The sequence below is a fragment of the Rhinatrema bivittatum genome, chromosome 2 (genome assembly GCF_901001135.1).
Source record: "Rhinatrema bivittatum chromosome 2, aRhiBiv1.1, whole genome shotgun sequence".
Lineage (NCBI taxonomy): Eukaryota > Metazoa > Chordata > Amphibia > Gymnophiona > Rhinatrematidae > Rhinatrema > Rhinatrema bivittatum.
Window position 1 is genome coordinate 28,175,502 of NC_042616.1, and position 119,909 is coordinate 28,295,410.

The 119,909-nt window shown below is 46.0% G+C and overlaps 2 protein-coding genes across 2 annotated transcripts; one reads left to right on the forward strand and one right to left on the reverse strand.

Moving 5' to 3' along the window:
- The first annotated feature begins 14,512 nt into the window (after positions 1 to 14,512).
- LOC115083159 (zinc finger protein 345-like) lies at positions 14,513 to 89,186 on the forward strand. Its single transcript, XM_029586967.1, has 4 exons — positions 14,513 to 14,539; positions 38,402 to 38,528; positions 42,774 to 42,893; positions 83,727 to 89,186. Exons 1-4 carry the CDS (start codon positions 14,513 to 14,515, stop codon positions 86,015 to 86,017), a joined length of 2,565 nt encoding a protein of 854 aa, XP_029442827.1. The 3' UTR covers positions 86,018 to 89,186.
- Positions 89,187 to 105,569: 16,383 nt separating this feature from the next.
- LOC115083160 (gastrula zinc finger protein XlCGF26.1-like) lies at positions 105,570 to 106,850 on the reverse strand. The gene is made up of 2 exons (XM_029586968.1): positions 105,809 to 106,850; positions 105,570 to 105,757 (listed from the first exon to the last, which is right to left on the reverse strand). Exons 1-2 carry the CDS (start codon positions 106,848 to 106,850, stop codon positions 105,570 to 105,572), a joined length of 1,230 nt encoding a protein of 409 aa, XP_029442828.1.
- Positions 106,851 to 119,909: the final 13,059 nt, after the last annotated feature.

Genomic DNA, 119,909 nt, shown 5'->3' on the forward strand with positions numbered 1-119,909 from the left:
GCAAGCAAATTACCAAGAGATTCTCACCGCCCACCTTCCACCCAGCTACCTACTTTCCTAATGATCAACTCACCCACTACAACAGCTGTTCTAACCCTTATGTCTTGGGCACTGGTTGCTGGAGACATCCTCGGTGCAAGAGGATAAAGCATCATCTGGAGGGGATCACTTCCTGCCACAGCAAAAGTGATGGGCTCCTGCCAGCTGACCTTGATCCTCCAAAGCAGCACAGGGCTGGTAGTCTGAAATTGGGACCACTCTACTTTGTCCCTGAAGGTCTCCGCTATATGCCTCTTTGTCTGTCTCGCCTCGTCCATTTCTGCCGCTCTGGCATTTAGTGATTGGACTTGTTCTCTAAGAGCCATGAGCTCTTTGCACTGGGTGCATGCATACAATCTCTCACCAACTGGTAGATCATTATACGTGTGGCACTCGGTGCAAAAAAAACTGGATAGCCCCTATCTCACTGCTGGGCTTCTGTCAGCATCTTAATTTGGCTATAGGAAAAAAAAATGTGACAGTATCCCACACTCTTGAATCTAGAGATGCCTTGAAATGCATAAATCAAACATCACATTCACCATTAAAATATGGCAAAATGCATTCCATCCAGAGCCAGATTTGGGGGCATGGAACCTGTGTGACTGCATAAACTCTGGAATTTGTTGCCAGAGGATGTGGTTAGTGCAGTTAGTGTAGCTGTGTTTAAAAAACGATTGGATAAGTTCTTGGAGGAAAAGTCCATTACCTGCTATTAAGTTCAACTTATGGGCGGATTTTAAAAAGCCCTGCTCGCGTAATCCGCCTGGATTTACGCGAGCAGGGCCTTGCGCGCCGGCGCACCTATTTTCCATAGGCCGCCGGCGCGCGCAGAGCCCCGAGACACGCGTAGGTCCCGGGGTTTGTCGAAGGGGGCGTGTCGGGGGCGGGACCTGATGACGCTGCATTTTGGGGGCGGGACTGGGGGCGTGGCACCAGCCCAGGGGCGTGGTCCAGGGCCTCCGGACCAGCCCCCGGGTCGGAGGACGGCGCGCCAGCAGTCTGCTGGCGCGCGTAGATTTACGTCTGCTTCTCGCAGGCGTAAATCTAGGAACAAAGGTAAAGGGGGGGTTTAGATAGGGCCGGGGGGGTGGGTTAGGTAGGGGAAGGGAGGGGAAGGTGAGGGAAGGGCGAAAGGAAGTTCCCTCCGAGGCCGCTCCGATTTCAGAGCGGCCTTGGAGGGAACGGAGGCAGGCTGCGCGGTTCGGCGCACGACGGCTGCCCAAAATTGGCAGCCTTGCGCGCGCCGATCCAGGATTTTAGAGGATACGCGCGGCTATGCGCGTATCTTATAAAATCCAGCGTACTTTTGTTTGCGCCTGCTGCGCAAACAAAAGCACGTGATCGCGCTGTTTTTAAAAATCTACCCCTTAGAGAATAGCCACTGCCATTAGCAATGTAACATGGAATAGACTTAGTTTTTGGGTACTTGCCAGGTTCTTATGGCCTAGATTGGCCACTGTTGGAAACAGGATGCTGAGCTTGATGGACCCTTGGTCTGACCCAGTATGGCATTTTCTTATGTTCTTATGAGGAGACGCAAAACTGCTAGGGTAAGGGAGATACCAGATGTTCTACCACTGTATGCAACAAAATATGAATACTGACCTCAGAGGGACACCGACTCTAAAAAATGGATGCTGACATGTATGTTCCAGCAAAAGAACTCTGTCTCACCAGAGAAACACAAGATAAGAGACTTTGCCCAGGACAACAATGCTACCCAGCTTATCAGATCGGCTTGGTGATTTACAGCCTATAAGCTTCTTTCTAAATAAAAGGTAAGCGGGGCCTCAGGACAGCCAGGTCAGAAACTCAAAAACAACTTAATCCCCTAGAGCAGAAAAACAACTATCCAAGGACAGCATGAGACAGAAGCAGTGCTGCCCCCGACAGGAGAGAGGGGGACAGCAATCAAATGAAGAGAATTGCTGCCATGGCAAGGCAGTGCTGGTCAAGACGTGACCGGACACAGTCCAGAGTCGCCAGGCAGCAGAAGCAGTGATTCTCCCCCAATGGAAAAGGGGGATGTCAGTGATCTGAGATGCAGAGAGAAAACACCAATGAACTTTTTTTTTTTTTAAATTTTACTTTATTGTTTTCAAAATATACAACAATTTTTACATTTGTTGTAGAAAACAGATATCCACACAATAATTACAACAAAACACTTTCTCTATAACATAATTATCTGTTATCTGTACTTGTTTCTAGGAAAAGGAGAGGAGGGTCGAAAATTAGCGGTATACAAATTAGAAAAAGGAAATAAAACATTTCTGTTCTGAAAAAAAACCGCAGTGTAGAGATCCAGCGAGCTAATTTATCCTCCCACCGAAACCTGGTCAGGAACCTCTTGGGTATGGGCGTCCAAGAAATGATGCAATTGTAAAGGGTCAAGAAACACATAATTATTATTCTCATAATTCACAAGGCATTTGCAAGGGAATTTTAAGGTAAACCTGCCCCCTCTAGTTACTACCTCTGGTCTCATAATAAGAAACCTTTTTCTTCTTTCTTGTGTGATCCTCGAGAGGTCTGGATATATCCAGACTTTTTCACCATAAACCTCCTTTAACCTATTTCGCATGAACATTCAGAACACTAGATCTCAGTCTGAAGGTAAAGTGGAAGACCTAAGTAAAGTCCTTCTTTTTGAAATTTTCGTATCCAACGACATTTCCAGAACTTGAGTTAACTATTATTTTTTACTTTTATGAATTATTATTTCTGATAGTGTGATTGTATTCTTTTTATTGCTATTCTTTTATTATATTTTAAGTATACTGTAAACCGTTGTGATGGAGTGTTTTCTAAACGACAGTATATAAAACCTGATAAATAAATAAAATAAATAAATAAATTCAAGGTGTCATCTAATGGTTGTTCCCCATTCCATTTTTCTTCTCTAACTGGAAGACAATAAGTTCTATTCAACAGGTAATATATCAGAAGATAAATTTAACACGTTAACAGGATAATTTTTAACATATCATGAGGGGATATAATTTCCACAAACGGAAAATTAAGAACACAAAGAGTAGAATATTTTCCAGAGTTCTCTATATTTTCAATTTTCTTAATCTTCACCGCTTCTCCCTCAATATTTCCTGCTGCGTTGACTCAACCTTTGCAACTCTTGCCTCTAATTGTCCCATATTCCTGTCTTGTGAAACAATTTTACTCTCAATGTTCTGAAACCGGAAGTTTGAGTCTAATGTAATCTTAGTTAAATTTACAACTGCAGTCCCCAAACCTTTCAAAGCATTCCACAAGGAATCCATAGTAATGACCATTGGTTTCACCCTAAGAGGGAAAACTTCCAGCTGTTTCTTGGTCGTCTCCTCACCGGTTGCTGCCAGGTTCCCCAACTCCACATTCAAGTTCTCTTCGTCAGTGCTGGTAACAGAATCACCTGAAGACAAATCTCTCACTGGCCTGAACGTCAGCCGGTTCCCAGCTCCTGTTGTTTCCACCCTGATGGGTTTGCTTGGAATTCCAAGCGTGGACTCGGCCTTCCTTTGTTGAATTAACCCCAGCACTTCCTCCACCTCAGGAGTAATCATGGGAGGAGAAGGGGTTTTCAGTGTGCCGGGGACTCAATGTGAGGGCAGCGGCCAGCGCAGTCAGCGCCCGCTTCGTGCCGACTGCGACCGCGGCCCCCTTCACCTGCGTTAAATTCGCCGGAACAGTAAAAAAGGACTCTATCCTGGGTTGTGTCTGCTCAGGTAAGGGTGAAGATGTTGTCGCTTCCCTTACCCTTGCTTTCCGTTTAGTATGCAGCATATCTCGTAGAGGTAATAAGTTTAGAGGTAACAGAGAGAGAGAGCCTTCCAACCGTTGGTCTCACACGGCGGCCATCTTGCCCCCCCCTATGTATGAACGTTTTGCATATTCATCAGCTGACTGTTATAAGAAGAGAGAAGAACAAACAGGGGAAGAAAAAAAACAAGAAAAGACAGCAACACCTGATGACGTGAAATCATCAATCCTACCCCTCTCTTTGTCGAAGAGGTAGAGTATCAGGGGTATCCGGGCAGACTGGAGAAAGGAAAGCCCTGCCTGATGTTTGGCTGCCTGCCATGAAGCCAGAGATGGCCCTGGAGCTGAGAGACGCCTCTTCAGCCCATCCAGTACCAGGACCAAGGAAGCAAACTCTTTCCCTCAAGACAGTCCCTGAGAACTCAATCTAGAGATTGCACTAGAGGTAAACAAAAGGGAATCTCCCAAAGTTGGGTGGGGCTAGACAGCTAGTTACCTTTATTAATACTCTAAGCAGACTAAGGTTTCTAGCACATTTTGATCCACTAATGATGCAGAGCTTTATTTAGTATAAACCAATGCTAAGTAGCAAAGACTTTAGAGACATGTACTGTTTATTTTCTTCTAAATGCTAACCCTGCGAAGTCTGACAAATAAAAGTCTAATTCTGTGGATAAAGCATGTGGTCTTTTCAGAACTATTCGAATTGTGTAGGTGTAGGAGGTAATAAGAACTGTCTGTAGCACTGCTGGTGTGGGGGAGGGGGAAATGAGGTGCACAGTAGCAGACAGGTTCATGAAACCCTAATACTGCTTACACTGGCACCCCCTCCCCATACACTTCTGCATCATGTAGACAGTGGGACAAAGGGGAAAAAGCAGAAAAAAGCTGCTTTTCTGTACTTCTTTTTTAAAGTAAAAAAAATAAAATAACTCGGCAGACCGCCCAATTATGAAGACCGACGCCGATAAACTTGACCTCAGTTTTCATAACTTGCCTGTCTGCCAGTAATGAAAACGGCTGCCGAGCTTTGCCCGTTTTCATTACTGGCAGACAGGCAGCCGCGGCGGGTCGCGCTAAAAAGGAGGCACTAAGGTCATGCAAGCGACCCTAGTGCCTCCTTCCTAGCGTGACCCCCTAATTTAAATATTGCATGGTGCCCCCCCCCCCTTTGGGGCACCATGTGCATGTTAAGGGAGCGGGTGCTGACGTTCATTCTACGCGCCTTTATTGCATCGGCCCCAAAGGGTTTTGGGGGGGACAGTGGTGATGGGAGGGAGCAAAGGGGATTTCTGGGTAGGAGAGAAAGAGAAGGGGTGATCAATGTATTGGAGCTGCTGCCGGTACCAAAAGAGGGAGTACTGTGCCAGAACTGCTGCCACCAAAAGGGGGGGGGGGGGGGGCGCACCAATTTCATTTTTCACACAGGATGTTGCTAGTCCTAGCTATGGACCTGGTTCCAGTGAGATCCAATGAGCAATATTTCAGAGAGATTTCTTGAATGGCGCAATATCAATTAATAACCATCATTTAAAGCCTCTCCCATGGATCTGCTCTTAAATCTCTGAAGTGACCATGGGAAACAATAAGGTAACCCTTTTTACTGGATGTACGTAATCATTTCTTGACTAGCTTTATGCACGCGTCCTCAGATGCAAACAGAATAAGCAGGTCAGAGTAAAAGATGGCATTTGTCATCACAGGTACAAAGGTTGGTTGTTTCTTTAGATGACGATTTCTGTGCTTGCTGGGTTTGGGGGGGGGGGGGCGGGCAGGAACGGGTATCTGCCCCTCTCCAGCCTGTGCTCACCAGGATTTTTTTCTTTTAGGAAAGTGAAGGAGAGGGAAACTATAAGCTGAAAACCTCCTGCCCTGACCCAGCCTGGCCATTCTTATGTTCTTAATAATAAAGAAAAAATTAATATTGCATGAAAATCATCTCATGAGAAACGGAAAAGCCCATCCAGCCCCGTCCCTATTACAATTTAAAACGTTCCCGTGTGATGTCATCAGTATGCGCTCAGTGTAATGCTCTTGTCCTGAATTGTGATGTCATCAGCACGCGCTTTGGGTAAAGCTCTGTCCTCCAGTGTGATGTCATCAGTCCGAGCCCGGCAGGAGGTGGAGCTGTTCTGCACGATTGCTGTAATTGAGAGTCAGATCCAGGGGAGAAGAGCCTCTCCCTCCCTCCCCGAGTTCTGCAGATCTGATTCTCAGTTTTCTTCTTTCTCGTAACAGCAAAAGCAAACATTCAACTCTTCCCTAGCTCAATTCATTTCTAATCCTGAAAGCAGCAAAAGCGGAGAGGAAAATGCCTGCAGGAGCTTCCGCTCAGGTAGGAGATTGCCCCTAGCGTCCTGCTTTCTCTATATAAATGTTAAGAACATAAGAAATGCCAGGCTGAGTCAGAGCAATGCTGCATCCAGCCCAGCATCTTGTCTCCAACAGGGGCCAGTCCTGCTCACCTGGATGTGTCTGGAAAAATCACAATACAATATTTTGCCAGACTTTTTTCTGAGAGCATTGCAGCTATTGCAGATTTGTTTGGGTTTGCCTAAACTTCAGCATGTATCATCTGCGCTCCAGCATCTGCACTGGTTACCAGTAAGATTTCGGGTAAGGTTTTGTCTGATGGTTATGGTACATAAGTTGTATATGGAGGTTGACAGTGACTTGAAAAAAGTGCTGTCATATTTAGTGTGGCCAGCGTTTCCTCAGACCTGGACTGGACACTTGAGGAGGAGGGGCCCCCACATTTGCATAATTTGCACCTAATGCCCTTAAACCTGGATTCATATTACGTACCCTCCAGTTCCTGCTATTTATGCTCTTACATACACACAGGGGTAGATTTTATAAATTTACGCGTGCGCGTACAAAAGTATGCAGGATTTTATAAGATATGCGCGTAGTCGCGCGTATCTTATAAAATCCGGGGTTGCTGCGCGCAAGGGGGTGCACATTTGTGCAACTTGCGCGCGCCGCCCGTTCCCTTCGAGGCCGCTCCGAAATCGGAGCGGCCTCGAAGGGAACTTTCTTTCTACCCCCCCCCCCCCCCGCACCTTCCCTTCCCCTACCTAACCCACCCCCCTGGCCCTATCTAGACCCACCCTACCATTGTCAGCAGGCTGCTGGCGCGCCATCACCCGACCCGGGGGCTGGTGCGGAGGCCTCGACCACGCCCCCAGGCTGGCATCACGCCCCACCCCGAAATTCACGACGCCCACCCGACACGCCCCCTTTGCATAGCCCCGGGACTTACGCGTGCTGCCGAGCCTATGCAAAATAGGCTCGGCGTGCGCTGGGGCCTTTTAAGAGGGTTACGCGCATAACTTATGCGCGTAACCCTTTTAAAATCCGGCCCTCATTCTCTCTCCCCTCCCTTTCTCTCATACAGAGACAGGCACATGTTTCTCTCTCTCTCATTTAGACCTGGCCTCCCCATACAAAATTCACGTGCACCTGGTGACAAGTCAGAGACAGAGTACAAGTCTGGCACAGCATTAATACGCCCTGCCAGTTCTCAGCAGCAGTCAGACGCGAACTCCCAGTCCTGGTCTGCACCTCCTGCCATTGGCTACATGGCACCATGGCTGATTGTCTGATGTATCTGCCCCTCACCCAAAGGGAGTGAAATGATTGGCAGGAATGCTTGAGTGACAGGTGTCTTCCTCCTTTGGCCACTTTTGTGAGGCAGGTTGGAATCTGCTGATCATCCCTCTCTTTCTGAATGCTGGGTTAGGCATGGTCCCAGTAGCGGACCGGCACTACAGTGTCTGGTTAAGTTTGTAACTGGATACTGTGCAATTAGTTAAAAAATCGGATTGCCTGGTCCAGAACCGGGCAATTGGCTACCCTAGGCATATTATAGCCCAAGTAGAACTTTGCATTCACAACCCATGGGTTTATTGAATATGATGTCATCAGTGAAAGAGGGCAGGTTATCTCAAACTTGATTCAGAGCTTTTTCATTTGTTGCTCCAGCTCAGTGGAATAATTTTGCCAGTTGGGTTGAGAGGAATGCAGGATGTGAAAGACTTCAGGAAGGGGTTAAAAAAAAAGTTTTTCAAGAAGCACATGCTATTAATGAGATCTGTTAATTTTATGTAATAACATGGGTGTTATTTGTTATATATTTGATGGTATTTATGTATGTACTTATGTGATCCGCCCTGGACACATTTTAAATTTGGAAGTTGTGGAATACGCACTTTGAAATAAATAAAAAGTCTGCTCGCTACAAGAAATCAGAGGTGGAGATATAAAGTCTGACTAAGAAGTAATTATGGAGCTGTCCCACAATATCTCCTCTACCTCTTCCATCATCTCGACCCAGTCTCCCCCTTTATTATCCCAACCCGCCACCCTCCCTCATTTATCTCCTTCCTCTCCTCTTCTTTACTGCCTGCTTTTCTAGCTGCTGCAGTTAGCCTGTCTCCCTACCCGGGGCTGGATTTAAGATTTTTGGTGCTCATAAGCAGAGAATTGGGGGTGAGGTTGTTTTGCCTTGGAAATCAAAGAGCGGCAGTACCTGTGTTGTCTGTGCCTAAATCTGTCCCTGCTCCCCCCACTGCAGCCGAACCATGTGGCTTTGTTTACAGTAAGCAGGGCCCCCGGTCTCCCGTGATTGTGCGGTCATAGTAAGGGCTACAAAATTTGGCCCTTGCCATAGAACTGACCAAGCTTTACCACATTTCCACAAATGTAGTGGTGGCAGTGGGCGACAGATTTTCCCGCACTCACCGGCTCTTATCACTTTACTCAGGAGAAGGAAGACGGCAGCCTATCCTACCCTTCCTCTCTCCTCCCGTGCCATGGTCCAAGCTTTGTGATTCAAAATACTCCAGCCCCACAGGAGAGAAGGAAGGATGGGTTGGGGGAGCTGGAAGGCTGCTGTCGTCCTCCTCCTGTTTCAAAGTGATACGAGCTGGTGAGTGAGAAGATCCAGAAGGGGCAGGGAGGGTGTGAACTAGGGATTGCTTGAAGTGGGCATGACTGAACTGAGGAAAGTGAAGAGTTTGTGAGGTGGTGGAGGAAGTGAACTGGGGTGAGTGAGGATTTGGGGGGATGAACCAGGGTGAATGAGGGTTTTGATGGTGTGAACCACAATGCAAGAAGGCTTTTGCTGCATGAAGTGTTAAGCTTACTCTGTGCTTATGGCCAGGGACACAAGAACACTTAGACTCAGTAAAAAGTATAATGTATTTTTATTAGTCAATATAAGTGTTCTCGGGAGATGCTGAGTACTGGGTGCCCTCAGTCTTTCGAACTGTCCAGCATCTCCCAGTATACAGAAAGTGATTCTTGTTTTATAGATAACATTCAAATACAGGGTAGAAGGTTCTAGAGACTTGCATGACTGCCCAAAGGATCATCTACATAAGTTGTGATGTCAACTGCATGATTAAATCATTGCTAACTATCCCTGATTGGCTTCCCAGGATGTGTAGCCCATTTCCCATGACTTTCTTTGTTCTGGTAAACTCTTACTGGTCAAGACAATCAACACGTCTGTAACTGTGTGGATTACAAACTCCTGAGAACAGTGCCTGAAGCTCCCCTGTGGTGACTCTATGAATAGACATCACCTGTCTGGTGCCAGCTTGCCTCCTCAGATATCCAGGGACATTCTGTAAGTCACTCAGAGTCCATTCAGCCCAGGCAGGCCAAAGACACGCAGAGGGTTCTGGGAATTTCCTTCTCCATTTTGGTCTTCTGTGTTCAAGCATACTTCTCAGAAGGGTTTCTGGAGGGAAAACTGAACCAGGGTGAGGGGATCTTTTGGGGAATCAGGTGAGTCATGGGATTGTAGGGTGAAACCCAGATAAGTGAGGGTTCGAGGGTGAACCAGGGTGAATGAGGGGTTTGTGGAGGGGGAGAGGTTGAACTAGGGTTAGTGGGGTGGACGGGGGGGGGGAAGCAGTGAGTGAGGAGTTTGTGGAGGAAATGGGATGAGTGAGGTTTTGGGTGGGTGGAGGAAGTGAAAGAGCGAGAGTAAGGAAATCAAAGGCGTTTTGGAAGGGGGATAAGATAAAGCTGGGATGGAATGTGATGGGGGTTCTGTGGCTTCCTTCCTTTTCCACCCCATCTCAATCTTCTCTCCTTCATTCTCCTCCCTATTTTTCTCTTTCCTCCTCCTCTTCATCCCAGTCCTCCCTCCTTCTCTTCCACTCCATCCCACATACGTTCTTCCCACCTATCCATCTCCAGTCCTCCCTCCCCACTCCTGATCCCTCTTCTCTCCCCTCCCTTCTATCCTTCCTTCCCATTCCTTATCCTAAATGAATCCACCATTCTCTCCTCCCTCTCCCCCTATCCTCCTCCATCCATTCTCTCTTCCTCTCCCACCTAAGGATCTTCTTCATTTCCGTTCTCTGCAATCTCCTCTCTCCCCATTCCCAGATCCCTTTTCCTCTAATTAAGATCTAAATAAATTAACTGAACATTGAAATGTCAGAAAATGACTTTATTTGTAGAAAGTAAAACAAATATACTGCTCTGTCTGTGGACACCTTGGGCCGAGACAAGATTGATGCTGCCTGCAGGGAGGAGCCGTGCAGGTTCTCATTGTGGAGAGGCGAACCCAGGTGAAGCAGGGACCAATCAGGAACTTCACCTGTACCAGCCCACGTTCCCCCTCGAATTGAGCCTTTGGATGCCGGGGCCGGGAGGACTTATGTGGGGTCTCTGCTGATGGCAGAAGAGAAGGTCCATAGTAGCTAAGGTCATAGGCAGGCGGCAGTCAGGCTTCTCCAAGGTCCAGGCAGTAGTCAGAGGCAGGTGGAGGTCAGAATTGGGTAGCTATCTGAAGGAGAGGAGGAGGGATGGATAGGTTGGGGCAGGCAGGCAAGAGCTGGAACAGGCTGGAGCGAAGAGTGTAGTACTGAGAAGCAACATGCACTACTAGGAGTAGCTGGACCTGTTCCTGAGGCAAGATGCATCAGGGGAGCTGCCCTTTTATATAGGACAATACAGATGATATCATCAGTAGGGGCCGTGGGGACTTTCCTGCCACAGCCCGTTTAAATAGCCTGACATCATGCGCACGCCTAAGGAGAGGCATTGAGAGCAGGGGCTGATGGCACCTTGTCAGGGAGAGCGTCAGCGGTGATCCGACATTGCCTAAAGAGAGTGCGGCTGGCCCAGCCATGAAGGTAAAGGCGGTAGTTCACGGGAGCAGCCCTCAGATCACTGAACACGTCAATATCCCCCCTCTTAAGCCCCCCCCCCCGAGGTTTTGGGCTTCCTGGGGTACTGCTAGTGGAAGTCCTTCAGGAGGTTGGGTCCAGCATGTTGGATGATGGCTCCCATGAATTTTCCTCCAAGCCATAGTTCTTCCAAGAGATTAGGAACTCAACTTTTTCTTCCCCTTCAGCGAGAATCCAGGATTTCTCGGACTTTGTAGATATCTTCTTCATCAGCAGTGACTTCCTGAGGTTCAGGTGGCACTGGATGGCCATGAAAGCACCACTGGCTTAAGCAAGGAAACGTGAAACACGTTATGGATCTTTAACATGGGTTGGAGCCTTAGCTGGGATGTGACAGGGCCTAATTGGCGCAGCATAGAAAAAGGCCCAATAAAACGTGTTGCTGAGTGCATCAAGAGGAGTCGCAGGCTTACGTGGCAAACCTTCTCCCCTATCTTGAATTGAGGAGTTGGCCTTCTCCAGTTATCTGCCGGTCTCTTGCCCTGGGCAGTGGCTTTCTCAATCAACTGATTGGTCCATGCCTATAGTTCATGCAGTTCCTGGGTTGCGAACTGAACTGCCGGTGAAGGAACTGTTACAGGTAGTGGTAGAGGAGGCAGAGGCTGTTTTCCATAAACCAGCTGGAAAGGGGAGGGCTTGGTGGCTACTTTGATGTGATTTATTGTAGGAGAGGTAAGAGGGCGACTCAGTTGTCCTGACACTCATTGACATAGGAGCGGAGGAAGTTTTTAAAGGTATGGTTGTTACATTCTGCTTGACCATAGCCTTGCAGGTGGTAGGCCATTGTATAGTTGAGCATGATACCCAGCTTTTGGCAAAGAGAGCGCCAGAACCGCATGGTGAACTGACCTTCTCTATCTGATAGTATGTGCTTCGGCAATCCATGTAGGTGAAAGATGTGGAGGGTAAAGAGGTGTGCCAGATCTGGAGCAGATGTTGGGACGAAGTGTGCCATCTTAGAGAAACAATCATCCATATGACGGTGGTGCCAGTAGACATGGGGAGGTCCACAATAAAGTCTGTTGACAAATTGGTCCAGGATTCTCTGGGGGACTGGTAATGGCCCAAAGGGTCAGCCATACAGCGCTTTTTGCTGTGCACAAGTAGGAAATGAGTCAACATAGGCCTTGATATCTTGCTTCATTTGGGGCCACCAGTAGTGTCAGTGAAGTTATTCTAGGGTTTGTGCCCATTCAGGGTGTCCTGCGACACAGGAGTTATGGGCCCATTTCTCCGGTGGTCTGGAAGAACCTACTATCTTCCTTGCAGAGAAGGAGAACTGTAATGGCCAAGAGTGTTTTAGTGGGGTCGATAGTGTGCCTAGGAGATTGTGAGACATCCTCAGTCTGGAAGGAGTGAGAGAGGGCATCTGCTCATAGATTCTTTTAGTGCAGAGCGGCTCATAGTATGGGGCAGTATCGTAACTCAAAATCAAAGTGAGCAAAGAAGAAAGACTAATGAGTCTATCTCACATTAAACTGCTGAGCTTGATATAGATGTTTGAGATTCTTGTGGGCCGTGTATATAGTGACTTGGTATTGAGCCCCCTAGAGAAGATGGCGCCATTCCTTGAGAGCCAGTTTGATTGCCAAGAGCTCTTGACTCCAATGCTGTAATTGTGTTCAGCTGGGGAGAACTTCTTGGAAAAGAAGGAACACGGACATAATACCCCTTCTGGAGTGTGTTGGCAGAGGACAGTCCCTACCCCAAGGGTAGAGGCATCCACCTTAAAATGAAGAGTCGTGTGGAGTCTGGATGACATAGGCAAGGCTTGTCTGCAAAGGCATGCTTCAACTTCTGAAAAGCCTCAATAGCCTCTGGTGGCCATTGTTTGGTATTGACACCCTTGCGGTAAGGGAGGCTGCCATGATAAAGTAATTTGGAATAAACTGGCAGTAATAATTAACAAATCTGAGAAATCTTTTTAAGACCAGAAGTCCCATGGGGCATGGCCGGTCCATGATGGCTTTCACCTTGGCGGGATCTATGTGAAATCCATGTCGTGAGACTATGTACCTGAGGAAGGGGAGCTCCTCTTGTTCAAAGAAACATTTTTCCAGTTTGGCATAGAGATCATTCTCTCGAAGGCATTGCAGGACGATGCGAACATTTCTTCGGTGAGAACTCAGGATTTGAGAAAAGATCAAAATGTCATCCAAGTATACAACCATGCAGGTGAACATCAATTCACAAAAGACATTTTTGATCATTTTCTGGAAAACCACTGGGGCATTGCAAAGCACGAAGGGCATAACCAAATACTCGTAGTGTCCGTCACGAGTGTTAAATGCAGTTTTCCATTCATTACCAGCCTTGATGTGGATGAGCACCCCTGAGCTCCAATTTTGTGAATTTCTTGGCTCCCTGTAGGTAATCGAAGAGCTCCGCAATTAGAGAGAGTGAATAATGTTCGTTCTTAGTGATGGCGTTCAGGCCGCGGTAGTCTATGCACAGCCTGTGAGATCAGTCCTCCTTTTCAACGAAGAAGAACCAGTCTTCTGCTGGGGAAGAGAAAGGGTGGATAAAACCATGTTCCAGATTTTTCTGAATATAGGCCGACATAGCCTGAGTCTCTGGGAGAGAGAGGGATGTAAGTAAACTCAGCCCCATGGGGGTGTGGCTCCTGGGATAAGCTCAATGCCACAGTTGTACTTGCAATGAGGAGGCAAGAGTTCGGCACTCTTTTTCTGAGAAGACATCCTTGTAATCTGCATGCTGAGGAGGAAACCCTGGAAGTAAGGAAGCCATGGTCACTGAACAAAGAGGGTCTGCCGACATCAAGAAGAAATCTATGTACCCAGGGGCTAGCAGATGAGTTGTAAGGTGGACCAATCAAAATATGGTTGATGTTGGGGCCATGGCAGACCTAATATGATGGGATGGATGGCTCTAGAGATCACGTGAAAACTGATATTCGCTATGTGCAAGAGGCCAAAGTGTAACGCTACTGGCACCATGATCTGGGTAACCTGACCTGGGAATGGGTCTCCGTAGACAGAGATCACCCAAGGAGAAGTCATCTTGCTCATGGGAATTTGGAGTTGGTCAATTAGTTCTTAGAAAGTGATGTTTCCTCCAGAACTGGAGCCCAGTTCCAGTGTGACTGCCAGGAGGAGTTGGGGAGCTGAAACGATAAGGCCTAGGGTCAAGCTCTCCGAAAGACCCTAGGCTTTTAGGATTTCCCGTCCTCTGTGAACATTGGGCCAAGAGAGGCCCTGCTGTCTTTGGAGTCTCTCTTCATGGATCAATTGGCAGCGGTCCAACTTCATCGGCTCTTTTGGCGAAGGAGAGGTCAGAGATATGGCAGCCGGGGGTGAGAACGGATGTTGAAATCGGGGTGCCAATGAGACATTCCTTCATGCTGGACGAGCCTCTTGAGCCCTTTGTTGCAAATGATAATCAATTTTACCGGTTAGGGCAATGAGAGCTAGCTCATCTTTGATTTTCCCCAAAAGATAAGAAAATGGCGACTAAGGTGTCTACTTGCCAGTTTAGCTTGGAAGTCAATGTCGGAAACTCTATTGCATATTCAGGTAAGGTTCGAGAGCCTTGACAGAGGTGGAGCAGATCGTCACCTGCGCACTCTGGCTCCTCAAAAACAGTGCAAAACTGCTCCGTAAACTGTTGCAGGTTGAGCAAGATAGGGTCCCCTCGCTCAGAGAGGGGAGAAGCCCAGGGCCTGTGCTGTTCCGTCGAGCAGTCAAGCAGAGAGCGGATGTATGTGGTCTTTGCTTGGTCATCAGGGAGAAATGGAGGCTGTAAATGAAAGTGTATTCTGCACTGCTTACGGAATTCTCAAATTCGCTTGGGATCCCTGGCATACCAGGGTGGAACTGGCCAACTGGATGCTAAAGGAGGTAGCGGTACCAGAGCATTTAGGAAGACATGGTTTAATGGAACACAGCATGGATTTACCCAAGGGAAGTCTTGCCTAACAAATCTGCTTCATTTTTTTGAAGACGTTTGACAAAGTCCCTCATGAGAGGCTTCTAAGAAAACTAAAAAGTCATGGGATAGGAGGCGATGACCTTTCATGGACTACAAACTGGTTAAAAGACAGGAAACACAGTAGGATTAAATGGTCAATTTTCTCACTGGAAAAGGGTAAACAGTGGAGTGCCTCAGGGATCTGTACTTGGACCGGTGCTTTTCAATATATATATATATATATAAATGATCTGGAAAGGAATACGACGAGTGAGGTTATCAAATTTGCGGATGATACAAAATTATTCAGAGTAGTTAAATCACAATCGGATTATGATACATTACAGGAGGACCTTGCAAGACTGGAAGATTGGGCATCCAAATGGCAGATGAAATTTAACGTGGACAAGTGCAAGGTGTTGCATATAGGGAAAAATAACCCTTGCTGTAGTTACATGATGTTAGGTTCCATATTAGGAGCTACCACCCAGGAAAAAGATCTAGGCATCATAGTGGATAATACTTTAAAACTGTCGGCTCAGTGTGCTGCAGCAGTCAAAAAAGCAAACAGAATATTAGGAATTATTAGGAAGGGAATGGTTAATAACACGGAAAATGTCATAATGCCTCTATATCGCTCCATGGTGAGATCGCAACTTGAATACTGTGTACAATTCTGGTCGCTGCATCTCAAAAAAGATATACCGGTAGTTGCGATAGAGAAGGTACAGAGAAGGGCAACCAAAATGATAAAGGGGATGGAACATCTCCCCTATAAGGAAAGGCTGAAGAGGTTAGGGCTGTTCAACTTGGAGAAGAGATAGCTGAGGGGGATATGATAGAGGTCTTGAACGAGTAGATGTGACTCGGTTATTTACACTTTCGGATAATAGAAGGACTAGTGGGCATTCCATGAAGTTAGCAAGTAGCCCATTTAAGACTAATCGGAGAAAATTATTTTTCATTGAACGCACAATTAAGCTCTGGAATTTGTTGCCAGAGGATGTGGTTAGTGCAGTTAGTGTAGCTGGGTTCAAAAAAGTTTTGGATAAGTTCTTGGAGGAGAAGTCCATTAACGGCTATTAATCAAGTTTACTTAGGGGGAATAGCCGCTGATGTTAATTTCATCAGTAGCATGGGATCTTCTTGGTGTTTGGGTAATTGCCAGGTTCTTATGGCCTGGTTTTGGCCTCTGTTGGAAACAGGATGCTGGGCTTGATGGACCTTTGGTCTGACCCAGCATGGCAATTTCTTATGTTCTTACGAGGTTGTACTGAAGAGGTGGTCAAGGCATTAAAGTGGGTGGTAAGCCAGTCGATGGCTGCAGCCAGGAGCTCCAAGGCGCCTTGTTGGTCTTGTAGCCTGCGGGCTATGACAGGAATAGAATGCAGAGAAGTCAAGTCTGCCAAGTCCATGGCCTCAGTAAACTGTTGTGACTCTGGACGCTTGGGCCATAGAAAGATTGACAGGTTGTCACCATCGGCAGGCAGGCCCAGGTAAAGCAGAGATGGTCAGGACCTTCACCTATACCATCCCATGTTCCTTTCGGGTTCAGTCTTTGGGTGCCAGGGCCAGCAGGACTTAGGTGGGGTCTCTGCTGATGGCAGAAGAGAAGGTCCATAGTAGCCAGGGTCGTAGGCAGGTGTCAGTCAGGCGTATCCGGGATCCAGGCAGTGGTCAGAGGAAGGTGGTGCTCACATATTATTCGAGGTCCAGGCAGGGGTCATAACTGGGTATCCATTTGAATGAGAGGAGGAGGTATGGATAGACTGGGGTAGGCAGACAAGGGCTGGAACAAGTGGGCAACGGAGGATGGGACACGCTGGACTAAGGCTGAAGTGCTGAGAAGCAACAGGCACCACTAGGAATAGCTGGACCTGTTGCTGAGGCAAGGTGCTCTTATATAGACCAATGCGGCCGACATCATCAGTAAGGGCCGCGGTGAATTTCCTGCCACAGCCTTTTTAAATATCCCAACGGCCATGCACGCCTAAGTAGAGGCACGGCAAATGAGGGCCAGTGGAATCATGTTGCATGGCGCCTGGCGGTGTTTTGTCAGGGAGAGTGTGAGTGGCGTTCTGCCACACTGAGAGGGAGGCAGCTGGCCCGGCCTAGAAGGCAATAGCGGCAGTTCGTGGGAGCAGCCTATGGTCGGCCAAACGCAACATATATATTACTTGAATTGCAAACATATACAAAATAATGCAAATTTGCAAAATAATTGTAAAATTTTCAGAAATCTAACACAGAATTTGCCAAACCTCAGAGGAGGGGTCATGGAAAGAGTAGTGGTAATGTCAATGTGGTAGTAAGCAGGCGAGAGAATGAGGTGACAGCCCCATGAAAAGCTTCCCAGGCAAAGAGGTAATAATTGGGAGCCGCCAGACAGAAGGGCAATGGGAGCAGTGAGTAAGGACGGTGTACCTCTTCCAGTCTTAGTGCAAGAGCCCTCTCCCTAGCAGGACCATTACTCTGGAATAAAACTACCCACTTCCCTCCGCCAAGAAACCTGCCCGAAAATATTCAGGCAAAACCTGAAGCCCTGGTTCTTTAGACACTCATAACCTAATTCACACAATCCAACTAGCCCCCCCCCCCTCCCAACTCTAACATTCCCTCCTCCCCCTCTCCCCCCCACCCCTTTTTCCTTACCACCCTCATAACCACCCCCTTTCCAACTTGCCTAAACAATTAGCTATCTACTAGTGCTTCCCAGAAGCAAATATATCAAGAAAGCATTCTGTAAATAAGAACATTTTTACTCACAAACGTGTTATATACTACATTAGTACAATCCCTCACCGTATCTAATAAAGAAACTGCTGCTGGGGATTCTGAGGAGTAAACCTGCTCACACATTATCATCTTATGCTTTGTACATCCTTTAATTACTACATTAGTGCATCCCTCACTGTATCTAATAAAGAATCTGCTGCTGGGGATTCTGAGGAGTAAACCTGCTCACACATTATCATCTTATGCTTTCTACATCCTTTAATTACTACATTAGTGCATCCCTCACTGTATCTAATAAAGAAACTGCTGCTGGGGATTCTGAGGAGTAAACCTGCTCACACATTATCATCTTATGCTTTGTACATCCTTTAATTACTACATTAGTGCATCCCTCACTGTATCTAATAAAGAATCTGCTGCTGGGGATTCTGAGGAGTAAACCTGCTCACACATTATCATCTTATGCTTTGTACATCCTTTAATTACTACATTAGTGCAATCCTCACTGTATCTAATAAAGAAACTGCTGCTGGGGATTCTGAGGAGTAAACCTGCTCACACATTATCATCTTATGCTTTGTACATCCTTTAATTACTACATTAGTGCAATCCTCACTGTATCTAATAAAGAAACTACTGCTGGGGATTCTGAGGAGTAAACCTGCTCACACATTATCATCTTATGCTTTGTACATCCTTTAATTACTACATTAGTGCAATCCTCACTGTATCTAATAAAGAAACTGCTGCTGGGGATTCTGAGGAGTAAACCTGCTCACACATTATCATCTTATGCTTTGTACATCCTTTAATTACTACATTAGTGCAATCCTCACTGTATCTAATAAAGAAACTACTGCTGGGGATTCTGAGGAGTAAACCTGCTCACACATTATCATCTTATGCTTTGTACATCCTTTAATTACTACATTAGTACAATCCTCACTGTATCTAATAAAGAAACTGCTGCTGGGGATTCTGAGGAGTAAACCTGCTCACACATTATCATCTTATGCTTTGTACATCCTTTAATTACTACATTAGTACAATCCTCACTGTATCTAATAAAGAAACTGCTGCTGGGGATTCTGAGGAGTAAACCTGCTCACACATTATCATCTTATGCTTTGTACATCCTTTAATTACTACATTAGTGCAATCCTCACTGTATCTAATAAAGAAACTACTGCTGGGGATTCTGAGGAGTAAACCTGCTCACACATTATCATCTTATGCTTTGTACATCCTTTAATTACTACATTAGTGCAATCCTCACTGTATCTAATAAAGAAACTGCTGCTGGGGATTCTGAGGAGTAAACCTGCTCACACATTATCATCTTATGCTTTGTACATCCTTTAATTACTACATTAGTGCAGCCCTCACTGTATCTAATAAAGAAACTGCTGCTGGGGATTCTGAGGAGTAAACCTGCTCACACATTATCATCTTATGCTTTGTACATCCTTTAATTACTACATTAGTGCATCCCTCACTGTATCTAATAAAGAAACTGCTGCTGGGGATTCTGAGGAGTAAACCTGCTCACACATTATCATCTTATGCTTTGTACATCCTTTAATTACTACATTAGTGCAATCCTCACTGTATCTAATAAAGAAACTACTGCTGGGGATTCTGAGGAGTAAACCTGCTCACACATTATCATCTTATGCTTTGTACATCCTTTAATTACTACATTAGTGCAATCCTCACTGTATCTAATAAAGAAACTGCTGCTGGGGATTCTGAGGAGTAAACCTGCTCACACATTATCATCTTATGCTTTGTACATCCTTTAATTACTACATTAGTGCATCCCTCACTGTATCTAATAAAGAAACTGCTGCTGGGGATTCTGAGGAGTAAACCTGCTCACACATTATCATCTTATGCTTTGTACATCCTTTAATTACTACATTAGTGCAATCCTCACTGTATCTAATAAAGAAACTGCTGCTGGGGATTCTGAGGAGTAAACCTGCTCACACATTATCATCTTATGCTTTGTACATCCTTTAATTACTACATTAGTGCAATCCTCACTGTATCTAATAAAGAAACTACTGCTGGGGATTCTGAGGAGTAAACCTGCTCACACATTATCATCTTATGCTTTGTACATCCTTTAATTACTACATTAGTGCAGCCCTCACTGTATCTAATAAAGAAACTGCTGCTGGGGATTCTGAGGAGTAAACCTGCTCACACATTATCATCTTATGCTTTGTACATCCTTTAATTACTACATTAGTGCAGCCCTCACTGTATCTAATAAAGAAACTGCTGCTGGGGATTCTGAGGAGTAAACCTGCTCACACATTATCATCTTATGCTTTGTACATCCTTTAATTACTACATTAGTGCAGCCCTCACTGTATCTAATAAAGAAACTGCTGCTGGGGATTCTGAGGAGTAAACCTGCTCACACATTATCATCTTATGCTTTGTACATCCTTTAATTACTACATTAGTGCAGCCTCACTGTATCTAATAAAGAAACTGCTGCTGGGGATTCTGAGGAGTAAACCTGCTCACACATTATCATCTTATGCTTTGTACATCCTTTAATTACTACATTAGTGCAGCCCTCACTGTATCTAATAAAGAAACTGCTGCTGGGGATTCTGAGGAGTAAACCTGCTCACACATTATCATCTTATGCTTTGTACATCCTTTAATTACTACATTAGTGCATCCCTCACTGTATCTAATAAAGAAACTGCTGCTGGGGATTCTGAGGAGTAAACCTGCTCACACATTATCATCTTATGCTTTGTACATCCTTTAATTACTACATTAGTGCAATCCCTCACTGTATCTAATAAAGAAACTGCTGCTGGGGATTCTGAGGAGTAAACCTGCTCACACATTATCATCTTATGCTTTGTACATCCTTTAATTACTACATTAGTACAATCCTCACTGTATCTAATAAAGAAACTGCTGCTGGGGATTCTGAGGAGTAAACCTGCTCACACATTATCATCTTATGCTTTGTACATCCTTTAATTACTACATTAGTGCAATCCTCACTGTATCTAATAAAGAAACTGCTGCCTGGGGATTCTGAGGAGTAAACCTGCTCACACATTATCATCTTATGCTTTGTACAGCCTTTAATTACTACATTAGTGCAGCTCTCACTGTATCTAATAAAGAAACTGCTGCTGGGGATTCTGAGGAGTAAACCTGCTCACACATTATCATCTTATGCTTTGTACATCCTTTAATTACTACATTAGTGCATCCCTCACTGTATCTAATAAAGAAACTGCTGCTGGGGATTCTGAGGAGTAAACCTGCTCAGCACATTATCATCTTATGCTTTGTACATCCTTTAATTACTACATTAGTACAATCCTCACTGTATCTAATAAAGAAACTGCTGCTGGGGATTCTGAGGAGTAAACCTGCTCACACATTATCATCTTATGCTTTGTACATCCTTTAATTACTACATTAGTGCAATCCTCACTGTATCTAATAAAGAAACTGCTGCTGGGGATTCTGAGGAGTAAACCTGCTCACACATTATCATCTTATGCTTTGTACATCCTTTAATTACTACATTAGTGATCCCTCACTGTATCTAATAAAGAATCTGCTGCTGGGGATTCTGAGGAGTAAACCTGCTCACACATTATCATCTTATGCTTTGTACATCCTTTAATTACTACATTAGTGCAGCCCTCACTGTATTTAATAAAGAAACTGCTGCTGGGGATTCTGAGGAGTAAACCTGCTCACACATTATCATCTTATGCTTTGTACATCCTTTAATTACTACATTAGTGATCCCTCACTGTATCTAATAAAGAAACTGCTGCTGGGGATTCTGAGGAGTAAACCTGCTCACACATTATCATCTTATGCTTTGTACATCCTTTAATTACTACATTAGTGATCCCTCACTGTATCTAATAAAGAAACTGCTGCTGGGGATTCTGAGGAGTAAACCTGCTCACACATTATCATCTTATGCTTTGTACATCCTTTAATTACTACATTAGTGCAATCCTCACTGTATCTAATAAAGAAACTGCTGCTGGGGATTCTGAGGAGTAAACCTGCTCACACATTATCATCTTATGCTTTGTACATCCTTTAATTACTACATTAGTGCAATCCTCACTGTATCTAATAAAGAAACTGCTGCTGGGGATTCTGAGGAGTAAACCTGCTCACACATTATCATCTTATGCTTTGTACATCCTTTAATTACTACATTAGTACAATCCTCACTGTATCTAATAAAGAAACTGCTGCTGGGGATTCTGAGGAGTAAACCTGCTCACACATTATCATCTTATGCTTTGTACATCCTTTAATTACTACATTAGTACAATCCTCACTGTATCTAATAAAGAAACTGCTGCTGGGGATTCTGAGGAGTAAACCTGCTCACACATTATCATCTTATGCTTTGTACATCCTTTAATTACTACATTAGTGCATCCCTCACTGTATCTAATAAAGAAACTGCTGCTGGGGATTCTGAGGAGTAAACCTGCTCACACATTATCATCTTATGCTTTGTGCATCCTTTAATTACTACATTAGTGATCCCTCACTGTATCTAATAAAGAAACTGCTGCTGGGGATTCTGAGGAGTAAACCTGCTCACACATTATCATCTTATGCTTTGTGCATCCTTTAATTACTACATTAGTGCAGCCCTCACTGTATCTAATAAAGAAACTGCTGCTGGGGATTCTGAGGAGTAAACCTGCTCACACATTATCATCTTATGCTTTGTACATCCTTTAATTACTACATTAGTGATCCCTCACTGTATCTAATAAAGAAACTGCTGCTGGGGATTCTGAGGAGTAAACCTGCTCACACATTATCATCTTATGCTTTGTACATCCTTTAATTACTACATTAGTGCAGCCCTCACTGTATCTAATAAAGAAACTGCTGCTGGGGATTCTGAGGAGTAAACCTGCTCACACATTATCATCTTATGCTTTGTGCATCCTTTAATTACTACATTAGTGCAGCCCTCACTGTATCTAATAAAGAAACTGCTGCTGGGGATTCTGAGGAGTAAACCTGCTCACACATTATCATCTTATGCTTTGTACATCCTTTAATTACTACATTAGTGCAGTCCTCACTGTATCTAATAAAGAAACTGCTGCTGGGGATTCTGAGGAGTAAACCTGCTCACACATTATCATCTTATGCTTTGTACATCCTTTAATTACTACATTAGTGCAGCCCTCACTGTATCTAATAAAGAAACTGCTGCTGGGGATTCTGAGGAGTAAACCTGCTCACACATTATCATCTTATGCTTTGTACATCCTTTAATTACTACATTAGTGATCCCTCACTGTATCTAATAAAGAAACTGCTGCTGGGGATTCTGAGGAGTAAACCTGCTCACACATTATCATCTTATGCTTTGTACATCCTTTAATTACTACATTAGTGCATCCCTCACTGTATCTAATAAAGAAACTGCTGCTGGGGATTCTGAGGAGTAAACCTGCTCACACATTATCATCTTATGCTTTGTACATCCTTTAATTACTACATTAGTGATCCCTCACTGTATCTAATAAAGAAACTGCTGCTGGGGATTCTGAGGAGTAAACCTGCTCACACATTATCATCTTATGCTTTGTACATCCTTTAATTACTACATTAGTGCATCCCTCACTGTATCTAATAAAGAAACTGCTGCTGGGGATTCTGAGGAGTAAACCTGCTCACACATTATCATCTTATGCTTTGTACATCCTTTAATTACTACATTAGTACAATCCTCACTGTATCTAATAAAGAAACTGCTGCTGGGGATTCTGAGGAGTAAACCTGCTCACACATTATCATCTTATGCTTTGTACATCCTTTAATTACTACATTAGTGCAGCCCTCACTGTATCTAATAAAGAAACTGCTGCTGGGGATTCTGAGGAGTAAACCTGCTCACACATTATCATCTTATGCTTTGTACATCCTTTAATTACTACATTAGTGCAGCCCTCACTGTATCTAATAAAGAAACTGCTGCTGGGGATTCTGAGGAGTAAACCTGCTCACACATTATCATCTTATGCTTTGTACATCCTTTAATTACTACATTAGTGCAGCCCTCACTGTATCTAATAAAGAAACTGCTGCTGGGGATTCTGAGGAGTAAACCTGCTCACACATTATCATCTTATGCTTTGTACATCCTTTAATTACTACATTAGTGCAATCCTCACTGTATCTAATAAAGAAACTGCTGCTGGGGATTCTGAGGAGTAAACCTGCTCACACATTATCATCTTATGCTTTGTACATCCTTTAATTACTACATTAGTGCAGCCCTCACTGTATCTAATAAAGAAACTGCTGCTGGGGATTCTGAGGAGTAAACCTGCTCACACATTATCATCTTATGCTTTGTACATCCTTTATTTACTACATTAGTGCAATCCTCACTGTATCTAATAAAGAAACTGCTGCTGGGGATTCTGAGGAGTAAACCTGCTCACACATTATCATCTTATGCTTTGTACATCCTTTAATTACTACATTAGTGCAATCCTCACTGTATCTAATAAAGAAACTGCTGCTGGGGATTCTGAGGAGTAAACCTGCTCACACATTATCATCTTATGCTTTGTACATCCTTAATTACTACATTAGTGCAGCCCTCACTGTATCTAATAAAGAAACTGCTGCTGGGGATTCTGAGGAGTAAACCTGCTCACACATTATCATCTTATGCTTTGTACATCCTTTAATTACTACATTAGTGATCCCTCACTGTATCTAATAAAGAAACTGCTGCTGGGGATTCTGAGGAGTAAACCTGCTCACACATTATCATCTTATGCTTTGTACATCCTTTAATTACTACATTAGTGCAGTCCTCACTGTATTTAATAAAGAATCTGCTGCTGGGGATTCTGAGGAGTAAACCTGCTCACACATTACCATCTTATGCTTTGTACATCCTTTAATTACTACATTAGTGCAGCCCTCACTGTATCTAATAAAGAAACTGCTGCTGGGGATTCTGAGGAGTAAACCTGCTCACACATTATCATCTTATGCTTTGTGCATCCTTTAATTACTACATTAGTGCATCCCTCACTGTATCTAATAAAGAAACTGCTGCTGGGGATTCTGAGGAGTAAACCTGCTCACACATTATCATCTTATGCTTTGTACATCCTTTAATTACTACATTAGTGATCCCTCACTGTATCTAATAAAGAAACTGCTGCTGGGGATTCTGAGGAGTAAACCTGCTCACACATTATCATCTTATGCTTTGTACATCCTTTAATTACTACATTAGTGATCCCTCACTGTATCTAATAAAGAAACTGCTGCTGGGGATTCTGAGGAGTAAACCTGCTCACACATTATCATCTTATGCTTTGTACATCCTTTAATTACTACATTAGTGCAGCCCTCACTGTATCTAATAAAGAAACTGCTGCTGGGGATTCTGAGGAGTAAACCTGCTCACACATTATCATCTTATGCTTTGTACATCCTTTAATTACTACATTAGTGCAGCTCTCACTGTATCTAATAAAGAAACTGCTGCTGGGGATTCTGAGGAGTAAACCTGCTCACACATTATCATTTTATGCTTTGTACATCCTGTAATTACTACATTAGTGCAATCCTCACTGTATCTAATAAAGAAACTGCTGCTGGGGATTCTGAGGAGTAAACCTGCTCACACATTATCATCTTATGCTTTGTGCATCCTTTAATTACTACATTAGTGCATCCCTCACTGTATCTAATGAAGAAACTACTGCTGGGGATTCTGAGGAGTAAACCTGCTCACACATTATCATCTTATGCTTTGTACATCCTTTAATTACTACATTAGTGCAGCTCTCACTGTATCTAATAAAGAAACTGCTGCTGGGGATTCTGAGGAGTAAACCTGCTCACACATTATCATTTTATGCTTTGTACATCCTGTAATAACTACATTAGTGCAATCCTCACTGTATCTAATAAAGAAACTGCTGCTGGGGATTCTGAGGAGTAAACCTGCTCACACATTATCATCTTATGCTTTGTACATCCTTTAATTACTACATTAGTGATCCCTCACTGTATCTAATAAAGAAACTGCTCCTGGGGATTCTGAGGAGTAAACCTGCTCACACATTATCATCTTATGCTTTGTACATCCTTTAATTACTACATTAGTACAATCCTCACTGTATCTAATAAAGAAACTGCTGCTGGGGATTCTGAGGAGTAAACCTGCTCACACATTATCATCTTATGCTTTGTACATCCTTTAATTACTACATTAGTGCAGCTCTCACTGTATCTAATAAAGAAACTGCTGCTGGGGATTCTGAGGAGTAAACCTGCTCACACATTATCATCTTATGCTTTGTACATCCTTTAATTACTACATTAGTGCATCCCTCACTGTATCTAATAAAGAAACTGCTGCTGGGGATTCTGAGGAGTAAACCTGCTCACACATTATCATCTTATGCTTTGTACATCCTTTAATTACTACATTAGTGCATCCCTCACTGTATCTAATAAAGAAACTGCTGCTGGGGATTCTGAGGAGTAAACCTGCTCGCACATTATCATCTTATGCTTTGTACATCCTTTAATTACTACATTAGTACAATCCTCACTGTATCTAATAAAGAAACTGCTGCTGGGGATTCTGAGGAGTAAACCTGCTCACACATTATCATCTTATGCTTTGTACATCCTTTAATTACTACATTAGTGCAATCCTCACTGTATCTAATAAAGAAACTGCTGCTGGGGATTCTGAGGAGTAAACCTGCTCACACATTATCATCTTATGCTTTGTACATCCTTTAATTACTACATTAGTGATCCCTCACTGTATCTAATAAAGAATCTGCTCCTGGGGATTCTGAGGAGTAAACCTGCTCACACATTATCATCTTATGCTTTGTACATCCTTTAATTACTACATTAGTGCAGCCCTCACTGTATCTAATAAAGAAACTGCTGCTGGGGATTCTGAGGAGTAAACCTGCTCACACATTATCATCTTATGCTTTGTACATCCTTTAATTACTACATTAGTACAATCCTCACTGTATCTAATAAAGAAACTGCTGCTGGGGATTCTGAGGAGTAAACCTGCTCACACATTATCATCTTATGCTTTGTACATCCTTTAATTACTACATTAGTGATTCCTCACTGTATCTAATAAAGAAACTGCTGCTGGGGATTCTGAGGAGTAAACCTGCTCACACATTATCATCTTATGCTTTGTACATCCTTTAATTACTACATTAGTGATCCCTCACTGTATCTAATAAAGAATCTGCTGCTGGGGATTCTGAGGAGTAAACCTGCTCACACATTATCATCTTATGCTTTGTACATCCTTTAATTACTACATTAGTGCAGCCCTCACTGTATCTAATAAAGAAACTGCTGCTGGGGATTCTGAGGAGTAAACCTGCTCACACATTATCATCTTATGCTTTGTACATCCTTTAATTACTACATTAGTGCAATCCTCACTGTATCTAATAAAGAAACTGCTGCTGGGGATTCTGAGGAGTAAACCTGCTCACACATTATCATCTTATGCTTTGTACATCCTTTAATTACTACATTAGTGCATCCCTCACTGTATCTAATAAAGAAACTGCTGCTGGGGATTCTGAGGAGTAAACCTGCTCACACATTATCATCTTATGCTTTGTACATCCTTTAATTACTACATTAGTGCAGCTCTCACTGTATCTAATAAAGAAACTGCTGCTGGGGATTCTGAGGAGTAAACCTGCTCACACATTATCATCTTATGCTTTGTACATCCTTTAATTACTACATTAGTGCAGCCCTCACTGTATCTAATAAAGAAACTGCTGCTGGGGATTCTGAGGAGTAAACCTGCTCACACATTACCATCTTATGCTTTGTGCATCCTTTAATTACTACATTAGTGCAGCCCTCACTGTATCTAATAAAGAAACTGCTGCTGGGGATTCTGAGGAGTAAACCTGCTCACACATTATCATCTTATGCTTTGTACATCCTTTAATTACTACATTAGTGATCCCTCACTGTATCTAATAAAGAAACTGCTGCTGGGGATTCTGAGGAGTAAACCTGCTCACACATTATCATCTTATGCTTTGTACATCCTTTAATTACTACATTAGTGCAGCCCTCACTGTATCTAATAAAGAAACTGCTGCTGGGGATTCTGAGGAGTAAACCTGCTCACACATTACCATCTTATGCTTTGTACATCCTTTAATTACTACATTAGTGCAGTCCTCACTGTATCTAATAAAGAAACTGCTGCTGGGGATTCTGAGGAGTAAACCTGCTCACACATTATCATCTTATGCTTTGTACATCCTTTAATTACTACATTAGTGCAGCCCTCACTGTATCTAATAAAGAAACTGCTGCTGGGGATTCTGAGGAGTAAACCTGCTCACACATTATCATCTTATGCTTTGTACATCCTTTAATTACTACATTAGTGCAGCCCTCACTGTATCTAATAAAGAAACTGCTGCTGGGGATTCTGAGGAGTAAACCTGCTCACACATTATCATCTTATGCTTTGTACATCCTTTAATTACTACATTAGTGCAGCCCTCACTGTATCTAATAAAGAAACTGCTGCTGGGGATTCTGAGGAGTAAACCTGCTCACACATTATCATCTTATGCTTTGTGCATCCTTTAATTACTACATTAGTGCATCCCTCACTGTATCTAATAAAGAAACTGCTGCTGGGGATTCTGAGGAGTAAACCTGCTCACACATTATCATCTTATGCTTTGTGCATCCTTTAATTACTACATTAGTGCAATCCTCACTGTATCTAATAAAGAAACTGCTGCTGGGGATTCTGAGGAGTAAACCTGCTCACACATTATCATCTTATGCTTTGTACATCCTTTAATTACTACATTAGTGCAGCCCTCACTGTATCTAATAAAGAAACTGCTGCTGGGGATTCTGAGGAGTAAACCTGCTCACACATTACCATCTTATGCTTTGTACATCCTTTAATTACTACATTAGTGCAGCCCTCACTGTATCTAATAAAGAAACTGCTGCTGGGGATTCTGAGGAGTAAACCTGCTCACACATTACCATCTTATGCTTTGTACATCCTTTAATTACTACATTAGTGCATCCCTCACTGTATCTAATAAAGAAACTGCTGCTGGGGATTCTGAGGAGTAAACCTGCTCACACATTATCATCTTATGCTTTGTACATCCTTTAATTACTACATTAGTGCATCCCTCACTGTATCTAATAAAGAAACTGCTGCTGGGGATTCTGAGGAGTAAACCTGCTCACACATTATCATCTTATGCTTTGTACATCCTTTAATTACTACATTAGTGCATCCCTCACTGTATCTAATAAAGAAACTGCTGCTGGGGATTCTGAGGAGTAAACCTGCTCACACATTATCATCTTATGCTTTGTACATCCTTTAATTACTACATTAGTGCAGCCCTCACTGTATCTAATAAAGAAACTGCTGCTGGGGATTCTGAGGAGTAAACCTGCTCACACATTACCATCTTATGCTTTGTACATCCTTTAATTACTACATTAGTACAATCCTCACTGTATCTAATAAAGAATCTGCTGCTGGGGATTCTGAGGAGTAAACCTGCTCACACATTACCATCTTATGCTTTGTACATCCTTTAATTACTACATTAGTGCATCCCTCACTGTATCTAATAAAGAAACTGCTGCTGGGGATTCTGAGGAGTAAACCTGCTCACACATTATCATCTTATGCTTTGTACATCCTTTAATTACTACATTAGTACAATCCTCACTGTATCTAATAAAGAATCTGCTGCTGGGGATTCTGAGGAGTAAACCTGCTCACACATTACCATCTTATGCTTTGTACATCCTTTAATTACTACATTAGTGATTCCTCACTGTATCTAATAAAGAAACTGCTGCTGGGGATTCTGAGGAGTAAACCTGCTCACACATTATCATCTTATGCTTTGTACAGCCTTTAATTACTACATTAGTGCAGTCCTCACTGTATCTAATAAAGAAACTGCTGCTGGGGATTCTGAGGAGTAAACCTGCTCACACATTACCATCTTATGCTTTGTACATCCTTTAATTACTACATTAGTGCATCCCTCACTGTATCTAATAAAGAAACTGCTGCTGGGGATTCTGAGGAGTAAACCTGCTCACACATTACCATCTTATGCTTTGTACATCCTTTAATTACTACATTAGTGCATCCCTCACTGTATCTAATAAAGAAACTGCTGCTGGGGATTCTGAGGAGTAAACCTGCTCACACATTACCATCTTATGCTTTGTACATCCTTTAATTACTACATTAGTGCATCCCTCACTGTATCTAATAAAGAATCTGCTGCTGGGGATTCTGAGGAGTAAACCTGCTCACACATTATCATCTTATGCTTTGTACATCCTTTAATTACTACATTAGTGATCCCTCACTGTATCTAATAAAGAAACTGCTGCTGGGGATTCTGAGGAGTAAACCTGCTCACACATTACCATCTTATGCTTTGTACATCCTTTAATTACTACATTAGTGCATCCCTCACTGTATCTAATAAAGAATCTGCTGCTGGGGATTCTGAGGAGTAAACCTGCTCACACATTATCATCTTATGCTTTGTACATCCTTTAATTACTACATTAGTGATCCCTCACTGTATCTAATAAAGAATCTGCTGCTGGGGATTCTGAGGAGTAAACCTGCTCACACATTATCATCTTATGCTTTGTACATCCTTTAATTACTACATTAGTGCATCCCTCACTGTATCTAATAAAGAATCTGCTGCTGGGGATTCTGAGGAGTAAACCTGCTTACACATTACCATCTTATGCTTTGTACATCCTTTAATTACTACATTAGTGCATCCCTCACTGTATCTAATAAAGAAACTGCTGCTGGGGATTCTGAGGAGTAAACCTGCTCACACATTATCATCTTATGCTTTGTACATCCTTTAATTACTACATTAGTACAATCCTCACTGTATCTAATAAAGAAACTGCTGCTGGGGATTCTGAGGAGTAAACCTGCTCACACATTACCATCTTATGCTTTGTACATCCTTTAATTACTACATTAGTGCATCCCTCACTGTATCTAATAAAGAAACTGCTGCTGGGGATTCTGAGGAGTAAACCTGCTCACACATTATCATCTTATGCTTTGTACATCCTTTAATTACTACATTAGTGATCCCTCACTGTATCTAATAAAGAAACTGCTGCTGGGGATTCTGAGGAGTAAACCTGCTCACACATTACCATCTTATGCTTTGTACATCCTTTAATTACTACATTAGTGCATCCCTCACTGTATCTAATAAAGAAACTGCTGCTGGGGATTCTGAGGAGTAAACCTGCTCACACATTACCATCTTATGCTTTGTACATCCTTTAATTACTACATTAGTGATCCCTCACTGTATCTAATAAAGAAACTGCTGCTGGGGATTCTGAGGAGTAAACCTGCTCACACGTTATCATCTTATGCTTTGTACATCCTTTAATTACTACATTAGTGATCCCTCACTGTATCTAATAAAGAAACTACTGCTGGGGATTCTGAGGAGTAAACCTGCTCACACATTATCATCTTATGCTTTGTACATCCTTTAATTACTACATTAGTGCATCCCTCACTGTATCTAATAAAGAATCTGCTGCTGGGGATTCTGAGGAGTAAACCTGCTCACACATTACCATCTTATGCTTTGTACATCCTTTAATTACTACATTAGTGCATCCCTCACTGTATCTAATAAAGAATCTGCTGCTGGGGATTCTGAGGAGTAAACCTGCTCACACATTACCATCTTATGCTTTGTACATCCTTTAATTACTACATTAGTGCATCCCTCACTGTATCTAATAAAGAAACTGCTGCTGGGGATTCTGAGGAGTAAACCTGCTCACACATTATCATCTTATGCTTTGTACATCCTTTAATTACTACATTAGTACAATCCTCACTGTATCTAATAAAGAAACTACTGCTGGGGATTCTGAGGAGTAAACCTGCTCACACATTACCATCTTATGCTTTGTACATCCTTTAATTACTACATTAGTGCATCCCTCACTGTATCTAATAAAGAAACTGCTGCTGGGGATTCTGAGGAGTAAACCTGCTCACACATTATCATCTTATGCTTTGTACATCCTTTAATTACTACATTAGTGCATCCCTCACTGTATCTAATAAAGAAATCTGCTGCTGGGGATTCTGAGGAGTAAACCTGCTCACACATTATCATCTTATGCTTTGTACATCCTTTAATTACTACATTAGTCATCCCTCACTGTATCTAATAAAGAAACTGCTGCTGGGGATTCTGAGGAGTAAACCTGCTCACACATTACCATCTTATGCTTTGTACATCCTTTAATTACTACATTAGTGCATCCCTCACTGTATCTAATAAAGAAACTGCTGCTGGGGATTCTGAGGAGTAAACCTGCTCACACATTATCATCTTATGCTTTGTACATCCTTTAATTACTACATTAGTGCAATCCTCACTGTATCTAATAAAGAAACTACTGCTGGGGAATCTGAGGAGTAAACCTGCTCACACATTATCATCTTATGCTTTGTACATCCTTTAATTACTACATTAGTGCATCCCTCACTGTATCTAATAAAGAAACTGCTGCTGGGGATTCTGAGGAGTAAACCTGCTCACCCATTATCATCTTATGCTTTGTACATCCTTTAATTACTACATTAGTACAATCCTCACTGTATCTAATAAAGAAACTGCTGCTGGGGATTCTGAGGAGTAAACCTGCTCACACATTATCATCTTATGCTTTGTACATCCTTTAATTACTACATTAGTGCAATCCTCACTGTATCTAATAAAGAATCTGCTGCTGGGGATTCTGAGGAGTAAACCTGCTCACACATTATCATCTTATGCTTTGTACATCCTTTAATTACTACATTAGTGCAATCCTCACTGTATCTAATAAAGAAACTGCTGCTGGGGATTCTGAGGAGTAAACCTGCTCACACATTATCATCTTATGCTTTGTACATCCTTTAATTACTACATTAGTGCATCCCTCACTGTATCTAATAAAGAAACTGCTGCTGGGGATTCTGAGGAGTAAACCTGCTCACACATTATCATCTTATGCTTTGTACATCCTTTAATTACTACATTAGTGCATCCCTCACTGTATCTAATAAAGAAACTGCTGCTGGGGATTCTGAGGAGTAAACCTGCTCACACATTATCATCTTATGCTTTGTACATCCTTTAATTACTACATTAGTGCATCCCTCACTGTATCTAATAAAGAAACTGCTGCTGGGGATTCTGAGGAGTAAACCTGCTCACACATTATCATCTTATGCTTTGTACATCCTTTAATTACTACATTAGTGCAATCCTCACTGTATCTAATAAAGAAACTGCTGCTGGGGATTCTGAGGAGTAAACCTGCTCACACATTATCATCTTATGCTTTGTACATCCTTTAATTACTACATTAGTGCATCCCTCACTGTATCTAATAAAGAAACTGCTGCTGGGGATTCTGAGGAGTAAACCTGCTCACACATTATCATCTTATGCTTTGTACATCCTTTAATTACTACATTAGTGCAATCCTCACTGTATCTAATAAAGAAACTGCTGCTGGGGATTCTGAGGAGTAAACCTGCTCACACATTATCATCTTATGCTTTGTACATCCTTTAATTACTACATTAGTGCATCCCTCACTGTATCTAATAAAGAAACTGCTGCTGGGGATTCTGAGGAGTAAACCTGCTCACACATTATCATCTTATGCTTTGTACATCCTTTAATTACTACATTAGTGCAGCCCTCACTGTATCTAATAAAGAAACTGCTGCTGGGGATTCTGAGGAGTAAACCTGCTCACACATTATCATCTTATGCTTTGTACATCCTTTAATTACTACATTAGTGCATCCCTCACTGTATCTAATAAAGAAACTGCTGCTGGGGATTCTGAGGAGTAAACCTGCTCACACATTATCATCTTATGCTTTGTACATCCTTTAATTACTACATTAGTGCAGCCCTCACTGTATCTAATAAAGAAACTGCTGCTGGGGATTCTGAGGAGTAAACCTGCTCACACATTATCATCTTATGCTTTCTACATCCTTTAATTACTACATTAGTGCATCCCTCACTGTATCTAATAAAGAAACTGCTGCTGGGGATTCTGAGGAGTAAACCTGCTCACACATTATCATCTTATGCTTTGTACATCCTTTAATTACTACATTAGTACAATCCTCACTGTATCTAATAAAGAAACTGCTGCTGGGGATTCTGAGGAGTAAACCTGCTCACACATTATCATCTTATGCTTTGTACATCCTTTAATTACTACATTAGTACAATCCTCACTGTATCTAATAAAGAAACTGCTGCTGGGGATTCTGAGGAGTAAACCTGCTCACACATTATCATCTTATGCTTTGTACATCCTTTAATTACTACATTAGTGCAGCCCTCACTGTATCTAATAAAGAAACTGCTGCTGGGGATTCTGAGGAGTAAACCTGCTCACACATTACCATCTTATGCTTTGTACATCCTTTAATTACTACATTAGTGCATCCCTCACTGTATCTAATAAAGAAACTGCTGCTGGGGATTCTGAGGAGTAAACCTGCTCACACATTACCATCTTATGCTTTGTACATCCTTTAATTACTACATTAGTACAATCCTCACTGTATCTAATAAAGAAACTGCTGCTGGGGATTCTGATGAGTAAACCTGCTCACACATTACCATCTTATGCTTTGTACATCCTTTAATTACTACATTAGTGATCCCTCACTGTATCTAATAAAGAAACTGCTGCTGGGGATTCTGAGGAGTAAACCTGCTCACACATTATCATCTTATGCTTTGTACATCCTTTAATTACTACATTAGTGCAGCCCTCACTGTATCTAATAAAGAAACTGCTGCTGGGGATTCTGAGGAGTAAACCTGCTCACACATTATCATCTTATGCGTTGTACATCCTTTAATTACTACATTAGTGCAATCCTCACTGTATCTAATAAAGAAACTGCTGCTGGGGATTCTGAGGAGTAAACCTGCTCACACATTATCATCTTATGCTTTGTACATCCTTTAATTACTACATTAGTACAATCCTCACTGTATCTAATAAAGAAACTGCTGCTGGGGATTCTGAGGAGTAAACCTGCTCACACATTATCATCTTATGCTTTGTGCATCCTTTAATTACTACATTAGTGCAGCTCTCACTGTATCTAATAAAGAAACTGCTGCTGGGGATTCTGAGGAGTAAACCTGCTCACACATTACCATCTTATGCTTTGTACATCCTTTAATTACTACATTAGTGATCCCTCACTGTATCTAATAAAGAATCTGCTGCTGGGGATTCTGAGGAGTAAACCTGCTCACACATTACCATCTTATGCTTTGTACATCCTTTAATTACTACATTAGTGATCCCTCACTGTATCTAATAAAGAATCTGCTGCTGGGGATTCTGAGGAGTAAACCTGCTCACACATTACCATCTTATGCTTTGTACATCCTTTAATTACTACATTAGTGATCCCTCACTGTATCTAATAAAGAAACTGCTGCTGGGGATTCTGAGGAGTAAACCTGCTCACACATTATCATCTTATGCTTTGTACATCCTTTAATTACTACATTAGTGATCCCTCACTGTATCTAATAAAGAAACTGCTGCTGGGGATTCTGAGGAGTAAACCTGCTCACACATTATCATCTTATGCTTTGTACATCCTTTAATTACTACATTAGTGCAATCCTCACTGTATCTAATAAAGAATCTGCTGCTGGGGATTCTGAGGAGTAAACCTGCTCACACATTATCATCTTATGCTTTGTACATCCTTTAATTACTACATTAGTACAATCCTCACTGTATCTAATAAAGAAACTGCTGCTGGGGATTCTGAGGAGTAAACCTGCTCACACATTATCATCTTATGCTTTGTACATCCTTTAATTACTACATTAGTACAATCCTCACTGTATCTAATAAAGAAACTACTGCTGGGGATTCTGAGGAGTAAACCTGCTCACACATTATCATCTTATGCTTTGTACATCCTTTAATTACTACATTAGTGATCCCTCACTGTATCTAATAAAGAAACTGCTGCTGGGGATTCTGAGGAGTAAACCTGCTCACACATTATCATCTTATGCTTTGTACATCCTTTAATTACTACATTAGTACAATCCTCACTGTATCTAATAAAGAAACTACTGCTGGGGATTCTGAGGAGTAAACCTGCTCACACATTATCATCTTATGCTTTGTACATCCTTTAATTACTACATTAGTGCATCCCTCACTGTATCTAATAAAGAAACTGCTGCTGGGGATTCTGAGGAGTAAACCTGCTCACACATTATCATCTTATGCTTTGTACATCCTTTAATTACTACATTAGTACAATCCTCACTGTATCTAATAAAGAAACTGCTGCTGGGGATTCTGAGGAGTAAACCTGCTCACACATTACCATCTTATGCTTTGTACATCCTTTAATTACTACATTAGTGCAGCCCTCACTGTATCTAATAAAGAAACTGCTGCTGGGGATTCTGAGGAGTAAACCTGCTCACACATTACCATCTTATGCTTTGTACATCCTTTAATTACTACATTAGTGCAGTCCTCACTGTATCTAATAAAGAAACTGCTGCTGGGGATTCTGAGGAGTAAACCTGCTCACACATTATCATCTTATGCTTTGTACATCCTTTAATTACTACATTAGTGCAGCCCTCACTGTATCTAATAAAGAAACTGCTGCTGGGGATTCTGAGGAGTAAACCTGCTCACACATTATCATCTTATGCTTTGTACATCCTTTAATTACTACATTAGTGCAGTCCTCACTGTATCTAATAAAGAAACTGCTGCCGGGGATTCTGAGGAGTAAACCTGCTCACACATTATCATCTTATGCTTTGTACATCCTTTAATTACTACATTAGTGATCCCTCACTGTATCTAATAAAGAAACTGCTGCTGGGGATTCTGAGGAGTAAACCTGCTCACACATTATCATCTTATGCTTTGTACATCCTTTAATTACTACATTAGTGCAGCCCTCACTGTATCTAATAAAGAATCTGCTGCTGGGGATTCTGAGGAGTAAACCTGCTCACACATTATCATCTTATGCTTTGTACATCCTTTAATTACTACATTAGTGCATCCCTCACTGTATCTAATAAAGAAACTGCTGCTGGGGATTCTGAGGAGTAAACCTGCTCACACATTATCATCTTATGCTTTGTACATCCTTTAATTACTACATTAGTACAATCCTCACTGTATCTAATAAAGAATCTGCTGCTGGGGATTCTGAGGAGTAAACCTGCTCACACATTATCATCTTATGCTTTGTACATCCTTTAATTACTACATTAGTGCAATCCTCACTGTATCTAATAAAGAAACTGCTGCTGGGGATTCTGAGGAGTAAACCTGCTCACACATTATCATCTTATGCTTTGTACATCCTTTAATTACTACATTAGTGCAGTCCTCACTGTATCTAATAAAGAATCTGCTGCTGGGGATTCTGAGGAGTAAACCTGCTCACACATTATCATCTTATGCTTTGTACATCCTTTAATTACTACATTAGTGCATCCCTCACTGTATCTAATAAAGAAACTGCTGCTGGGGATTCTGAGGCGTAAACCTGCTCACACATTATCATCTTATGCTTTGTGCATCCTTTAATTACTACATTAGTGATCCCTCACTGTATCTAATAAAGAAACTGCTGCTGGGGATTCTGAGGAGTAAACCTGCTCACACATTATCATCTTATGCTTTGTACATCCTTTAATTACTACATTAGTGCAATCCTCACTGTATCTAATAAAGAAACTGCTGCTGGGGATTCTGAGGCGTAAACCTGCTCACACATTATCATCTTATGCTTTGTGCATCCTTTAATTACTACATTAGTGATCCCTCACTGTATCTAATAAAGAAACTGCTGCTGGGGATTCTGAGGAGTAAACCTGCTCACACATTATCATCTTATGCTTTGTACATCCTTTAATTACTACATTAGTGCATCCCTCACTGTATCTAATAAAGAAACTGCTGCTGGGGATTCTGAGGAGTAAACCTGCTCACACATTATCATCTTATGCTTTGTACATCCTTTAATTACTACATTAGTGCAGCCCTCACTGTATCTAATAAAGAAACTGCTGCTGGGGATTCTGAGGAGTAAACCTGCTCACACATTATCATCTTATGCTTTGTGCATCCTTTAATTACTATGTTATAGGCTAAGAATTGGGGAACTTCCTAATGACAGGTATTAAACATTGCAATCCTACCCCTCTCTGTACAAACACTGCTGCAGCTTTCTAACCTGGGACACTGCAGAGTCAGCCCTGACTTTAATGGGACCCTGAGCAGACCTGGAGTAAAGAAAAGGAGAGAGAGATCAGGTGTCCCAGGTTCTGTGTGGAATTGGTTTTCAGTTGCTATAATTTTGCTCTAGGACTGTACGTTCTGTGACAGTGAATTAGATTTATATTTATTTAAATATTGGAAACCTTCCCCCTGCTGTCCTGATCCCCAGTACTGGGAGGTCTCCTGATGCAGAAGGTGCTGAGAGTTCCTGGTTTGTGTTTCAGGTCCCAGTAACCTTTGAGGATGTTGCTGTCTATTTCTCCCAGGAGGAGTGGGGGTATTTAGAAGAATGGCAGAAGGAACTTTACAAGGATGTGATGAAGGAGAATTATCAGACCATCAGCTCACTTGGTAATGAACAACCTTTTATAGAAATTCATATTTTTGGGAAGGTAGAGTAGAAGATTATATCATCATTAAGTGAAGTTAGATCTTCTGCTCCCTGAAACGGCTGTGGCAGTGGAAGCTGCAGATGTGGCAGTCATAGCTTTTATGAGGAAAGGGTCATTGTTAAGGGGTAGCTTAGTTTAGGGTCCTTGATTGCAGAGTTCCAGCCGTGGTGTCTACCTCCACCCCCTCCAGCCCAGGGACATCACTGCAATGAGCAGACTAATATTCTGGGAGAGCTATAAAATAGAGGGGAGAAATTCTCAGGTAGTTGTAAATAAGGGAGGGGAGGTGGGAGAGGAGTGTAACAGGATAGAAAGGGAAAGTATTTCTTAGTAATTGTTGTGAGGAAGAGGAGGGGATGGGGATAAATGAGGGAGGGGAGGTGGGAGAGGAGTGTAACAGGATAGAAAGGGAAAGTATTTCTTAGTAATTGTACTGAGGAAGAGGAGAGGATGGGGATAAATGAGGGAATGGAGGTGGGAGAGGAGTGTAACAGGATAGAAAGGGAAAGTATTTCTTAGTAATTGTAGTGAGGAGGGGGATGGGGATAAATGAGGGAGGGGAGGTGGGAGAGGAATGTAACAGGATAGAAAGGGAAAGTATTTCTTAGTAATTGTAGTGAGGAGGGTGATGGGGATAAATGAGGGAGGGGAGGTGGGAGAGGAGTGTAACAGGATAGAAAGGGAAAGTATTTCTTAGTAATTGTAGTGAGGAAGAGGAGGGGATGGGGATAAATGAGGGAGAGGAGGTGGGAGAGGAGTGTAACAGGATAGAAAGGGAAAGTATTTCTTAGTAATTGTAGTGAGGAAGAGGAGGGGGATGAGGATAAATGAGGGAGGGGAGGTGGGAGAGGAGTGTAACAGGATAGAAAGGGAAAGTATTTCTTAGTAATTGTAGTGAGGAAGAGGAGGGGATGGGGATAAATGAGGGAGAGGAGGGGGAGAGGAGTGTAACAGGATTGAAAGGGAAAGTATTTCTTAGTAATTGTAGTGAGGAAGAGGAGGGGGATGAGGATAAATGAGGGAGGGGAGGTGGGAGAGGAGTGTAACAGGATAGATAGGGAAAGTATTTCTTAGTAATTGTAGTGAGGAAGAGGAGGGGATGGGGATAAATGAGGGAGAGGAGGTGGGGGAGGAGTGTAACAGGATAGAAAGGGAAAGTATTTCTTAGTAATTGTAGTGAGGAAGAGGAGGGGATGGGGATAAATGAGGGAGAGGAGGGGGAGAGGAGTGTAACAGGATTGAAAGGGAAAGTATTTCTTAGTAATTGTAGTGAGGAGGGGGATGGGGATAAATGAGGGAGAGGAGGTGGGGGAGAGGAGTGTAACAGGATAGAAAGGGAAAGTATTTCTTAGTAATTGTAGTGAGGAAGAGGAGGGGGATGGGGATAAATGAGGGAGGGGAGGTGGGAGAGGAGTGTAACAGGATTGAAAGGGAAAGTATTTCTTAGTAATTGTAGTGAGGAAGAGGAGGGGATGGGGATAAATGAGGGAGGGGAGGTGGGGGAGAGGAGTGTAACAGGATAGAAAGGGAAAGTATTTCTTAGTAATTGTAGTGAGGAAAAGGAGAGGTAGGAGAGGAGTATAACAGGATAGAAAGGGAACACATTTCTTAGCATTTGTCAGTGTCCCTAACCTCCCCCAGTTGTGCAGCTGTGGGAGAAACTGCATAATTGACAACCAGCCACAGAATCAACATACCTGAAAGTTTCCCACCTCCTAATTCAATCTTTTGAAGAAAGTTACAGGATGCCATCCTTCAGTATAAGGCTCTCTCTCTGTTCCAGCCAATCCCCTTCAGGGATGGCTTAAGACCATCTGCTGCCTGAGCTGCGTGGTGAGATGGCGCTCTCCCACCCGGTACCCCCCCCCCCCCCCCCACACACACACATTGTGCTGGTCAACTTACTGAGTCACTGATACGATTTCCAATAAGCTGGCAACCCTGCCAAACTCCCAAGAACATTGCATCCTGCGTCAAAACCACCCCCAGCATTTCCTCCCTGGGGAAGCAGGAAATGAATGAATGGTGGGGTTCTGTGCCAGGTGCACATTCTCTGGGGGTGGGGGAGTACATATTCAAAGCTGGCGCTGAATGTAACTTAACAGGTTAGAACAGCGAAGCTGCTGAATATACGTGTATGTATACGCTCTTAGCTGGAGAAGTCTACCCAGCTAAGTTAGACCTGCTCTATGGCACACCTAAACTTACCCATATACTTATGCGGCTTACCCTGAATATCGGTAGTTCCCTGTATAAGTTATACGGCTAACCCACTCCGCCCTGGATCTGCGCAATAAACGTCTACGTTTTGTGCATGTAACTTCTGTTTTTTCTGTGGGCGCTGAATGTGGGTGCGAATTCAGCAGCTGCTGCTTAAGCCGCATAAGCTCCACTTATCCAGCTACATGGCGCTGGACACGCTTTGAGTATCGAGCCCCGGGTGCCTTAGGGGGGGGAGAACCTTACAGCCTTGGGACCCTGCTCCCAGCTCTCACCAGACTCCATTAAAAATTATGCATTTATAACAACAGATTTTACTTTATAAAGGGGCTTTCAAAGTACAGTCCTCTGAGGTAAAAATATCACTTGCAGCATCATGCGTGTTATATTTACGTGTACTGCTGGGGTACCAGTGAGGAAAACCTGCAAACAGGACACTCAGAACCCTTATGGTATTAGGCCTGGTGTAAAGTGCGTTGGGTTTGGGCTTGGTTCTCAGATAGGCATGAATAAAATGAACTACAAATTACGATATAGTAAACCTCCCGTACCAAAACAGCACTAACTGCCAGCACGCAAACAGTAACAGCCTACCAATGAAAAGGCAATCCTGGAAATATTACAGAGGGCCCTAAAACACCAATACGCCTCCTGTTAGGGAAATTAGAACAAGGAAGACCGCAGTAGGTCCCTACACAGTAGAAGAATACTCACTTTGGTCCCACAGGCAGAAAACAAATAACCCCTCACCAATTACAGAATAAAGAGACCATAAAGTACAAGAAGAAACATGCAGACGAAGACCGAGCTGGAAACTGCAAAAGGCCAGACTCTGTATGCATTGCAACAATGGAAAAGCAGAAAGGAGTGTAACAGGATGGACAGGTGCCATAGAATAAAATAATCAAAATTCGCCAACCAACATGAGATATATTTATTTATTTAAAAACATTTCTATACCGACTTTCACAGACATAGTCTGACCAAAACGGTTCACAAATTCAAATATAAAAGAAAATAAAAATCTAATTAAATAAACAACTACGCAAATAAAACAAACCAATAGAAATATAAAATAAACAAAGTAAAATAATAGAAAAAAAATACCATATATACTTATAATCCCTAATTCTTTAACATAACTATACTAATTTTACAAAAAACAAGTAAAAGTCGGAAAAACTAGAGAAAAACAAAAATCCCAAGGTTTTCATATGGTTAGCTGCAGCAAGAGCAAAAATAATGGGACTGTTAAGTATGTTAAGTAGCCACCAGTGGTATAAGGATCTTTAAGATTAAGGGTTCGTTTCATCATGTCCTGCAAATGCCATCTTAAATAGGTAGGTTTTTAAAACCTTCTTGATTTCATTATGATTAGTGATTAGTCTTAGTGTATTGGCACACTGTGGAAGCAGTGCTTACATATATATATATATATATATATATATGTATTCATTGTGTATGTTTCTAGGTCTGAAAATCTGTTTGTGGTACTCCTAGAAACAGAAATATAATGGCAGAAAAGGACCTTATGGTTTAACTAGTCCGTCCATTCCAGGACTGGAGTTTCCCGTCCCTATTGTAACTTATGTGCCCCTCTGTGTGTTGTGATCCCTTTTATTAGATTGGGAGAACAATCATCCAAAGGTTCCTTCTTCAGGTGTTAGCATGGAAACTCCAAGGAATCCTGTCCCCAGCAAGATTGCTGTGAGGCTGAAGGGCCATAATTGCAGTAAGGGCACGCTTAGTTCATGTATGTGCACTGTACTCATACATGTTCTGAGGGGGGATATGGAGAAACCTTTATTTCTCCAACTCTGTACCTATAGAAAATGCCCCATTCTGGATCACTGGTGCAGCCCACAAGGTATCTGAATGTCTCTCTCAATGCATCTTTCCCTCCAGTGCAATCCTCCTGCAGAAAATGAGCAGTGATATTATACTGAGTGACTGTGAGAAACCTAATGCAGTGCTCTTACCCCAGGAACAGGCTCCCCGACCATCACCCCTGAGATTATATCCCACATTGAACGAGGGGAAGAGCCGTACATCAGGGATGAGCCGGGATCAGAGGAAGGAGGCACTGGGAAAAGCAGCTGCTCAGGTGAGTGCAGGAATAAGAGGGAGCGGGGTCAAACTGCTGAGCTGGAGAGTGGAAGTGCAGAGACCCCTTCACAAGCTCCTCTGCAGATCTGTGTAATCACTCACAGGGTGTCTGTGACAGGCAGTGCTTGTGTCTGGGTCATTTATTCATTTTCTCGTCGATAGCAGGGCTGAATTAGCCACGCTGACTGGGAGCGTGCACGCAACCGGGAGTAGGCATTTTCCTCAGTGAGTCACAGAGCTTTGACTCTGTGCGATCGTCTTCCTGTGCGATTCCCCTCTTCTCCTCAGTGTCTTTTTTTTTTTTCCCCGCGAGCCATTTCGCACGCGGGGTTTTTCCTCTCTGACATTTTTTCCTGTTTGGAGATATTTTTGCGAGTTTCTCGCTTTAAGATGGCTCCGAAGCCATCCAGATTTAAATACTGCCAGTGTGGCAAAGTTATGTCCATCACCAGTGGACATAACTATTGTTACATTTGTTTAGGCCCAAACCACGACCAAGCCTCATGTAGAGACTGTGGTCGATTGTCCCCAAGGGCCCAGTGCTAGCACGCTGAAAAGATGGAGCATTTGAGAACGGGCTCATACGCCCCAACAGCTTCCACACATTCTTCGCTGGGAACGGTGAAGAAAGGAAAGGCATCCATGAAGAGGGCCTCTTCCCTTGGCCCAAATGAGCCGCGCCGATCCAGGTACCAGGCCCAGTTTTGAAAAATCTATGGAGCCTCCCAAAAAAGCCGAGGTACCAGCAGCGGTACCTCAGAGGGAAAAAAGAGCTGCAGGTGCGTCGACCGGGTCACAGGGCCCTGTTCCCAGTCGATCCCACTTCCCAGCGCCAAAGGAGTCAACGCAATCAAAGCATCAGAAATAGCCGACGCACATCGCACTGTCGATGCAACCAGAGCATACGGTGCACAAAAAACACTCGACACATACGACACACGCCGCACATCCGGCGCATACCGTGACGCATGCAGTGCATGCTTCGACGCTACCGATGCAACCAGACCAGGAACAACAGCCACTGCTTCCCAAGAAGTCTCACAGGGACAAACACACGCATAGAGCCTCATCTACTCATTCTGGACGCTCTACAACACCTAAATGTCCACGTGAAAGTTCAGATGTAGATATTGAACTCCTGTCTGACCCTGATTCCCAGTCTTCAAGGGATACATCAATCAGTGGAAGCTCTTTTTTGGATTTGTCTTTGGTATCTCGCAGTAAAAGGTTATCGCCTCAGCTGCAAATACCCCTTGAAAAAAGGTACAGACCATCTCCGGTTATTCTACCAAGTCCTCAACTCAGAAGAATGACTCCACAAGATATCTTGTTAGCGGCATTACCTCCAAGACCATCCTCAACATCGGGGCAATTACCCCCACAATCAGGAACCCTGGCATCCACAGCCATGATGAAAATTTCGCAAGCATTTAGTTTGTTTTTTGAAGATCTTGAGCATGCGAAGTCCGATCCACCGGTAGAGTCTCCTCGCCACACTCCGCCTTCATCACCTGCTCCTAGACCTCCTGCTCCAGCCGACCTTCCATCACTGGCTCTCCCACGCAGCCCAGATTCACAAATCACCTCATCCTCCCCAAATTCCTCCACGGGCATGCCCTCTGACCCACCAGAAGGTTTGCCAGAGCTGTACGCACCACCGGAGGACCTCTCATAAGCAAAATTTATCGAAAAAGTGGGAAATCTTCTGCAGGTAGAGACAGGCAAAATTCCTGATTCCAGAGCTGAGATGCTTGGAATTCTCAAAATATTCGAGATGCCACCAGAACCAACGGCCTTACCTCCTCATTCTGTCCTCAATGGGGTCCTGCACAAAATGTGGGAAACCCCTTTTTCCACAGCGTGGAAGACAGGGGTAAGGGGTAAGACAGACTTAAAATACAGAATGAGAAATTCTGCCATTTACGATTCCACTCAACTTCCCCACAACTCCATCGTAGTTGAGTCTGCACTAGCAAAAGCAAAGCATGCCAAGATCCATGCAAACACACCCCCGGGACGGGATCGCAAATGCATGGATGATTTTGGCCGAAGAGTGTACCATTCAGCAATGTTGTCCATAAAAATACATCATCCTTAGTTTTACATGACACAATATCTTTGAGTGTCTCCAAAAATTGCACCCTATTTGTCTGGCTAAGGATAACACCCTCCCACAAGCCTTCTTAGATATAGAAGAAGGTCTCCGCCACTTCGGTCAGTCTATGAGGCATTTGAATCTTCGGCAAGAGCTTCCTCTACTGCCATAACAGCCAGGCGCCTTGCTTGGCTAAAGGCAAGTGCGATTCGTGAGGATGTTCATGAAAAGTTGGCAGATATTCCATGTATGGGGGATAACTTGTTCAGTGACAAGTTTGGAAAAACTTTGTCCCTTCTAAAGGAGCAGAGCATGGCGGTACTCTCTCTCACCAGCCCCTCTGACACACACACGGGCCCTCGAAGATTCTATCCATCCTATCCAAGAGCATCCTCTAGACCTTTTATACCTTATAGCTCTCAGCACTATGGTCAACCAAGACCTTCGTCACAACCACATTGATCAAGGGGCAGGCCACGCCAACAGCTACAACCTAAACAGGGGGCTGCAGCTCCGCAAAAGCAACTGCCTGCTTTTTGAATTCCATAGAGCTACCCCCACCAGCATTCATAGGACGACGTCTGCGCTACTTTTACAGCAACTGGGAGTCCATCACCTCGGATCAATGGGTACTCAACATAATCAAGGAGGATTATCGCTTGAACTTCTTGACCCTTCCATCCCTTCCCTATATACCTCCTCTCCAAAGTACATCTTCCCACTTATCATCCCTCAACACAGAAATTACGAATCGGCATATTCAGAAATCTGTTCAATCAATCCCTCTTCAACGACAAAATCAGGGATTCTATTCCCAATATTTTCTCATCCCAAAGACGTTGGGGGATCTCCACCTCATCTTGGATTTACGAAACCTCAACAAACATATCCAGAAAGAAAAGTTCAAGTTGACCTCTCTCAAGAACATCTTACCTCTGTTACAGCCCAATGATTGGCTATGTTCAATCGACCTGAAGGATGTGTACTCCCATATACCCATGCACCCATTTTTGTGGCGCTACCTTTGTTTTCAAATTCAGAACACGCACTACCAATACAAGGTTCTGCCATTTGGCCTGTCCTCAGCCCCAAGAGTATTCACGAAATGTTTAGAAGTGGTGGTGGCTCATCTCAGACAACTATCAATCCAAATATTCCCTTATCTGGACGACTGGTTGCTAGTGGCGTTGGATCCAAATACGCTACAAGCACACATTACGCTCGATCAACTGTCGCCAGATTCTACGCAAATTCTGCAATTCATAGGAGCTCTCATCAATACTGTAGAGGAGAGAACCTACCTTCCCCAGGACAGAATGCAGACGCTTTCCGGCCTAGCGCAGAACTTATGCAGCCAAAATCAAGCATCAGCACGCCAGGTTCTTCAACTTTTAGGCCACATGGCAGCAGCCATCCATGTAGTTCCCCACATGAGACTGCACATGCGCCGTTTACAATGGGGCCTCAAAACTCAATGGTCAAAGTTCCTGCAGCCCCTCAATTCCAGGGTTCAACTCACCGAACCAATGAAAGCAGACATTCAATGGTGGCTCTCTCCCAGCAACCTATCCTTAGGAGCTCCCTTCCGGTTGCCCCCTCATCAGCTAATGCTCACAACGGATGCCTCCAGGAAAGTTTGGGGAGCCCATCTCGATGACCTCAAAACTCAAGGATTTTGGTCTCCACAAGAATCCACATACCAAATCAATCTCCTGGTGTTACGTGCAATCTGGAGGGCGCTTCAGACCTTCTCTTCTCAAGTCCAAGAAAAATGTCTCATGGTGTACACTGACAACCAAGTTGCCATGTTTTACATAAACAAAGAAGGAGGGTCCGGTTCATGGTCACTATGTTGAGAAGCGATTCGAATACTCCAGTGGGCAAGTACAGCCCAGGTATCCCTCCAGGCCACTTACCTTCCGGGTCTGGACACTGTCACAGTGGACCGCCTACGAAGGGTTTTTCACCCACACGAATGGACTTTAAATCGAGATGTGGCCCTCACCATTTTCCAACAGTGGGGCTTCCCAACATTCAACCTCTTTGCCACGGAAAGCAACAGGCAAATACGGATTTTTTGCTCCATCTACCCCAGCAAACTTCTGTATGCCCCGGATGCTTTCCTCATCCCATGGACGACAGGCTTACTATACGCTTACCCTCCCATTCCGCTAATATCAAGGACAATTCAGAAATGCATTCAAGACATAGCGGACATGATCCTCATAGCTCCAGTATGGCGAGTCAACCATGGTATGTGTATCTCATGCGATTTTCCATATGCCCACCAATTCCGCTGGAGAACCATCCGCAGCTTTTAACACAGGAAGGAGGCTCCTTCTTCCATCCAATGCATCAATCCCTCCATCTGATGGCGTGGAGATTGAAATGCAAATATTAATCCACCTTGGCCTAACTTCGCAGGTAGAAGATATCCTTATCGCCTCCAGGAAGCCTTCAACCAGACATAACTATGCTGGCAAATGGCATCGCTATCAGACGTGGTGTAAGCCACCAACTACTGGAGTATCGTCATACGCTTTACCAAGCGGGTCTGGCTACCACATCAGTTTGGGTACATATCAGCGCTATTGCAGCTTTTCATCACTCTCATAATGGCCTGCCCATCTCTAACCATCCTTTTATTTCTAGATTCATGAAGGGCATGCTTCGCCTCAGACCGCCGGTGACAAAGCCACCTGTACCATGGGACCTGAACATTGTCTTGGAGCAGCTAATGCTGCCTCCCTTTGAACCCTTAGACACAAGCCACATTAAATACCTGACATGGAAAACAGTATTCCTGGTGGCCATCACATCAGCTAGGAGAGTAAGTGAGTTACAATCCTTAGTTCACTACTCTCCTTACTTAGAATTCTACCATGACAAGGTTACCCCTTCGTCCTCATCCCACCTTCCTTCCCAAGGTGGTCTCTGCTTTTCATCTCAATCAAACCATCACTCTGCCCATTTTCATGCCAAGGCCTCATCACAATGATCGAGAAAAATTTCTCTACTCGCTGGACTGTAAACGGGCTCTGGCTTACTATAAACAAAGGACTCAATCTCCTATAAGACCTTCTCAGCTCGCTCTTTCATTTAATTCAAATGATCCTGGACAACCCATCTCTAAGAGAACCATCGCCAGTTGGTTATCACAATGCATTCAGTTTTGTTACAACAAACGATCAATCAAACTTCACAAGAAGCCTCAGGCGCACCAAATACGTGCCACCGCAGCATCAGTTGCCCTCTTGAACAAGGTTCCATTACTGGATATCTGCAAAGCGGCAACTTGGTCCTCCATCCATACCTTCACATCACACTATTGTCTACAACAGCAAGTGACCTCCGATGCAGCGCTGGGCACAGCAGTCTTGTCGACTCTTCAAAACCGATGAGACTGTCTACTACTCTATGGGTTGCTGTCCTGACTTTCAAAGACATACCAAATGGACACAACCCGGGAGCTTGGGATTCCCAGACAGCATGGCTTATTCAGCCCTGCTATTGACGGGAAAAAGCAAGGTTGCTTACCGTAAACAGTGTTTCCATAGATCACAGGATGAATTAGCCATGCGATCCCTCCCTCCTCCCTAGACAGTCACACGAAGGACACTTAATTATTATCTCTCGCTTGGCTACAAAGAGACTGAGGAAAAGAGGGGAATCGCGTGGGAAGACGACCGCGCAGCCGCACAGAGTCAAAACTCTGTGACTCACTGAGGAAAACTCCGCCTACTCCCGGTCGCGTGCACGCTCCCAGACAGCATGGCTAATTCATCCTGCTATCTACGGAAACACCGTTTACGGTAAGCAAACTTGCTTATTCAGATATACAAAGTGTGTGATTTACATAACATGATCTGTCCCACAGTGCGTTTCCAGCCACCTGCGGTACTGTCAGACAGCACAGCTGGGTTACTGTGAATGGCACAGCCATTAGTTTTCATGTTTAACTTTTATAGACAACACTGACGGGAGTGCTCCTCTAACCCATCTGGCAGCTGGAACTACAAAATTAGACCTTCCCGGTCCGGATGCAACTAGACATTGTCAGAACCTGTTTACATTTCCCGACATTGCGATGTTCCCGTGTCTAAATATTTACATTGTCCGATTCAGCAGATAGCTTTAACAAGGATTGTTCCCCGTATGAACCTGTTTGTCAGTTATTCCAAGGTTGATTACCTGTCCTGTGCCACGTTTGAGTTCTCCCGCGGCACCCTGGGTTACAGGCTTACCTACAGTTGATAAACTCCAATTCTTGCTGCTTGTTACGCTTCAGCATTGTTCTCCACGTTAGGATTTTTACACAATCTTCAAATTTAGGGAAGGTTTGGTCCTCCTGACGCAGCCCTGATGCAAAACACAGCCGTGTCGGGGTCCCTGTTTGTACACTACAATTGAACTATTTGTCTAGAATTATGCACAACTGATGTGTGCATACTTACAAATAAAAGTCTTTTTTGTCAATGGATATTGTCCATTATATTGCTCGCCACACATTATTTTTGCTGTAACTTTTATAGGCGCCAGTCATATCAGACCTGTGCTGATTAACAGATTCATGAATGATCTGCAAAAGTGAGCAGTGACTGAGGAGATGAGAGAAAATTATTCAAAGTTGTTAAAACTTGAGTGTAATGTGAGGAAGTTGTTAAAACTTGAGTGTAATGTGAGGAAGTCCCTCCTCCCTGTCCCCTCTCTACTCGTAACCAAATCATATTGTACATTTTGTATATAGGCTATAGGCCATTTCTCTATACCCACATTTAAGTATATTCAGCTGTTACAGTGTTTCTTGTATTGTTTAATTAATTGTTATCTTGTTACAATGTAAAATAGGGCAGTTCTCGCCCTATTCAACCTGTTATCTGGAAACCGATGTGATATTTCGATCGAATGTCGGTATACAAAATAAATAAATAAATAAATAAATAAATAAGGAGTTTGTGAGAGAGGGGACTATACCCAGTGTCCATGTGGGGTCTCGTTAGTCTCTCTCTTTGAGTGGAGCACACCGGTCATGGTTCCTCACTCACTTCTCTGGTCTTTCTCGGGAATTTTTGAATGCAGGATCATTCATTGCGGGGCCCCGTGATCTTGTTCTCTGTTGGTAGGTAGGTTTCTTGGTCATTTTTCTCTAAGTTTCTATTCCTTCTTTCTGCCACTTTGGTGCACCGTTGGTGTGTGACAGACTTTGCTCGTTCAGCAGCTATCAAGTTGGACTTTGCTTCCCTAGTTTTCTGGCCATCTATGGATAAGCAAAGAGATGGCTTCCTGAGGTGTGTCCTTGGTGCTCCGGTGTCATATCTATCACAGCATACGATAGATGTGCACCCCCATCATACATGTATCCTGTGTCTGGTGGCATTGCATGAGGTCAGGGATGTTGCCTGTGTGTTATCATGACCTCCAGAGGACAATGGTCCTGGTTAGAGCTTACGGATTAGCACTTCCTGGCACTGGCACACGATGCATTGGAGGCATTAATGTTGAAGGACCCAGGAGCTGAACCGGATGTTAGTAATGCAACTGCTTGGAGAGAGCATTCTACTGCTTCAGTGTCAGACATCAGTAGGGAGCAGAGAGATAAAGGCCACCCTCTGTTTCCTCCCATTCAAGGAATCATTGGGTTCCATCTCTTCAAGACCAGCATCAAGAAGTTCCAGTACCAGGCAGCAAGTGAAGGCAAAGAAGCACCAGCTTTGGTCTCCATCTATGCATGATACCAAGAGCAGGGTTGGATGGCTGATGGCTGAACATCTCCCAAAGTGGTTCCAGGGAGAGAAGACAGACGGCTTCCAGCAGTGTCCTCGGCATGCCAGTTTCATGTCTATCACATATCTATCATCTTTGTCATTGGCCCGGGAACTACACCAGTCTCTTGAGGGTCCTGGTGTCAGCCTCCATTGTACCTCTTGATTCCCAGGAGGACGTGGCCTCTCTTCTGCCTCACAGTCAGTGTTAGCATTGGCTATTTTTGAGGAGGAGCTGGTCAAAAAGATTCAGCGGGCCTTGGAAAAGTCACCGTGATCCCTCGGTGCTCTGGCATCAAGGGCATTGGGACTGATGCAGGCCAAAGTCAAATCGTTGTTTGAATCCTTCCAGTTGCCTAGTGGCCTTGCACTGATGCTGGCATCAGCGACAGCACCAACTCCAGTTCCCGAAGGGGAATCAGGATCAATGATGGCCACCCCAATGGCGACCTCTAGTCCACTGTGGGAGGAAAGTTCCCGAAGTCACCATAGCTCCTCAAGCTTCAGGTCCAAGTAGACCAGAGCACCTCTCTCTGAGACCTTTTCTGTGGGATGGGCACAATCTGGATCCTCACTACCAGCATATCAGTCAGAGTCTGATCCCAAACTCTCTTAGAGATATGGTTACAGATCCAGGCATAACTCTGAAGAAGAAGAATCAACAGGTCTCTTCCCCCCCTCCCCCCCCCCAGTCCCCTCTCTTCCTCCAGAGCAAAGGAATCTCCTCCTGAGGACTTCTCCTTCACAAGTATTTTAAGAAGTATGGCAGAGGCCACTCCCTTGACTTTATCCACAGAGCATGAAAACCAGAAACAAGATGCTGGGGATCCTCGAGTTTGTGGAGCCCCCCTAAGGAGATCCTAGCAGTTCTGGTCATAAAATCTTCCAGGAGGTGCAGATGAGGATGTGTGAGAACCCATGAACAGGAAGGTGGACATGATTCATCAACGCTCCAGAATTAGAAAAGAGTCATTTACTGCACTAATCTGTAGTGGTCGAAGCCATTCTCAAGAGGGCCAAGAGGCCTAGAACCCATTCCTCGGTGCCCCTAGAACCCTGGACACTCTTGTGAGGAAGGTGTTTCGGGGAACTGTGCCCAGTGCCCACATTGCCTCCTACCAGATCTTCATGGGCCATGATTTATGGGACTTACTGAAACAGAGGGAGGGGCCGGATGAGCAATTTCCTCAAAAGTAGCAAGAACACCCTTCAGTCACTGGTGGACAAAGGAATGGAGTGTGGGGAAAACTCTTGGTTCGCTTGATCTCTGATATTTTCAAGATGGCATCAAAAGTCTCTGCTGTGGGGAGTGGTGCCCAAAGACTTGCCTAGCTTTGGGCCTCAGGCCTCTGATCTGAGGTGCAGGAAAGACTCGCTGATGTGCCGTGCACTGGAGAGAATCTTCTCAGAGATAGGGTCAAGGAAGCGATGGCACAGGTCCGCGAGCACAGTTCAACGCTCTGGCAGCTCTCCACAGTCACTCCAGTCCAGCCCTCCCCTGCCAGGGAATATCTGAGAATAAAGCTCTTATTCCAGCTATGGAGGCATTATTCTCTGTCCCCTTTGTCCTGCATACAGCCGGTCCCATGTGCCCATCCAAGGCAGCAATGAACCCCTAAGCCGCAGCCAACATCTCAGTTAATACCTGGAATGGGGTTATGACCGGATGACAAAGGCCATAGCTTGCATTCCTGTACCTGTGCTGGAGAACCTTTCTATTAAGGTCAGGCTGAGGTTTTATGTAAACCATTGGCTCGGTGTCACCTCGGATGTATGGGGTCCTCAGCATTATATAAAGAGGGTACAGCGCCAAATCTTCCCCCTGGACCCAAGTTGGAGGCTCTTATCACATCAGGAACTACTTCAGAAGGAGTTCGCCTCTCTCTCAGAGACCAATGCAGTCGAGCCCATTCCACCAGGGAAAGGAGGGCAGGGATTGGACTCCCAAGTATTTCCAAATGGGGAGCTCTGTCTTATCCTAGGCCTAGAACAAATTTCTAAAGAGAGAAAAGCTTAAGATGGTTTCCCTGGAGCACCTTGATTCCTCTTCTTCAAGAGGGGAACTGGCTATGCTCTCTTGATCTCAAGGATGCTTTTATCCTCATAGAGAGATTCCCTGTCACAGGTAATATCTCAGATCCATTGTAGGAGACCATCATCTTTGGTATCGCGCACTGCCTTAAGGCCAAGTGTCAGTGTCACGGTTTCTCCGAATGTCTTGCCATGATGATGGCACACTTTTATACAAACTGGGGGGGCATGTTTATCCCTATCTGGCCTATTGGCTCATTAAGAGCACATCACAGGCGGGTGACATAGAATCAATGCGCAAGACCATCCGGGTGTGGACGTTATTAGGTTCATTATCAAATACCCCACGTCTCATGTGAGCCCATCATCTCAATTATAGTTTATTGGATCTCTGCTAAATACAACTCTGTCAAGAGCCTGCTTTCCACAGCAGAGGGCCAACACTTTGATAACCATAATGGAAAAGATTCAGATGTGTCAGCAGACATCAGCATGGTTCATTAGAAAATAGCCACTGCTATTACTAGCAACGGTAACATGGAATAGACTTAGTTTTTGGGTACTTGCCAGGTTCTTATGGCCTGGATTGGCCACTGTTGGAAACAGGATGCTGGACTTGATGGACCCTTGGTCTGACCCAGTATGGCATGTTCTTATGACTATATATGTCACTCCCTTGACACGTTTCCATATGAGGAGAGTCCAATGGAACCATCAGTCTCAGTGGCTACAGTCCACTCAAGGTCTGTGCAACAGTCTCTTGGTCACATAAACTTGGCTTTTCAAAAAAGCATTTCCAAGCCTTGAATAAAACGCACTCAACAACACAAACTCCTATGTAACATCTGGATCCAAATAAGAATCCACTTATCACAAACTTACACTCACTATTACCTTTTGAGTTTTATCATATCATCACCATGCACTACTGTGTCATATTTATTCTCATGTTTATTTATATTACCGCTCATATTTATGTACCGTCACATTCATTCAAATAGGCTCATTTACTTACTCTGCTACACTATCACTTTAATTGTATTAAATGTAAATATTGCATTGTTTAACTTCTCCCCTCTTCCAGTCCCAAGTTAATTTTCCCTGTTTTATTGTAACTTTCTCACACCTTTTAATTGATTCTCTGTATTTAAAGTTCAAATTTGTATTGGAAATATTTATTACGTTACGCTATACTTTGCACACATTGTTATTTGTAAACCGGGTTGATGTGATCCCTATCATGAAACTCGGTATAACAAAAATAATAAATAAATAAATAAAATGAGAGACACTCTGTACTGGTAGAGAAACATTATATTCTGATCAAGGGTATACCTTTCAGATTTCTCCAGTACAAATTATCCTCTCCAGCTAGGGAGCTTATATTAGAGGGGCTCTGGTTTGCTCAGGAAAAGCTTCATTACACAAACTTTCTGGAGCTAAGGGTTATTAATACACACTAAAGCTTTTCAGAGATTAGTTAGCCAACAAAGTAGTCCTGTTCTAAATAGACAACCAAGTATTAACAAGCAGAGAGGCATTGGATCATACCTCCTGTATCAGAAGACGGTCCAGTTGTGGGACTGGGCCATCTCCAAAGGATGGTGCTCAAGAGTTTCTGGCAGGCCTGGAGTCGGATCCTGGATTCTCACGAATGGACCCTGGACTGGAGATAGCAAAACATTTCATGAGTGGGGCCTGCCTGCTGTGGATCTCTTTGAGTCCACTCAGAACAGGAAGATTCTTCTCTTCTATTCCAGGAGAAGGGCACAAGACAGACTGGCTCGGATGCCTTTGTCCTCAGTTGTACCAGGGTCCTGCTGTACTCATATCCTCCGATACCACTAGATGCAAAGACTCAGTTGTAGCTGAAAGAAGACAGGGTGTCCGAGATACACTTAGCCCCATTTTGGCTGAGACAGAATTGGTTCCCACTCCTCTGGGAGATGTCCTTAATTTTCCCCATCAGGCTGGGGGCTCCCCAGATCTCATCACTGTGGATCAGGGCAGGTTGCACTATCCCAACATCAGGTTACTGTTTTTCACTGCTTAGATGTCGAGGGATTGACTTTGCAACCCCTTGATCTGTCAGAGGATGTGTCTCGAGTCCTTTTAGCTTCAAGAAAGGATTCCACTAAGAAACCCTATGGATTTAAATAGAGAAAATGTGCCTTCTGATGTGAGCAAAAGGCCTTAGATCCTTTCTTTTGCGCTATACAAAAACTGCTTGTTGGCTTCTATGTTTCTTCAAGTCTGATCTTAAGGCAAACTCAGTAAGAGTTTCTCAGTAGTGCAATTGGTGCCTATCGCCAGCATGTAGAAAGTAGACCCATCTCTATACAGCCTGTAGTTATCCAGTTTGTGGTGCAAGCTTCATTTCAGTCCTCTTATCAGGCCTCCTGCGGTTATCTTGGGATCTCAACATGGTTTTGACCCAGCTGATGTAAACTCCATTTGAGCCACTGCATTCCTTAGACCTGATGAACCTGACCTGGAAGGTTGTATTTTTGGTGTTGGTTACTTATACTAAGTTTCATCTTGCTAGGGTGGCTCTCCACACCCATTCTAAGGTGGTAGTGGAATCCTATCTTAAACACTCCGTCGTCCTTCATCATATTTTTCCAGGCCATTTTTCCACCAAGATGAACAATCGCTGCATAGTTTTGACTGCAAGAGAGCCTTTGTTTTCTGCTTGAAGCAGGCCGAATACCATAGAAAGTTCCACCCAGCTTTTTGTTTTCTTTTGACACCAACAAAATGGGGCATGCCAAACAGATATTATCCAATTGGCTAGCAAATTGCATCTCCTTCTGTTACAACCATATGGGCCCGGAGCTGATGGGTCATGTCAAGTCTTATAGTGTCAGAGCTATGGCAGCATCGGTAGCCCCGACCTATGATCAATTGTCATAGAGAGGATCTTCAAAGCTGCGACATACAGTTCTCTCCTCACATTCACATCACACTATTGTTTGCACAGGGACTCCCAACATGACAGGCGTACATCATAAACCAGCATTCTAATTGCAATCTGAAAGTTACGTTCCGCAAGGAGAGTAAGAAAAGAAAAGGAGACAGAGAGAGAGAGAAATTATATGCATACAGAGAGGAGAAGGTTGCAAATAAGAGCGATGACATTTTTCATTTCTATTTTGTAGACATTGTCTCCAGAATCGTGACCTTAGGGGGTAATGTGCCATGATCATTGGGAGGGGGATTTTAATTGTGTAGTTGACCCCACTTTAGACAAATCTCTAAGTTCTTTACAAAAACCTATGGGGTCAGATAATGGTATTCTTTTCCTATGTAAGCAACTAGAATTATTAGGTGTATGTAGACTATGTAATCCTCTGAGCAGAGACTTTATTCATCCATATATAGTGCATGGGACTCTGGCTCACATGGATTATATATCACTCTCATAAGCCTTGTTTCCTAGAGTGAGACTGGTAGGTATTGAAGCTCTGATCACATAATCATCTGAGCAGAGATTTTATTAATCTAAAAAGGACATGGAATGCAGTATCGCATAGATTACATATCACGCTCCTAAACCTTGTTCCATAAAGTCAGACTGGTAGGTACTGAAGCTCTGATTATGTAATCCTCTGAGCAGAGACTTTATTCATCTATATATAGCACATGGGACACAGTATCGCATAGATTACATATCACTCTCTTAAACCTTGTTTTACAAAGTCAGACTGGTAGGTATTGAAGCTCTGATTATGTAATCCTCTGAGCAGAGACTTTATGTAGTATCGCATAGATTACATATCACTCTCCTAAACCTTGTTCCCTACTGTCAGGCTGGTAGGTATTGAAGCTCTGATTATGTAATCCTCTGAGCAGAGACTTTATGTAGTATCGCATAGATTACATATCACTCTCCTAAACCTTGTTCCCTACTGTCAGGCTGGTAGGTAATGAAGCTCTGATTATGTAATCCTCTGAGCAGAGACTTTATGCAGTATCGCATAGATTACATATCACTCTCCTAAACCTTGTTCCCTACTGTCAGGCTGGTAGGTATTGAAGCTCTGATTATGTAATCCTCTGAGCAAAGAATTTATTCATCTGTATATAGCACATGGGACACAGTATCGCATAGATTACATATCACTCTCCTAAACCTTGTTCCCTACTGTCAGACTGGTAGGTATTGAAGCTCTGATTATGTAATCCTCTGAGCAGAGACTTTATGCAGTATCGCATAGGTTACATATCACACTCCTAAACCTTGTTCCCTACTGTCAGACTGGTAGGTATTGAAGCTCTGATTATGTAATCCTCTGAGCAAAGAATTTATTCATCTATATATAGCACATGGGACGCAGTATTGCATAGATTACAAATCACTCTCTTAAACCTCGTTCCCTACTGTCAGACTGGTAGGTATCGAAGCTCTGATTATCTCAGATCATTCTCCTGTTGCCTGTGTTATTGAAACTGGTCTTCCAATTGCTGGGGATAGATTGGGGCGAATGCCCTTGAGGCTTAATTCAGATAAAGATGTTAAAGCCTTTATTCTCAGAACATGGGAACTTTATGGATATCACAGCTCACAAGAGCCCAGCCTTTATTGGGAAACTGCCAAAGTACTTCTGAGAGGTGACATTATCAGTTACACCACTACTGGAAGGAAGAGGCTTAGCAAAGACATCACCGAGTTGGAGAAGAAGTTAACTTGTCGTAAAAGAGCAATGACTGAAGAGAATTCAGAGTTGACAAGAAACGGATTTATTGTAATACAACGTTTATTAAACAATGGGCCTCATTTACCAATATCGCATGGGTACCGCCTGCGTTAAGAAAAGGGGCGTTCCCATGCAAATGAGGCTCTTTCTGCGCAGCAGGAACATTTCGCGTCCCGCGAAGCTTTCGCAAATCGCGTCACGGTTCACGATGAAAAGATTAAAAAATCATCGCGCTGCATGACGTTTTCACGGTACGCGGCCAAAAGTGAAACCAAGTACCGCGCCCCACAATAATGTGACATGTATAAAAGGTCACTTCCTGCCCCTCCTCCTTTGAGGGTTTGGAAGGAGATTTGGAGAGGAGGTAGGTGTTGGAGGTTTAGAGTTTTGGAGGAGTTAGAAATTTGATTACTGAGTGTGCTGTCTTGTAATATTCACTGTTGTCATCTGTTTCCCTTTACCTGTGTCTTGTGTAATCTGCGTTGGAGTGAAAGATTGTCAGTTCCCTGTTTGTCCCTATCTGTGAGGAGGAGGAGGAGTGTGGTGGTGGTGCTGGTGAGGAGGAGGAGGAGGGAGTGCGGTGATGGTGTTGTAGGTGGTGGTGGTGTTGAAGAGTGCGGTGGTGGTGGTGGTGCTGGTGAGGAGGAGTGCGGTGATGGTGTTGTAGGTGGTGGTGGTGTTGAAGAGTGCGGTGGTGGTGGTGGTGCTGGTGGTGAGGAGTGTGGTGTTGCTGGTGGTGGTGGTGAGGAGTGTGGTGTTGGTGGTGGTGAGGAGGAGTGCGGTGGTGGTGGTGTTGGTGGTGAGGAGGAGTGTGGTGGTGGTGGTGGTGAGGAGGAGTGTGGTGGAGGATGGAACGTGGGAGGAGAGGACAGAAGAAGGGAGTTGAGAGTAGGGGGGAGGAGGAGGGAGAGGGGGAGGGAGGAAGAGGGACCTAGTGGTAGGGGTCTGAGGAGTAGGAGCAGGGACAGGGGTAGTGTTGAAAGATAGGCAGGAGGGAAGTGATAGGATGGGGGAGGGGGAAAGGGTGAGGCAGGAGAGAATGGTGGGAAGAGGTAGGGCTAGACAGGCAGGGCAGAGGGCAAGGGAGCTGGAAGCGCAGGGTCAGGTGGGGGGGGGGAGGAAGGGAGTGGGGAATCCGGTGGGTCGGAGAGTGAGGCTAGGAAGGAGACCCCCTCCGGAAGTGGCACCCCAGCCAGGCAGCCAGGCAAGGGTCAGGCAGAGTGCCATACGCTTCAGCCAGGAGGACAACGATCGGCTGATCGAAGGCGTCTTCCGTCACTATGCCCATCTCTTTGGCAACCTGGCAGTGAAGATGAGCAAGGCAGCCAAGGCACAGCTATGGGCCACCATAGCTGCGGACATCAGGCGGCAAAGTGGCATCCCTCGCACCGGGGAGCAGGTGACCCACCGTTACAGGGACATCAAGGCCCAGCTCAAGGTCAAGATAACGGAGCGCAATGAGTACCTGCGGGAGACAGGAGGAAGATCCCCGGGCCCAATCCGCTTCACGGACATGGAGAGGCGTCTCATGCAGCGGCTGGGGCCAGCCGTCTTCGAGGGATTGGATCCCCGCCTTCATACCTCCCACCTCGAAGATGGTAAGTTGGCCTGTACCCCCCTGTCCTGTGCAAGGTTCATACCCGATATTTAGTCCTGTTTTCTTTTGAGGTTCCCCATGTGCTCTCCAGAACGGTGTTGAGCCTCCCCCCCATCCCCCAGACGGGGGCTACCAGTCCGAGATGTGAGAGAAATGCTTAGAACTGTTCACCTTGTCAGTTTCCCCCTGTGCTGTGCACAGCCCAGGGCTCGGGCCCCACACCCCAGGCCCATCCCCCATGCCATTAGGCACATATAAACAACATAACATTATAAGCAGAATGACATGTTGGTCAAAGATTACGTGTCCCTGTTTGATGTTACTCTAATTCAACCAAACGCTGTGGTGCTGATGCGGTCGATCCTTTTTTTCCCCCCATCTTCTACAGAGCACTCTGGTCCCAGGCAGCAGACGTCAGATGCCAGCTGGGAGGGCCCAGGCACCAGCAGAGACCCACCGGGGACAAGGCGGCCACCAATGGTAACCAGGCCCTATCACATAGATGCGACGACACAGTGGTCGGAATCGGAGGAGGAGGAAGAGGTGCGGCCCACAGCAGCAGCCACAGGCAGCCCCCTTACCCTGAGCGAGGCCCTGGAGGATATGGAGTGGGGGACCTCCCCCGCTGCTCTGCACCCAAGCAGCCCCATGACTTTTGAGGGAACTCCGCCCATTCGGTCCACATCAGTCATGTCTCCATGCAGCCCTGCACCAGCAGCTGGGGCAGCAATGGCACATCCCCCAGCACCGGAAGTCCCAACACCAGCACCACAAGCAGCTCCAGCAGCGCCACCCTTCCAACCCAACCGGGACCCGATGACTGGCACACGGGCAGACCAAGTCAGGTTGGAACTGCGTGACCTGAGGAGAGCCGTCAGACAGCTGAGCCGCGACCTCCAGCTCCAGACCGCAGCAACCACACAGGCAGCCACCAGCATCGCAGCAGCGATTGGCACACGCAGCACAATATTGCTGCAAATCCTGCAGTGGATGCCGGACCAGCAGGCGTCATCATCATCCACTAAGTCAACACCCCAACAAAGTCCCTCAGGGTCCCGAGGCCGCAGGAGCCGTCCCCCCAAGAACCTGCCACCTCCCACAGGACCATCATGACGTGGCAAGCGGGCCCTGAGGGGACCATCAGGCACCACAAACCGGGTAGGGCAGTTACTCCCACCCACCACTGGGATGGCCATCCCATAGAGGGGCAGTGCCGTCGAGATGGAAGAGGATGCCCCACTGCCTGCTCCCCACAGAGGGGCAGTGCCGTCGAGATGGAAGAGGAAGCACCACTGGCTGCTCCCCACAGAGGGGCAGTGCCGTCGAGATGGAAGAGGATGCACCACTGGCTGCTCCCCACAGAGGGGCAGTGCCGTCAAGATGGAAGAGGATGCACCACTGGCTGCTCCCCACAGAGGGGCAGTGCCGTTGAGATGGAAGAGGATGCCCCATTGCCTGCTCCCCACAGAGGGGCGGTGCCGTCGAGATGGAAGAGGAAGCACCACTGGCTGCTCCCCACAGAGGGGCAGTTCCGTCGAGATGGAAGAGGATGTCCCGCTGGCTGCTCCCCACAGAGGGGCAGTGCCGTCGAGATGGAAGAGGATGCACCACTGGCTGCTCCCCACAGAGGGGCAGTGCCGTCGAGATGGAAGAGGAAGCACCACTGCCTGCTCCCCACAGAGGGGCAGTGCCGTCGAGATGGAAGAGGATGCCCCGCTGGCTGCTCCCCACAGAGGGGCAGTGCCGTCGAGATGGAAGAGGATGTCCCGCTGGCTGCTCCCTACAGAGGGGCAGTGCCGTCGAGATGGAAGAGGATGTCCTGCTGGCTGCTCCCCACAGAGGGGCAGTGCCGTCGAGATGGAAGAGGATGCACCGCTGCCTGCTCCCCACAGAGGGGCAGTGCCGTCGAGATGGAAGAGGATGCACCACTGGCTGCTCCCCATAGAGGGGCAGTGCCGTCGAGATGGAAGAGGATGCACCACTGGCTGCTCCCCACAGAGGGGCAGTACCGTCGAGATGGAAGAGGATGCACCACTGCCTGCTCCCCACAGAGGGGCAGTGCCGTCGAGATGGAAGAGGATGCACCACTGCCTGCTCCCCACAGAGGGGCAGTGCCGTCGAGATGGAAGAGGATGTCCCGCTGGCTGCTCCCCACAGAGGGGCAGTGCCGTCGAGATGGAAGAGGATGCACCACTGCCTGCTCCCCACAGAGGGGCAGTGCCGTCGAGATGGAAGAGGAAGCACCACTGCCTGCTCCCCACAGAGGGGCAGTGCCGTCGAGATGGAAGAGGATGCCCCGCTGGCTGCTCCCCACAGAGGGGCAGTGCCGTCGAGATGGAAGAGGATGCACCGCTGGCTGCTCCCCACAGGGGGGCAGTGCCGTCGAGATGGAAGAGGATGCACCACTGCCTGCTCCCTACAGAGGGGCAGTGCCGTCGAGATGGAAGAGGATGCACCGCTGCCTGCTCCCCACAGAGGGGCAGTGACGTCGAGATGGAAGAGGATGCACCACTGCCTGCTCCCTACAGAGGGGCAGTGCCGTCGAGATGGAAGAGGATGTCCCGCTGGCTGCTCCCTACAGAGGGGCAGTGACATCGAGATGGAAGAGGATGCACCACTGCCTGCTCCCTACAGAGGGGCAGTGCCATCGAGATGGAAGAGGAAGCCCCGCTGCCTGCTCCCCACAGAGGGTGCAGTGCCGTCGAGATGGAAGAGGATGCACCACTGGCTGCTCCCCACAGAGGGGCAGTGCCGTCGAGATGGAAGAGGATGCACCACTGGCTGCTCCCCACAGAGGGGCAGTGCCGTCGAGATGGAAGAGGAAGCACCACTGCCTGCTCCCCACAGAGGGGCAGTGCCGTCGAGATGGAAGAGGATGTCCCGCTGGCTGCTCCCCACAGAGGGGCAGTGCCGTCGAGATGGAAGAGGATGTCCCGCTGCCTGCTCCCCACAGAGGGGCAGTGCCGTCGAGATGGAAGAGGAAGCACCACTGCCTGCTCCCCACAGAGGGGCAGTGCCGTCGAGATGGAAGAGGAAGCACCACTGCCTGCTCCCCACAGAGGGGCAGTGCCGTCGAGATGGAAGAGGATGTCCCGCTGGCTGCTCCCCACAGAGGGGCAGTGCCGTCGAGATGGAAGAGGATGCCCCATTGCCTGCTCCCCACAGAGGGGCAGTGCCGTCGAGATGGAAGAGGATGTCCCGCTGCCTGCTCCCCACAGAGGGGCAGTGCCGTCGAGATGGAAGAGGATGCACCACTGGCTGCTCCCCACAGAGGGGCAGTGCCGTCGAGATGGAAGAGGATGCACCACTGGCTGCTCCCCACAGAGGGGCAGTGCCGTCGAGATGGAAGAGGATGCACCACTGGCTGCTCCCCACAGAGGGGCAGTGCCGTCGAGATGGAAGGGGATGCACCACTGGCTGCTCCCCACAGAGGGGCAGTGCCGTCGAGATGGAAGAGGATGCACCACTGGCTGCTCCCCACAGAGGGGCAGTGCCGTCGAGATGGAAGAGGATGCACCACTGGCTGCTCCCCACAGAGGGGCAGTGCCGTCGAGATGGAAGAGGATGCACCACTGGCTGCTCCCCACAGAGGGGCAGTGCCGTCGAGATGGAAGAGGATGCCCCGCTGGCTGCTCCCCACAGAGGGGCAGTGCCGTCGAGATGGAAGAGGATGCACCACTGGCTGCTCCCCACAGAGGGGCAGTGCCGTCGAGATGGAAGAGGAAGCACCACTGCCTGCTCCCCACAGAGGGGCAGTGCCGTCGAGATGGAAGAGGATGCACCGCTGCCTGCTCCCCACAGAGGGGCAGTGCCGTCGAGATGGAAGAGGATGCACCGCTGCCTGCTCCCCACAGAGGGGCAGTGCCGTCGAGATGGAAGAGGATGTCCCGCTGGCTGCTCCCCACAGAGGGGCAGTGCCGTCGAGATGGAAGAGGATGTCCCGCTGGCTGCTCCCCACAGAGGGGCAGTGCCGTCGAGATGGAAGAGGATGTCCCGCTGGCTGCTCCCCACAGAGGGGCAGTGCCGTCGAGATGGAAGAGGATGTCCCGCTGGCTGCTCCCCACAGAGGGGCAGTGCCGTCGAGATGGAAGAGGATGTCCCGCTGGCTGCTCCCTACAGAGGGGCAGTGACGTCGAGATGGAAGAGGATGCACCACTGCCTGCTCCCCACAGAGGGGCAGTGCCGTCGAGATGGAAGAGGATGCACCGCTGCCTGCTCCCCACAGAGGGGCAGTGCCGTCGAGATGGAAGAGGAAGCACCACTGCCTGCTCCCCACAGAGGGGCAGTGCCGTCGAGATGGAAGAGGATGTCCTGCTGCCTGCTCCCCACAGAGGGGCAGTGCCGTCGAGATGGAAGAGGATGTCCCGCTGGCTGCTCCCCACAGAGGGGCAGTGCCGTCGAGATGGAAGAGGATGCCTCACAGCCTGCTCCCCACAGAGGGGCAGTGCCGTCGAGATGGAAGAGGATGTCCCGCTGGCTGCTCCCCACAGAGGGGCAGTGCCGTCGAGATGGAAGAGGATGTCCTGCTGCCTGCTCCCCACAGAGGGGCAGTGCCGTCGAGATGGAAGAGGATGTCCCGCTGGCTGCTCCCCACAGAGGGGCAGTGCCGTCGAGATGGAAGAGGATGCCTCACAGCCTGCTCCCCACAGAGGGGCAGTGCCGTCGAGATGGAAGAGGATGTCCCGCTGGCTGCTCCCCACAGAGGGGCAGTGCCGTCGAGATGGAAGAGGATGTCCCGCTGGCTGCTCCCCACAGAGGGGCAGTGCCGTCGAGATGGAAGAGGATGTCCCGCTGGCTGCTCCCCACAGAGGGGCAGTGCCGTCGAGATGGAAGAGGATGTCCCGCTGGCTGCTCCCCACAGAGGGGCGGTGCCGTCGAGATGGAAGAGGATGTCCCGCTGGCTGCTCCCCACAGAGGGGCGGTGCCGTCGAGATGGAAGAGGAAGCACCACTGGCTGCTCCCCACAGAGGGGCAGTGCCGTCGAGATGGAAGAGGATGCCCCGCTGGCTGCTCCCTACAGAGGGGCAGTGCCGTCGAGATGGAAGAGGATGCACCACTGGCTGCTCCCCACAGAGGGGCAGTGCCGTCGAGATGGAAGAGGATGCACCACTGCCTGCTCCCCACAGAGGGGCAGTGCCGTCGAGATGGAAGAGGATGCACCACTGGCTGCTCCCCACAGAGGGGCAGTGCTGTCGAGATGGAAGAGGATGCACCGCTGCCTGCTCCCCACAGAGGGGCAGTGCCGTCGAGATGGAAGAGGATGTCCTGCTGGCTGCTCCCCACAGAGGGGCAGTGACGTCGAGATGGAAGAGGAAGCACCACTGCCTGCTCCCCACAGAGGGGCAGTGCTGTCGAGATGGAAGAGGATGCCCCACTGCCTGCTCCCCACAGAGGGGCAGTGACATCGAGATGGAAGAGGATGCCCCGCTGCCTGCTCCCCACAGAGGGGCAGTGACGTCGAGATGGAAGAGGATGCACCGCTGGCTGCTCCCCACAGAGGGGCAGTGCCGTCGAGATGGAAGAGGATGCACCACTGCCTGCTCCCCACAGAGGGGCAGTGCCGTCGAGATGGAAGAGGAAGCACCACTGCCTGCTCCCCACAGAGGGGCAGTGCCGTCGAGATGGAAGAGGAAGCACCACTGCCTGCTCCCCACAGAGGGGCAGTGCCGTCGAGATGGAAGAGGATGCACCGCTGGCTGCTCCCTACAGAGGGGCAGTGCCGTCGAGATGGAAGAGGATGCCCCGCTGCCTGCTCCCCACAGAGGGGCAGTGCCGTCGAGATGGAAGAGGATGTCCCGCTGGCTGCTCCCCACAGAGGGGCAGTGCCGTCGAGATGGAAGAGGAAGCCCCGCTGCCTGCTCCCCACAGAGGGGCAGTGCCGTCGAGATGGAAGAGGAAGCCCCGCTGCCTGCTCCCCACAGAGGGGCAGTGCCGTCGAGATGGAAGAGGATGCACCACTGCCTGCTCCCCACAGAGGGGCAGTGACATCGAGATGGAAGAGGATGCACCACTGCCTGCTCCCCACAGAGGGGCAGTGACATCGAGATGGAAGAGGAAGCACCACTGCCTGCTCCCCACAGAGGGGCAGTGACGTCGAGATGGAAGAGGATGTCCCGCTGCCTGCTCCCCACAGAGGGGCAGTGCCGTCGAGATGGAAGAGGATGTCCCGCTGCCTGCTCCCCACAGAGGGGCAGTGCCGTCGAGATGGAAGAGGATGCACCACTGGCTGCTCCCCACAGAGAGGCAGTGCCGTCGAGATGGAAGAGGATGCCCCCTGCAAAGCTGATGAGGCGCCACCTCCCACCCACCTGGTCACCTGGCCCACCGGCATCCGCTGCCCCACTCTGCTGTGTGCCGCCTTCTGTTCTCAAGGGCTGCACATTCTGGCAGTGTGCTGTGGGATGACCGGTCTGCTCAAGGGCTGTTAATGCTGGTTGTGGGGTGTGTTCTGTGCCTCATGTCTCCAAATGGCACTTGGCCTGTTTCGTCCTGGGCCTTAACTGCTGTTGCCATGCCGCTGCTGTCTCTTCCTGGGCCTCCTCCTGTTGCCATGCCGCTGCTGTCTCTTCCTGGGCCTCCTCCTGCTGCCATGCCGCTGCTGTCTCTTCCTGGGCCTCCTCCTGCTGCCGTGCCGCTGCTGTCTGTTCCTGGGCCTTCACTGCTGTTGCCACACCCTTCATGTGTTTGCCTGCTGCCTACATGCTGAAGTGCTGGATACCTTATCTGCTGGCTGGACTTTCACTCTGCTGGCTGGCCTCTCAGGCAGTCCCCTTTCAGTGCACTCTTTCAACATGGACCGCCTGGGGCCTGGACTTTCACTCTGCTGGCTGGCCTCTCAGGCTGTCCTCTTTCAGTGCACTCTTTCAACATGGACTGCCTGGGGCCTGGACTTTCACTCTGCTGGCTGGCCTGTCAGGCAGTCCCCTTTCAGTGCACTCTTTCAACATGGACCGCCTGGGGCCTGGACTTTCACTCTGCTGGCTGGCCTGTCAGGCTGTCCTCTTTCAGTGCACTCTTTCAACATGGACCGCCTGGGGCCTGGACTTTCACTCTGCTGGCTGGCCTCTCAGGCTGTCCTCTTTCAGTGCACTCTTTCAACATGGACTGCCTGGGGCCTGGACTTTCACTCTGCTGGCTGGCCTGTCAGGCTGTCCTCTTTCAGTGCACTCTTTCAACATGGACTGCCTGGGGCCTGGACTTTCACTCTGCTGGCGGGCCTCTCAGGCTGTCCTCTTTCAGTGCACTCTTTCAACATGGACTGCCTGGGGCCTGGACTTTCACTCTGCTGGCTGGCCTGTCAGGCTGTCCCCTTTCAGTGCACTCTTTCAACATGGACCGCCTGGGGCCTGGACTTTCACTCTGCTGGCTGGCCTGTCAGGCTGTCCTCTTTCAGTGCACTCTTTCAACATGGACTGCCTGGGGCCTGGACTTTCACTCTGCTGGCTGGCCTGTCAGGCTGTCCCCTTTCAGTGCACTCTTTCAACATGGACCGCCTGGGGCCTATGCCAGTCAACACATTGTATATTGTCCAGCGGTAATCTATGTATTGCAGGATCCTAGCTATTGGGGTGCCACTTCCTGTTTCTCTGTTCCTAGGTAATCATGCTTTGCCAGTACTGATAACACCCACTACCTGCATATCAGTATATACGCCTTTTGGTGGAGTGAAGTAAGTAGCACGGAATTGGACCACTTTGGATCTATTACCTATCTAGTACTTGCAGATTATGACTACCTAGGAACATCTAATGTATGGTTAAACTGATGATCTAATACATCACTGTACCCTGCACAATGTTGTAAGGAATAAAATTCCGGTTTACCATGCCACCTTTTGTGTCCTCTTTATGTTCCTAATGTGCCCCTGGTGTACACCCGCCACACCTTGCATGCTGCATCACATGTTGGACCAATGCAGAGTTTCCCAACTGCCCCCTGTCTGAGCTTCAGTATAGCAACATCTGCACCTGCCATTGACATACCGGACAGTTAGCTTCATGAACTAGGAGGGTGCTAAGGGGGACCCTACAGAGTAAACATTAGGGGAGTACAGGACATGTCCCTCACAGTAGAAGAGGTACTGTTCCCCAGTACAGGGAATGCACAGTAAGGGAGCGTTCTGATGTCTGCCTGCTCTCATGATCTGTGTGGGAAGGGGAAGGGGTGAGCAGCAGTCGATTCCAATTGCAGTGCTCATGTCAGGCACTGTTGGCGGTGATGAGTCCAGACACGTATTTCCTACCAGGGTTCAGTATTATAGCTTTCTGGCCCTGACAAACACCACCACGTATGTGAGCCTAACCAATGCCAAGGTACGTACCGACTTTGCTTCCTCGATTGGTCTCTCACATGTGCTAATAAACGGAAGATGCCTTCCACCAACTCTGGGTGACTGACAGGTTGCCAATCTCTGGTGCCATGCAGGACTACCATTGTAGTGGTGGATCATGCATACGCGAAATCTCCAGGTGCTATTGGCATACAGTAGTGTGTAGGCATTCTCATCTGCACATGCTAAGCATGTACCCTGTGCATACTGATATATCAGTGTACATCCCCACCATGGCAGCCTGTACATGGATTCCTTGTGTGCCAGGGAAGGTTTCCTCTAGTTACTGTATTTGCCTTAAGGTTGTAGGCCACTGAAAGGTGAGGCATGGGAAGGGTTATGTAGCTCTCTGCATGCCGTGTATTAAAACAATTTCACAGACTGTCAGTGGACAGGTTACTTGGCTGTTGCTAGGCGTACGGAGAGGTTAATATATGAATGCTGCTGTGTCTGACCCGTTTACATGGGGCAACCTGTGTAAGGCAAGTTAAACAGGCCTTACGTGTGTCGATCCGGTGTCCATGTGCACACACATTTGGGGACTGCTGGTGTGCAGTCGGTGTTCACTACCAGTAGTTTAAATGGATGGCCAGAAAAGGGCACAGGTTGCAAGAAGTGGTCACCACCCGTTGTGACACACATCCCTCTGGTGCCGTCTCCCAGCTGTGGCGTGTGTGCATGCACCCTTTCTAATGTTGGCCACGTCGAACATGTGAACAGTGTCTGACGGGCAACACTGTGTGCTCGACAGTCTCTTCACATATATTCCCTCGCCAGACACAGATATACAAGCCACCCTCCAAGTTTTACTGCCATTGCTGATAGCGCATGTTGTTTGGACAACCAGTGAAGTCCACTGACAGGTATCTGTCAGTGTTGCTCATTATTAGGTATACATTAATGACTATTAAGTGAACAACAAACATTAACATGCTGCTGAACCCCAGTGGACTTTCCTCCCTACAGATGTGCTGTGGAAAAGGTTACAGGTAACCAATGTGGCTCACACATCAGTAGGAGGAGAATATTGCTGTCTGCACATACTGTCTGACCTATGCCACCATCACATAATATACACATCTCAGCCCTGGCCTTCTCCATACTCTGGCTTGAAGCTCCTGTACCTTTCTGGAGGGACATCATGTGAATGGGACGTATCCCCTCCCAACGGAGCGATATGGGTGCATCGATGTCAATCGGAGGGACGTGTAGGCCCATTTGTGGGCCATAACCCCTCTATTGTTGCACACAGCTTAGTTAGCACTGACTGGGAAGACCACTGTGCGGCTGCGCCTGTAGAATACATAGTTGGGCGGCGAGCTAAGGGGCTCCTGTCCACATATAGGCTGTCAGGCATTGCCATAGTCCCAACGTGTGAAGCTATATGTATCGCCGGGTGTCCCACGCTTCTGTACTCAATTATGAGTAGGTTTGTGCGGCCGCAGCGGACACAATCCCTGACAGATGGTCTGCCACTATAGGTGGACATCTGGAATCTCAGAGCCTTCTACCTCTTGCCATACCTGCTGTAAGGTGTTGCCTACATGTCCAGGCCACTGTGTCGCCTGTGTATGTAGCGGTTCACAGGCCAGGTGCAACAGTGAGCACTGCAATGCTGTTTGTCAGCAGCCTTACACACAGCTTGCTTCCCTGACACATTGCACCTCATGAAGGACAGGTTGCCGAGTCCAAGAATACAGCATGTGGCGTTCAGCCTTTTTAACGTCAGCGCATCCAGCTAATGGAGCTCCTGGACCACAGAACTGTGGGGCTGCATGGAGCACGATTGTAAAGGATGCACATGTGCTCGGCCGAGTGGCAGATCTTACCACACTGTAGCCGGGAATGGCAGGGGGTCATGGCTAGTTTGGACCTCCTGATATGCCCTTCTGGAGGACATCTCCGGATGCAGCCAGGTGGTGTGCTGCCAGAAGGGTGCACCCTTATAAGGTACAGTTCATGGAGGCTCTATGTGTAAGTACGCATGATATCATGGGTGAGGTGCAAACCTGAGAGCGGTTGGTGCAGAGGGAGGGTGTGTAACGCAGAGGCTAGGTACCACCTGTACCACGAGATGCCATCTTGGCATGGGCTGGTGCTGTGGCCAGCAACATCGTTGTCATAATGGCAGAGACACACACCCACCCGTGGCATTTACACAAGCTGGGTGAGATGGGCTTCCATATATTGTGGGAGGACTGGGTGGAGATAGGGGTCTGGTCAGAGTGCAGCCTGAACCTCATCCCAACTGTTCACCTTCCAGGCCAGCCTACCACTGTACTGTACAGTATGAGGGCCACAGTGCTGTACATCCTACATACCTTATCACGCACAAATGGCTCCAATACTGTGATAGAGCGAGACATTGGTTTGGCACCGTGTCTGAACCCCTGTCATCCTCATCACTGCAAGTAGCAAGCGTGGAGGCAGCTGTTGCTGTACAGTAATGAGTGTCAGCAAGTGCATTATCACTCACACCCATCCACCTGCAGGTGCTCTGAACAGCTCTGGAATATGGTGTCCATAGGTTGTGTGCTGAAAGGCTGGTACCCTCAATCCAGACACCTAGCACACATTCATTGTTCACGCTCATCGCTCACCTATTGTTCCCATAGCAGCCCTGGTTTGGTGCCACACAGGGGAACTACACATGTTAGGGAAGGGGATTGGGCTGTACATCAGTGTACCTCTTCACCTGCCTCGCCGTATATCTGAGGCCCTTCATGCATAGATTCCATCCTGTGCAGCCACCTCCATATGGACGACACACGGGTAATGCGGGATCAGCCAAAGGCTTAGGCTCCACGGACACATCCACATATGAGTAGTGAAATTCTGTATTTGAACATCAGGACCTGTGCTGGCAGGCCGTGTGATCACCTGTCAACAGCGATGGATTACCCGTGGACATTAGTTTGTCGTCATACTCTGCAGTAAGGCAGCTATGATGAGGGCGTTGGTAGAGCCAGGCCAATTTGGATGGCCTGTGTTTGGAGGACCTTGAATGACTGTGTGTGGGCTCACCAGGGGCGTGCTGTGGGGGAGAAAATGCCTGCACGGAGGTGCTTGCCCAGAACACAGCATGCTTTCTGTGCTATGGAACCAACTGCGGTGGCCAACGTGCCACCAGCCACACCCACGTCTGTGCCTTGTGCCACTCTGACCCATATGTGGGCGGTCGCGCAGGCCACCTGCACAGATCTCCATGTTTGACTACATTGCAGGCTGCTACTTTCTGCACCCTACAGACATTCGAAGGGCACCTGACACCACATTGAGGGGGACTGCATCGCTCTCACATCCACCTGTCCGTCCTCTTGTGAGGGCTCAATGCTCAGTAATGGCCATCGATCACTCAATGGAGCACTGTACACATGCATGCATCCTCCCTTTGGCAGCCTGGCCGATCGGTTGTGCTGCTGGTGAAAGCCCTTCTGCGAGGTGGGCGCCAACATTCAGCCCCTCACCTTTTGGGCGGAATATGCGACATGTGGGTGGGTACCCCCATGTGGCAGCTCACTGCAGACAGCGCTGCTGATACTTTCCACAAGTGGCATGTTATGAGAGGAGCGTTTAAGGCCTGCATTAAATGGTGGCTGGGTGTCGCGACACAGGACATCTATATCATGAGCAGTCTGACGACCTGTGTGTGTGAGCGTACCCTGAGCATGCATGGCCAGGTGGCTATTTCCTTCCTGCACATGCGCACTGTGTTGATCACTAACTCCATCAGATAATGTGTCCCATATCTGGCATGACCCAGGTGTCTGGTATGGCTTGGGTGGCAGGTGTGCACTGGACAGCAAGGCTGAGCTCTGCTGCTGTTCCAGCAGTAGTTGTACTGTGACTAAACAGTTCATACTGTTAGTGGGGACATGATGGGCAGGGTGTTACATACTGTACAAATACTCACAGACCATATACATGTATGCACATGAGCACCTCAGGATTGACAGTCATACACAAGATACACGGTGTCTGCAGCTTTTGCAGCCACAATTGCCCTGTTGTGACAGCTATGCCAGGCTGCCCATTGACCCGCACATCACTGGTTTCACAGTCACAGCCCGATACATGATGTGAGCAGCGATAGTTTTCAAGTGGTACTGCATGGATATGTAGGCTAGAACACATGTACATGCATAGTCAGTGACAGGGAGCCCAGTGGAGGGGGTGTGTGAAACCCAACCACCGACTCGTGGGAGCTGGCACTGTACAAACTTTGACCAAAGTTTCATGTCTGTACTACATGTGTTTATGGAGGCTGCTACACAGTATTATTGGGCCCAGGACAGCACAGTGGGCTACATACTGCCATAGCTGTGTGGGGGGAGCAAACTGTACATCATCACCTTTCCGTCACAGCGATTCCTTGTAGCAGCATACAGCCGCCACAACCAGGTGCATGCAACACGATAGCTGGCTCTCCTTTCGGGCAGCTGCAGTGATCCCAGAGGTGTGATGCTGTGGGATGCTACAGTGATGAGGGACCTTCAGATACGTCTGTGCAGCGCCAGATGTGGCTTTTTCTCACGCACCCATTCATGAGGCATCAGGATGTTGTAGGACTGATATGTGTTCCCTGCTGTGTATTGAGGCTCTGCTGCCTAGGCCCTCACTGATACCACATGCAGACTGAAGGGACGTTAGTGTTGCTGCAAGACGCACATGGCAATAAGATTGAGGGTTGGCAAATAAGGTAAGAGTGACGTAGGTTGGGTTCATTAGTCCTAATGGGCGTCAATGACACACCGATATGCATGTCACCGTGATGGCATTAGGGACTGACAGAGGTACGGCCCCATACAGCTACAATTGTTGTAAGGTGTAAGCTAATCTGGGGAGGCGTGTGAGTGTGTTGTGTCTCATGAGGACAAGTTTGTACAGTACCGACATCCTTGGTGGCATGTCAGTGTGTAGCAAGTGCTTAATCCAATGGCACTGAATAAGTCACACACATACAGCTCCTCCCCAGTGCCTCGAGCCAGCACTTAGCCACCCTATTATGGGCTATACCCTCAGATGTAGAGCACCACCCCCAAACAGTTGTTGGGTGGACAGACCTAGCAGGTCTGGCACGTAGCAGACTGAAAAAGAGGTCTGCACATGCAACTATGTCCTAACCCATCAGTGTCCAAACTGCCCTGCAGGGGCAGGGTTCTGTCCCATGCCTACCTTAAAAGTGTGTCTGGATAAGGTGTTGGCGAAGCTGCTGCCACTGACCGTGTTCTCATGCAGTCAGGCACGCACACATGGGGGATCAGGTCTGAGGTCTGGATCTATAGCCATAGGTATCCCATGCCGAACAGCCACATTATGGCAAACACAGCAAAGCAGGATTATCCTAGCAACCTTGGGGGGAGCATAGAGTAACGCTCCCCCAGTCTTGTCCAAACACCGGAAGCGGCTCTTCAGAAGGCCGAAGGTACGTTTGATGACTGAGCGTGTAGCACGTAAGGCCTCATTATAGGCCATCTGTTGTGCCGTGGCAGGCTGGAGGATTGGGGTCATAAGCCAGGGCCTACATCCATAGGCTGAGTCTCCTGTAGCAATGACATAGGCAAGCCATTACAAATACTGATGTTGCTGTCACATGCGAGTAGGTGCTCACTACATGCAGTAGAACCGGATGGGACGAGGCAGGCCATTCTTGTTCCCTGACACCCTATTTGTGGGGCTCCAGGCTTGCTTTGTGCCATAGCAGGTGTGCTGCTATTAGGAGGTATAGCACCTGAAGGGCCCCTAGACACTGAGATTTATGTCAGCAGTGTGTAGGCGGTAGGTCCTTAACATCACGGTCCTTACAGATTATATCCCTGTGTTCGGATCATATGCATCATGCACTGTAGTCATTGCGTACAGACATATCTGCTCAACCTGACCTTTTATGTAGGTATGCATTCCCAATAACAGGCATGGTGTCAACTGGCTGCCCCTGAATGTGCACAACCGACTAGAAGTGAGCATGCGAAGTATCATGAACGTCAGGACCTCAGGAACACCAGTGGCTGTGAGCTGCCCTTACAGCACAACTGTACAATCACCTTGGACAATGCCATTAACCATGGCTATACCGAATAAGTGTAGGCTGTTCACTAGTGCAGTGAGGTGAACATGCCATGCCACATACAGGCCATACTGGGGCTGCTGTGTACCTCGTGCTTGGCAGCCCATAGTTACTGTTTGGGTGCATGAGCCATTCCACCACTTCGGGTAACACTATGAGCCACTGAGGCCTGTTGTGATGGGGACATATCACTCCATCTGGATAGGGCGTACACGTCACATTTGTGTGCCATAACGGAGATGAACATTGCTAATATGTTAGATGTATGGAAACGTATATCTTACCTACAAGCCAACCATCGCCATACAGGCCAGCTTCGAATTTGCGAAACAGAGATGGTTGCCTGAGTATGAAGGAATCGTGCGCTGATCCCGGAAAGCTGGACATCACCGAGAGGATCCGCATTCCAGCATCACACACCACTTGCACGTTGAGGGAGTGGAACTGCTTTCTGTTGCAGTAGGCTGCCTCCGTCTGACGGGGTGAAACGATGGCCACATGAGTGCAGTCAATAGCTCCAATGACATTCGGAAAGCGGGCAATGGCATAGAAACCACGCTTGAGGTCCATCAGGTCCTGTCTGTCGCGCGGGAATGCTATGTATGGAGGCATGCGGGCCATAACTGCTTCAGTGACCCGGTGCAGACACCGTGAAAAGGTGCTCTGTGACATCCCACCCACAGCAGCTACCGTGGATTGGAAGGAGCCACTTGCTGTGAAGTGCAGGGCGGCCAAGAGTTTGGTCAGGCCGGGGACGGCACGGCTCTTTCGGGTTCGAGGCTCAAGGGCACCTCGTAGGTCTTCATATATTTCCAGGATGGCACGAGAGCTGAGGCGATACCTGCTGATCACAACATCCTCTGGCATACCCAGCAATGAGGTTCGTGGGAGATAGATGCGCTGCCTGTACCTGCGGCGACGTCGACCAACGTCCTGGCGTCTGCGTCGGGTCTGCTCAGCCAGGGAGTGCGCCTGCCCCGTACACTGTGAATGTGTGGATGGTGTTGGGAAGGTAGACCTACTAAGAACAGGCCTTTTTATTGGGTAGCACTGCCTTTGTAGGTGTGTGGGGATTGGTTTTCTACATTTTTCTTTAGCCACGATATTATCGCGGTGCGCGCTATGCGCCGCGATACGGTGCATCGCAATTGAAAGAGGTGTAGTTATTGGCCGCGTTAGGAGCTGCGCTAACGGCGCAGCTGTTTCGCGGCACGCGATATGTCCTCCCTACTTTACATTCGCCCCGCCCCCAACTCCGCCCCTGAATACTTAATTCAAAATTTGCATTCGCAAACCGCGAAAGCTGCTTTTAGACCGAGACGTGAGCAAGGTGAGGCAAGGCAGGGCAACGATAGCAACATGCAGGAGGCTCTGATGCTGCGGCAAAAGTCCAGGAATCCAGCCGGGTTGAAACGTCTCCAGCCACGGGGTCTGCATGAGATGCACCGGGGCCCACGTGCGAGCCTCGGGAGGCTGGTGGGGAAGGAGCCGTGAAGCAACGCGTCCACGTCCCGGGTGCGTGCGGTCGGTCGCGGGACCAGCCCGCGATCGGCCCAAACATTACAGCAACGCCCGCCCCTCCCCTCCCCTCCCCCCTAAAAGAAATGGTAGAGAACAAAAAGAAAACCCACCGCCCTGTCCTATAGAAACAAATCCTCAAAGCAGACAATCGCAAGCTCAAAGCTTAATGTACAATAGCAAAAAAAATGAAGATTACAAAAAAAAAAATACAAAACAAAGGAAAAAGCCAATGAATATAAGGGACCCTCATCCTTTCTTACCAATTTTAACCAGAAAGGACTAGCAGCAGGCTAAGAATCCCTATTCAGATCCGTTAACTGCTCCATAGCGCAGATTTTCCATAAATGTTGGCAGCACAAAGACAAAGAAGGTTTGGACGGTGAATTCCAGTGCAAAGGGAGAAGGCGCCGAGCCGCCATTACCCTATGAACAATTAACGTAGGACGCCTAACGGCATCGACACATTAAGCCTTTAAGTTCTAACGTAACAGCACCACCGCTGGATCCAGGGGCATTGTTACCTTGGTGATCTTGTGACCGCACTAAATAATTTCAGCCCAGAACATGGGGACAGCAGGGCACTCCCACCGGACATAGAGGAAGGGGCCTCTCCCCCCCCCGCACTCTCTCCCTCAAACAGGAGCCCTCTGAACCCTGCCCCGTCCTGCAGACTTCCAGTAAGCACCCAGGCTTCCTCAAACATAAGTTTTACTTGTATACGGGAAGCTTCATGCACAGTCAGGCTCTGAAATGTATTCCGGTGAGAGAGGATTCACATGGGGAGCTACTGCAATCTGCGAGGCAAGGGTGTGCCAGGTCTCAACCATTTTATAAACTTCTTTCTACAGCAGGGGAGAGATGATTGGGAACTGAGGGAGAAATGCATGGAAGCTTTGGTACTTCCTCAGTTATCTCAATGCCATTTACAAAAGCTGAATGCTCCAGTTCCTTTGGAGAAAATTTTGCAGGATTAGGATCTGGGGGGGGGGGGGGGGGTGGTGAACCAATCCCTAAGGTAAGTAAAGCATTAAATATTTATGTAGAAATGGGACAAGGGAAACAAATCTGGAAAGGTTTGTACATTATTTCCCACGCTATGAGCATTAGAGTCCTGAGGTCTAGAGGCAGTCATGGAAGATGGTTATAGTGGTGGTCACCGAGACTTGGTACAAGGAAACTCATGACTGGGCTACAGTCTACTCAGGATGGACCGGGTAGGAAGGGCAAGAGGAGGTGTGGCACTGTATAGAAATAATAAGAATTACAGGGCTTACAAAGTAAGGAGGAGACACTGGAAAGAGGGAATGCAACACCTGTTTATATTGCTGTAATATACAGGCAGAAGAAATGGATATAGTAACACAGAAAAGGACCCAATGGTCCATCCAGTCTGCCCAGCAAGCTTCTTAAGGGAGTAACTGCCGCTCTGTGCAGGTTACTCCTGTTTTTCTCTCAAGGGCAGTGACTGCTGTTCCATGCAGTAATCCCCAAGTCGCATGATAATCCAAAAAGATTGCAGCTAGCAACATTTTTTTTACTGGGCGATGAGCTTTCTTGAAAATTCAGACAGTGCTGCTTGACGGGCTTTGCTTATGTATTATGTGGATTGTACAATATGTGGATTGTTTAATGTAAAGCCTATTGTAATGTAAATGTAAAGCCTATTTAATGTAAATCCATATTGTAAATCCATATTGTACAATGGATTGTACAATATGTGGATTGTTTAATGTAAAGCCTATTGTAATGTAAATGTAAATCCATATTGTAAATCCATATTGTACAATGGATTGTACAATATGTGGATTGTTTAATGTAAAGCCTCACATTACCTGTTCAATACTATATCTATTGTTTAATGTAACGCCTTACGGCGAAAGTTTTGTTCTTTGGAAACCGTCTTGATTTGATTTGTATATCGAGAAAGTCGGTATATAAAAACCCTAAATAAATAAATAAATAAATAAATAAATGTATTAGGCCGTAGAAGCTTTTTCCCTTACGTCCGAGTATCAATACCCCAGACCGTAGAAGTCGGGCCTTCTTGGTTGTTGTCTGAATCCAATTCCCCTTTCCTCCTGCCATCGAAGCAGAGAGCAATGTTGCACTTACATTAAAAGCATCAAGGCTTATTGGTTAAGGTTAATAATCTCCATGCCTTCTGCTAAGGGTAGTAACTGCCGTACCAGCAAGTTACCCCCATGCACACTTTCTTCATTTCCTTTAGGACTTGGCCATAGAAGCAGTCCCGTGCTTTTCCCCTTATGTCTGTGTATCAGTATCTCCAGACCGTAGAAGTCTGGGCCCTTGATTTTTTTTTTCCCCAAACATGCTGAAGAAACCTCCCCCCATTATTTTTTTTTAAAGTAACATTGAAAATTGTTTGGGGGCTGACGAAGCAGCGAGGCAACTTGTAAGAGATGAAATTATCAAGATTTTCACAGAAAAAATATAGAGAGATTGAGGTACAATTTACTGTGCTTGGATGAAAAAATACTGCCGGGGCTCACGAGGCCGTGCTTGTGTCAGCATTCCCGCACATGCTCAGTAGAGGAAAAGCTCTATTAGTGAATAGAGAGAGGTCCATTTGGTGCCACTGGATGACATCACCCACATATCATGGCTAAATCAGCCTTACTTGTCAGTGAAGGAGAATCTGATCAATTTCTTTGAACGGGTGACCAGAGAGTTGGAGCAGAGGAGAGCGCTAGAAGATTGTTCTTGGATTTCAGTAAGACCTTTGACACGGTTTCTCATAGGTGACTTATAAATAAGTTGAGCGCAATTGGAATGGGCTCTAAAGTGACTAACTAGGTTAAAAACTGGTTGAGTGGGAGGCGACAAAGAGTAATAGTAAATGGAGTTCACTCTAACAAGGGGTGACGTAAGCAGTGATGTGTCTCAGGGATTGGGCCTTGGACAGGTTCTTTTCAATACGATTATGAGTGACATTGCAGAAGGATTGTCAGGAAAAGTTTATTTTTTTGCCAATCATTCCAAAACCTGCAAAGGAATAGACAGCCCCGAAGATGTGGAAAACATGAGGGAGAGGATCTAGTGAAGCTCAAGGAATGGTTTAGGGTCAGGCAGCTAAGATTCAATAGTTAAAAATGCAGGCTGCAAAAACCGAAGGGAGAGGTGCGGTGTAGAACATGAAATTCTAAGCATGAAAGAAGAGTGGGATCTAGAGGAGATCACATCTGACAATCTTAAGGTGGCCAAACAGGTGTATAAGAGGATGGCAAAAGCTGAAAGATGCTTGGATGCATAGGAAGAAGAATGGTTAGCAGAAAAAGGGAAGTGATATTGCCTCTGTATAGGTCCTGGTGACACAATTCTGGAGACCGCACCTTCAAAAGCTTATAAACCGGATGGAGTCTGTCCAGAAGGTGGCTACTAAAATGGTCAGTGGTCTTCATTCTAAAATATATGGGGACTGACTTAAAGATCTGAACATGTATACCCTAGTGGAAAGGCAAGATAGGGTAGATATGACAGCGACATTTCTATAACTCCTAGGTTTCCATGCACATGAGGCAGGCCTCTTTCAACTAAAAGGAAGATCTAGAACAAGGGGGTCATGGGTTGAGAGTGAAAGGGGGTAGAATCAGGAATAATTTAAAGAAATATTTCTTTATAGAGAGGTTAGTAGATGCATGGAACAGCCTCCCCAAGGAGGTGGTGGAGTCTTAGGGAAGAAAAGGCCATCATGGAAATATTAAATGAATTCTTTGCTTCCGTGTTTACTAATAAGGATGTTGGAGTGATACCGGTTCCGGTGAAGGTTTTCAAGGATGATGATTTGGATGAACTGAACCAAATCATGGTGAACCTGTAAGATGTAGTAGGCCAGATTGACAAACTAAAGAGTAACAAATCACCTGGACCAGATGGTATGCATACTGAAGGAACTAAAAAATGAAATTTCAGATCTATTAGTTAAAATGTGTAACCCATCATTAAAATAATCTATTGTACCTGAAGACTGGAGGGTGGCTAATGTAACCCTATTATTTAAAAAGGGCTCCAGGGGCAATCCGGGAAATTATAGATCTGTGATCCTGACTTCAATGCTGGGAAAAATAGTGGAAACTATTCTAAAGAATAAAACCACAGAGCATATAGAAAGACATGGTTTAATGAGGCACAGCCAGCATGGATTTACCCAAGGGAAGTTTTGCCTCGCAAATCTGCTACCTTTTTTTAAGGGGTTAATAAACGTGGATAGAGGTGAACCAGTAAGTTGTGGTGTATTTGAATTTTCAGAAGGCTTTTGATAAATATACTTCATGAAAACTAAAAAGTCATGGGATAGGAGGCGATGTCCTTTCATGGATTACAAACTGATTAAAAGACAGGAAACAGAGAGTAGGATTAAATGATCAGTTTTCTCAGTGAAAAAAAGTAAACAGTGGAGTGCCTCAGGGATCTGTACTTGGACTGGTGCTTTTCAATATATTTATAAATGATCTGGAAAAGGATATGATGAACAAGGTGATCAAATTTGCAGATGACAAAAAATTATGCAGAATAGTTAAATCTCAAGTGGATTGTGATAAATTGCAGGAGGACCTTGTGAGACTGGAAGATTGGGCATCCAAATGGCAGACAGGGAAAAATAATCTTTGTGTGGTTACACAATGTTAGGTTCCATATTAAGAGCTATCACCCAGGAAAAAGATCTAGGCATCATAGTAGATAATATATTGAAATAGTCTGTGCAGTGTGCTGTGATGATCAAAAAAGCAAACAGAATGTTGGGAATTATTAGAAAGGGAATGGTGAATAAAACGGAAAATGTCATAATGCCTCTGTATCGCTCCATGGTGAGACCGCACCTTGAATACTGTGTACGGTTCTGGTCGCCACATCTCAAAAAAAGATATAATTGCGATAGAGAAGGTACAGAGAAGGGCGACCAAAATGATAAAGGTGATGGAACTGCTCCCCTATGAGGAAAGACTAAAGAGGTTAGGACTTTTCAGCTTGGAGAAGAGACGGCTGAGGGGGGATATGATAGAGGTGTTTAAGATCGTGAGAGGTCTTGAACGAGTAGATGTGAATCGGTTATTTACACTTTCGAATAATACAAGGACTAAGGGCACTCCATGAAGTTAGGGAGTAGCACATTTAAAACAAATTGGAGAAAAAAATTTTTTTCACTCAACGCACAGTTAAACTCTGGAATCTGTTGCCAGAGTATGTGATTAGTGCAGTTAGTGTAGCTGGGTTTAGAAAAGGTTTGGATAAGTTCCTGGAGGAGAAGTCCATAAACTCCTATTAATCAAGTTGACTTAGGGAATAGCCCCTGCTATTACTGGCATTGGTAGCATGGGATCTATTTAATATTTAGGTATTTGACGGGCAAGGGAATAGCGTCCATAGCGCACAGTGGTGCACAGGCACCACCAACTTTAAAATGGGGTGTGCATTGCACCACCAACTTGGGAAGCTATCACGTCTTCCCTGGCTTTCCCCCCAGAATAACAGTGCTGCTGACCACCACCACTAATATTCCCTCTAAGCTGTACGCATGCATAGGAAAAATTTGCACGCTTGTAGCTCTGAGCTGCACATGTGCGCTTGTGCACAGCTTTTCCTGCGGGTGCTCACAGCTCCCCCCCCCTCCCAGTGCAGGAAGCCTGGCTGGACCATGGCGACCCCATCCCACCACAGCCCAAAATGAAGAGAAGGCTGGTGGAGCCCATCCTGCCACAGCCCAAAGTGAAGAGGAGGCTGTGTGAGTTTGTCAGTGTGAGTGCCAGTGGGTGTGTGTATATACCTGTAACAGACCATATGTGAGAGCCTGTGTTGCATGTATGTGTATATGTGCAAGAGCTTGTGGGTGTGTGCATATGCCTATACGAGTCCCTGTGTATGTGAGAGCCTGTGTCTGTGTAAGATCTCGTGGGCCTGTGTGTATGCATGTGTATGTATATGTCTGTATGAGAGCTTGTAGTGTACAAAACCCTGTAGATGTGAGAGCCTGTGTGCATATCTTGTGCCTGTGTGTGTGTGTATATGTCTGTGTGAGAGCCTTTGTGTGTGTGTGTATATATGTCTGTAATAGAGACTGTATGTGTGAGAGGCTGTGTGTGTGTGTGTCTAGTTTAGAGACTGTTTGTGTATATTGTGCGTCTGTGAGTGCGTGCCTGTGAAAGCCTATGTGTCACAAACAGGTTCTCATAAGCACATGCACACACACACACAATATGTGTGTGTGTGTGTGTGTGTGTGAGAGGAAGAAGGAGCCTGTGTGTGTGAAAGCATTGGCATGTATATGTGAGAGGGAGTGTCTGAAAGAATGAATGTGTTAGTGTGTGTGTGTGTGTAAGGGAGGGAGAGAGAAGATAGTTTGTGCGGCCCCAGCTCCCCTAATGCATGATAATCTCAGGGTGACGGGAAATCAAAAGGCATGGAAAGCAGGAAATTTTTAAAATCCTTATTAGTTTTATTTATTGGGTGTAATTTGATGTTTCTATTGTTTTTAAATATATATATTTTTATATTTTATATATTTTATAGTTAATTTTTATAGTTAATTATTGGATGTTTTATTCATCGGAGGTTTTGAAATATTTTATTGGTGTTTGGGAAATAGAACAAAATTATGCAAGTTTTTTTTAATTGGTTGTTCACCAGCTGTTTTGACGTGTATTCTTTTTATTAGCATGGCTTTAATATTATGAATGCTGTTTTATATCTCTGATTTTATTGCTTGATGTCATGAGAGGAAGGATGATGTTTCTCTTTTTCCACTGTTGCACTGCATAACCCAGTTGGGCTTGTGGTTTCCAGTTCAGTTTTTGCTGGCACGTTTCTATTCTGTGTTAGGTGAGGCTCTGTCTGTATTTTAAAGGTCCAGCTCTTGTGTAACTTTAATTCTTGCTACGAAAATGATGGCACTTATCATTGGCTTTACAACATAGTTATCGCTTCCTCTTTTCTATTTTAAACAGAAGTTTGCTCTTTATTAATGTCACTGGCATGTAGAAAGTGGTTTTGAATGTTCTTGCAGAAAATATGTTTTCATTCACATATTTTATTGTAACTGCTGTTAGTAGATTATTTTAAGATATTAGCTAACGTTCCCTCTAAGGACTGGGTTGCTGTGAGCATAAAATTGATAGGCTTTTTGCATCAAAGAAAGCAGTGCTCGCAGGGTAATATAGGAGGGTAATGTAGGGCACATGGCAGCAGCAAAGTGCGCCACCAACTTCAGCAGTCACCCTACACCCTTGATGCCAAGTACTTGTAGCCTGGATTGGCCACTGTTGGAAACAGGATGGTGGGCTTGATGGACCCTCGGTCTGACCCTTGTATTCTTAGTATCTGAATTCAAGAAAGCAGGAGGTAAATACAGGGGATCTCTGAGGGCGTGCTAGGGATTGAAAAGCTGAATTAGTTTGGTGTAGATAGGGAGATTAGCTAGGCCATATGGTGTTTTTCTACCATCACAGTTTCTCTGTTTCCTCAGTTCAAAGCTCCAGGCCCAGATGGCTTAAATTCCAAGTTATACAAAATCTTGGGTTCCTAGCTAAGAGTCTATTTAAGATGTATTTTTCTTGAAATGTCAAATCGGAAGTTAATCCCTAAGTCCGTCCAAGAGGCGGTAATGAGGACTTCATTTGTAGTCAAAAACGAAGTGGAACCGTGGAGTAGAGAGAGTGGGGGAAGAGGGAGCAGAGTGTAAGGGAGTGGGGCTGGATGTGAGTTCCCCCCTACACTCACTCACTCACTCACTCACTCAGATATATGTACAAAACGTCCAGCAGGAGAAGCAGTGCTGCTGACGATCATTCACCGTCTGTCTCTTTACCCCTTATCCTCAGGCCTTTCACTCGTCCCAGGAAACTGCACAAAAATGAAGGCCACGGGCCTGCCCTTGCCTCAGGATTAAGCAGCTCTCAGCGCTCTCTGTTCTGCTCTCTGGGGGTGCTCTGCTCCGTTTCTGCGGGGAGATAGAACTGATTCACACCGGCAGCTCTGCTCTGCTTCCTGGGGGAGCCCAGAAGTGGGAAGAAAGGCGGCAGGACACCCGTCTGGTGGTTGCGCCAGAAACTAAGCCCTGGGTAACGGACACCAAGCGGGGTTGAATGAGCAGAAGGTTTGAAGCTGGCGAGCTGTAGTGTTTATCAGCTCCAGGTCTGAAGCCTGAGTGGCTGCATTATCGCTCATAAGTTTCAAATTTGTGTTCATTCGCCCCCTTTTGGTGTCTGTGTTTTTTTTTGGCTCTGGAGCATCCTCTTCACAAACGCCCCGTCTCCTCCTGTTGCTTGTAGGGAGGAAGGGGCTAGGTTAGGGTACAAAGTGGTTGTTCTGCGCTCTTCCTGCCTCAGGCTCACCCTCTCCTCTCCTCTCGCCTGCAGGCTGCCGGAAGGGGAGGGGCTGGAACAGAACACCCTGGATGCTCTGCCTCTTATGCACGAAAAGAAATGGCAGAATTGCATTCCAGGCTGATCCCCCCCCCCCCCCCCTCCACACACACAAAGTAAGCCCTGGCGATAATTACCATTTAAGCTAAACCAGGCCGCAATTTGACTAATCTGGGTCATACAAAAGTTTGAGAATCAGCGGACTAGCTGAGCTGGAATGCTACAGAGAGGAGGTGACATGGCTGCTCTTACACCCCTGTTCCCTGTGAGGTGTGTTAGTATTGGGAAAAACCTGACCTTTGTCACTGAGACTCTCCCTCACATCAAGTAATCTCTGTCCTTTATTTTCTTATCCAGAGATCGACGAGTCCAAGAGAAGACATAAGGAGACGCATCCTGAGGAGGAGCACCGGGAAGCGAGTGAAACTCTGTCGGAGGAAGAGAGAAGGGATACCTGCCCGTGTTGTGATTGGGGGAAAAACAGCTGGACTCAATGTAAACCAGAGGAGAGTCCAAAAAACGCAACAGGAGACTCCACTAAGAATGGGACTCCCTGTGAGCAAAGTACAGGTGATATCCCTCACACTATGGAGCAACAGAAAACTCAGCAAACAGGAGAAGGGTATGAGTGTAATGAATGTGGGAGCTGCTACGTGGATCAGGGATCTCTAAATTCATACCAGAGACTGCATGGAGGAGAGAGACCATATACTTGTACAGACTGTGGGAAGATCTTCTATCAGGAACAGCAGCTCGCAGTGCACCAGAAATTCCACACCAGCCAAGATAAATCATTCCCCTGTCCTGAATGTGGAATAAGCTTCCTTCAGGAAAAATATCTGGAAATACACCAGAGAACTCACATGGGAGAAAGACCATTTCAGTGTACTGAATGTAGGAAAATCTTCAGACTGAAGGAATCTCTTACAAAACACCTGAGTGTTCACAGTGCAGAGAGAGCCTTGCATCGGACTAAATGTGAGGAAAGCTTCAGGCAGAAGCAACATCTCACACAACTCCTGAGAGTGCATCCTGAAGAAAAACCCTTTTCATGCAGCGAATGTGGAAAAAGTTTTATAAGTAAAGTAATATTAAAAGCTCACCAGAAGAATCATAAAAGAGAGAAACTATTTCCTTCTAGTGAATGCAATAAAAACTTCATTTGTCCATCACAACTGAAAAACTACCAAAAGAGTCACATGGGAAGAAAATTATTTAAACATGCTGAGTGTGATAAGAACATCATTGGTAAATGTGAACAGAAAAAGCAGAAAAAGATTCACATGGGAGGCAAACCATTTGTATGTACTGAGTGTGATAAAAGTTTTCGTTGGAGATCAGCACTGAGCAACCATCAAAGACTCCACACGGGAAACAAAATATACAAATGTACTGAGTGTGATAAAAGTTTCAGGCAGAAATCAAACCTGAAAATTCACCAAATAATCCACACTGGAGAAAAACCCTTTACGTGTACAACATGTGATAAAAGATTCAGAACAAAATCTACCCTGAAAATGCATCAAATAACGCACTTGGAAGAGAATCCATTTACATGCAATGAGTGTGATAAAAGCTTTGGGACAAAATCTCATCTGAAAAGGCATCAAATAATCCACACAGTAGAGCGAGAAAAACCATACACATGTAGTGAGTGTGATAAAAGCTTCCATTGGAGTTCAGATCTGAGAACACACCAAACAGTCCACACAGGAGAGAAAGCATACACGTGTACTGAGTGTGATAAAAGCTTTCGTTGGAGATCAGATCTGAGAAAACATCGAAGACTCCACACAGGAGACAAAACATACACATGTACTGAGTGTGATAAAAGCTTCGTACAAAAATCTAACCTGAAAATGCACCAAATAATCCACACGGGAGAGAAACCCTTTACTTGTACCAAGTGTGATAAAAGCTTCAGGACAAAATATCATCTGAAAAAGCACCAAATAATCCACACAGGAAAGAAACCAATCATATGTACTGAGTGTGATAAAAGCTTCCGTTGGCGATCAGATCTGAGAACACATCAAACAGTCCACACAGGAGAGAAAACATACACATGTACTGAGTGTGATAAACGTTTTGGACGGAAAGCTAACCTGAAAAAGCACCAATTAATTCACACGGGAGAGAAACCCTTTACTTGTACCAAGTGTGATAAAAGCTTCAGGAAGAAATATCATCTGAAAAGGCACCAAGTAATCCACACAGGGGAGAAACCATATACATGTACTGAGTGTGATAAAAACTTCCGTAGGAGTTCAGATCTGAGAACACATCAGATAATCCACACGGGAGAGAAACCATATACATGTACAGAATGTGTTAAAAATTTCCGTCGGAGTTCAGATCTGAAAAGGCACCAAATAATCCACATGGGAGAGAAACCATATACATGTACTGAGTGTGATAAAAGCTTCCGTTGGAGAGGAGAACTGAAAACTCATCAAAGGTTTCACAAGGGAGAGAAATCATACCAATGTACTGAGTGTGATAAAAGCTTTGGGCAGAAATCTTTACTTGAAAGGCACCAAATCAGCCACAAGGGAGAGAAACCATTTTCATGTACTGAGTGTGGTAAAAACTTCCTTGGGAGATCAGCATTGAAAAGGCATCACATGATCCACACGGGGGAGAAATAATGCACATGTACTGTGTGTGATAAATTCTTTAGGCAGAAACCTCAACTAATAATGCACCAACTAATCCAAACAGGAGCTATATACTGAGTATAAAAAAAGCTTCAAATGGAGATCAGTGCTGAAAAGGCACCTCTTCCTAGCTTTGAACGTTCAGTGTAGGTTATGATCTTAATATAATAAAATCAAAATCATATCATACACACACACAATTGATACTTGTATGTAATAAAATACTAGGCCAAAACACACGGTAACCATGTCTTGAGTAAGTCTGCCAGGTCTACATCGTGAAGTGTCTCAGGGAAGCCAATAAACCAGAGATTTCCTCCCCTGGAATGAGCTTCTAAATCCCCTATTTTTACCGCCTGTTTTTCATGCTCCGTTGTAAGGCCCCGAGTTGTGCTTCATGTGCGCCCTGAGACATGTGTTTCCACTTCCTGAACTCTTTGTTGAGAAGCTGCCAATAAAACATTAATTTCATGGAATTTCTCATAGATTTTTTTCAGATTTTATTTCGAGGGCTGCTACTACCACTGTAGCTACATCAGTTGCCTTTGGGTCGTGCTTCTCTACTGACGGCGGCACTCTCAGCCATGGCTGTTTTAGCCTTGGCAGGTTTACTTCTCTCCAGGCCCTTACGCTGCTGTTTTAGATGCCATAAAAAAAGGTTATTCTCACAGCCCGGGATCTTAACACGCTCCCGGGATGTTCGTTTAACAGGTATAGTCCAAAAACCTAAAATCAAAGTTAACATTTTGCTGAAAATTATACATCTGGGAGGTGGGGACCTGGAGCACTATAGAAGCTTGTCCTGCCCCTCCTCCATGCCACATGACCTCGTGTGGCAAATTTTACATCCTACTGAATTAGGTTTCACATTTTACTGGAAAGTACACAATCCATATTCTCAGACTGATTGTCTTCTAATTTCTACTTCTCTGTTTAGAAAAATACAATCAGCCTCGATTGATACGGTATACTATGTCAGATCATGAGCCAGTTATGATCTCTCTAATACTGAAATCGAATCAAATGCCAGCTTTTCAGTGGAGGCTACATCCATCATAACATCGGCAGCCTTAGTGACCCTGCCTACCACACAGAATGAATGACCAGAGTAGACTTCAAAGTGGGAAACAGGACGCAGCTTTAATGTTACTAACATAACATACTAGCACCTTGTACCCGAGCTACTCAAACCAAAATCCTCTTACCACTGCCCACCTTATCCAAGTAAGACAGCAACTGTTATGAGGGGGCCTCATAAACAGAGCAATGTATTTGTGTAGGAAAGGCACAGTCAGACTTGCACATCTCCCACCGTCCCTCTTCCTTGCTAGCTCCATTCCTCTTATCAGTTGACTCTTCAGCTCGTCAGTCTTTTCAGGTTCTAAAGCACTGGTAATCAACTCTACAATATCAGAGTTATTAATGTCCCCATTAGAGGGATTTTCTTGTTCCTTTGTGACCAGTTTCTGCATTTCTGCATAACTTCCTACTTAAAATAATTTCCCACAGGGTGTAGGATGGATGAATAGGATGAGATATACCCGGGCAGCAGAGATGGAAGGATCCAAGGGTGGAGGATGTATGAATAGGATGAGATGTACCCGGGCTGCAGAGATGGAAGGATCCATGGGGGTGGGGATGGATGAATAGGATGAGATGTACCCGGGCTGCAGAGATGGAAGGATCCATGGGGGTGGGGGATGGATGAATAGGATGAGATGTACCCGGGCTGCAGAGATGGAAGGATCCTTGGGGGTGGGGATGGATGAATAGGATGAGATGTATCCGGGCTGCAGAGATGGAAGGATCCAAGGATGGGGGATGGATGAATAGGATGAGATGTAACTGGGCAGCAGAGATGGAAGGATCCAAGGGGGTGGGGATGGATGAATAGGATGAGATGTATCCGGGCTGCAGAGATGGAAGGATCCAAGGATGGGGGATGGATGAATAGAATGAGATGTACCCGGGCTGCAGAGATGGAAGGATCCATGGGGGTGGGGATGGATGAATAGGATGAGATGTACCTGGGCAGCAGAGATGGAAGGATCCATGGGGGTGTGGGGATGGATGAATAAGATGAGATGTATCCGGGCTGCAGAGATGGAAGGATCCATGGGGGTGGGGATGGATGAATAGGATGAGATGTACCCGGGCTGCAGAGATGGAAGGATCCATGGGGGTGGGGATGGATGAATAGGATGAGATGTACCTGGGCAGCAGAGATGGAAGGATCCATGGGGGTGGGGATGGATGAATAGGATGAGATGTACCCGGGCAGCAGAGATGGAAGGATCCATGGGGGTTGTTTATAGTCCCGAGGGCGGCTGTCTCGGGGACTATCTAGTTATTACCTGCCTTACCAGCAGGGCAGGGACTTTACTAGTTGTTACCTTTCTTACCTCACAAGAAGTTCCCAATTTACTAACTGAGGCTTATGGCACTCAGAGGTTTCGCTGCGCAGGCTGGTTTGTTATAGAAAACACTCACAGTCTTTATATTTCTCAATAATACTATTTATTATAGAAAAGCAAAGTAAAAGGCAGAAGAAGAATTCAGGAAAGATACAGCGTTTCCTGGGAGTGACTTAACAGTGACGCATCAGTGACGCATCAAAGCCTTCTCAGTTTTCAAGTTACACATTACATTCTTATATACAGATTTTGCTAACAGTGTCTGGTTTTTGTTTTGGGATGACTTCCTTATTTGGACTAAACCTTTTACCTAAACTAATGATGTAAAAGTACCATTATCTTGGTACGCTAGGCCTTGAGCTGGCTCCACACAAACTGCTTGCGTCTCTCATGCAAAGCCTGTTAAAAACAAATACACATTCCTTCTCTTGTGCAAAACTGTTCCACTATCTTCAATCCCCTCTTGAAGAATTAGCGCTACTAATTCTTCATCCCGAATGGCCCGTACCTGGCTGTCTTAGGTTGCCCAGCATTGCCCATCCTAGTGGTGGGCTCACCAGATCTTACCTGTCCTTTCCTTAGCATACTGTTTTTACCACCGGGTTTGCATAGGGGATTCTGGATTAGGAGCACATGGCTCTACATATTGGGTTTGCACAACGGTATTCTGAGAGATAATGAAAGGCATCCTTGGTCAGAGTTAAGGCATGAGCAAAGGCATGAGACACAGAAACATTAAAAAAAAAGAAAACTATCAAGGCATAGAGAACCAGGAAAAGAGAGTGTCCCATCGGCACTGTTAATCTTCCCTCAAAATACTCTGAACTGTTTACAATAGTGCATAAGCCATCCTGTGCTGCAAGCATATAATCTAAGCCATGTCGGTTATACATAAAACAATAGTAAATCAACAGTTTGTTGCAAAGCTTTCACTACATGCACTACTGATTGCAATCCTCTAGTAGCCATTCCTAATTCCAGCAGCTACTGTGGGTTGAGCAAAAGGTAACCATAACTAAATGCATCTAATAAAGGATAATACTGATTGCAATCTTTGAGCAAAGGGGTAATACATTCTCATCTAAGCAAGGGAAACACATCTAGAGCAAAACAAACACAAAGAGAAAATCAGGCAAAAAGTAGCAACAGTTCATATAATGATGGGTGCAGGATGTCCTCTGTGGCAAAGGCATGACTTCTGTGGCAAATGCATGGAAAAGGCTTGATGGGATGATTTCTGAAAATCAATGGTGTATTCAGTTCTTTCAGTATGGTGTATTTCTTTGACATCGAAGCATAGCCTCTTCTTTATTAAGTGAGATATGTGTATTTTATGGATAAAAAAAAACCTAATATGAGAGATTCAAATTCAAATTAATCAATGAGAAGATTTCATCATGCCTATAACTCTACTATCACTAATCTATATAATGTTTCCCACTTTATTATTAGATAACAATGAATAGTCAGAACCACAAACATTTATGTCCAGACATTTACATAAAAACATATATTTCACTCACAGCATTCTTCAGGTATCAATACGTACACATAACACAAAAGACAGAAGACAAACAATGAACACATGTTTTTGAGCTAAAAAAATTTAAACCAAAAAGTGTTTGGAAAATGTCTGGCGAAAATGTTTTGGAAAATGTTTGGATCGATCCAGTGTAAAACAAAAATCAGAATTCTGTTTAAAAATTAAAAAGAAAATAAACTAGAAATTTTTCATCTTCACATCTCTCATGGCGGGAAGGCTGTCAATCTGGAAAATATCAAAATCTGGCATACAGCAGCAAAAAATTAAGGTAATGATTAAAGTGAAAATTTTACTCTTTAACCTTGGAGAATCATTTCTACTATGCAATTTAATAAAATCAATTTGGATTTGCAAGAAAAAGGCTTGGGGGGTTGCTTTAGATGTACCAACCCCTACAAGTGATTGCTTGCCAAGGAATAGGAATTGTAACTTTTTCAATGTCTCTCTGTACTTTCAAAACAATCTCAATTCTCTTTCTTTTCTCCCATAATTCACATTCACAACTCTGTCTTATTCACATACGTACACCTTTTAAACAACTTCCAATAATGACGCTCTGTTTCAAAACAATCTCAATTCTCTTTCTTTTCTCCCATAATTCACATTCACAACTCTGTCTTATTCATATACGCACACCTTTTAAACAACTTCCAATAATGATGCTCTATTTCAAAACAAACAAAACTTCTTTAAAAAAACCCAAACTTTTCAACTCCGCACTTCCAGTACTGGCAAGACACAGATTTTTTTATTCACTGTAAATGAAATTAAACTTTCTTGCTAAATTAAGGCTATTATTATTCTTAATATCTTTAAATTCTTCACGAATCTGTTTCTAAACTTAAAGGATTAATTCATTGAATGGAGTTTGTTTATTTATTGGTTTTTATATACTGACATTCATCAATGATATCACATCGGTTTACAATATAACAGTAACTTACGCTTGTGATGCGTTTGACATAGAACAGGCAAGGGTAAGTAAACATCATAAACTGCAACAGGGGGAGAGGTGAACTATATACAGGGACTATATACATCGAACTGTGATGTTATATACATTGCAGATTTTATGCAGATTGCAGAAGGGGCTAAAAGGAATGCAGTTCTCTCCTCTGTTTACTTTCTCTTGAGAAACGCTGTTCCGCATTCCTACACTAGCCCTCGCTCTCACTCTTTCTTTCTGTTGTTAACCCTTAATTGCCTTTCTAAACTTACTTGCTCTCTGCTCTCGTAAGGGGGGAAGGGATACTTTTGAAAGAAAAAACTGATACTTAGTAACTTTCCCGTACCTTGTGACATAATAAATTTAAATGTAGAATGCATTAGGAAAAACAATTTACCAACTTAAAGCTAACAGTCAGTAATGAAACAAGAATTCAGCAAAAGGTAAATGAAAATAAAGGACAGATTACACATGCATATAAGACAGTGATGGCCAACCTTTTGAGCTCAGTGTGTCAAAATTCATAAAAAAAACCGAGGATAACTCGGGTGGTGTGTCACTTCTAGAAAAATCCATAATTTTGTGATATTTGTAGCTCTAATCAATAACAAAGTTATAATTTTAATATATATACTGTATTTATTAATAAAGCAAAAACAAATAATTCTTTACCTTACCTGCTTAGTGACTTTTTTGTTGCTGAATTTCATTGGCTAAATCTTCAATTGAAGGTTGGTATTTCGTACACTTCAAGTCCAAGCAAGCGTTACAAACTTCATCTCTCAGTCGGTTTCTTTTATTGGCTCCCATTCATTTTCACACACTCCCTCCCCATCCCCCAGGCATGCACACATTCATTCTCACACACACAGACCCCCAGGCAGGCACCCATGCATTCACACACATACACCCCCAGGCAGAGTCCCATTCATTCACATGCACACACTAAAGGCAGACCCCCCTCTCTTTTGCCAGCAATCTCGGAACCTCTCTCATTCCTCTGCTGCCACTGTCACTGCTGCCACATGGCTATTGAGGAGGCGCCGATTCCTGCTACTGACACTGAAGCCCATTCTGCTGCCTCCTCTGTGCAGGCCCCGTGGACTTCCACTTTCTCCATGCTGATCTCATACATTGTGAGATCCGTAGAGAAAGTACTATTCTTGCACATTCCCAAAGATTACATGTGCCAATCACTAAAAAGTAATTTATTTATTTTTTTGCCTTTGCTGTCTGATCTTAGTTTTCTAATCGGTTGGTCACAGGCTTTTTTTTCACCTTCCCTTTCTTATTTTTTTGCCAATTCCTTTTATATTGTTGGTAAGTAAGAAAGCCAATGGCGTCAAAGCCCATCTACGACAACCCTCCTCAACTACAAGTCATGCCTCAATACCTACAGAAACGAAATCAACAAAACAAAAAGAGAATTTTTCTCCAAAAAGATACACCATTTCTCATTTGATTCAAGAGCCCTCTTCTCTTATGTTTCAGCCCTCACTAAACCCCCCGGACCAAACATCCCAGACGACCAAGCTCAAAAAAAAGCCAGTGAACTTGCCGACTTTTTCGACAACAAAATCACAGCACTCATAGCCCCCCTCAAAGGACTAACGCCACACACAAGCCTCGCAAACAACCACAACCAGCAATCAACTACATCAACCGCTTTTCAACCCATCACACACACAGCTGTCCTTGAATCTCTTGAACCCACGTCCACCTTAGAAATAGCGAATATCCTAAAGAAGATAAAACCGTCCTCTCACCCCTTAGACCATATACCATCAAACCTGCTGAGTTCAATCCCTGACATCATTGCCAAGCCAGTTGCCAATATCAATAACTGCTCCCTCGCCCAAGGCCAAGTTCCGGACCAACTCAAGTCAGCACTGCTCAAACCTCTCCTCAAAAAACCCAACCTTCCCACCACAGATCCGGCCAACTACAGACCTATAGCTAACCTCCCCATGCTAGCTAAAATTATGGAGAAAGTTGTCAACAGACAACTTGCTGAATTCCTTGAAGAGAACAATATCCTCACCAATAATCAATATGGATTCCGAAAGAAAAAAAGCACCGAATCCTTATTAGCCACACTAGCGGACACCATCATCTTCAATCTCGAAAAAGGCCAACCTTGTCTCCTCGCGCTCCTGGATCTTTCCTCAGCTTTCGACACCGTGAACCACCCTAACCTACTACAACAACTGACAAATATCGGCATCACTGGAGCAGCTTTTAACTGGTTTAAATCCTTCTTAGAGAACAGATCATACAAAGTTAAGATAAACAATAAGGAATCTCACCCCATCCAAGCCAAGATGGGGGTACCACAAGGATCATCACTCTCCCCCACCCTCTTCAACATTTACCTTCTCCCACTCTGTCATCTGCTTACTAACCTCAAACTCACCCATTTCCTATACGCGGATGACATACAAATTCTCATACCTATCACAGAGACCATACACAAAACCATGGATCATTGGAAAAAATGCCTCTCATCCATCAACGATCTTCTTACCAGCCTCAACCTCGTTCTAAACACCAAAAAAACGGAAATCCTCATAATAGCACCAGATAAATCTGCCCCGCCAACATCCAGCAACCCTCCAGACGCCTCAGGATACTCCACAGCACCTCAAGTCAGAGATCTGGGAGTACTACTAGACAACAGACTCAGCCTCAACAAATTCATAAATAACACCACAAAAGAATGCTTCTTTAAATTACAAGTGCTGAAGAAACTAAAGCCCCTTCTACTCTACAGGGACTTCTGCACAGTACTCCAGGCCATCATTCTCACTAAATTAGATTACTGTAATTCACTCCTGCAAGGCCTTCCAGCATACACTACCAAACCACTCCAGATGGTACTGAATGCCACTGCAAGAATACTTACCAATGCCAAAAAAAGGGACCATATCACCCCGATCCTCCAACATCTCCACTGGCTTCCCATCAAATATAGGATTCAGTTCAAGACCTGCATGATGATTCACAAGGCCCTTCACAACATCTCCCCACTCAACCTAACTTTCCAGCTTCAACTACACTCTTCTAGCAAACCAACCAGAACGGCATACCAGAATAGAATGATCACACAACCTGCAAAATCTACCCTGAGAAAACGTGCTCTATCCACAGCGGGCCCGTCTCTCTGGAACTCACTACCACCAGACCTCCGTCTTGAACCATGCCACATTACTTTCAAGGCGAAACTCAAAACTTGGCTATTCCATCAAGCTTTCCCAGAGAGCTAAAAGCAATAAGAACAAACATCCAGCCTTGCCTTGCAGCAATAATGTAATGTTCATCTTGCTTCAGTTACATGTACCAAGTTATTTCCTAAGTTTATTTCAGTTGTTTTAAATTAGATTGTACTTTATTATAATTTATTCGATATGTTCCATGTTCCATGTATGTTCCATGTAAACCGCCTTCCCGGCGATAGTTTTCTCTGTTAATTGTGAACCGGAGTGATATGTATTGTATACAGGAACTTCCGGTATATAAAAACCTAAAAATAAATAAATAAATAAATAAATAAATAAATATTGTCTTTTTTTCTGTTTCTTTTTTCTCCATCTTCTTCCCTCAAACACACAGTCAGGTTCTCATTCTCACATGCATTTCTCTTTCTCACACACACAGGCTCTCACTGGCACATGCTCTCTCTCATACAATCATTCATACACACAGGCTCTCACTGGCACACGCTCTCTCTCATACAATCATTCATACACACAGGCTCTCACTGTCACATGCTCTCTCTCATACAATCATTCATACACACACAGGCTCTCTCATACAATCATTCATACACACAGGCTCTCACTGGCACATGCTCTCTCTCATACAATCATTCAAACACACAGGCTCTCACTGGCACATGCTCTCTCTCCTACAATCATTCATACACACAGGCTCTCACTGGCACATGCTCTCTCTCCTACAATCATTCATACACACAGGGTCTCACTGGCACATGCTCTCTCTCCTACAATCATTCATACACACAGGGTCTCACTGGCACATGCTCTCTCTCCTACAATCATTCATACACACAGGCTCTCACTGTCACATGCTCTCTCTCATACAATCATTCATACACACAGGCTCTCACTGGCACATGCTCTCTCTCATACAATCATTCATACACACAGGCTCTCACTGGCACACGCTCTCTCTCATACAATCATTCATACACACACAGGCTCTCTCATACAATCATTCATACACACAGGCTCTCACTGGCACATGCTCTCTCTCATACAATCATTCAAACACACAGGCTCTCACTGGCACATGCTCTCTCTCCTACAATCATTCATACACACAGGCTCTCACTGGCACACGCTCTCTCTCATACAATCATTCATACACACAGGCTCTCACTGTCACATGCTCTCTCTCATACAATCATTCATACACACAGGCTCTCACTGTCACATGCTCTCTCTCATACAATCATTCATACACACAGGCTCTCACTGGCACATGCTCTCTCTCATACAATCATTCATACACACAGGCTCTCACTGGCACACGCTCTCTCTCATACAATCATTCATACACACACAGGCTCTCTCATACAATCATTCATACACACAGGCTCTCACTGGCACATGCTCTCTCTCATACAATCATTCAAACACACAGGCTCTCACTGGCACATGCTCTCTCTCCTACAATCATTCATACACACAGGCTCTCACTGGCACATGCTCTCTCTCCTACAATCATTCATACACACAGGCTCTCACTGGCACACGCTCTCTCTCATACAATCATTCATACACACAGGCTCTCACTGTCACATGCTCTCTCTCATACAATCATTCATACACACAGGCTCTCACTGGCACACGCTCTCTCTCATACAATCATTCATTCACACAGGCTCTCACTGGCACATGCTCTTTCTCATACAATCATTCATACACACAGGCTCTCACTGGCACATGCTCTCTCTCATACAATCATTCATACACACAGGCTCTCACTGTCACATGCTCTCTCTCATACAATCATTCATACACACAGGCTCTCACTGGCACATGCTCTCTCTCTCTCACACACACACACACACACACACACACACACAGGCTCTCACATGCTGTCTCTGCAAACATTCAGGTCCTCTCTCTCAACTCACCTCATAAACGCACTTTACGGGCCCTCAGCCTCTCTCTCACCTCTGGGCCTCCTCTTCGCGGGTCGCCACAGGTTGGGCTCTGCAGCGGCCCTGATCTTCTCGGGCCGCGGCAGCCCTGCTACCGGGCCTCTTCCTCTTCTTGGGCCACTGCGACTTGGGATTCGCAGCGACCCGCGGCGGCTCCTCCTCTTCTGCACGCGCTGATTCTCTTCCTCCTTCCTGCCCACGCAGCTCCGGCAACGTTTACTTCCGGGGCCGCACAGGCAGGAAGGAGGAAGAGAATCAGCGCGTTTGAACGCGATCTTTGTCTTGAGCCTCATCGCTGCGACGCATGAGCCTCCCTGCGCCCGGGGGCATTGGTGGAAGGGTCCGGAGGGTAGGGGGAAACTAAAAAACACATTTTAAAGGGTCGGCGCAGCTGAAAAAGAAAAGGCTCGGCGCAGCCAATAAAAAAAAAAAAAAATTCCTGATAGTCCTTGAAACGCTGCGCGTGTCAGCAAAAACGTCTCGGCGTGTCACCTCTGACATGCGTGTCATAGGTTAGCCATCACTGATATAAGATAAGCATCTCAACTGTTGAATCGCGTCATTAATAAAAGCTTTACGTTTGCTTCACGCTTTAACTCTACACAGACTGCCTGCTCTGTGCTTCTAGTTTTTATCTTCTTTTTTCTTTTTTTTCCACTACTAAGATAATTTAATTCCTAAGGATGGGATATGGGCTAGCATAACTGCTCCTGCAGCTACAAAGGAAAAAAAAAACCCTCTAAATCTATTAAGGGCTCTCGGCGGGAGAAAAAGTGTTCCTCTTTTTGCATCCCCAGGGTTTTAAAAATATCTTACTTGTCCGCTTATGACACTCACGGGAAAAGTGTCCTTGTTTTCCACAGCGTCAGCAAATCAATTTGGGGTTTCTCCTCTGAGGTGATATCCAAACGGGGATGGGGTGCCATCGCTCCCCTCCACGTTGGCTAAAGCCTCGAGGTGGTCTCGTAAGGAACAGCCGGAGTTGTGGTAGCACTATGCTGTTGCTCCTGGGCTACCTCAGATGCTGTAACGTGATCATCTGCTATAGGGAGAGAGGGGACATCTCGGGGCTGGAATGTGTTAGCCTGCTTTTCATAGCAATTAATCATTTGTGCAACCGGTGTGGGCGTTTGTGCCACTGCCGGGAAGGGGGCAGCCCTCTCTGAACAAAACTGTATTATTTTAAGTAAGAAATGCAAAAGATAACAAATCACTAAACTAATAAGTAGAGTGCATAATAAAACAAAACTGAAACTTACCCCAGTGATGTCAACTGTCATTTCAGCAGCAGGTTCAATAGCCACCAAACAATCCGAGTCACATGCACAGTCCCCGAGTCACATGCAATAGTCCCCGAGACAGTCGCCCTCAGGACTATGTTTATAGTCCTGAGGGCGGCTGTCTCGGGGACTATCTAGTTATTACCTGCCTTACCAGCAGGGCAGGGACCTTACTAGTTGTTACCTTTCTTACCTCACAAGAAGTTCCCAATTTACTAACTGAGGCTTATTGCACTCAGAGCTTTCGCTGCGCAGGCTGGTTTGTTATAGAAAAAACTCACAGTCTTTATATTTCTCAATAATACTATTTATTATAGAAAAGCAAAGTGAAAGGCAGAAGAAGAATTTACAGGAAAGATACAGCGTTTCCTGGGAGTGGCTTAGAGCGTCTTAACAGTGACGCATCAAAGCCTTCTCAGTTTTCAAGTTACACATTACATTCTTATATACAGATTTTGCTAACAGTGTCTGTTTTTTGTTTTGGGATGACTTCCTTATTTGGACTAAACCTTTTACCTAAGCTAATGATGTAAAAGTACCGTTATCTTGGTACGCTAGGCCTTGAGCTGGCTCCACACAAACTGCTTGCGTCTCTCATGCAAAGCCTGTTAAAAACAAATACACATTCCTTCTCTTGTGCAAAACTGTTCCACTAATTTCATTATTTAGTTATTTAATCCAGGTTATCTTCAGGGTAAGGGATGGATGAATAGGATGAGATGTACCCGGGCAGCAGAGATGGAAGGATCCATGGGGGTGGGGATGGATGAATAGGATGAGATGTACCCGGGCAGCAGAGATGGAAGGATCCAAGGATGGGGGATGGTTGAATAGGATGAGATGTACCCGGGCAGCAGAGATGGAAGGATCCAAGGGGGTGGGGGATGGATGAGTAGGATGAGATGTACCCGGGCAGCAGAGATGGAAGGATCCATGGGGGTGGGGGATGGATGAATAGGATGAGATGTACCCGGGCAGCAGAGATGGAAGGATCCATGGGGGTGGGGGATGGATGAATAGGATGAGATGTACCCGGGCAGCAGAGATGGAAGGATCCATGGGGGTGGGGGATGGATGAATAGGATGAGATGTACCCGGGCTGCAGAGATGGAAGGATCCATGGGGATGGGGATGGATGAATAGGATGAGATGCACCCGGGCTGCAGAGATGGAAGGATCTATGGGGGTGGGGATGGATGAGTAGGATGAGATGTACCCGGGCAGCAGAGATGGAAGGATCCATGGGGGTGGGGGGATGGATGAATAGAATGAGAGGTACCCGGGCTGCAGAGATGGAAGGATCCATGGGGGTGGGGGGATGGATGAATGGGATGAGAGGTACCCGGGCAGCAGAGATGGAAGGATCCATGGGGTTGGGGGGATGGATGAATAGAATGAGAGGTACCCGGGCAGCAGAGATGGAAGGATCCATGGGGTTGGGGGGATGGATGAATAGAATGAGAGGTACCCGGGCAGCAGAGATGGAAGGATCCATGGGGGTGGGGGGATGGATGAATGGGATGAGAGGTACCCGGGCAGCAGAGATGGAAGGATCCATGGGGGTGGGGGGATGGATGAATGGGATGAGAGGTACCCGGGCAGCAGAGATGGAAGGATCCATGGGGGTGGGGGGATGGATGAATGGGATGAGAGGTACCCGGGCAGCAGAGATGGAAGGATCCCTGGGGGTGGGGGATGGATGAATAGAATGAGAGGTACCCGAGCAGCAGAGATGGAAGGATCCATGGGGGTGGGGGATGGATGAATAGAATGAGAGGTACCCGGGCAGCAGAGATGGAAGGATCCATGGGGGTGGGGGGATGGATGAATGGGATGAGAGGTACCCGGGCAGCAGAGATGGAAGGATCCATGGGGGTGGGGGATGGATGAATAGAATGAGATGTACCCGGGCAGCAGAGATGGAAGGATCCATGGGGGTGGGGGGATGGATGAATGGGATGAGAGGTACCCGGGCAGCAGAGATGGAAGGATCCATGGGGGTGGGGGGATGGATGAATGGGATGAGAGGTACCCGGGCAGCAGAGATGGAAGGATCCATGGGGGTGGGGGGATGGATGAATGGGATGAGATGTACCCGGGCAGCAGAGATGGAAGGATCCATGGGGGTGGGGATGGATGAATAGGATGAGATGTACCCGGGCAGCAGAGATGGAAGGATCCATGGGGGTGGGGAGATGGATGAATAGAATGAGAGGTACCCGAGCAGCAGAGATGGAAGGATCCATGGGGGTGGGGGATGGATGAATAGAATGAGAGGTACCCGGGCAGCAGAGATGGAAGGATCCCTGGGGGTGGGGGATGGATGAATGGGATGAGAGGTACCCGGGCAGCAGAGATGGAAGGATCCATGGGGGTGGGGGGATGGATGAATGGGATGAGATGTACCTGGGCAGCAGAGATGGAAGGATCCATGGGGGTGGGGGGATGGATGAATAGGATGAGATGTACCCGGGCAGCAGAGATGGAAGGATCCATGGGGGTGGGGGATGGATGAATAGAATGAGAGGTACCCGGGCAGCAGAGATGGAAGGATCCATGGGGGTGGGGGATGGATGAATAGAATGAGATGTGCCTGGGCAGCAGAGATGGAAGGATCCCTGGGGGTGGGGGATGGATGAATGGGATGAGAGGTACCCGGGCAGCAGAGATGGAAGGATCCATGGGGGGGGGGGGATGGATGAATGGGATGAGATGTACCTGGGCAGCAGAGATGGAAGGATCCATGGGGGTGGGGGGATGGATGAATAGGATGAGATGTACCCGGGCAGCAGAGATGGAAGGATCCATGGGGGTGGGGGATGGATGAATAGGATGAGATGTACCCGGGCAGCAGAGATGGAAGGATCCATGGGGGTGGGGGGATGGATGAATGGGATGAGAGGTACCCGGGCAGCAGAGATGGAAGGATCCATGGGGGTGGGGGATGGATGAATAGGATGAGATGTACCCGGGCAGCAGAGATGGAAGGATCCATGGGGGTGGGGGATGGATGAATAGGATGAGATGTACCCGGGCAGCAGAGATGGAAGGATCCATGGGGGTGGGGATGGATGAATAGGATGAGAGGTACCCGGGAAGCAGAGATGGAAGGATCCATGGGGGTGGGGATGGATGAATAGGATGAGAGGTACCCGGGAAGCAGAGATGGAAGGATCAGCAGCAGGATGCTCTGCGTGGGTTTCATGTGGTGGACGGAGACGACTCAAAAGTGGTCCATCTCTTTCGGAAGGAAGAGCTGGGGCCTCTTATTCCCGCTATTTTAGGGGAATTGGGTATTGAGTCTCCCCAAGAGGAATCCTGGGTGGTTCTACAGATCCAGTGTTGTTAGGTCTGCATGGTCCATCTTCTTCCTTCCCATTTCATTTTTCGGCCACAGATTTGCTTTTCCAGGAATGGGACACCCCAGACATGGGACTGAAGGTTACAAAGGCGATGGATAAAGCTATATCCTCTGCCAGAGGAGGCTTTCGATCTTCTTCGAGTGCCCACAGTGGATGCGGCAGTGTCGGCTGTCACTAAAAAGACCACCATCCCGGTTACGGGTTCGACGGCCCTCAAGGACTTGCAGGATCGGAAGCTGGAGCTTCAGCTCTAAAAGATTTTTGAGGTCTCAGCGCTTGGGGTCCAGGCTGCGATGTGTAGCAGTTTTTCTTTGAGAGCGGGCCTTCGCTGGGTCCAACAACTGCAAGCCAACGAATCACTGTCGGAGAGGGAAGCCCTCCAGGCGGGGCAACTTGAGGCTTTTATCGGTATAGTGCAGATGCCCTTTATGATTTACTACGCACGTCTGCCAGGTCCATGGTGTCTGCTGTCTTGGCATGAAGGTTGTTATGTTTGAGAAACTGGTCGGTGGCTGTTTCTTCCAAATCCCAGCCTGGGTCCCTGCCTTTTAAGGGCAAGCTGCTGTTTGGAAAGGAACTGGAGGACATGATTCAGTCCCTGGGAGAGAATAAAGGTCATCGGCTGCCGGAGGATAGACCAAGGCATAGAGGTCCCTTTTCTTCTAGGTCTCGATTTCGTGGTGGTCGCAGGTCTCGAGCGCCTCGAACCTCCCCTTCCTCCTTTCGGCAGAATTCTGGCAGACAGCAGTCGTGGTCTCAGGCCTTTCGTGGAAGGCGCTTCGGTAGGCCTGGTAACATCCAGTCCACACAGGGCGGTAAGCCTTCGCAATGATGTGCGGCCGGTCCATTCCTCGGTTCCGGTTGTAGGGGCGGACTGTCTCTGTTTTACGAAGAGTGGACCAAAATCATTTATTTATTTATTTAGAGCTTTTCTATATCGGCATTCATGATAAAATCACATCATGCTGGTTTACAGGTAACAGGGGGTGTAATAACCTTGAACATTTAACAAGTGGAGAGAAGCAATGAAGTTACAATAAAACAAGGGTGCTATTAATTAATATTAATATTAATATTCCTGTTCTCATTGAATCATTCCTACACGCCGATTTTATACTTCTCACTGCTAATTTTGACTTTTTTGGTCTCTGAACTTCCATTTATTATTAGACTTGCCATTAACTAAGGATCATGATTACCATTGGTTTATTGTATTTGCTTTTATTTTGTTGGTATTTTTTGATATATATCATGTCTATGTTATTTCAATTTCTCTGTAAAGCCTGTTGCTGAATTATTGTTTATTGTAAACCGAGGTGAAGTTTTTAACGTGCCGCGGTATATAAAAAAAATCACTAAATAAATAAATAAATAAATAAATAAATATAACTGGGGGGAGAAGAAAGAAGCTAGAGTAACTTAACAGTAAGAGGAGCAATTATTTACATTGTGCTGAGAAGTCTCTCAGTAGTTGTTGCGGTGATTCAGTTAGGATCGGGAAAGGCTTGTTTAAACAGCCAAGTCTTAAGACTTTTTCTAAATGTTAATAGGCATGGTTCCTGTCTGAGATCAGGGAGAATGGAGTTCCATATAGATGGTCCCGCTGTAGAGAAGGCCCGGTCTCTGAATGCTAGATGATGTGTAGATTTGGTTTGGGAGACATGCAGCGATCCTCTGTAGGCTTCTCTGATGGGTCTGGATGAGGTGTGTCGTCTGAGCGGGAATTGAAGGTTAAGAGGAGCATGGTGATGCATGGATTTATGGATGATGGTGATGGGATGGTGATGGGATTCATCCAAGGATATTGAGGGAGCTCAGAGATGTTCTGGCAGGTCCGCTGTGTGACCTGTTCAATAGATCCCTAGAAACGGGAGTGGTGCCGAGAGACTGGAGAAGAGCGGTGGTGGTCCCGCTTCACAAGAGTGGGAACAGGGAGGAGGCTGGCAACTACAGGCCGGTTAGCCTCACTTCGGTGGTGGGAAAAGTAATGGAGTCTCTGCTGAAAGAGAGAATAGTGAACTATCTACAGTCCGGAGAATTGATGGACCAGAGGCAACATGGATTCACCAGGGGAAGATCCTGTCAGACAAATCTGATTGACTTTTTTGACTGGGTAACCAAGGAATTGGACCAAGGAAGAGCGCTCGATGTCATATACTTGGATTTCAGCAAAGCTTTTGATACGGTTCCGCACAGGAGACTGGTGAATAAAACGAGAAGCTTGGGAGTGAGTGACAAGGTGGTGACCTGGATTGCAAATTGGTTGACGGACAGAAGACAATGTGTGATGGTAAACGGAACCTTCTCTGAAGAGAGAGCGGTTTTAAGTGGTGTACCGCAAGGATCGGTGTTGGGACCGGTCCTGTTCAATATCTTTGTGAGCGACATTGCGGACGGGATAGAAGGTAAGGTTTGTCTTTTTGCGGATGACACTAAGATCTGCAACAGAGTGGACACGCCGGAAGGAGTGGAGAGAATGAGACGGGATCTAAGGAAACTGGAAGAGTGGTCGAAGATATGGCAGCTGAGATTCAATGCCAAGAAGTGCAAAGTCATGCATATGGGGAGCGGAAATCCGAATGAACTGTATTCGATGGGGGGGGAAAGGCTGACGTGCACGGAGCAGGAGAGGGACCTTGGGGTGATAGTGTCTAATGATATGAAGTCTGCGAAACAATGCGACAAGGCGATAGCAAAAGCCAGAAGAATGCTGGGCTGCATAGAGAGAGGAATATCGAGTAAGAAAAGGGAAGTGATTATTCCCTTGTACAGGTCCTTGGTGAGGCCTCACCTGGAGTACTGTGTTCAGTTCTGGAGACCGTATCTACAAAAAGACAAAGACAAGATGGAAGCGGTACAGAGAAGGGCGACCAGGAAGGTGGAGGATCTTCATCGCATGACGTACGAGGAGAGATTGAAGAATCTAAATATGTACACCCTGGAGGAAAGGAGGAGCAGAGGTGATATGATACAGACTTTCAGATACTTGAAAGGTTTTAATGATCCAAAGGCAACGACAAACCTTTACCATAAGAAAAAAATCAGCAGAACCAGGGGTCACGATTTGAAGCTCCAGGGAGGAAGATTCAGAACCAATGTCAGGAAGTATTTCTTCACGGAGAGGGTGGTGGATGCCTGGAATGCCCTTCCGGAGGAAGTGGTGAAGACCAGAACTGTGAAGGACTTCAAAGGGGCGTGGGATAAACACTGTGGATCCATAAAGTCAAGAGGCCGCCAATGAAGAGTGGGTGACTCGCCTGAATGATGGCTACTGCCTGGAGACAATACCCTTAGTCAATAAACATACACATGGTTACTGTGACTCCAACATCACTCTAAGATTCAACAGCATGAGGAAATGTGGAAAAAAGGATTTGCACTCACAATGACGGGAGTAGCTGGCTTGTTACGGCGGTTACTACCCCAAACCAAATATCCAGATTACTACCTCCACCTTCCTCTATTCCTGATGCCTTTCAACTAGCTTGATCACTCCATTCTTATACTTCACTTTCAATGCATATCCAGCATAGTTCTCTGCTTCAACAGCAGGGGAAAAGAAAAACTGTTACTTCACACATCCAGCAGAGCTCTCTGCTTAAACGGCAGGGGAGAAGAAAAAAGGGTTCGCACTCACAAAGCGGGGAGTAGCTGGCATGTTACGGCGGTTACTACCCCAAACCAAATGTACCTGATACTTCACTCTCGACGCATATCCAGCATGGCTCTCTACTTCAACGGCATCGGAGAAAGACTGATACATCACGAATTTCCAGCATAGCTCTCTGCTTCAACGGCAGGGGAAAAGAAAAACTGATACTTCACGCATATCCAGCATAACTTCAACGGCAGGGGAGAAGAAAAAAGGATTCACACTCACAAAGCGGGGAGTAGCTGGCTTGTCACGGCGGTTACTACCCCAAACCAAATGTGCCTGATACTTCACTTTCGATGCATATCCAGCATAGCTCTCTGCTTCAACAGCAGGGGAGAAGATAAACAACCAATAAGGGCTGTATAACATAATCTGGGTAAAAACAAATAAGCATGGGTGTAGCTTGCTTATTGCGGCGGTTACTACTCCTACTACCTCTAACTAATCAAGCTAGATATTTCACTTGGATGCAGCTCCTCCACCGCTCTCTACATTAATGGCGGGGGTGGAAGGGAATTAGAACCAAGAGCTAAGAGAAACAGATAAGTATGGGAGAAGAAATGAGGGAAGCTTGCTGGGCAGACTGGATGGGCCATTTGGTCTTCTTCTGCCGTCATTTCTATGTTTCTATGTTTCTATGGACTTGTGAAGAATTCTGAAATGAATTGGCAGCTAGTGTACATTTTTGAGAATGGTAGAGATGTGGTCTCTTCTTCTAGTGTTTGTCAGTATTCTGGCTACCGCATTTTGGAGCATCTGAAGAGGTTTGGAGGAGGAGGCAGGGAGATCTAGCAAGATGGAGTTACAAAAGTCTATCTTGGAGAAAATTACGGCTTGGAGGACAGTTCTGAAGTCTTGAAATTGAAGGAGTTGTTTTATTCTTTTTAGTACCTGCAGTTTATAAAAGCAGTCTTTGGTTGTGTGATTGATGAATGTTTTTAAATTCAGGCGGTTGTCGATTATTACTCCTAGGTCTCTTGCTTGGGTGACGAGTATATTAGCTGGTGGTACTACTTTTGTGTGGTATTACTATTTTCTGGGGAGATGAGGAAGAGTTCAGTCTTAGCTGAATTTAGTATCAGGTTTAAACTAGCGAGGAGGAGGTTAATCTCTCGGAGGCAATTTTCCCAGTGTTCGAGTGTTTTAGTGATGGATTCTTTAATGGGGATCAAGATTTGCACATCGACTGAAGCTTTTGTCACACATAGTACATGTAAATGGTTTCTCACCTGTGTGGATCCTTTGGTGGATTTTTATCTGTGATTTCTGACTGAATCTTTTGTCACACATAGAACACATAAATGGTTTCTCACCTGTATGGATCCTTTGATGCCTCTTCAGGTGCGCTATGGTAATAAAACTTTTATCACACTCAGTACAGATAAATGGTTTCTCACCTGTGTGACTCATGTGTCTTTTCACAGCAGATAGACTTATGAAGCTTTTATCACACTTGGTATATGAAAATGGTTTCTCACCCGTATGAATCTTAGTGTGTCTGTTCAGATCATATAAACTAATGAAACTTTTATCACACTCAGTACATGGAAATGGTTTATTTTCCATGTGAATCTGTTCATGTTTTTTCAGCATTGATAGATAAATGAAACTTTTGTCACACACAGTACATGTGAATAGTTTCCCTTCTGTAGGTGGTTTTTGGTGTATTATTAGGTCTTGCTTTTGAACGATGTTTTTCTCACCTTCTGAACATAAACTGGTTTTCTTTTTTATCTGTATTTTCTCATGATTGACTAAGGATGTATTGTAAGATATCCCTTGTTCGGAACATTGAGAGGGTCTGCTGCCTGTGGGTGTCTTTAGGTGCATTATTAAGGATTTCTTTTGGTAGAAACTTTTCTTACATTCAGGGCATGAAAAAGGTTCCCCTTTAGCGTGGATTCTCCGGTGTAATTTCAGGCTTAACTGCTGTTTGAAACATTTTCCACACTGAGAGCATTTAAAGAGTCTCTGCCCAGTGTGGGTTCTCCGATGCACCAATAAACGATATTTCCTATCAAAGCTTTTTTCACAGGCATCACACAGAAAAGATTTCTTTGCATTTCCCTTTCTCTGGAGGAGGTTACAAGTTGTGTAATCACTGTTATTATTAGGGAGGTGGCTCTCTGCTCTCAGGTCTGGGTCAGAAGTCATTTGGTCACTGTTATTACTCTGGAAGCGTCTCTCTGCTCTCAGGTGTCTCTGGTGCTCAGGGATGTCTGTGAGCTCCCTGTCACTTCCCTCACATGCAGGGACTCCATCCGGTGACTCTCCTGCAGGGTCTCGCTGCTCCTTCTCTGACTCCTGATGACTCTGGCGACTTTTTCTCCCCTGCATCTTCCGGGAAAGATTCTCACAGGCATTTCCTGAATTTCTTGGTACTAGTTGCAGTACTACAGGACATTCTTCTTGATTCTCCTGCCTTTGCTCTTCCTGCATGACCTCGCTGTCTGCTGCATATAAAAAGAGTGAATTAATTATTTGTGACTATGGAAAGCTACTAAATGACCTGGGATCAGATGTTGTCAGGGGTTACACAATCACCACATGGGATCTCTCATGAGGCTGAGCAGAATCTTTATGAGACTCTGTGAAAACTCCTGTATGACGACGTAAGAAGTTAAGAAAATCTATTGGTTCTCTTCACCATATTCACTTATTGGAGCAACGATAAAACTGCTGCAATTCATGAGCTCTGGAGATCACCCAGGTCCCTCCTTCAGAGGTGACTGCGAGGCTGAGGGAAGGACACATTCAGTCCTGCCTCACCCCTGAGGAAGGGACCTTTGTGTCTCAGACTCTCATGCAGCTTTTTGGTGGTCCTATAGGTGACGATTTCCAAAACTGTGTTCTTGCTAGTTTATCCATGGATTCTGGGAAGTAAGCGAGCAGGTTCCCTTTGAAAATGTCCCTGCAGACATTTGCATCTGCTTTTCCTGTGGATTTTTTTTTTCGTATCCAAAACCCTGTGCGTAGTTCTGAAAACAAGCGCTGTTGCCTTCCCTAACCTTACCCCACCGGGGAACGTGTCCACGAGAATCCACGCAGGCACTTTTACCCCCCTGCAGGGTAGTAAAGGTTCAGAAAGCCTCTTACCCATGTGGGTAGCCTTTTACGTATGTAAAGAGCTCTCCCAAACTGCTCCCCTGGAGGGTCATTTTGTGACATTGCGCCTGTGATGTGCTTAAGTGATACCAATTTTCAAAGCCTAGGTTCTGAAATGATTTTTAAATAACGCACGCAAAGCTGCTCTTTGTGGCATATAACTTGCGTGCGCTATTGTAGGTGCCTGCTCGTAAAATCCAACCCTGCTGCTCACAGCAGCTTGTGTCGGCTCACGTAAATGTATTTGTGCGACACTGGGCTGCGCTCAGACTCCGGGCAATCTTACAGCACGCCTCTTACATGCATAAACCCATGTTTTGTGTGTGCAAAGGGCTTTGACCATTCCCCCCTTACAGGATAGAGCAGACTGCGGGAGTTTAACCCTTCAAGTACCTCAGCATTAGAAAACTGGAGGGGAAAAGGCACAGATATGCCTCTCTGGTTGTCTTGTCCTTCCTTCACGGTGACTTTGGCAGAGGGCTGGATCCAAAATCATTTTAAAATCCAAGAATCCACCAGGTCCATTCATCCAATAGGCAAATAGGGGCATTTGCCCAGGACCAGTTGACTCTCACAATCCTTTCGCGCAGGTCGTGGGGATTCAATGGGAGGCGTCACCAGAGATGAGTACGGGGGGGGGGTAATCTTCCCTCCCTGCCCCCCCTGGTGATTCCTTTCATGCACCCCAAGCTTTCTAGTCGTGTTTGCGATTGCTTTGTCATGTGACTGACTGCCTGGAGGTCATTGGAGATGACGACCCCCTGCCTCCCCCTCCCCCTCCAGGTCCTCTTCCCGTTTGGTGATTGCCAGTTCTGCACAAAACACTATGTGGCCAATCTAGTCGACCAATCCGCCCAACTAATTTAGCTTTACAGATCCCTAACACTCCCTCAGAGATCCCCCCTCTATGTATCCCATGCTTTGCTGAATGCAGATACCATTTTTGCCTCCATCACCTGCACTGGGAGGCCCATCCATGCATCCACCACCCTCTCTGCAAAGAAATATTTCCTGAGATTGCTCCTGAGCCTACCCCCTTTCACCCTCATCCCATGACCCCTTGTTCTCCAGCTTCCTTTCCACTGAAAGAGGCTCACCCCCTCCTGCGCATGGAAACCTTTGAGACATTCGAACGCCTCTATCAAATCTCCTCTGTCTTGTCTTTCCTCAGAAGTCTATCCCCAGATGCTTTAGAATAAAGACCACCGGCCATTGCAGCAGCCACCCTGGCTCTGGACCCGACTCCATCCCGTTTATATCCTTCGGAAGGTGCGGTCTCCAGAATTGCACCCAGGAGTCCCCCCACCCTCGCCCAGTGAGGTCTCACCGGGGGAGCTATAGAGGGGGCACCGTCACCTCCCTTTCTCTGCTGACCCTGCCTCTCCCGGTGCAGCCGAGCATCTTTCTGGCTTTTTTCTGCTTTTCTGTTAACTTTGGGGGCTCCTCAAAATTTAATGGCTGCTCCGGGCCTGGCGTTGATTTTTGAGCGTCAAAATGCGCGCATCAGACGCGCATTCATTTTTTTTTTACATAAGTGGGTAACAGCTAAATAGCCCCATCCACGTGGCATTTACCTATGTGCGCTGGTTTGGACGTGTCCAAAACACACGCTCAACCGTGGGTTAACCAGGGCGCTAGCCTGAGCGCATGACAGTGCTTCGGCCCGTGTGTGTGTGTAAAGTAACACAAAACCCTGCAGAAAACCCCGCTCGGCACCTCTGCATCAAACCCATCACACCTACAGAGCACCGGGCAACGATCTAATCTACCTATGAAAAGGCAACCCTGGAAATGCAGCAACACGCCCTGGAGCAGCTGTATAATGAGCTTTTTGTTATACGGGAAGAAGACATTGTTTTAATAAATAAAAAAAACCAAATCTGTCTCCCATTGGAACCCAGAAGAAGCTGGACTGCTCAGATTCTTCCGCACAAGCTGCGTGCTAGGCCGACTCCCTCACCTGGGACACACATGTAATGCACGGGATGCAGGATAAGTGATCACAGACTCGATACAGAAAGATCCAGGGACAAAAGTAAGTGCAAACCCCAAGACTCTGCATGCAGTGCAACACTGGAGAGAGAGAAACGCATTTCCTCCTGCGCTGTGCAGAATAGGAAGAGATCAGAGCTGCACATTCCCCAGAGAGAGAAAATCCACGACGTCCCCCAAAGGAAGGAGCAGGGAGTAATCCTGGGGGGAACGAGGAGAAACAGCAGCAAAATCCGTGGGATCCTGCCAGCAGGCCGGAAAGGAAACCTGACCAGGGACCAGTCGGACCAGGATCAGCAGCAGATCCCAGGAATTGCCCTTCTTAATATCCTTCCCCGAACCTGTGCTTTTGGTTTTTCTCTTAGGTTAAGACCTTCATGTGCCGCTGAGCCCGAATAACCGAGAGCAGGGCCATCCAGGCGTCCTTCCTCCAGCTTCTGTCCCTAATGCATTCAGAGAGACTGGTAAGGGGGTGGGGAGATGAGGGAAGGTGGGGGAGAGGGGAATCAGTGGAGAGGAAGGAAGGAGGGAAGGTGTAGGAGGGGGAGGGGGAGAGGCTCCTCTGCCTGCTGCCCCCTCCCAGCACTGACAGCAGAGGCGCTGAACCTGCACACACATGGGCTGAGTGCCTCTGTCCTCAGAGCTGCAAGGGGGAGGAAATATTAGAGGAAATATTCAGTGCAGAGCACTCTCCACTTCCCCCTCCCTGTTCTACCAGAATGTTTTTTTAGGTTTTTTTTTTATGACCTGGGTGAAACAGGGATGAATGGAAAGGACAAATAAAACCATTTCCCCTACTTCCGGGAGCCTGTTGCCTTACACCTCCTACCTAGCACAGGGTAAAGGCAGGACATCCGTGCCAACATTGAGATTAACAGTTCCCCAATCCAGTTTGGTTTTTATCCTTCTGTCTTGTCTTTCTGCCCATACCAAAACCTGCAGCAGTGTAGACAGCCAGGATGGTGTGGGGAAAACACGAAGAGGGCTCTAGCAAAGCTCAAGGCACGGTCTAGAGCCTGGCAGCTAAGATTTAATGCTAAACAATGCAGAATAATACATTCAGGCTGAGAGGCACAGTACTGGGGGCGGAATTCTTCCAAGCAGAAAAGAGGGGTGAGATCCGGGGGGTGATCGTCTCTTAAGGTGGCCAACCAGGTGGTGAAAGCCACAGGAAGAAAAAAGCCAGAAAGGTGCTTGGCTGCATAGCGAGTGGCATTGCCTTGGGCAAATGCGATGCTAGGGACGTATAACCCAGCAAGAGCTTTCAGGTCCTCTCAGTTGGAGCTTCTTCCAAACATTCAACGTTATGCAAAGCCAGGGATGGAGCATCCTCCATCGCAGCTCTTCTCCTCTGGATGTTAGGTCGATAGGGGGGGCTCTAAAGTGGTTGAAATCTGTTTTAAAAGCAGATTAATTGCCCCGAGTGTATAATCTCAGTCTTTTTTCTTTTCTACTTTAGTGGTTGAATTGGGCCAATTCTTGCAGTATCATCTTATTGTGGGTGGGGATTTCAACCTACCGGTTTCTCCTCCCCTGGATACGAAGCCTATTCACTCTAAATGTGCCCCGAAGGCACAGGAAGGAGGCTGATTTTCCTCCAAACGGAGCTCCAGCCGATAAGAGAGTTGGTGTCTCCTGCATCCCACTCAGCTGGACTTTACGTTTATTGATTATTTTATTATTTTTTTGTATACCGGCATTCGCTCTGAGATGTCACATCGGTTTACGTTCAGGTACTGGAGGTATTTCCCTATCCCCAGAGGGCTTACAATCAGAGGGGCAGATTTTCAAAGGGTTACGCGCATAAGATACGCGCGTAACCCCCCGAAAAGCTGCCCCTTCCACCCCCTGCACGTGCCGAGCCTATCTTGCATAGGCGCGGTGGCGCGTGCTAGCCCCGGGATGCGCAAGGGTCCTGGGGCTTTCCTGGGGGGGGGGGGGTGTCGCGGCCGGCGCGTCATCGGGGGCGTTCCAGGGGCAGGGCTACGGGCGTGGTTCCAGACCAGGGGCATTCCAGGGGCGTGGCCACAGCCTCTGGACCAGCCCCCGGACCGGAACATGGCGCGCCGGCAGCCGTGCGCAAGTTACACCTGCTTCGGGCAGGCGTAACTTGTAAAATAAAGGTAGGGGGGAATTAGGGCTGGGGGGTAGGTTAGATAGGGGAAGGTGGGGGGGGGGGGGGGCGGAAGAAATGTTCCCTCCGAGGCTGCTCTGATTTCGGAGTGGCCTCGGAGGGAACGGAGGATGGCTGCATGGCTTGGCGCGCGTAGGCTGCCGATTTTGCGTGCGCCGACCCTGTATTTTATAACATGCACACGGCAGCGCACTCATGTTATGTCCAATCGATCTCCATATCCCCCTCCGATTACACCACTCTACAAGACCGACAAGAGATGCTTACAAAGGTTCACTTCAAGTACCTCCAGCCAAAACTACCAGACACATCACGCTTAGAGATCGGGCATTCTCCACAGCCGGTCCAACTTTATGGAACTCCATTCCCCCAGATCTTAGAATGGAACCCAGCATCTCAACATTCAAGAAAAAACTCAAGACGTGGCTGTTCACGCAGGCATTTCCTAACTCCAACATTATTTAATCTCCCATCAATCAACACGTTTCGCTAGTAATAACGTTAATAAATGTTATTTATTCAATGCTATCTATACTTATATATAATTATCTGATCTTCATTTTCCTTCTCACTCCAAGTTATTGATTTCCTTGTTATATGTAACTGCTTTTTCTGCACTATTGTTCAAATTGTAAAGTTTTATTATTATTACACCCCTGTTTCTTGTGAACCAGCATGATGGGACTATCGTCCTGAATGTTGGTATATAAAAAAAAACTTAAATAAATAAAATAAATAAAATAAATGTTATAAAATCGGGAGATTTGTTCACACCAGGTTGCGCGAACAAATCTACTCCCGCGCGCACCTTTTAAAATCTACCCCTAAGTTTGTACCTGAGGCAATGGAGGGTAAAGTGACTTGCCCAAGGTTTCAATAGAAGGCTCATACCTCCTTTTCCAGAATAGATTCTTTTTTATTGGTCTCTGTGTCCTTATTTCCAAAAATACTACCCGCCTCTGTTGCTACTTTCACCATCTCCGATCAGGCCTCAGTCCTGCTTGAGCTCACTCTGGCTTCCAGCGGGGCTTCTGCTTCTCAGTGGCGGCTCCCATCTGTGTTGTATCAAGATGATTAATCATTAAATCATTTGTTTTATCAAAGGGGAGTCCAGCATGTCGTACAATACAAAAGCCTCTTATTTAGGCAGGGTAACAAAGCTGGTGAATTATTAGCACACTTGCTGAAGAATGCCAAGTCTAATCATTATATCACTGCATTGATCGATGGTTTGGGTACCACCCATACCTCAAATATGGGTGTTACTGAGGCAATGTTGGACTTTCATTGTCAATTGTATGCTGGGCGATCGGGTGCAGAGATAGCTCAGGAAAAAAATGTGTTGAAAATCTTAATCTTCCTCAAGTATCTGGGAATTACATAAGCAATTGCTGGCTAAGCCTATTTCCGTTTCCGAAATTCTTCCTATCATTGACTTGCTAAAGCTACCAAATCGCCCAGATTTGATGGTTTTGGAGGTGAAGGGTGGCAGATCCATTACTCCAAATGTATAATTGTTGTTTGGATTGTGTGAAAATCATGCTTTGATTTGTCATATTCCCTAAACCGGCTAAAGATTTGTCTAAACTGGAATCTTATAGACAGTCTGATACTTCAATGCATAGCCAGCATAGCTCTCTGCTTCAACGGCAGGGAGGAATGAAGAAAAGTGGATCTATATACAGACAACCAACAAGGATTGAATTACATAGTCTGGGTGAACAAATAAGCATGGGTGTAGCTTGCTTATTGCGGTGGTTACTACCCCTAACTAATTAAGCTAGATATTTCACTTGGATGCAGCTCCAACACTGCTCGCTGCATTAATGGTGAGGGTGGAAGGGAAATAGAACCAAAAGGTTACTAGGAGCCAAAAGTAACAGATAAGTATGAGAAAAAAAAAAGTGCGAAACTTGCTGGGCAGACTGGATGGGCTGTTTGGTCTTCTTCTGCCATCATTTCTGTTTCTATGTAAGATCTCCTTAATAAACGTAAACTTATAGATTTTAGCATCTACCTGGCTAAACGCCTTAATAGTGTTGCTCATCTGATAACTGATAATCAAACAGGGATTTGCCAAGAATAGACCCTGGAGTTACCAAGCTTTTGGGGGCTATTGGATCAGGGGACCAATCTAACTCGCAAGGCTTAATTGTGAGACGCAGAAAAAGCATTTGATAATGTTCAATGTTCCTATACGTTCTGGGTACTGCAAAAATATGGTATTCCTCCAAAGTTTATCTCTTGGACACTTTTATACACTCAAGCCTCCAACAGTATTTTGATAAATGGGGTGATGACCAAAGCCTTTTTGTTGAGATGTGGGACTAGGCTCTATATTTTGACGGTTGAACCTCTGGTCATTAGTATTTGAGGGCGCATCTGAGATTGAGGGGTTTCTCTTGGGTCGTAAGGAGCTCAAAATATGCCTCTTTGCTGATGACATGCTCGTATTTCTTAGGCAACCTCATCTCTCCCTAAATTTATGAAAATGATTGGTGATTTCGGCAGTTTTGCGAGTTTGAAAATCAATTTTTCTAAATCAGAAGCTCTGCCCATCTCGCAATGTTTGTGGACGGGGGTGACAGGCAGACTTAGAAACTTACAGCTAAATTTTAAATCCCCTGCGGGCGGGGAAAACGGGGATGACGCACACGGCCGGGCCTTGCGCGCATTTTAGAAGAGGCCCAGCCGCACGCGTAACCCCCGTTACACGCACAAGAGCCAGGCCTCTATCAAGGGGCGGTCCCAGGGGCGGGGGCGGGGCTGGAGGCCGCCGATACAGCAGCCATTTGCCGCTGTGCTGGGGGATCGTGCGCAAGCAGCCTGCTGGCGTAAGTTCGGAAATAAAGAAAATAAAAACAGTTAGGGCTGTCAAAGAGGTCAGGGAAGAGAGGAGAAGAGGGAGGGAGGGTAGACAGGGGGGGTAGGAGTGGACTGGGAGGGAACTGGGGGAGGCCCGATCTCGTCGCCATGCATAAACTGGGCAAATCTCCCCCCCCCCCCCCCCGCGCGTGCGCCGGCCTGGATTTTATAACATGCGTGCTCTGGAGCGTACACATGTTATAAAATCGTAGGTATCTGGGTACCTAGGGACTTGTAAATTATGTATGAAATAAATATTATCAAATTAATTCTTTCTTTCAAATAGCTTTTTGCTATGGAAGGATCTTCCCCCTTTGTTTGGGCGTTGTGCGCTCTATAAAAATGTCTCTTTTCCCTAAGCTGCTATATAAGTTGCAAATGACGCCCATTTGGCTAAAAACCCAAAGATTTAGCCTGTTTATGTTCCACTGTGGGCTCTTTTATTTGGCAGGGTAAAATCCAAAAAATGAGCTTTGCTATTCTGCACTCCCAAAACTATGGAGGTTTGAAGCTGCCCCATTTCCGGGACTCTACTGCCGCCTGCCAATTCCTTTTTGGTTGGGAATGGTATAAAGGGAGGTATGAATGGGAGTTATGAACTGAATTGATAACAGCTCCTACCCAATTTCAGTAATCGGCCTACGCCACTCTAAAGATGTATTCCTCTCCCCTAAAGTCAGAAGAGAGGTTTTAATTAGACCTGTGTTGCTGGCCTGGAGGTTTTTGCGTTAATCCTCAGGCCACTGAACGGATTGAATTCGTAGGCAACTTGCAATTTTGTCCTGGCCTACAAAATGCACATTTCAAATTGTGGAAACTGAGTGGGGGTGGTTAATATTGATAGTGTATACGGCGGAGACCGGGGCGCTCTCGGGAACCATTAATATAGTGATACTCCAATAGCGCCAAGCAATTTTATACGCATTTGCAAATCAGACATGCAACTGAAGTCTCAAATATATTTTCTCAAGACTCCTTTATTAATATAATTTAAACAATCCAAGCCATACGATCATACGCAATCGTTTTTGTATTCTCTGTTTTATGCTGGAAACTCTCTCCCTTCTCTCTGCTCGTCAGCTTCCTTTTGTCACAGAGAAACAAATGTCACATTATTTTGGAAAAGGGTTCTCAGCAACCACTGATGCTAAACTTCAAGAGATGCAATTCAAGACACTGCACAGGAAATACACAGGAGCGATTTTGGTGCATAAAAAGAACCTTAAAGAGTCGGGTAAGTGCATTAAACGCAGCACTCATAAAGGTTCATTCTTATATCATTTTCTTTTTTGCCCTGTCCTTTTCCCCTTTTGTATGACTGAACAGATAATTAAGTGTAAGCCGCCATATTGAGGATAATTTTTACGGTTGGGATCCAAGACTGTGCCCTCTGGTATTTCTGTACATCAGGCCAAATATGTTCAATTCTTAAATCTTACTGGCAAAAGCATGCATTTTGACTAATCGGATTAAACCTAAGGGTCCCCCCCGATGTGGCATCAAAGGTTAGCTGATTGGATGCAGGTAGAGCGCCTTGATGCCGTACATGTTCGTAAGAACGTACATGTGGACTGTGTTCAACTATGGACTGATACCTATAGATTGTTACCCCAAAAACTGCAACGTTCTTTAGATATGAGGAGCTATTCGGCTGGATGGTGAAACATTGTGGGTTTCAAGGCTTGTGATATTTCTGGCAACCTTGCTGGGTTGCTGAGCTCCTCCACATGTCCTTGATGTTCACTTAGGGGATCGTGTGAATTTCATTACGGTTTGAATGGTATGAATGTTGTGGTTGGGGATGAAAATTACAAAATGTAGGAATGGCACTATTATCAGATACTGGCGGCCTTTAGTTGTGTAAATGGCGAAGTTGATAACGTTGTTCTTTTATAAGGCCTTTGAAGGCTGTGGCCTTATTTCTGTACTTTATGTTCATCATTGTGTTATCTGCTTAGTGCTAGTCCTATGTGAAGAAATAAAATAAAAATTTATTTAAACCTGCTTTTGATATATCTTAGATCTGGATGGATTTTAATTTGGTTTGCTTTTTAACATTTTAGCTTTTGACATGATGAAATTTTTATTTGGCCTTATTTTAGATATTTTTTGTTTTAGTTGATGTTGTTGTATTGTTGATTTTGATAATGATTTTATGATTTCAATTTTTATGTCTACGTTTTTAGGTTCTGCTACGTATGTTGACTTGCAAGCCACGGTGGGCTTCGGTATTAGCAGCCTGAAAATACAAATAAGTAAATGAATTAATTAATATGGTAATATTGCCCCTGTATAGGTCCCTGGTAAGACCTCACTTGGCATACTGTGTACAATTCTGGAGACCAGTCCTTTAAAAAGATATTGGAGTCAGTTTAGATGCTAGCTACTAAATGGTTGGTAGTTTTCTTTTAGGGATGTGCATTCATTTAAAAGGAATGTGCAAAACCAATGAACAAGGGCAATTTGTTTCATTCGGGTGGCTCTGAAACGAATTGAGGGCCCCCCTAAATGAAACAAACCTCCTTTTGTTGCATTCATTTTAAATGAATGCATTGGGCCAAGGCCTCGCCTGCAGCATAGGATAAGCCCAAAGCAGGGGCCATGGCCTAGGCTGAGACCCAAAACTCCTCCTTCGAACAGATCGCTTACCTGATCCATCGGGTATCCGTGGAAGCAGCCAGGCCGGGTTCCCAAAGCTGAGGCCTCAGCCCGGACCTAGGCCTGATGCTGCGGCCTGGAGCCCAGGCCTCAGAGCCCTTCCGAGGCGATCCCTCTTCTCTCTTCAACTGATGCCATCCACGGGGGGTCGCACTAGAGTTAGCTCAGCCACATTTGCCTCAGCAGATGGCGCCATTTTGACGTAGGGCATTGTACGGCTGATGACAGATCCTTCTTTTGTACTAAAGCTGACCCGGGGAAAGTGCCACCCTGCCTTGCTGCTATACCCCTACCCTATACCTTAGGGGTCATTCTTCCACGCAGCATTGCTGACGTAGCCAGACTTTGCACCTTGAGGGGTTTGCTGTCATACCCCAGACTCTACCTCCTGGAGTGCTCTTGCCTCTCTGTGTGGTGGTGGGGGGGCTGCTTTGCACCTCTCTCTTCCCCCAAAATTCTTCTGTTTCAGCAGTAGTTGCTGGTGTTTTAACTGCACTAATGCTTTTTCTCAGTCCCCTATAGCATTGCTTAGGGCTGTGTGTAAATATTTTATTTTGATATCGTCCCTTTCTCTTTTCTTCACCTTTTCTGCTGCTGTTCTCAGTTTATTACCGGATTATATAAAATGAAGATCCTCTTCTGAAAGTGCAGCATGTTTTTTGTTTTTTTTTTATTTATAATCCTCATTTTCATCTAAAGCGAATGCAGAAAAATACCAAAGAAACATGAGCCACCCATTACATAAACCAAGTTTCCAACACCAATAATTGCAAGCAATTATAGGGCACCTCGGGAGATAGAAAGGGGGGAGGAGAAGAACTAAAGAAATAAGCACAGTAACATTGAGCACGGCGTCTGAATGTCTAAATGACGCAGGAGTGCAGCTGGATAGACGTTTACCTTCAAGGAAGAATCTTAAGTGATCCGGTTCAAACATTTACACGAGTAACCAAGAAAAAAAAAAAAAGCTCGTGTTCCTTCTTTCTTGAGCATCCTCCAGGGTCGGTCCCATGAATATGAATGCAGCATGTCTGCGCTTGACATTTTGAATTTCTCTCATTATTTTTATGTGCGCACCCTGTTGAGGGACTCGACTCTCAGCAACACCGCTGCACACGCTGAGTTTATTTTTTTTTTTTTCCAAGGAAGTATTGTTAGTTTTTTCTCCTTTGATTCTGACCTCCTGACCTTAGTGGTAGGACTCTTTCGGTAAAGATGTTTTTGTTGCCCAATATTGCTTCGGATTCATTTCTGTGATCCCATCCGACAGCGGCTGGATGCCGATTACGGCCTTGTCCATCTTATTGATCCATGCTTTTTGACGTCGGGTGGCAGGTTTATATTAGGCAACCTTTCCCAGTCCCGCACCCCGGCATACCTCTCCCGTTTCATGGAAGTTGGGAGCTCGCCATCATCTCCTCTATCCCCTGCGCTCTCTTTTTGCTTTTCTTCTTCCCTCTGCCTTACACGGTTTTCATCATTCCTTGGCCTCTCCCCCAATACCTCTTCAGCTGCTCTGGATGTTCTGCAGCTCCTTCACGGTTCTGATGGCTTCCTTCTGGCACTCCTTATTTGCTCCTGTACCTTCCCTCTTGTTCTCTTTCCACCATTCTTATTTACAGGTATCTCATTCACTACCGCCTCTAGTTGCTGGGACTGGCTCGGCTTCTGTCTCCTGGTAATCCTTGGCTGCTCCGGCACCCCTGTCTTTTGATGCTCCTTAGCCGTTTCTGCTTCTTTATCCCAATGCTTCTTGGCTGCTCTGGAACATCTGCTCTTCCAGTCTTGATTTCTTTTTCTGCAGCAGTTGCTAATTGCTCTAGAATGGCATCACTTACACACCTGTCTTTTCCTGAATTTCTTAAAGATCTTACATTTGGGTCGGCTGCTTTTAGCAGTTTTACCTGGGTTGTCATTCCCCTTCCTTCCAGTTTGTGGCATGCTGTCTTTCTGAATCCTCTTGATTTAAATATACGGCTTGAGGCATACAAATTGTTATGTTTGTGGCATTGTGGACCCTTGGTCGCTGTGGAGATGACTCCGCCCATGGGGGAGGGGCTGATCTCAGTTAGCAGACACAGAATGGATGGAGGGCTTTATTGTACTGCTGTAGGTAGATGATGTAGACAGGAAGGTGAGGCACTGAGATCCGCGAGGTGCCAAGACGTTCAACAGGCCCGGATGTAGAATCTCACCCAGATGTTCAAGATAGGTGGGAACCCGCGATGCGGGCAACGCCGAGCCTGGTGGGTGGAGTTGGAGCACCGGATCGTAGAGGTTCTCACAGGAGCGTAGTGTAGCGTCTTCCTGGTAATGAGATGGTGGGAATGAAGGTTCGTGGTGCAGGATACATAGACCGGTAGGCCCTCAAGGAGGAGTACCTGATAGTCTGGAGATCCTGAACTGAATAAGAGAGAGAGACCCTCCGAGGAGCAGTTGTCTTAGTTAGTAGAGGCCTGAAGGTAGTTGGAAGCGAGATACCCACCGAGGAGCGGGTGTCCAGAGCTTCTAGAGGAGCGAGGCCCTTGGAGTGATAGCGGCGTCTAAGCGTGCAGCTTAGAGTGGTCAGAGCAGCTAAGTCGAAGTCTTTGCTAACTCAAAGGTGGTAGTGAAGCGGAAGCTTTAAATACCCGGCGGTATTGACGTCACGCAGTGGGGACACCCCCCCCCCCCCCGAGGTTCCCGCCCTGACGTGTATTTGAGCGCAGGAGATGTGCCCGCGCGTGCCCTAGGAGGCCACGGGA

Excerpts from the sequence above, each read along its gene's own strand:
- LOC115083159 (XM_029586967.1), top strand. The coding sequence starts at position 14,513 with ATGTCGGAAACTCTATTGCATATTCAG. Across the intron at positions 14,540-38,401 it reads AAACTCTATTGCATATTCAG|GTCCCAGTAACCTTTGAGGA; the intron begins GTAAGGTTCGAG and ends TTTGTGTTTCAG. Across the intron at positions 38,529-42,773 it reads TCAGACCATCAGCTCACTTG|GAACAGGCTCCCCGACCATC; the intron begins GTAATGAACAAC and ends CTCTTACCCCAG.
- LOC115083160 (XM_029586968.1), bottom strand. The coding sequence starts at position 106,850 with ATGCAGGAAGAGCAAAGGCAGGAGAATCAAGAAGAATGTCCTGTAGTA. Across the intron at positions 105,758-105,808 it reads AAGACACATGAGTCACACAG|CGCACCTGAAGAGGCATCAA; the intron begins GTGAGAAACCAT and ends TTATTACCATAG.